Genomic DNA, 138,383 nt, shown 5'->3' on the forward strand with positions numbered 1-138,383 from the left:
ATTGCTTACTACATTGTAACAGATAGGGGGCGCTGTCGTCCCCTTGAACCCTCAGATCAGACGCCAGACATCAGATAAAAGTCCAATAACTAATTTTATTCTTACAAGAATGTGCACAACGCACCCCCCACTCCACTATACTCATAAACAATCAATAATTCAATACACAATAGCAAATCCTCCACTCCCAGATGCATTGTCACCTTTACTCCCAACTCAGCTCAACACTCTGGGATTTCCCACAGTCCTTTATAGTCATTGACACGGAAGTGTTTCTCTCTTTCTGTCCATGTGACTGGCAACACTTCCAGGTCGGATGAAAACTCATTTTCTTCAACCTGGAAGTACGTAATTTCTTCTGTCCGCGTGACTGGGACGTACTTCCGGGCTGTATGGAAAATAATCCTTGCGCCTCCCTGCAGCGTCCTCTGGTGGCCCCCATGGTATCCAGAAGGGCTGTGAAGGAAAACTCCAAGGTCCAGGATGCCCTGCTGGAATTCGGGGCATCTCCACATCGTAGGGAGGGCTCCATCTGGCAGCGTGGGGGTATTGGCTGGGATGAATGGCCGGCCATATACCACAAAATTCATATCAGCAATACAGTTTCTCTCCTGCGTGAATTTTTTGGTGGTTCTTCAGGCCACTTATTTTTAAAAATTGTCTGCCACAAACATTACAGCAATATGACTGATCCTTTGTATGAATGCGTTTTTGTCTCTGAAAACTACTTTTGTGATAGAATTGTTTACCACATTCAGAACAACAATACGGCTTATCTCCTGTGTGAATTCTTTGGTTGTTCTGAAGATGATTTATTTTTAGAAAGCGTTCACCACATACATTACAGCAATATGGCAGCTCCCGTGTATGAATGTGTTTGTGCCTACTTTTGTGATAGAATTGTTTACCACATGCAGAACAGCAAAATGGATTCTCCTCTTTGTGAATTCTTTTTGCGGCTCTGTCGGAGAATTGTTTACCACATTCAGAACAGCAGTGATGTTTGATTCCTGTATAAAGTTTAAAAGAAAGGAAAAAAGAAAGCTTAGTTTTTCACCCACTTTCCTAATGCAGACAATAAGTCACAACATTAAATAAATTCTGGTTGAACTGAAGAACAAACTTTGATAAAAAAAAATGTAAAATGAAAAGAAAAAAAAAAACAAGTTACATGTTCTACCAGACGGTTGTGGCGAGTGCCCTCTTCTACGCGGTGGTGTGCTGGGGAGGCAGCATAAAGAGGAAGGACACCTCAGGCCTGGACAAACTTGTTAAGAAGGCAGGCTCCATTGTAGGATTAAAGTTGGACAGTTTGACATCTGTGGCAGAGCGACGGGCATTAAGCAAACTCCTGTCAATCATGAAGAATCCACTGCATCCACTAAACAGTGTCATCTCCAGGCAGAGGAGTATCTTCGGTGACAGACTGCTGTCACCGTCCTGCTCCACTGGCAGACTGAGGAGATCGTTCCTCCCCCACACTATGCGACTCTTAAGTTCCACCCGGGAGGGTAAACGTTAACATTATAGAAAGTTATTGTCTGTTTTTACATGCATTTTTATTACTCTTCATAGATCTGCTCAAGTGTTTGTTAGTGTTTGTCTCCAGCAGGGGGTGCACACTCCCTAGGAAGAAGTTCTTTTAAAGCAGTGGTCTCAAACTCCAGTCCTGCAGGACCACATTGGCTGCAGGTTTTTATTCAAACCCTTTTCTTATTTAGTGACAAATTTTTGCTGCTATTGAATTTTTTTTCAATTAATTTGAATTGACATGCTCTTGAAGACTCAGACCCCCTTAGATGTTTCTTTTTCTTTAATTAGCTGTCAGACAATAATAAGACACAAAAAGAAGCCAAATCGTGACCAGCAAACTGTGTCCATCATACAATATCTGAAAACAAAGAAAGATGAAGGTTTCAGGAATGTTGGTCTGCTCGGGTCCACAGAACATTAGAACACTCTCGACGAGAACAGGCCATTCAGCCCAGCAGAGCTCGCCAGTCCTATCCACTTATTTCTTCTAATAAAACCTTAAGTCGAGTTTTGAAAGTCCCTAACGTCTGACTGTCTACCACACTACTTGGTCGTTTATTCCAAGTGTCTATCGTTCTTTGTGTAAAGAAAAACTTCCTAATGTTTGTGTGAAATTTACCCTTAACAAGTTTCCAACTGTGTCCCCGTGTTCTTGATGAACTCATTTTAAAATACAAGTCTCGATCCACTGTACTAATTCCCTTCAGAATTTTAAACACTTCAATCATGTCACCTCTTAATCTTCTTTTGCTTAAACTGTAAAGGATAAGCTCTTTTAATCCATACATCTATCCATTATCCAACCCGCTATATCCTAACTACAGAGTCACGGTGGTCTGCTGGAGCCAATCCCAGCCAACACAGGGCACAAGGCAGGAAACAAACCCTGGGTAGGGCGCCATCCCACCACAAGCTCTTTTAATATTTCTTCATAACTCATTACCTGTAGCCCAGGAATCAGCCTAGTCGCTCTTCTCTGGACCTTTTCTAGCTCTGCTATGTCCTTTTTGTAGCCTGGAGACCAAAACTGCACACAGGACTCCAGATGAGGCCTCACCAGTGTGTTATAAAGTTTGAGCATAACGTCCTGTGACTTGTACTCCACACATCAAGGCGCTATATAACCTGACATTCTGTTAGCCTTCTTAATGGCTTCTGAACACTGTCTGGCACACTCCATCAAAAGGCCATTCGTTAAGGGAGCTGAAAATGAAGAGGCACAGGAGATGCAGATTTCAGTAACAAAACGATTCAAAACACTTGAATCAACAAATCTGCCTAATAACACCAGTAGATGCACAGATGAGGTTGCACATCACTGACCTTTAGACTGCACGTCTAAATGAGAAACTAAAGAAATTTAACATTACTGTCTAACTGGAAATGCAAAGCATGTCATGACAAAATAGTCAGTGTTTTAACATGCATATCCATAGACCGCAATGTTTCTTTAAAATATGTTTTCTGTTGTTATGTCATATAGCAACAACAACAACATTTATTTATATAGCACATTTTCATACAAAAAGTGCTTTACATAATGAAGAAAAGAAAAATAAAAGACAAAATAAGAAATTAAAATAAGACAACATTACTTAACATAGAAAAGGAGTAAGGTCCGATGGCCAGGGTGCACAGAAAAAACAAAAAAAACTCCAGACGGCTGGAGAAAAAAATAAAATCTGCAGGGGTTCCAGGCCATGAGACCACCCAGTCCCCTCTGGGCATTCTACCTCACATAAATGAAACAGTCCTCTTTGTAGTTAGGGTTCTCACGGAGTCACTTGATGTTGATGGTCATACAGACTTCTGGCTTTTAATCCATCCATCATTGTTGGAACATCACGGTGCTTTGAGTAGATCGCCACCACCAAAAGGACACCGGAAAAGGAAACCGAAGAGAGAGTAGAGGTTAGTACAGAACTAATATAGCGATGCAATAGTTAACATGACAGAGAGATATTGTAGCAGAGAGAGAGACTTTTCAAACATGTTGAGTCCAGTAGCTGCAGTGGTCTTCATGTATGTCTGTCTGTCCTCACTGTTCATTACTACAACATGAAAATTAAGTTGCAGTTACCTTGTGCTACTGAGCTACTGAATGGATAACAGCAGTTCTAGCTTTGTACTTTCCTACAGCCTCAAGTCTTTTGTTCAATATCTTTTGTTCTCTCCCTGAAAACCCGGTGGCAGTTTAAAATGCACGGACTGCTACTGGACTCAACATGTTTGAAAAGTCTCTCTCTCTGCTACAATATCTCTCTGTCATGTTAACTATTGCATCGCTATATTAGTTCTGTACTAACCTCTACTCTCTCTTCGGTTTCCTTTTCCGGTGTCCTTTTGGTGGTGGCGCATCTACTCAAAGCACCGTGATGTTCCAACAATGATGGATGGATTAAAAGCCAGAAGTCTGTATAACCATCAACATCAAGTGACTCCGTGAGAACCCTAACTACAAAGAGGACTGTTTCATTTATGTTAGGTAGAATGCCCAGAGGGGACTGGGTGGTCTCATGGCCTGGAACCCCTGCAGATTTTATTTTTTTCTCCAGCCGTCTGGAGTTTTTTTTGTTTTTTCTGTGCACCCTGGCCATCGGACCTTACTCCTTTTCTATGTTAAGTAATGTTGTCTTATTTTAATTTCTTATTTTGTCTTTTATTTTTCTTTTCTTCATTATGTAAAGCACTTTTTGTATGAAAATGTGCTATATAAATAAATGTTGTTGTTGTTGCTATATGACATAACAGAAAACATATTTTAAAGAAACATTGCGGTCTATGGATATGCATGTTAAAACACTATTTTGTCATGACATGCTTGCATTTCCAGTTAGACAGTAATGTTAAATTTCTTTAGTTTCTCATTTAGACGTGCACTCAGGGGCCAGTGTCGGGTGGAGGAGGACAAGGTTGCCTGGGAGGAGTGGTGGTGCCAAAGAGGAAAAGAAAGTGCTTGTGTTACTTGTGTGCTTGGGACTGTGTTGTGTCTGTGGGTACAGGGAAGGCGTAGCCGACAGATGAAGAGAAATAAAAGTATTTGTTTGATTTTACACGTGCCTCCTGTGTCCAATCTGTGTCGGGTCAGGCGCTTTTTTTTTTTTTTCATTTTGATAACTGGACAGACATCAACAAACCAGCAGCTGTCACATCTGTCTGAAAAAAATATTTTTATTCATTTTTTGCATATAGATACATTCAGGACAGACATCACTACACAACTGATTTGGACTACGCGCAAAAATAATTTGAGGAGTCAAAAAACAAGTGAGGTGAACATCACACTGGAGGCTCTTTTGGCTGCATTGTAAATGTAGCCTTAGAAGATCTGCACTTTTTCATATGACAGCTTTTTAAAAATCAACAAGAGCAACTAATAAAATATTAAATATTGGATATATCAGAATAGTAAATAAGGGTTCTACTGAAAAAATGCTTTTTTAGGGGGATGGGGGCTGAAATGTAAAGGCACAAACCTTTATGTTCCTGGTTTATGTCAGAATGGAGCCTTAGAGGGCTGCACATTGCCCGCTGTACTTGTGGCCTTGCCAGTTGTCTTTTTTTTTTTGTGCTGAAGCAGTTCTTTGATTCTTTCTTTACTGCGTGGCGAGTTGCACGATTCCTATCTTCAGACTAAGTTATGGAGTTTCTTTCATGCCTTCACTACTTTCAATTAGCTGACCAAGTGTTATAATTGAGACTGTTTTTGGTTTCTGTATTTCATGGTTGAAAACTCCTTGTACTGATCTTAGGATAACATTAAGTAGACTTGAAATTCATAAAGTCATGGAAGTAGGCTTGTATAGTCATGAAATATATAAGAATCAAGAGTTTTCTGGCCAGTCTGGGATTCCCAAAATGTAAGCATTGCTAGTTGGTCAACTTTATTTTATAGCATGACTTAAAAGAACCCCACTGGGTCTTCTTATTTTTGTAGATTAGATTAGATAGAAGTTTATTTGATGTACACTTTATCAACCATTTGCCTTAATGCTTCTCTCCTGTGTTGAGTTTTCCGTGGAAATGAAAGCCGCTGCTGGCCATAAATTGTTTGCTACCTTCTGCACAACAATATGACTTCATTTCCATGTGTATTCTTCTGTGTTAGTGAAAGACGTAGCTACCTTCTGTGAATTGCTTGAACATTCATATGGCTTCTTTCTAGTGTGAACCTTTCTGTGATGCTGAAAACCAAGGTTGGTGGTGAATTGTTTGCCACATTCAGAACAACTGTAAGGCCTATCACCAGTGTGAATTCTTGCATGGGTGTGAAGAGAACTTACTTGTGAAAATTTTTTTCCACATTCAGAACAACAGTATGGCTTTTCTCCAGTGTGAATTCTTGTGTGTGTTTCAAGTTGGCTCTTGGTGATGAATTGTTTTCCACATTCACAACAATGATATAGCCTTACTCCCGTGTGAATTCTCGTGTGCTTTTGAAGATACGCACTGGTGGTGAATTGTTTGCCACATTCAGAACAACGATGTGGCTTCATTCCAATGTGACTTATTCTGTGGATTTGAAGGTTCTTGACACTGGTGAATCGTTTGCCACATTCAGGACAACAATATGGCCTCTCTCCAGTGTGAATTCTTGTGTGTATTTGAAGAGCGCCAGTGGTGTTGAATGGTTTGTTACATTCAGAACAGTGGTACAGCTTTGGTTGTGTCTGACTCGGATTCCCTTCTCTGGATTCAGATTTTCTTTTGATCCTTTTCCTCTGCTCCTGGTGGGCTGTGGCCGAGTCTGAATTGTGCATCTGAAGTTGAATGGAAATTGCGCTCACTGTGGTTAGTTTTTTCCCTGGCAGAGAATCATCCTGCAAAGAGGTTGGTATCACACCCTTCGATTCTGATATCAGTTTCTTCATGTTTTCTCCATTTTTTGATTGCTGCGACGTGTACTGAACAGACATCTGAGGTGATGTGGATGTGTATAAGAAGAAGCTGACATTGTTTTGTAAAGCTGCAAAAAAAAAAAAAAAGGCGGGTGTCAAGAAACATTTGTTTTGAGTCACAATTAACCCAAATTTATTTTGTGGATTATGATTTGATTGTAACCCTAACTGCAAAAGAAAAAACAAACACAGTGGAATAGAAATTAATTGTTTTGTCTATGAATCGCCCTCCATGAATGCATTAAAATGAAACTTAGGCACTTTATGTAAATTGATAAAGCATTTGTTATGGAAAAAAAACAAGTAGGTAGAAGAACAAGGTTCACCAAGAAGAGTTTTGATGAACTGATTTTGAAGTCAGAGTCTCAATCCAGTGGACTAATTCCCTTCATAATTTTAAACACTTCAGTCATGTCACCTCTTAATCTTCTTTTCCTTAAACTGTAAAGGCTCAGCTCTTTAAATTTTTCCTCATAATTCATCCCCTGTAGCCCTGGAATCAGCCTAGTCGCTCTTCTCTGAACCTTCTCTAGTGCTGCTATGTCCTTTATGTTGACCAAAACTGCACACAGGACTCCAGATGAGGCCTCACCAGTGTGTTATAAAGCTTGAGCAGAACCTCCTGTGACTTGTACTCCACACATCAAGGCGCTATATAACCTGACATTCTGTTAGCCTTCTGAACACTGTTTGGAAGTCGATAGCTTAGAGTCTTCTATGATTCCTAAATCCTTCTCATAAAGTTGACTTTCAATTTTTAGACCTCCCATTGTGTGTGCAAGCCTATCATTTTCATTTCCAATGTGTTTACATTTACTTACATGCCCAATGGCTGACCCTGTGCACTGACCTCCCAAAGGTCATGCAAAAAGATAATTTGACCCCCAGGTATTAACAAAGTATATCAAGTCCAAAAAATCTAAATTAAATTTGCAACAACATCTACGACACATCTGAACAGGCCTGTATGGTTTCCAAGTTCCTTTGCAATGATTCAATAGATTCTTGATTATCTGCTAACCCACCTATCTTGGTATCATCTGCGAAAGTAACCAGCTTTTTACGATCGATAGATAGATAGATAGATAGAGAGATAGATAGATAGTGTGGCAGTAGGGGGCAGTAGTGCACCCTCGAACCCTCAGGTACAACTCCGGAGACCAGGTTACAGTCCAAGACTCTTTATTATTTTTTCCCACAGTGCACCAAGCACCTTCCACACTACTCATAAACTCTTTAAACCAAACACAATGACCTCTCCTCCTCGCCCAGACACTTTGCTCCTCTCCCACCCAGCACAGCTCAGTGTCTGGACTGAGGCACCGTCCTTTTATAGCCCCTGACCCGGAGGTGTTCCTGTCCCAGCAGTCCACAGTTCCCTATTCCTTCCGGGTCAGGGCAATCAGTCTTTCACATCACCCCGGGAGCACGCCATTCCTTCCCGTCACGTGACTGTGACCACTCCCGGTCATAAGGCACAACCGATCCCACAAGTCCCCCCACAGCGACTCCTGGTGGTCCCCAAGGTATCCAGCAGGGCTGTGTATAAACACTACAAAGTCCATAAGGCCCTGCTGGACCTCGGGGCACGATCCTGGTGTCGGGAGAGCTCCTCCTGTCGGCCTGGGGGTGCGGACCGGCCTGGGAAGCCGGCAGTCTTCCACAGTTCCCCCCCCTTAGCGACGACTTCTGGGGCGGAGCGTCCGGCCCCGAGAGGGACGTCCTCCTCCAGGAGGACGCGTCATCCGGGCCTTGAGAGGGTTGCCCCTGTCCTCGAGCGAACCTTGGGGGGACGGTGTACCTCCTGTCTCCCCGGGGACAATGGCGCCTCACGTGGCCCGGTTGCCGGCAATTATAGCACCGACGAAGCCCTCCTGGTTGCTTCCCTCTGCGGGACCAAAAACATCTCGGGAACTCCGTCAGCGCCGTCTCCGCCCCTTCACCTGCCAGGGAAGTCATCACGGCCGCCTGGCTGCCAAGCCTATTCTCCATTATGTCGGGGACCCACCTTTCCTTTGGGGATCTCCGCTTGATCTGGGCTTGCGCTCAGCCTGAGGCTCTCCATGGAAGAGGACGAGCCTCTTTACTGTCTGCACACCCGTTTCCTTCCGCTTACTAGGAGCCGGCTTCATTAGCCCCGTCTCGCTCCGAAGAACAGCACCAGTCAGCTGCACCGGCACGGAGCGGCGCTTCCCCCGGCACTCCCATCACCGGCGTTACCCCGCACTTATGACCGGTCGGGTCCTCGAGAGCTGTACTGCTCCGGAAAGCCACGCCAGCGCATGCCCGGGCTGTTTGCTCCAGTCCCCGACCATTCGGTCATCATGCCCCAGTCTCTTGTCGGGCACACAGTGCTTTGACACGCGCTACTCAATCTCAGCGGTGCCCGATCGCACTGTGTCCCCTTACTCTACGACACGGGAGGGACTCACCTGTACTCCCGCATCGATCCTCTCCGGAGCTTCCCGGCGCAGCCGCTGCACGAACTCCCTCAGTGCTTTCAACGGAGCTGCCGCCATCGCTCCCAATTCCAGTACACGTTCCTTTAGTACAGCATATTCCTGTAAGAAACTGTTTAGGGGCGCGAGGTATTCCTCGAGCCCCTGTAAATCAAACAGTTAATGTTTACGGCCGGAGTTGTTAGCGCTTCGCATTTTGCTTACCCTCCGGCCGGGAACCAATGAGCACGTCCCCTCCTGGCACGTGTTTCGCTGGGTCGCGCAAAGGCTCCTGGGAGTTGGAGTCCTCAGAGGGACGGCTGGCTACTACAAGCCGGCTGCGATCTGCCTTTTCCTTTACGCGGCAGACTTCGTCAGCCACAACCCGTCCCTCTTTGTCGGTGGCTTCTTGTTTCGGCGGCGCTTCGCCCGCCTTCCCCTCCCTTTCCAGGAGGCTCGGACCCGTTAGGGAACGACCGGCCTCGTCGGAGGACTCCGGGTTCCCTCCACCGTCCCGACATCCACCGCGGGTGACCAGTCTGTCGTTGACTGGAGCTGTCGGTAGCCGTCCCGCGTCCTGGCCTGCCTTCTGGGAGCCGCGGCCATTTTGCCGAAGCACGAGGTAGTCAGTTGCGGCACCGCTGCAAGTTTCTCGGCGTCTGCAAAACATGATAAAAACAAAGTCGAAACGTCGGGCGTTTTACCTCCAGCTGCCTTCGTAGCGGATGGCGACACCCCCGGACTATCTAGGGGGTCCGAAGCGCTCGACAGCCGTCCGTGTCCCGAGTTCTTCGCTACCCGGGCTCGTTCGGCCCGGATTAGCGCTTTGTCTTCCTCGCTCCCGGTCAGGAGGGTCAGGACATCTCGGCGTCCGTCATGCCCTGCAGGCGGCTGGGACTGACCTTCTTTTCCCAGTTTTCTTTCCCATGGCCCTATAGAGCGGGATAGCACGCACTGTTGCCGCTTTCTTGGTAGCGGGTGGTGTTGTGCACCTCCGTGAACACGGGGAATCGACCGAGGGTTGTCTGCCCACACAAAATTTGTTTTTTATGCAGGTCCTCTGCCAACAGACGGCCAGAGAATCCTGCCGACTACGCCAGTGTGGCAGTAGGGGGCAGTAGTGCACCCTCGAACCCTCAGGTACAACTCCGGAGACCAGGTTACAGTCCAAGACTCTTTATTATTTTTTCCCACAGTGCACCAAGCACCTTCCACACTACTCATAAACTCTTTAAACCAAACACAATGACCTCTCCTCCTCGCCCAGACACTTTGCTCCTCTCCCACCCAGCACAGCTCAGTGTCTGGACTGAGGTACCGTCCTTTTATAGCCCCTGACCCGGAGGTGTTCCTGTCCCAGCAGTCCACAGTTCCCTATTCCTTCCGGGTCAGGGCAATCAGTCTTTCACATCACCCCGGGAGCACGCCATTCCTTCCGTCCGTGACTGTGGCGCTCCCGGTCATAAGGCACAACCGATCCCACAAGTCCCCACAGCGACTCCTGGTGGTCCCCAAGGTATCCAGCAGGGCTGTGTATAAACACTACAAAGTCCATAAGGCCCTGCTGGACCTCGGGGCACGATCCTGGTGTCGGGAGAGCTCCTCCTGTCGGCCTGGGGGTGCGGACCGGCCTGGGAAGCCGGCAGTCTTCCACAATAGATAGATAGATAGATAGATAGATAGATAGATAGATAGATAGATAGATAGATAGATAGATAGATAGATAGATAGATACTTTATTAATCCCAAGGTAAAATTCACATAATCCAGCAGCAGTATACTGATACAAATATGTTCATTTCCAAATCATTTATATATATATTAAAAATAGCAGTGGCCCTAACACCAACCCCTGTGGATTACAGCTCTTATTGTCAGTGGGTAGCATGATGCTCTCTTGCCACTTGAGACAAACTGGGCAGCAACATCCCATTGTTGGAGTGATTTTCTGTGGCACAAAATGATGTGTGAACTTTGCATGTTTCACTAGTTATTAGCAAAACAGGGAGAGGTATGAATAGTGTGGTTACGCTCAGGTGAGTAAGAGAAGCCTTCTCGTTTCGATAAAAAAATTGAGATGGCTCTGCTGCAGTTTACAGGTTAAAAACAGCCCTGGCATGACCACTCCATCTTTTTAACTGTGTATGCTTAAGTCTACTCAATGTACACGTTTACTAATTTTTAGGCCAATTTTCACTAAAAAAAGGCTCAGATTGGTGACCAATCACAAAATCTGATCTTTGCAGCCTCAGCTTTTCAAAGCTGGACAGTAATTTAGATGCATTGCTCTTTTACATGAGATATTACGGTAGTTGATCCAGCATCTTTTTTTGCTTTATGCTGCAACTTCCTGCAGTGTAAACAAAGAGCACTCAAAGCTTAATTTATCAGAGAGCTTAGCCTTTATATTAAAGAAAGTGGAGTAATAATCTGAGAAAATGGAATTATTAATTGATTGAGTGTGTGAGGATATTGAAATGGCGAAAACTTCTTTTTTTTAAATTAAGCCTTACAAATATCAAAGGTTAAAGGTTAAAATAGAACATAAGGCTTCTGACACATCTGGTTATGCAGTAGCTTTGTGTAAAAATGTTTTAAACGGATAAAGAAACAAAAAAAAAAAAATCAGTATCAGAATCGGCTGATCAAGTAACATGAAACTGGAGATCTGTATTGGCCTTGAAAAACCTGATCGGAGCATCCCTACTGCTGCTCACTCACTTGGTGTGGTGATTTTGAACATGCTTGTTCTGTTCTCTACTAAGTTTATATCATGGACTGTGGGAAACACTTGCCTTGGGTGTGATTTCAGAACTATGAAACTCTTTAAAAGAAAGAAGAAAGAAAAATTCATTTAAAAGGGTTGGGAAAACCCACTGTACACCTTTTTGGGCCTACAAATGTATCAGAAAGGAGTCCAAATAAAGACAAAGGGGAAGAAAACAGCACCTTTTGGAAATTCACTATGGCTAAGCGCGACTCATGATGAGACAAAAAGACGAACTTCTAGACAAAAAATACCATTTTGATAAAATTATAATCCAAGTTGTTAAAGGGGGTGAAAAAGCAGTAGCTGTTAATGTTTAAGAGGAGCAAAGGTAATGAATTCTGCTGCCATTCAACACGGAACATAAAAAAAAATGGTTTAAATTGTTTGTACAGAGATCACAAACCAAAACATGTCTGCAAATTCAGACTGTAGTAACAAAAGCCATGTGTGTCAATTGATTAATCCCATCGGCCCAGAGCCTCAGGCTCATTCTTGTAGTTTAGCACATACCTTCTTTAGAAGGACTTGAACCTGCTTCTCTGTCCATCCTCTTCATGTCCGATTCCAAAGATTCTAATATCACACTACCAGAATGATGCTGCATGGTGCCGTGTCTAGTTGGCGTGAATGCTAATGCAGGAGGCTCTTCACTTGGATGGAAATGCTGAAAGTCAGACTCACATTTGAGGTTTTCTTCCTTTATACAGTTGCCAGTTTTGTTTTTCTTCATGTCGCTCCTGTAACACATTAGCTCAGAGTCTACTGTAAAGTTGATCGGTCCACTATCACAATCCTCCTCATCCTCATTAATGCAGACACTCTCCTGTTCAAGATATCCAGACCTCCATTTACAGTACTCTTCATCAACTTCTATGCCATGCATCAAAAGGAGGCCCCAGTGCAGAGTGGGATTTATCTCCTCCTTGCCAATACGCACTTCTTCTGGAACCCCATCTTCAAATTTGTGGTTCTCATGTTGTGGTCCCTGGACAGCTAGGTACACCTTCTCCATACTGGACAACTGGTGATAGCTGTGTCCTAGTTATCTGTAGACAGAGAAGAGCAGAAAAAAGGTCACCTAAAATACACTGAACACGTTGGACTTAAGTCCTTCAGGCATCCCTCATAGCTCATTACAGTGTGACTTCCTTTTAAGCACTGGCTCTTTTTGGAATGAAAACTCTGGTGGATGTGCCCACATGGACCTGGGAGATAGACACTGTGAAAAGAGAGTGGGGCCTAAGAGACCGATTCTGGCTTGGATCTGCTGCCATAGCTGGATAAGGGGGATCAGATACAGTGGAGCATCAAAATAATCTCGACAAGAACAGGCCATTCAGGCTAACAAAACGTTCCAGTCCTATCCACTTAATGTTTTTCAAAATAACATCAAGTCAAGTTCTGAAAATCCCTGAACTCCTACTGTCTGCCACACTAGTTGTTAATGTATTCTGTGTGTCTGTGGTTCTCTGTGTGAAGAAAAACGTCCTAATTCTGGTATGAAATTTACCCTTAAGCTTCAAACTGTGTCCCTGTGTTCCTGATAAACTGGAGTCACTCCCTTCATAATTTTAAAACCCATCTATAGTCAAAGTAAGCAGTGTGAGATTCAGACGAACATGTGAATATCTACAAGCAGTGAACCATAAAAAGAAAACATTGGAGCTGAATATAAAAGTAGTGGTGGAAGACCTGAGTGACTGCCGAGGAAGGAGACAACCCCCAGTAAACCTTGAATGGAAACGTGAGGTTGAGACACTGTGTTTGACATTGTCTTAGGCTACCAACACCAGAAATTATAATGTTTTCAGAATAATCCAATACTAAATTAAAAAAAAAAATGATCTATCAGCAAATTACTTTTGACATACGGTACAGCAACCAAAAAGAGAAGATTAACATATCTCTCAGAATAAAGACCAAATACTCAATAACAAGTCAGCAACCCAAATAAATATTCATAAATTTGTATTTAATGGGCAAAATAGTAAATCGTATTGGTATTTGGTATTTGGTACACTGTATTAATCCCCAAAGATTCATGATCATTATGATGACTTCTCCAAAAATTGTGACATGTATAAGTTCAGGAAAACTTTAAATTACATTAACAGGAGAAGTAAATTACAAATTAAAATTAAAATATCAATCAATACATCAATTTAAAGGGCTGTATAAATCAATCCTCAAGATGGAACTAAAAAGTTGAGGCTGCACCTGACCACACCTGAGCAAAGGTATGAAGACTCAAGGGGCTAGAAAAAAGGCAGACGGAATTAGGGACCAACAAAATGTCACACAGTCCAAAAGGAAAGATTTTTCAAGATAAAAAATTGCATTTAGCGTATCACGGGGAACTGGAAAAAAGCAAATATGGGATCTAAGTTGCAGTTGCTACTGTATGTCATTTTAGAAATAAAGAAAAAAAAGATTGTGAAATGTAGACATTTTAAAAGGAGACCAGCTGACTGCTTCACTTCACTGCTTGTCTCCCTCCACACTTTTCAAAATAATAGTTCTCTAATGGCATTTTATCGATCTTCACTGGGTTGTGTGGTTCCTTGTATAACCTTTGCTTGACAGAGCATCATTTCATTCTTGGTTCTTTGCGTATGAAATTGGTTCTTTGTGCTTTGAAAAACTTTCTACTATATAGAAAAAGCCTGAACGCTTTAACGTTTGTGAGGCTACCTAGCAGAACACTAACAGATTAAGAAACCCTGCTTGTATTATCATATGCAGCGCGATTCCATTAAATACAATGAGCCATTGGCATATCTGTTACTATCTAGGTATGATTGTTTACTGTATGGAGTGCCTGTTACTTATCGAAATAAATAAAGGGCTCTTTCTGGAACCTTATTGTCGCTGGGTTTTTTGGGAACCAAAACTGGTTCCCGAATGGCATTGCTCTGAAGCACCGCTCTAGCAAATGTATTTTTAAGAGTGCACGGCACAGGACTGTTGTTTCCCCCAGCACATACTTTTCACCTCAAAAAGTTGTCTTGAAGCACATTTATTAATATTATTGATGGCCAGATGTGAATTGTTATGTCTGTTCTGTGGACACTTGGAAAATAAACACTAAACATATTTAAACAAACACTGACAGACAATTGTGATAAAAATAATTCAATTTTGATTAACAGCTTAGAACTACCTCACCATATTATGGAGTAAATATCTGCCACAAAGAAACAGTGAAGCACACAAATTAAGTTCACTCACACATGCACAATGTTCTCAGTTGTTTTTATTATTTTTTAATTACTATACTGTCTGTCAAAGAGAGAGAAATTGGGAGCACGTGCTGTTGCCGCACCCACCACATGACAAAAACACCTGGATTGGAGGTAAGAAAATAATTTGAAAATATTTGCTATTTCTTGCTCTGCCTTTCCTTTGTATCTGCACATGTCTGAACCCTGCCTAGCAGGACACTAGCAGATTAAGAAACCCTGGACTTAGCAGGTGTTATTGTATGAAGTGGGGGTCCTTTTAAAATCATGAACCACTAGTGTTTCACAAATCTTTTGTCGTCTATTCATGGTTATTCACTGTATAGAGCCTGTATGGCACTGCTCTGAAGAACCACTCTAGCACCTTTGTTTTTAAAAGTTTAAGGCTGTACAGAATATATTTTGGAAATTTTGTTGAAAAATACCTACCGTACATATTCATGTATAAGTCAGGTCTTGAAACCCAAAAAATCGATCATAAAATCAGATCCCAACTTGAACGCCTGTTCAAAAATGTGACACTTAATTTTTTTTATTTTTAACATCTTGCCTCCTTCAATCTCGCACCAGTTTCTCAGACACATCGAATTTTGTTGCAGCAGCACAGTTACCAATTTCTTTCACTACTTCAATGACATGTAATTTAAAACCAGCTTCATATTTTCTTATGATCAAATGCTCCATCGTAGATAAGGGATGCTCTTACAATAAAGGTGTATGTGGGTGTGAGATACAAAAAACACAAATCAGTGCAAACATCGCTTCAGAATAGTTTGGGTATTACCGCGTGGTCACGTTGGCACAATACATAGAAAAAAAAAAAAAAACTATATGCTCCATGGTTAATCTATCAGTTGGGTGTTAGCAAATCATAATCTCTTGGACTAATAGCGTGAGTTTTCCGCATTTGAATTATACGACCAACATTATAAAATACCAAATATTATACGGTAAAATCAAGTCCTGACTTATCCGTGGGAGAATATATATCCACAAATATACAGTGGTGTGAAAAACTATTTGCCCCCTTCCTGATTTCTTATTCTTTTGCATGTTTGTCACACAAAATGTTTCTGATCATCAAACACATTTAACCATTAGTCAAATATAACACAAGTAAACACAAAATGCAGTTTTTAAATGATGGTTTTTATTATTTAGGGAGAAACAAAAATCCAAACCTACATGGCCCTGTGTGAAAAGTAATTGCCCCTTGTTAAAAATCACCTAACTGTGGTGTATCACACCTGAGTTCAATTTCCGTAGCCACCTCCAGGACTGATTACTGCCACACCTGTTTCAATCAAGAAATCACTTAAATAGGAGCTGCCTGACACAGAGAAGTAGACCAAAAGCACCTCAAAAGCTAGACATCATGCCAAGATCCAAAGAAATTCAGGAACAAATGAGAACAGAAGTAATTGAGATCTATCAGTCTGGTAAAGGTTATAAAGCCATTTCTAAAGCTTTGGGACTCCAGCGAACCACAGTGAGAGCCATTATCCACAAATGGCAAAACATGGAACAGTGGTGAACCTTCCCAGGAGTGGCCGGCCGACCAAAATTACCCCAAGAGCGCAGAGACGACTCATCTGAGAGGTCACAAAAGACCCCAGGACAACGTCTAAAGAACTGCAGGCCTCACTTGCCTTAATTAAGGTCAGTGTTCACGACTCCACCATAAGAAAGAGACTGGGCAAAAACGGCCTGCATGGCAGATTTCAAGACGCAAACCACTGTTAAGCAAAAGAACATTAGGGCTCGTCTCAATTTTGCTAAGAAACATCTCAATGATTGCCAAGACTTTTGGGAAAATACCTTGTGGACTGATGAGACAAAAGTTGAACTTTTTGGAAGGCAAATGTCCCGTTACATCTGGCGTAAAAGGAACACAGCATTTCAGAAAAAGAACATCATACCAACAGTAAAATATGGTGGTGGTAGTGTGATGGTCTGGGGTTGTTTTGCTGCTTCAGGACCTGAGGGCTGTTCCACGAAGCGAGCTAACCTCAAAATCCAGGCTTATTTTGATAATCCCGTTTTAATTTCTCGAAATTCGGTTCCACGAACGAGGCTAACCTGAAGCTCCGCTTAATTACTATGCCAACATATGCTCTTGGACAAGCCTGCTCCGTGGCAGGTTAGTTGTGAAGCTTAGCTTAGCTTGATGAATATGATTGGACAAGCCATGTGATGTCACAGCACGACATTCTGCGGGGCTGGGATTATTCTGCTGCTGTTCTCTCCCTCTTTCGCACACATCGACCCTCCAATATAAAATTATTACAGATTACATGCAGGCGACTCTAATTACTTAGAAAGTATAAAATGACAAGGAGTGCATTGAAGGCTTTTACATGAATAACCATGGCGTGCCCATTTATTCATAATCCAGTTGATGAGGGAGCGAGGCTCATTCGTAGAGCTTTAAGGCAACAGGTTCCACAATTACTTCGCCCAGGATAGATCCGTTGCATTTTGGATGATTATTTATACGGGCTATAGATTTAGTAGACACAGTATTGCATATTTGTGTCAGTTATTGGAACCTTACATTTCTAAAAACACACGTCGCTCTAAAGCCCTTACGGTTGCACAGTCTTTGTGTATCGCTTTGCGTTATTTTGCCAGTGGTTCATTTCTGTACAGTGTGGGGGATGCTGAACATTTAAGCAAAGCTACAGTGTGCCGTGAAATCAGGAAGGTTTGCGTTGCATTAAAGTCCTTTTAAATATATTCATTACCTTTCCTGGCCACCGAGGAATCCTTGCCATTAAGGAAACCTTCTTTGGAATTAATGGTGCTTAATCTTTAAACATCTACTCATTTACAGCACATAAATCATTACCTGATAAGTAACTGAATTTAATTTGTCAGGCTTTCCTAACGTCATTGGAGCCATTGACTGTACACACGTGAGGATAAAGGCTCCAGCAGGTCCAACAGAGCCTGATTACATAAACCGCAAATCATATCACAGTATTAATGTACAGGTAAGTACTGAGAATATCTCACATTTATATACAAGAGGTGAAAGTGTAGTCGTCCAACATTAGCAATGTATGTCATTACCATTTCCTAAAATGTTTCAGATGGTATGCACTGCTGAACATCTAATTTCAAACATTGTGGCAAAATGGCCAGGATCAGTACATGATGCTAGAATTTTTCGCGAGTCTTCACTGGCTCAAAGCCTCAGACAAGGCAAGTCAACTAAAATTCACAAATATACTATAGTTTATTATACTACAGTCTAATGTGTCTACTTTCCATTATAGGAATTTTTCCTGGTGTGCTGCTTGGTGACAGAGGATACCCATGTCTACCGTTTCTTCTCACACCATATACAGATCCTGCAACACAAGCAGAAAGACATTTCAAACATGCCCATTGTAAGACAAGGGCACGCATTGAAATGACATTTGGACAGTTAAAATCCAGGTTTAACTGCCTGCGGCATCTGCACCAGACAGAGCGTGTGACATTGTAGTAGCCTGTGCAGTTTTGCACACCAGCAGGACAGAGCGTTCTTCACTTGCTGACATTGTTGCTCCTGAAACCAAGTTATTAATAATTATATTAATAATTACAATTATATATCACTTTTATCCAAGATGAACCCATATAATTAACATGTGTCCTGTTTATCAATGTGTTAAAATAACCTTAAAGTACCTTACAACTGGTAACAAAATGCATATGTAAAAGGAAATTTTAATGACTATACATTTTGAAGGCTTGAAACTGTTCTCATTTAGTTGTTAAATAGTTTGACATCCTTAACACAAAAGTTACTAAAATCATGTTCTTACGCATTTAACTTGTCAGCTATTTTCTGCCATGCAGCCTCACGAGCTTTGATAATACAGCTCGTGTTCCCCTTTCTAATTATTATAGCTTTGTAGTCCTCATAGGCTTGTAATAATAATTCTTACTCCAACTGCGAAAAAAACGCAGCTCTTTCCTTAGTTTCCATTCTTACTTATCCAGCATCGATTAACAAGGCTGCCTTTTATATCGCGTGGACGCGCACGAGCCTCGCTTATCAAGCTTGGCTTGAATTAGCGGAGATTAAATACACCTGAATTTTGTTCGTGGAACTCAATGAGCCTGAAGTGAACTGTTAGGCTAACTCAAGCGAGGCTATTACAAATAATCCTCGATTTTATAAACTCGCTTCGTGGAACAGCCCTCAGGGGGGTATTTTTCGTACGTGGATTACTCGTTTAGCCGAATGTAATTGTTGACAATTTGGCCTGATCCTGGATCTGTCGGTTTTTCGAAACTCTTGCTGGATGTGTTGTCGCAGCAGCACATCCAAATCTCCTACGTAAACGAGGATTAGCTCACACACTTAATCAGTGTCCGTGCATGGAATTCATACAGTCATGGCTTCGCCGTTCATGAATGAGTGACCAATTGCTATCGGTGCGCAAATTATAAGAAGAGAATTTCATATAGAGAGGGTTTTGTGAGATCGGCAAGATCCTTTATTTCTCCCGTAGGAAATTCTTTTCGAAATTTACCGCTTTAGCCGAGGGGGAATATTGTACCTCAAATATTTATTAGCACCTTCTATTCGAAGTCAAACTGGGCGAAGTTGGGCTCTCACAACCACACAGACAGTATGCATTGCTTTGAGTTTTTTTGCAAGCTGCACTTTTTTATATATTGTAGGCGATCCAGATCCAGATCTATCTAAAAGTGCAGTTTGCCAGGCAATTCGTAAAGTCTGTTTGGCTCTGAAATATTTCCTTCGGGTTTTCATAGTGTTTCCTGGACACCTGCGTGTGCAGACATTAAAAGAGGCGTTTCATGTCATTGCAGATAGACGGGCAAAAACACCCACAGTTCCATACAGAATCTCACAATCAGCCTAACATTCTCATTACCCAGGATTTCCAAATGTGATTGCGGCACATGGGACTGATCAGAGTGGAGTTTGATCAAACATTATTTGGAAAATGTACCTCTCCTCCTGATGAATAATCAGACACAGTGTCTTCATCAAATATTTCATCTTCGTCAATATCTCGTTGGTCAGACACAAGTTCTAGGGATATGACATTCACTGCAACTGACCCAACAAAAAAACGCCCTCACAAACAGGGCGATGTGCATTTTGCTGGAGAGCCAACTCTTCCATAGAGGTTAGGTCTGGACCGTGTGGACCTCCACCTGTTTTTTTTTTGCTTGTCTGCCTTCTTATTAGCTTGAAAATTAATGTTTTTTCTATTATATATGATTCTTTATGTCAACAATTCTTTAAATAGTTATATACCAATATTTACCAGTCTGAAGTATATTCTTGTACTTCACTTTAACCTGTTCCCATGTTTTCCTTGTGCTCACGTTTTATGTGGAATTATGACATATTAAATAATAATTAATCTGACACATAGGAAATGAAACGCTGTTGTTCAGTAAGTACAGTGCACACTACTTAACATTTAATTTGTCGGCCACTTTTTGCCAGCCGTCTTTTCTGGTTTGGGCTGCTTTTGCAGTGTTACCCCTTGTGCATATTAAATCTTGAAATTCTTCATATCCTTGGAATAAAAGGTCCTGCTCCGCTTGTGTGGAAAAAATGCACCCGTTCTTTTGTCATTTTGTTGCAGACTATCAAAGACTTGCTGATCATGTTTTCTAGACTCGATATATTTGGGCTTTTCAATCAGCGCGGGCGCGCGCATTCATTTCGGATGATTAGATCCAGCTAAACTAATCTACTACACGGCTGCGTTCGAAAAACCAATTTATCCCGGATGAGCTTCACTGGCATTAACTCATCCAAGATGAGACATCTGATCTCGGATGATTTAAGCGATGTACGGAAAATACCCCCAATGTTTGACGCACGCACTGTTTAACAAGGAGCGTAACAATCAATTCATGCAGAATAACAAGGTATTTTTTTATATAAAATTCTCATTGTGGCCAGTAAATGAAATTTCTTTCTTTTTTCTTTTTTTTAAAGTAATGCGGAGTACGAATCTGGCAGGAGTAGCGACATCGCGTTTGCACAAACCAGATACGGCAGCCATACAAAAACACAGGCAAATGGGTCACTAACATTGCTTACGTTTTTCTGTTCTGTGTGTAGTGCAAATCCAGGCTCCGTGGGGCACTGGGGAAAAAATGATTGTCGAAGCCCGCTGCATGGCAGACTTGCAGGAAAATATTCAGAGAACAAGGTCACCAGGTAACACTGCACATTCGTTGCGAAAAACACTCTGGTAAATTTCACCAATTAACACTGCCTCTTTAATTAAAGGTAATCATGCCATTGTATACATTTTCCCATTCCCATTATATGATCCATAAATAAATAAATAAATAAATAAATAAAAGCAAGCCATGTTATGATGCCACAATGGGTCAGCCGATGGTAATGAATTTGACTTAATGTACAGGTCTCACCCCACCTACTGTGAAAGCCGCATTCTACATCAGTCATTCAATAGAAATCACGTTGGTGTGCTGTGATGGAAGAAAAACACAAAAATCGCCATTTCATTCAAAAATCAGTGTGTCTGTCTTCACACATTTTTTGAAGTTACAGTATTGTTCTTTAAATGTACCTTATAGTCTTCATGAAGTATCAAGAATTTCATTGTGGAGTCGTAATAGGAACGCCAACACCACAAAAACCACCATAACTCCAAAACAGCCGAAAGGATATCAGAGACGTTTTGTATGAATATATTACAGCTGATGAAACTTAATTTTCATCATGAACAGGGGTTCAATAGAGGGGGAAAAAACGTAGTTTTGACTTTAAAATTCTGTTTATGGTTTATAAAGCCTTAAATAATCTCGCTCCATCTTATATTTCGGAATGTCTGACACCTTATATTCCAAATCGTAACCTCAAATCCTCAAATGAGTGTCTCCTTAGAATTCCAAGAACAAAACTTAAAAGAAGTGGTGAGGCGGCCTTCTTCTGCTGTTATGCACCTAAAATCTGGAATAGCCTGCCAATAGGAATTCGCCAGGCTGATACAGTAGAGCACTTTAAAACACTGCTGAAAACACATTACTTTAACATGGCCTTTTTATAACTTCATTTTAATCGTAATTTAACTTAATCCTGATACTCTGTATGTTCAATTCATCATAACAACTATTCATGGTGGCTCTAAAATCGGTACTGACCCCTACTCTCTTTTCTGTTTCTTTTTCCGGTTTCTTTGTGGTGGTGGCCTGCGCCACCTCCACCTACTCAAAGCTTCATGATGCTCCAACAATGATGGACGGATTAAAAGGAAGAAGTCTACGTGACCATCATCATCATCAAGCCCTTCCGTGAGAACCCTAAATCCAAAGAGGACTGTTTCATTTATGTTAGGTAGAATGCCCAGAGGGGACTGGGCGGTCTCATGGTCTGGAATCCCTACAGATTTTATTTTTTCTCCAGCCGTCTGGAGTTTTTTTGTTTTTTCTGTCCCCCCTGGCCATTGAACCTTACTCTTATTCGATGTTAATGTTGATTTATTTTTTATAATTATGTCTTTCATTTTTCTATTCTTTAATATGTAAAGCACTTTGAGCTACTGTTTGTATGAAAATGTGCTATATAAATAAATGTTGTTGTTGTTGTATAGCTTTCATGCCATATAAATGATTCAATTATTCAATGAGCCACGCAGTGTATTAATAAGGGATTAAAAGTCTCGTTGTGAAATTACATCACACCAGTAAATACAAAAGAAGTAACGTCATTCTGGGTTCCAATTAATTTGCACCACTGAACCTCGTTTTGCCAAATTTTGCACAGACCACACCGCCCCGCAGGGATTTCGTCTGTGACGCTGACGTTTGAGGTTCGATCTCCGCAAGGAGAGCAGTGGAGTTTGTACGACTGCTGAGACCAAATAAGGCCGAAACACGTGTCACATACTCTTCCCATTATTGGACAGTAAACTATAGCAGCTCGGAGAAAACGCCCAACAACTGCGCTTGCCCCGCCCCTTCCTGAACACCTGATATAAGAAACCTGGCCACAGGGACTGTGGTGTCATTTTTTGAGCTGAAGCGTCAAATGGACGGAGCTCCCTGGGGGGTTTCTGTCGGCATTTCAGACCTTTACGTGTTTTGTTGTTTTGCCCTGACATGAATGTTTAAGAGCACCTAAAAAGCATTACTTTAAATTGCGAGAACTATTAAACGAGATGGCCCATTTGGTGTCCCGACTTTTCCACGTTGCTGTGACCTGTCATTCCTGCACTCGGCCACACGAGTCTAGGACGACTTCGGTGGGTTGCGCTAGAAAATTTCCATCCTAAAGTTCTTCTGTGGCTGTGTACAGAATGATCCGCACAGACCACCACCAGCCCTACCGTTCAGGTCAGTGGGCAACATCTCATCATATGCCACACTTTTCTCAGCTCCATGAGCCGATCCAAAACCAGGATCTTAAGATGAGGCTCGCGGCAGGCGTCGCTTATTCAGTCAACGGAGCTCCAGCAACCGCGAAAGACCAACCAAATGGATATATGGCAAATATAGTGGTCGGCAGTGGGATATTTGGACGCTTTGACAAACAAATATGACTCGACAACGTGTAATGCAGCAGTCAAGAGAGGAATGAATGACAAATCATCTGTGACACGGAAAAATTCAGCCGGGCAGTCCTTAACAACCTGTTTGTCTGTCGTTAATGTCGCTTAACACTGAAAATAAGCGAATGAAAATCCCAAGCTTATACACTGGCAGCCGCAAATTCGCATTTCTTACCTTCTGTCTCTAATGGGTTAGGATTTAAAGTCGCCTTACTCGACAGGGAGAGCCCACTGTCTCGTTCGCCACCTTCGCCTGCTCTTCAGCCGCACACGTGGTGTACTGGCAGGTCGCCGACTTCAGTACTTGATCGTAAGTGAGGTCAGCAAAAAAAGAGCGACAGTGAGGAAGCCCTGTGCCGTTCAAAATAAAAGTCACGACCCTTTTCTATATTCTGGGCCACATTGGAAAAAAAAGAAATGTTTTGGGCCACATTTCAAATACAAAACATTAAAGACAGCTGATGTCTAAATTATTATTTTATATATTTTTTATTATAAATTGTGTAAATACATAGATACATTTTCATTATACAAAGATAACTTGAAATCATAAAATTAATGTGATATTTGCCATTGAATTTGAGAAACTAATGCATCAATATCTGGTTTGATGGAAGTACTGTAGTTGCAGTTCTCAGGGAGTTCCTGAGGTGCTCATCAGATATTCTGGTTCTAATTTTAAAAATTGCAGCGAGGAATATTTGTCTCTGGGCAAGTAGGATTTATAAAAGTCCAAAAAACAGACATGATCAAATTTCTCATTAAGTTGAATGTCAGATTGCAACTCTATGCATTCCATTTGAAAATTAGCTGACAACATATCTAGTATATCAACTGTAAATGGAGTCGCAAAAATACAAAAATTTTGATTATTTTTCCCAAAATCCTGAAATCTATTTTCAAATTCTTGTATCAAATCAAAAAGTATGTCTGCGTATTTTTCCCATTATGTTTGGCCGATGCGTTGAAATGCCAAAAATGTGTGCTTTCCATAATTTCAGTTTCATTTGGAACGTGTTTATGGTATGAAACATTGTTCTGATCAAGTTGGTCTTTACTTTAAAGACGTGTGTTTTAGTCATTTAAATGAGCAGTCAAAAAAATGCTAAATCTTCAGGCCAGTTGTCATCGTCAAGTTCTGGCACAGATGTTGCTTTTGATACCATAAATTACCTGATTTCATTAAGTACATCATAAAATCTTTTTAACATTTGGCCTCGACTGAGCCACCTTACTTCTGAAAGTGAACGATATCACCATAGTCGGCATCCAATCTTTTGAGAAATTCCTGGAATTGACGATAATTCAATTCCATTCCATCTGAACTAGTGTGGTGCTGAGGTGTCACCCATTGCATGGCTGCACTCTGGTCCTAATCTGGGGATCCTGAGTTGATCTGTCATGTGGTGGGTGCGGTAATGCGCTCTATCAGTGCCTGCTCCTAACCTAAATCCCCTGGCTCTTATAAAATGATGATGTCGTGGCGAAAAATTCATCATCAGAAGGCTTTTTACCTAAAAATAAAGGCTATTAGGACTCGGGATAGACAGACAGAGTTTTAAAGCTTTATTGCAATAAAACACAACTAAAAACCACAAGGACTTAACCCAATAACCCTCAACAGTACAACATCTAAAAGTTATATATCATTTTCTTATCACTTGGTGTCTGTTCGGCTTATTTTGATTGGTCTAAGACTGGGTGGATGGCTTCCGCTTACCATTTTTGGGCTTTTCTTATGTCATTTCCTATCTTTTCCGACCTCGCTCAAATGAGCTCATCTTCTCTGACTCCCTTCTACTCCTTTCCGGCCGAACCTTGAGTTCCCATGGGAACCCTTATTATTTCCTTACTTTCCTATCACTGGCCTCCTCCTGGTATTTTTATTTTTCTATGCTGTTCCCATTTTCTCTAACTGGCCAAGGCTTCAATTCCATATATGGGTTTCCTTTAAACTTTCCAAACTTTTTTTTTTATAATAGTGGCCTAAAGTTTTAAGCTTTACTTAAAATTGAACTATGGCATGTGCCTTTATTTAATCATTTGCGTGGCATGCTTGATTTTTATTTAATTCCAGTACTTAGGTTAAATGCTAGTATTACTAATTTTCTAAATATATATAGAACATATTTTGTTATTTTCCTCGCATTACATCAGCTGACCTTGGCAGCAATGCCTTTTTGCCATCTTTGCTGATTCAATATTTCAGCTTGCCTCGTACGTGCCTTTCAGAGCCATCTTTTTTCTGTGGTATCATTCTTTTAGCTTCCTATCTCTGACAAAGGTGTTCTCAATCTTATTTTCCTTATCTGTTCTTTTCCTGCACTAGCAATTCTGCTGTGAGCTTAAAAATAATGCAAAATGACTGATTTTTAGTACTCACTTGACCTACCTTATTTTCTCAAAATTCTAATTTATGCTTAACCTAATGTTTTAGAAGCTTTTAATTACTTTTTATGACTCTTTATGTTAACTTGCTATTTTCACGCTAATATAAAAAATTTTCCTTCTACAACGACGGTTTGAATAACACGATCCATTTTTAAAGCTTTTCCGCACAAATTTTCTAGGTGTATTATGCAATGATACCTCATCAAATGAGAGCTTTTAACAGCAATGGCATCGTCTTCTATTAATTTTACAAGCCCCTCTCTTTTACCTATCATAGCTGGGGCACCATCCGTAACTATACCAGATATGCTGGCAAGAGACAAAGAACATCGCGTTAACGTTTTTTTCACTGCTTCATATAATTCTCTTGATGTTGTCGTGTCTTTTAATAGTACTAAAGAAGCCATTTCTTCAGTGACATTATATTCGTCATTAATATCTCTAATAAAAATGGCAAATTGAGCCATATCAGTAGTATCTTTCATCCATCGCCAAAGCATAAAATTTAAAACCACAAGCTTTACTTCTCAAATCCTTTTCGATAGCTTTCCCAAGTTCGTCAATTGTCCTGGCAATAGTTTTATAAGACAAACTGATTTTAGAAATGTCGCCTTTCTTACCAGGGCAAATTATAGCACGCTTTCTATGCATTCCTTAAGAAACTCGCCATCAGAAAATGGTTTCGATTTTTTTGGCGATTAAATTACATACATAACTATAGCTTTTAGAATGAACTCTGTCTGAGTTGTAACTTTTTAAAAAAAAATGTTGAGATAAGATGCCCTTTTTCAGTTCCGCTACTTTGTCTTTACGACACTGCGCATGTTTTTGCACATAATGCCTTTACAAATTATACTCTTTGAAGACCGGTATGGAATCGCGACAAATTAAGCAGAGTGCCTTACTGTTTATCTCAACCAAAATGTAGTCCTCTGTCCATTTTTGATTGAATAACCTTCTTTCATCGATATATTTTCATTTTTTAGATGCGGTGTTTTGTTGAGGCGTAGAGGCCATGCTGAAATTATAAGAAAAAAATCAAACTATTTATTTGGTAAGGGCAAAGATTAGGATAAAAATAGAAATAAACGATAATATTAATTTTTATTAAAGAACGGCAAGAATATAGAAAGCAAGGTTCAATAACGAAGTAAGAAAATATATACTTGTTTTTTTAAAAAAAACAACTTTGTTACAACAGAAAATAAAAACAGATATATCAATAACCACTCTGTTTTGTTCACTCAATTTACAGAAACACGCGCAATCTCAATTCAACTGTCTTGCCGTATAACTGCAGTCACACTGTGCACTAATAACGAAATGTACGACATATCGAGCGACGCGTAACTGTGCTATATACCATCTAATTGCATGAACACGATGCAACGGTAAAATGAATCATCGAGGATGGGCTACTGTGGTGGGCTGGCCGAAGTCGTAAGGAAAGTAGGTAGAAGTCGCTAGATGACGTCATCACGTAATTTGCATAATGCACGCTGCACATGCAATTTATTTGCAAATTCAGAAACCGAAAGTAAGAGACAATTCTGTCATATGGCTTTCATAAAGTTACGTGACACTTATTTGAAGCTTGAAATAAATGGCAGTTTGTTTTGTGTGAAACTAGTGTAATGCTTTGCCTTTTGTGTATGTTTCTGAGTTGACGTGTTTTTTTATATCGTAGTTTGGCATAAAAATCAGTCTTGCAATACAGGCAGTATGCCCGTGTATTATCTCCAATAAAAGGCTTCAACCATCCTTTGAATTCAGGATTTGATTCCCACTCCTTTCTGAATTTCTGAGAGTATAGTTTTGACTGAGACATGATGAACTAGCGAGCTATATGTTTATGCTAAAGTCACAGAGAAGCACACACACAGTGGATGAGGTAAGTAATGAGGCTGTTTGAGTCAAATGCAGCGATTTATTCTTGTGCAGCAATTTATTTTAGACAAAGAACATTTTTTAATATGCATCGGAACAGGATATTTTTAATTTACATCCCGCTTACAAGCCAGGGCGGGATCACTTAACGGCGGATTCGCGCATGGGCAATTCATTTGCAGTCGAGACTCGTAGGAGTGAGCATCTCCTGCTGTAACTGCAGCTGGGGGGGGACTCCTGCGAGAGGACGGGCCTGTCTGTGAGTGCTTTGGGACGGGGGAGGGGCCGGCAGCGGCAGCTGCTGTGGCAAGTTGAGAAGAGTCAGTACAGACACATCAGAGTCTCCAAAAGTCTCCAGTAACACAAGAAAAAGTCGCCAGATTTGTCGCTAGTCGCTTTTTAAAAAGAGGGATTTGAAAAGTCGCTAAATATAGCGACAAAGTCGCTAAGTTGGCAACACTGGGGCTGGCGCCCTGCCCGCATGCGTTTAATGAAAAAAATATTAAAAACAAAAATATCCACTTTACGGCCCAATCGGAACTGTGCATGATGTACAATTTGACATTACAGTATATTATTAATTTTAGTTCCACATTAGTTGACCAAAATGAAAATATTAATCGCGCAAAATAAACGAAGCAGCCTTTGTGGCGTAACGTTGATGTCCAATGTTCAACCGCCGTAAGAGGAAGCTTAGGTGTGCACACCTGATAAGCCCCAATTAGGGCGAAACACATGCGGTGTACTCTTTGTATTATTTGGCAGGTACTGTACTATATATATATTATATAAAGTATGTAGTGTTTTTATTTTCCCACTCATGTAAATCATATAAAGTTTCCTTTCCGTTTTGATCTATTGTTGCAACTTCCCTCTTATGAGGAAATTGTGTTTGTTTAAAGATATCTTTAGACATCAGTTATTATTAATAAAACTGCCATTTGTCTTAAGGCATCAGGTTTATAAAACCTAACGTATCCAACCAGTTTTAAAGAAATGTATGATCCTTTTTCAAAAAAAAAGAAAAGAACACTGTGTCGCTGACTGTCCCTGTCCTTAGTGCTGTTACTGTCCACTTGTTAAAATTCTTTAATTCGTTCTGAGTTGTGCAATCAGGTCAGATGCCGAAGAAATGAAGAGCATAAAGCCACTGGTTCAAATACTCATTTATTCCAATGGCTATTAATCTTACAAATAAGTTTAACTTTATATCCACAGACTTAAATTAAGGAAATGTGCTATTATCACTTAAACCAATCTATTTGATCAATTTTTTTTTACAGTAAGTTGCTTGCTGCTATAGTTCATATTTATAATACATTTGTTCGTAGTGATGTTTTTAATGTTATTTCAAGGCGTCTTTGTAAAACACCCTGAGATATGGAGAATATTTCGGACAAAATTAAATAAATAAATAAATGCGTGAATAAATAAAAGTACTGTGAAATGTGAGCATAAATAAATAAATATATCATGAAATGATAGCATAAATAAATAAATGTGTCACGAAATATGTTTTTCGTTGCTTATTTATTTATTTAATTTTAATCCGTAACATTCCTGCAAACCGTCATGAAATGCGGCGAAATAAAACTGTCACTTTCACTCGTCAAAGTTGAGAGGATGGGCTCTAACACGCCCTCTAGTTACTGATTGGTGAATCGATAGCACAAGAATGAATTAGAAAAATGCTTACTACTGCCGATGAAATGGATTCTGCCGAAGATATTACGTATTTCAGAACAAGGCAAATGAGCCAGTTTGATATACGGTAAGCTGCAACGGCTGTATTAGTTTAGGTACTTTGACATGGAATGCCCAAAGCAGCGTCAACTAATATTTTGAACTGAACAACTTTACCACTGATCAGAGCTGTACAGTTGTTTGAAAAGTAGCTGCGAATATGCACCTGACTTTATACTCGTAAAACAAGGGTCAAATACTCAGTTCAAAATATTAGTTGCAGTTTACCGTATATCAAACTGGCTCATTCGCCTTGTGATCGTCTTCTCCGATACACCATATAGATCTGCAATCTGTCGTACTTTTAAACCGCATAACAGAAGGTGTTCAATTGACTCAGCTGGAATGTCAAAGGATGGACGTCCAGAGCAGGGAACTGCGTCACCTGAACTGGAGTGTAGTCGAGTCCGTTCCACCTGTTCTTTGATAATTTCAAAAATAGTTTCATCCATATCGGAGTCTAAAAGGGCCGCCAACATTGTAATTTCTTCCGATAAATCTTCAATTCTCTCTCTGAAATACGTAATATCTTCGGCAGAATCCATTTCATCGGCAGTAGTAAGCATTTTCTAATTCATTCTTGTGCTATCGATTCACCAATCAGTAACTAGAGGGCGTGTTAGAGCCCATCCTCTCAACTTTGACGAGTGAAAGTGACAGTTTTATTTCAAGCCGTATTTCATGACGGTTTGCAGGAATGTTACGGACAAAATTAAATAAATAAATAAGCAACGAAAAACATATTTCGTGACACATTTATTTATTTATGCTATCATTTCATGATACATTTATTTGCCAGACCTCTCTCGTTGCCTGCCCGATCTGCGTGCGCGTGCGTATTGAAAGGCTACGTCATCACACACTTTACGGTGCAGCCCAATCTGTTTAACGCATGCGTGAATGCTTGAAGGCGGTCTCCGCCGACTGTGGAGGTCACGTGTTTCCGCTTACTGTGGAGCTCCACAGTGGCTGCAGCCAGGTGCTCTTGCCCTGCCCGGGGTTTGTTTCCTGCCTTGCGCCCTGTGTTGGCTGGGATTGGCTCCAGCGCACCCCGTGACCCTGTAGTTGGGATATAGCGGGTTGGATAATAGATGGATGGATGGGATGGGCTATTTCTTTCGCTTCTTGGTGGCAAAAGACACTTCAAATATTATATCAGAAACAGTAAATTATTTGTTTATGTTAGTTTACAATTGCTTGTTGGGCCGCATTAATGCTTGCCTTGGGCCACATGCAGCCCGCGGGCCGCGGGTTAGACACCACTGCTATAATGCATATACCGTTAGTATTAATTAATCTCGTTCAAAGTTTAGCATCTGAAAAACGAAGAAATTGTTTCTTTTTAAATAAAAAAATAGTCTGAATAGAATGTAACATATATATTTCAAAAACTCAACTGAATATGAGGGCGGCCAATTATACAGTGATATGGCCATAAGTGAACGAGAATAGCACCGTCCATATCTCAAGGATGGTGGCAGCATAAAGCCATGCAGGGAGGTTTCTAATCTTACCAGGCACTCCTCTAACATGGACTGGGGTCGGTCATTTATGATTTATGAGCCTTGAGCATGGGAAAGGTACTATATAAATCATTTATTAATATTGTTGTTTGTGTTTATTGTTGTTGTTATTATTATAACAATAACCCAAACATATCTATTCCTTGCATGGGCTTAGGAGCCCGAATAAGCCCTTTTCTACGTAGAATATCTCAAAAGCTAAGGATTGTGGGAGCATCTTACCAAGGTGGAATGTCATCTACAGTCACTTCTCCTATTAGAAGGAGTGTTTGTGGTACACTGTATTCATCCCTGAGGGGAAATTATCTTTTCACTTGATCTTTGAGGGTCAGAGGGTTTTGCTCACTAAAGATTTGCACTGCTGCATCAATCAATATACGTTCATTAGAGCTGACATACAGTAGACAATTATAATTTTAATTTCTTGAAAGGGAAGGAGAGTGGCAGCATTCAACTGGGCTTGATTCATATCTTTTGGCCCATCTCTAATATGAACCAGGGATAAATAATTGAGGTTTATGTCATATATAAGAAACATTAACTGTCCTTACTGTGTATAAGGCATGGGGGTTTATGTGACTCTTATCAGGGTACACATTGTAATGGGGCTGACAAGTTTCACCACTCTGTGGGTTTGTCACTCACACTCTTAAAAATAAAGTCGCCAGACTGGTTCTTCAGAGTGATGAGATTTTTTCTTCCCAAAAGAGCCATCCACATAAAGGTTCAAGAAAGAATTTTGTAGCAGACTCCATGCAGTAAATAACTGTGAATAAATGTTAACAGATTTGTAAAATACCAAAGGGTCACCATTTTAAACAAACTCTCACTGCATGCAATAACACAGTCTAAGTGTTCAGGTTTTCTTAATCTGTTTGTCTTCTGCTAGGTAGCCTGCCATACATTAAAGATTTCAGCTTTTATATACATATTCGGAAGCACAAAGAACCCTTCCCAGAATACAATGGTGCTTTGTTAAGCAATGGGTCTATGACGAATTAAACAGCCCAATAAAGAACCATGAAGTGTCATTAAAGACACATATTTTTTTTTTATTTTATTAATTTTATTACAATCCATACAAAACAATCAAGTTTTTACAAAAAAGAATTGAGTTAAGAACAGATCGATCCCCACCCTGAGAGAGAGAGCAAGCCAAACGGCGTAAAATTTAAGGCTTATAAACATACCTAAATTAATAAATTCTCTGTGCTTTATAAACTTATTTTAAAATATTACTGATTAGATCCTGCCATGTTTTGAAAAAGTCTGTACAGATCCTCTAACTGAGTATTTGATTTTTCCAATTTCAAATAATATAACACATCAGTTTCCCACTGACTTAAAGAGGAGAGTTTGGGTTCTTCCAGTTTATCAGAATAAGTCTGCGTGCCAAAGTGTAGTGAATGCAATCACAATTTGTTTGTCTTTCTCCACTTTAAGCCCCTCTGGAAGAACCCCAAACACAGCTGTTAATGGGTTAGGAGGGATTGTGAGTCCAAGGCTGTCTGAGAGGTAATTAAAAATTTTTTCCAGAATAATGTTAATTTGGTGCAGGCCCAGAACATGTGACCTAGTGAGGCTGGGACTTGGTTACAACGTTCGCAGGTTGGATCATGCCCTGGAAACATTTTGGAGAGTTTTAGTCGAGACAGATGTGCTCGATATATAATTCTGAGTTGTATAATTGTATGCTTTGCATATGGAGCTCGAAGTGAATTCTCTGCATTGCTACTTTCCACTCCTTTTCTGATATATTAATTGAGAGTCTTTTCCCAGTGTCCTCTTGGATCTTTGAAAGGAAGGGATTGTAAATTGATTTTATATATTGTAGAGATGGAGTCTAAGTCCTTGATTGAGCAATATTTTTTCCAGTATGGATGAGGGTGCAAGATGAGGAAAATCTGGAAGGTTCTGTTTAACAAAGTTCCTGATTTGAAGATAGTGAAAGAAATGTGTAGCTGGAATGTTAAATTTGGAATGTAATTGTTCATAGGATGCAAAGACGTTGTCTATATAAAGATCTCTAAGCAAGTTAATTCCAAATTTTTCCAGATATTAAAACTGCATATGTTTGTGAGGGTTGAAAGAGGTGGTTCTCTTGCAGGGATGCCACAGATAGAAGCTTCTCCGTCTTAAAATGCTTTCTACATTGGTTCCAGATTCTAAGTGAGTGGAGCACAATTGGGTTATTAGTGTATTGCCGATAACGTGTGTTTATTGGAGCACAGAGCAAGGAATACAAAGAAGTACTGCAGGATTTTACTTCTATTGCGGTCCAAGCCTGTGTATGTTCTTCTATTTGTGTCCAGGTTCTTATCGCCTGTATATTTGCTGCCCAGTAATAAAACTGGAAGTTAGGTAGAGCCATGCCACCTTCTGCCTTTTGTCTTTGTAGGGTCGCTCTTTTGATGCGTGGATGTTTTGAATTCCAAATAAATGAGGTTATTGTTGAATCTAATTGCTTAAAGAATGATTTATTAATGTATATTGGGATGTTTTGAAATAAAAAGGAGCTTAGGAAGAATATTCATCTTAACAGTGTTAATTCTTCCAGCTAGTGTGAGATGAAGGGTTGACCATCTATGCAAGTCTTGTTTAATTTTTTCCATTCAGACGCGAAATTTTGTTGATAAAGAGCTTTATGTTTACTTGTGATGTTTACCCCTAGGTATTTAAACTGTTCTGCAATGATAAAAGGTAGGGTGTCTAATCTAATATTATATGCTTGAGAATTCACTGGAAAGAGTACACTTTTATTCAGATTAATTCTGAGACCAGAGATCTTTTGAAATTCTGTGAGTGCTGCTAAGACTGCAGGCACAGAATTTTCTGGGTCCGATATATACAGTACCATGTCATCTGCATATAATGAGATTTTCTGTTCCAGTCCTTCTCTGCTAATCCCCTTTATCTGATCAGTATTTCGACAATGTATTGCCAGTGGTTCAATGGCAATGCAAACAGCAGTGGTGACAAGGGCATCCTTGTCTAGTGCCACGTTCTAGTTTAAAGTAGTCTGAGCAAATGTTATTGATGCAAACTGAAGCTTCTGGGTTAGTATACAGTAATTTAATCCATGCACAAATGTTCGGGCCAAACCCAAACTTCTCCAATATAGTAAAAAGGTATTTCCATTCAATCATGTCGAATGCTTTTTCTGCATCCAATGATAATAATATTTCTGGGGTGTTTGATTTAGTTGGTGAGTATATTACATTAAACAGGCATCGAAGATTTGAAGATAAGTGTCGGCCCCTAATAAATCCAGTTTGGTCTTGTGATATTACCGAGGGGAGCACTTTCTCCATCCTTCTGGCTATGATTTTAGAGAGTATTTTAATGTCGTTATTCAGAAGTGAAATTGGTCTGTATGATGCACATTGTAATAAGTCCTTGTTTTGTTTTGGAAAGACAGTGATTAGTGCTTGGCGAAAGGTTTGTGGAAGAGATTGGTTATCTCTGGCTTCTGTAAATGTTGCTAATAGGAGGGGAGCTAGCTGAGCGGAGAATTTCTTGTAAAATTCTGCAGGGTAGCCATCAGGGCCTGCTGCTTTTCCACCTTGGAGTGACTTTATCTATCTATCTATCTATCTATCTATCTATCTATCTATCTATCTATCTACAGTGCATCCGGAAAGTATTCACAGTGCATCACTTTTTCCACATTTTGTTATGTTACAGCCTTATTCCAAAATGGATTAAATTAATTTTTTTCCTCAAAATTCTACACACAACACCCCATAATGACAACATGAAAAAAGTTTACTTGAGGTTTTTGCAAATTTATTACAAATAAAACAACTGAGAAAGCACATGTACATAAGTATTCACAGCCTTTGCCATGAAGCTCCAAATTAAGCTCAGGTGCATCCTGTTTCCTCTGATCATCCTTGAGATGTTTCTGCAGCTTAATTGGAGTCCACCTGTGGTAAATTCAGTTGATTGGACCTGATTTGGAAAGGCACACACCTGTCTATAGAAGGTCCCACAGTTGACAGTTCATGTCAGAGCACAAACCAACCATGAAGTCAAAAGAATTGTCTGTAGACCTCCGAGACAGGATTGTCTCAAGGCACAAATCTGGGGAAGGTTACAGAAAAATTTCTGCTGCTTTGAAGGTCCCAATGAGCACAGTGGCCTCCATCATCAGTAAGAGGAAGAAGTTCGAAACCACCAGGACTCTTCCTAGAGCTGGCCGGTCATCTAAACTGAGCGATTGGGGGAGAAGGCCCTTAGTCAGGGAGGTGACCAAGAACCCGATGGTCACTCTGTCAGAGCTCCAGAGGTCCTCTGTGGAAAGAAGAGAACCTTCCAGAAGGACAACCATCTCTGCAGCAATCCACCAATCAGGCTTGTATGGTAGAGTGGCCAGACGGAAACCACTCCTTAGTAAAAGGCACATGGCAGCCCACCTGGAGTTTACCAAAAGGCATCTGAAGGACTCTCAGACCATGAGAAACAAAATTCTCTGGTCTGATGAGACAAAGATTGAACTCTTTGATGTGAATGCCAGGCGTCACGTTTGGAGGAAACCAGGCACCGCTCATCACCAAACCAATACCATCCCTACAGTGAAGCATGGTGGTGGCAGCATCATGCTGTGGGGATGTTTTTCAGCGGAAGGAACTGGGAGACTAGTCAGGATAAAGGGAAAGATGACTGCAGCAATGTACAGAGACATCCTGGATGAAAACCTGCTCCAGAGCGCTCTTGACCTCAGACTGGGGCGATGGTTCATCTTTCAGCAGGACAACGACCGTAAGCACACAGCCAAGATATCAAAGGAGTGGCTTCAGGACAACTCTGTGAATGTCCTTGAGTGGCCCAGCCAGAGCCCAGACTTGAATCCGATTGAACATCTCTGGAGAGATCAATTGCTGCCAAAGGAGCAAAGGCTGTGAATACTTTCCGGATGCACTGTATCTATCTATCATATAACGCCTGTTGTCTGTCTGTCTATCTGTCTATCTATCTATCTACCATATGGTGCCATTCACATCTATCTATCTATCTATCTATCTATCTATCTATCTATCTATCTATCGAGAATTAGAACCAAAAAAACAGATTGGGCTATTTACCTTGAGAAATTGTCAGAATTTTTTGCGTACTTTATTTATTTTACACATTTTCAGTTCAGCCACAGAGATGATCACGGGTGCCCATCTTAGAAAGAACACAGACTCATGACTGAGGGTTGCTCAAAGGACAGTGTCGGCGCAGTGTCATGAAGAACTGGCGAGGCTTTCACTGGTAAAAGAGTTTCACACACAGTTGTGCATGAGAATTAGTGGGTTGGGAGATTATTATTCGAGACTGGTTATTAAGGGATTGTTCTTTAGTGGAGACAAAGACATGCCACAGAAAGAAGTGAAGGACAAAGAATTGAAAATATATTTACAGAGTAAGTCAGAAGAAAATAAAACCGTTCAACATGCCTTCCTTGAGGTCCATTTTCCATTTTCCAATATATATTAATGTACAATAGGAAACCTAGCAGGAGACTAACAAATAAAGAACACCTGGACAGCCTGTGTATGCAGCGAGAGTCCTTTGAAATTATGATCCATCATTATATCACAAATCTGTTACCATGTATTTGTGGTTGTTTACTGTATAAAGCCTGTTACAAATAAATTTTAAAGAAAAGGTTCTTTCTGAAACCCTCATGTGGACAGGTCTTTTGGGATCCAGAAATGGTTCCCCTGTGGCATTGCTCTGAAGAACCTCCCTGGCACCTTTGTTTTATGAGTGTAGCTAGAATATTCAGGTCGCAGAATAAAAAGACTGAAAAGTACATTTAAAAATGTATCAAACAAACAAGCTGAATCACAGACAAACCATGTGGTAAGAGGAAGCCTCTAATCAGGGGAGATCACACTGAGGTTTCTTGTTACCTCATCAAAATGTGATCTTGAGTATCTAGGATTTTAGCTACGTTCATATACCTAAATATTACAGAAATGGGACAAAAACATTCCTTTATTAGCTTACCTGTCCTTGGGTTGTTCCTTATTTATTCCTCTGATCCTGAGGCCAATTTACGTCTCAATTGCAGAATAGCTCTGAAATTTGAATTGTACCGTTTATGACTTTATCCTGCTTGACTGTCAAGGACAAATAATACAGAAGAAATAACAATTACAACAGCCCCAGAATATAAAACTACGCTAAACCAGCATGAATAGTCCATCTCAGAATGCGTCCATGGTTTTATTTATTTATTTTAAATGACTTTTAGATTTAAAGGTCATTTTAAAGCTGGAAAGGAAGGAAGGTCGAAGACATAATGTTTCATCTGCGAATAGCCCTTTTCAGCGTGGAAATACCACTTTTTTCCATTTCATTGTTGTATTATTTTTATCATTTATGTGTCTCGATATCATTTTATTTCCTTATCTTTACTCTCCCATTCTTTTTAGCACTAAAACTGTTTCTATTTTGTAAAACGTGTTAATAACTGTCGTGCCAAAACTGCTGATTGAATTGAGCTGTACTGAGAAGGGGCGGAGATTGAAAGCGGGACTCTAGACTGAAGGGGCGGGGCTACCCTGAGAAGCTGTGCAGTTAGAGAAGGCGCGCGTGAGTCATTGTGTATGAAGCACTTCCAGTGCAGCATTGAGGACTTGAGCCGCTTCGCTGTATAAATCTATTAGCTTGGGTACGAGACCAGAGGCGATCACTGGAAGAGAAAACATGATCAGGAATGCTGTTTTAGCACTGGTCAGTCGACGGAAAGGCAAGTTGTGACAAACAAAAGGGGTAAGTACTTATAGCATTTTTTCTAGAAATTGTCTGACCGGGAGCTCTGGCTCATACACGTGGAGTTTCGAAACTGAATACTCTTTGTTTCAGGTCTAACGCACGCGCATTAAGCCGTGATTGTTTTCGCCCTCTTCGCTTTCACGTGCTCTCTTAGCTGACATCGCCATGCCCTTGTCTAACGTGCATGCGCAGACGCCGAGTCTCCACGCACGTTCAGTCTGCACTCTCTGTCGGTGTGTTCATTTCGTTGTGACGGAGTGTTTAGTCTCTAAAGTAAAGTTTGTAAAATGGTCAATTTCGCTGTAGTCACATGCCTCCTTACTGTAGTACAGTGGGCAAAGTCCAAGTCCGTCCTCGCCGTTTCCTTTCCAGTCATCCCGGGGGGATTGGGCTCATCGTACAGTATAAGATCAATTTCTGGCAGGAGTGGGCCGAACTGGCCTAAAGACATGGACAGAAACGACATCAGCTTCAACTCACCATCGAGGGAGTCTGTTCTTTCCTTGACACGTTTAATGTTTCTCTATTAGTGCAGGGAACCCCAAGCGATAATTGTACAAGAAATTCTTCAACAAGAAACACGGGGGCATGATGATAGCAAAACATTTTGTTGACGTGGCTCTGAAAGGACTAGAAGACCTGTTTCCAATGATGGGTGCACCGTGATTTGTGCTTATTCTGAATATTCCATTCACCGCTATATTCTTCAGTATTATACTTACAAATATTTTTCAACATACTTGACGGCATCAACTTTTTTTTTCCGAAGCAGTGCAATGTTTTATTCAATATCTTGTAAACGAAATGACACCAAAAGTCATCATCCAACTAGATACCATGAATTGACCGTGGACAAACCCGTTCGCGCACAGCTTCATACTGCTCGGTGCTTGTGTCTAGGAATGTGGACCACCTCGTACGGTTTAAGGAGGGGCCGTGAAATCCGCCGGGTTGAAAGTGAAAGGGCAGTGCGATCCAAGGCGCATATGGCGAAGTCTGCGGGCAATAACGGACACTTCTCTGGCAGACGCGCTTTATAATGTCTATAATATATGCACACGTAAATCTTTACTGAGGATGTTTTGTTTCTTGGCACTCTAATGTCCGTTCTTACTTAAATTCGGCTATATCTTGTGTGTTTAGCCAGTAGATGTCGCTAACAATGCACATATGAGCATTTCTTCAACCGACAGGCTACATACAGGTGCTGGTCATAAAATTAGAATATCATGACAAAGTTGATTTAGTTCAGTAATTCCATTCAAAAAGTGAAACTTGTATATTAGATTCATTCATTACACACAGACTGATGTATTTCAAATGTTTATTTCTTTGAATTTTGATGATTATAACTGACAACTAATGAAAGTCCCAAATTAAGTATCTCAGAAAATTAGAATATCAATTAAGACCAATGCAAAAAAGGATTTTTTAGAAATGTTGGCCAACTGAAAGGTATGAACATGAAAAGTATGAGCCTGTACAGCACTCAATATTTAGTTGGGGCTCCTTTGGCCTGGATTACTGCAGCAATGCGGCGTGGCATGGAGTCGATCAGTCTGTGGCACTGCTCAGGTGTTATGAGAGCCCATGTTGCTCTGATAGTGGCCTTCAGCTCTTCTGAATTGTTGGGTCTGGCGTATTGCATCTTCCTCTTCACAATACCCCATAGATTTTCTATGGGGTTAAAGTCAGGTGTGTTTGATGGCCAATCAAGAACAGGGAAATCATGGTCCTTAAACCAGGTACTGGTAGCTTTGGCACTGTGTGCAGGTGCCAGGTCCTGTTGTAAAATGAAATCTGCATCTCCATAAAGTTCGTCAGCAGCAGGAAGCATGAAGTGCAATAAAACTTCCTGGTAGATGGCTGCATTGAACTTGGACCTCAGAAAACACAATGGACCAACACCAGCAGATGACATGGCACACCAAACCATCACTGACTGTGGAAACTTTACGCTGGACCTCAAGCAACGTGGATTCTGTGCCTCTCCTCTCTTCCTCCAGACTCTGGGACCTTGATTTCCAAAGGAAATGCAAAATCTACTTTCATCAGAGAGTATAACTTTGGACCACCCAGCAGCAGTCCAGTCGAGACGCTTCTGACGCTGTCTTGTTCAAGAGTGGCTTGACACAAGCAATGCGACAGCTGAACCTCATGTCTTGCATACGTCTGTGTGTGGTGGTTCTTGAAGCACTGACTCCAGCTGCAGTCCACTCTTTGTGAATCTCCCCCACAGTTTTGTTTCACAATCCTCTCCAGGGTGCGGTTATCCCTATTGCTTGTACACTTTTTTCTACCACATCTTGTCCTTCCCTTCACCTCTCTATTAATGTGCTTGGACACAGAGCTCTGTGAACAGCCAGCCTCTTTAGCAATGACCTTTTGTGTCTTGCCCTCCTTGCGCCAGGTGTCAATGGTCGTCTTTTGGACAACTGTCAAGTCAGCAGTCTTCCCCCTGATTGTGTAGCCTACAGAACTCGACTGAGAGACCATTTAACACTAGAATTACCAGAGCCTACGAAAAAACTCGTAATTCCGTCCCACCTTAAACTGCTTCTTAAATCCCTTCACACCTCTCCAGCGCCTTTGTCTTCTAAATGTGCTGATAAAGAGAAGCCGGCTATTCCATCCCCCCACCAATTTAGAACGTGTATTAACTTCTCTCAGCTCATGCCTTGATTGAGTATCTGGGAGTGAAGTGGAGTTTTAGAGTGAAATAATAGATCGTTGTTTGGAACGCACGCATTTCATGTCTGTTCCGTTTCTACAGTAATCTGTGTCAACACATTGTTAAAACAGAAACGTTTTTTATATTCTAGTAGTAGATGACAAAATGTAGGCATAAACTATATAATGTATGAAGCCTGAAGTCCAAATAGCAAAGAAACATTTTCACAAGAATAACACAATTGCACTTTTATTCAAACATATAACTGCAGAAAGAAAAAGCCGCCTTAACATGCGACATTGACACCAGTTTACTATAACTGACTCCGTGGTTCAATAGATACAGCCCCGCTTGGGAATCAAGGGTCACGGGTTCGATCCTGCCCTCCCTTTTGAGAAGTAAACTGTTCTTAGTCTTACTGTTTTAGAATAAAACATACATTTGATTTCAGTCTGTAACAGCCGTGCAATTTATGATCTTTGTAAAGGTTAGCTTTTTTTTTTATTCACTTTTCACTCTCTCAGTCGCGTTCAGAATCAATCCATACAACCCCATCTGACACGGCTGTTTTCACTAAAGACGCTATAGCTCTGCAGTGTACCACGATGCATACTAACGCCCCCCCCGGTTCTGACACACAAACGCTGGCGAAGCTGCCTTCTTCGTATCTCACCGTCACTTGCTTTTCTTTTTATTCAGTTTTATTGAGTGTTCCTGCCAGTCCCCGCATGTTGCTGTATGCTTTTCTTTTGCACCCAGGACATGCAGAAGAAAGAATGGTAAAGACCAGTAACTTCGGCGCTATATGCAATCATCAGACACTCCCCATCTGCCCGTGTCGTTCAAACACAGGAACATATATTGGTGTAAAAGTATAACAAAAGTGCACTTTTATTCAAGTGCACTTTTTCCATCGCCTTTTCCTGTAAGAAGCAGTGTACACACTTCTCTCTATGCTGTGGTTTCTATTACACACCTGAAAGAAAGACAATATATGTGAAAATATAATCGCACTAATGCAATATTATTTGAAAACGAACAGCGTCAGATCGGTGTGAATTTATGCAGGAACTGGAAATTCTCTGATGCGGGACCTTCCCCCAGGGAAGAAAGTACAGTGTCAGGTGCTCATTCAGTGTAATAGAAACCATAGCACAGAGAGGTGTGTACACGGCAACAAGTACACGTGTCGTAAATGTAGGAAGGACGGTCCTTGGGTGTGTGGGAACTGTTAATATTTGAATGTGATGATTTTATATAGCACGGAATGAAAATCTTCACTTCTTAGCATTGCACCATGCAAGATGTCGTATCAATCGCCTACTGTATCTTGCTTTCTTTTTTCTTCGGTTATACAGGTAGTTTTGAATAAAAGTGCACTTGTTTTGTTTGCGAAATGAAGTGTCTGCGTGCACTTTTCGTGGCATTACACGTGTATTTTTGAGCATGCCCGTTTGAGCAGTATAAAAAGTATTGAAAAGTATAACAAAACAACGGGCAGATGGAGAGTGTCTGATGATTGCATATAGCGCCGAACTTACTGCTCTTTACTATTCTCTCCTCTGGAGTACAAAAGAAACAGAATACAGACGCGCTATAGCTCTGCATTGTACCACGATGCATACTAACGCCCCCCCCCCGGTTCTGACACACAGACGCTGGCGAAGCTGTCTTCTTCGTATCTCACCGTCACTTGATTTTCTTTTTATTCAGTTTTATTGAGTGTTCCTGCCAGTCCCGCATGTTGCTGTATGCTGGATAGAGAGAAGTGTGTACACTGCTTCTTACAGAAAAGGCGATGAAAAAAAAGTGCACTTGAATAAAAGTGCACTTTTGTTATACTTTTACACCAATATATGTTCCTGTGTTTGAACGACACGGGCAGATGGGGAGTGTCTGATGATTGCATATAGCGCCGAAGTTGGTCTTTATTATTCTTTCTTCTGCATGTCCTGGTGTGCAAAAGAAAAAGCATACAGCAACATGCGGGGACTGGCAGGAACACTCAATAAAACTGAATAAAAAGAAAAGCAAGTGACGGTGAGATACGAAGAAGGCAGCTTCGCCAGCGTTTGTGTGTCAGAACCCTTTGGGGGGCGTTAGTATGCATCGTGGTACACTGCAGAGCTATAGCGTCTTTAGTGAAAACAGCCGTGTCAGATGGGGTTGTATGGATTGATTCTGAACGCGACTGAGAGAGTGAAAAGTGAATAAAAAAAAAAGCTAACCTTTACAAAGATCATAAATTGCACCGGCTGTTACAGACTGAAATCAAATGTATGTTTTTATACTAAAACAGTAAGACTAAGAACAGTTTACTTCTCAAAAGGGAGGAGCGCAGGATCGAACCCGTGACCCCTTGGTTCCCAAGCGGGGGCTGTATCGATTGAACCACGGAGTCAGTTATAGTAAACTGGTGTCAATGTCGCATGTTAAGGCGGCTTTTTCTTTCTGCAGTTATATGTTTGAATAAAAGTGCAATTGTGTTATTCTTGTGAAAATGTTTCTTTGCTATTTGGACTTCAGGCTTCATACATTATATAGTTTATGCCTACATTTTGTCATCTACTACTAGAATATAAAAAAAGTTTCTGTTTTAACAATGTGTTGACACAGATTACTGTAGAAACGGAACAGACATGAAATGCGTGTGTTCCAAACAACGATCTATTATTTCACTCTAAAACTCCACTTCACTCCCAGATACTCAATCAAGGCATGAGCTGAGAGAAGTTAATACACGTTCTAAATTGGTGGGGGATGGAATAGCCGGCTTCTCTGTATCAGCACATTTAGAAGACAAAGGACGCTGGCGGAGAGGTGTGAAGGGATTTAAGAAGCAGTTTAAGGTGGGACGGAATTACGAGTTTTTTCGTAGGCTCTGGTAATTCTAGTGTTAAAGGCTTTTGCAGATGTTTTGAGTTAATTAGCTGATTAGAGTGTGGCACCAGGTGTCTTCAGTATTGAACCTTTTCACAATATTCTAATTTTCCGAGATACTGAATTTGGGACTTTCATTAGTTGTCAGTTATAATCCTCAAAATTAAAAGAAATAAACATTTGAAATACATCAGTCTGTATGTAATGAATGAATTTAATATACAAGTTTCACTTTTTGAATGGAATTACTGAAATAAATCAACTTTGTCATGATATTCTAATTTTATGACCGGCACCTGTATAATCTGCTTTTCTTTCCATGCCAGAGCTGGGGCATGAAAATGTGTTCCACTATATATATATATATCTATATTGCTTGTGAACATTTGATCAACTAACGCAGCACTTTGCTGCTTTATAAGGGACGCTTCTTTTGTACACCATTCCACAAAGTTGACACTGGGAAATGAAAATACATGCATTCCACTATAGACATGCTGATGTTTTATTTAGGGATTAGTGATCTGTGGTCCTCTGAATATGGAAACTGTTGGCTGTGTACTTTGTATTCTAAGGTGTTTGAAAAATTTGCAATGAAATAAGAGGTGAGTTTATATACTTGTAGATAAATAAATGGAGCAGTGATGGTTTTCAGGGTAGCCCATGATCTTTTTATTATTACATGTATTGAAAAATGCAAGTAGTTATCAGTGATATTGTTTCTGTGATTATTGTATCGTCTTCTGGACAGCAAATCACATTTGGGCAGTAACATACCTTGACAAAGGAAGCTTGACTGGATTTTTCTATTTGGAAAGAATATTTAAATGCTGTCAATTGTGGGCTCTGCAGTGGGTTGGCACCCTGCCCAGGATTGGTTCCTGCCTTGTGCCCTGTGTTGGCTGGGATTGGCTCCAGCAGACCCCCGTGACCCTGTGTTTGGATTCAGCGGGTTGGAAAATGGATGGAATTGTGGGCTGGAGGAGAGAGCCAGCAGTTCATACTTGCGTAACCCATGATTAATGGCCAGCCAGCTTGTTGTTTAGTTTTTACAAAACTAATGAAAATACAATCACTCATTTTTTAAAGCTAGAACAACATGGACGTTTGCAGTGCAGCAGGTTAGGAAAAATCAAGGAAAGAAAAGAGTGTGAAATGCAGACAGATGAAATAATTACATATTTAAAAATATGGCGTCTGGGTGGGAGCTGATTCTGTTTTGTTCGGTTTTGTTTCTGTTCCTGCTCTATTCCCTTTTCGACTATGGTGTCAAGTCATCTGTTGTATAAGTTTGACTTGATTGTTATTTTCTTCAAATAAAATTATATATTTAAAAAAAAAAGAAAACACGACAAAAAGGAGGCGGCATAAAACAGACTGAAGGAAAAATCGATGCAATACAAGCCCTCTGCGAAAGTTGTCAACATTCAGATGGTTGTGATTGGTGTTACTGTTTAAATTGACATTATTTTTGGAGCGTCTGTGTGTCTCTGTCTCTCTCCATAATTGCCATCCCCATCATCATTATGTTTATTAGCAGCTCTGTGTTTTAAAAGGCTCTCCAAGACACTCGAGAAACGTCACAACTGAACTGGGTCTCCAGCGCTGGGTGTGCGGTAGCATCACTGCTGGTAGTCCTTCACTGCTCTCTTCGTATTTTTATTGTTACTGCTAATTTTTTTTCTGTCATGCCATTCTTAACAATACTGTAATCAATCATTGCTGTCAATATCTTCTTTATTAATAAAATTGCTGTTGTGAGCATAAAAACACAGAATTTTTAAAACATTTGCATAATGCACAATTGTCAAAGTATGTGAAAAACCAAATCACTCACCTCATGAAAACCAATGCCAATTTAATTACAACAACAGATGACACGGGAAAAATAAGGAGTTTTCCTTTTTTTTGCTTTGACTGTAGCATGTTGTTCTGGTTTCAACAAATCTTCATTTATTTTAGGTCTGCCTTTTTATTAGTTCAGCTTTCATTGTTGTTTTTTTTTTCTTTTCTGCTGACTGAATGCAGTAGGGATACTAATATTTCTATTTATTTTGAAGGTAACCTGATATTAAAGGTGACTTCACAATCCATGCTTTCCCTTAACACACACTAGCACATTATATAAACCTGGTGAGGCCGCAGGTAATAAAACGTATGCACGGAAATGTGTGTGCAAGCCATTTCTTGAACAAAAGTTAGGATTTAAAAAAAAGAAGGGAAATGAACAGTTTAACACCTCGAAACTTATTAAAAGATAATGGAAACTAATATCTATCCATCCATCCATTTTCCAACCCGCTGAATCCGAACACAGGGTCACGGGGGTCTGCTGGAGTCAATCCCAGCCAACACAGGAAACCCACGCAGACACGGGGAGAACATGCAAACTCCACGCAGGGAGGACCTGGAAAGCAAACCCGGGTGTCCTAACTGCGAGGCAGCAGCGGTACCACTGCGCCACCGTGCCGCCCGAACTATTAGCAGTGCTGCCTCGCAGTTAGGACACCCGGGTTTGCTTAATGAAAGCACACACAAAAAATATTTCTTCCCAGCTTTATTACTCAATGCATCCTATAACATTCAAGTGAAAGATATCACAGCTATTGTTCAGAAAGATTCTAAAAAATCAAAAACAACACACACACACACATATATATATATATATATATACTCAGCAAAAAAAGAAATGTCCCTTTTTCCAGGACTGTGGATTTCAACAATAATGTTTTAAAAATCCAAATAACTTTACAGATCTTCATTGTAAAGGGTTTAAACAATACAAACCATAATCAATTAATTAACATGCACCTGTGGAATGGTCGTTAAGACCTTAACAGCTTACAGAAAGTAGGCATTTAAGGTCACAGTTCTAAAAACGCAGGACACTAAAGAGACTTGTCTACCGACTGTGAAAGATGCCCAGGGTCCCTGCTCATCTGCGTGAACGTGCATTAGGCATGCTGCAGGGAGGCATGAGGACTGCTGATGTGGCTAGGACAATAAATTGCCATGTCCGCACTGTGAGACGCCTAAGACAGCGCTACAGGGAGACAGGAAGGACAGCTGATCATCCTCGCAGTGGAAGACCACGTGTAACAACACCTGCACAGGATCGGTACATCCGAATATCACACCTGCGTGACAGGTACAGGATGGCCACAACAACTGCCCGAGTCACACCAGGAACACACAATCCCTCCATCAGTGCTCAGACTGTCCGCAATAGGCTGAGAGAGGCTGGACTGAGGGCTTGTAGGCCTGTTGTAAGGCCGGTCCTTACCAGACATCACCAGCAACAACGGCGCCTATGGACACAAACCCACCTTCGCTGGACCAGACAGGAGTGGCAAAAAGTGCTCTTCACTGATGAGTCACGGTTTTGTCTCACCAGGGGTGATGGACGGATTCGTGTTTATCATCGAAGGAATTGAGCACGTCTGGGACCTGTTGGATCGCAGGGTGAGGGCTAGGACCATTCCCCCCAGAAATGTCCAGGAACTTGCAGGTGCCTTGGTGGAAGAGTGGGGTAACATCTCACAGCAAGAACTGACAAATCTGGTCCAGTCCACGAGGAGGAGATGCACTGCAGTACTTCAAGCAGCTGGTGGCCACACCAGATACTGACTGGTACTTTTGATTTTGAGCCTCCCTTCATTCAGGGACACATTGTGAAACATTTTTAGTTTATGTCTTATGGTGTTGACTCTTTTAGTGTTCATACAAATATTTACACATTAAGTTTACTGAAAGTAAAAACAGTTGAAAGTCAGAGGACGTTTCTTTTTTTGCTGAGTATATATTAGTGATAATTGAGTCCCTGTCTTGCACCCCAAAACATGAAGCTGAGTCCCAGTACTTTAGCAAAACCAACTTTATTCTACTTGAAATGGGAACAGCCCGGTTATTTATTGTAGCGGGATCTGCCTCTCTGCTATACACAAACACAGCACTCGGGCAGGTTAATGGCCAAGTTATTTTGTTCCCTGCCTTTATAACGTTCCTGGCACCTGCCCATCGACGGCAGGTGCTCATAATGCGACTGCGGTCTCTTAGGATTTGTTTTCGCGGTGAGCTTCTACAGCGCTGGGAGCCCGCGGTTGCCCCGGCAACCGATATGCAGTCTTCCACAGGCACGGTGATTGCTCTTCGGGACACTCTATCGGTGTGTCGTCTCATTGGGTGGAGCCGCGAAAGAGTTTAGAAACCTTAATAAATGGTGATTTTTTTCATGAGTGCCAGTCGGTGGTCTTTGTCTATTTTTCCATTTTAAAAAAACGAAGGTAAGTATCATCAGTTGCACACGGCGGCCTAAGCTAGCCAGGCCATTCTTACTCTTACACACACCTACGCTTTCTCTCCTTTTACAGGCTGTGTGTTCCAGTGAAGTTAACCTCTAGTTTAACTGTTTCACGGCTGATGTTGACTTTTGTCAAAAGGAGGAGTTGACGATGGTAATCGACTGTAAACTGTGACAAAACCAACTGTTATGTTTTAGTTGGACTCTCGTTGCTAGAATGAAAGTTAGCATCATTGGTTTGACCGAGATGTCCGAGTAGTAAGACACAGACAAGAGCAAAAATGGCACTGACATAATGGCGAGTGATCAAAGCGAATACTTAAAGCAAAATACCCCATGGATGACGTTTTGCCTATTATCTCTGAACTGGGACTCTGACTTGAGGGACTCTGATTTTGATACAAGTGATCGAAAACGAATGTGAGTTTCCAGCTCCAGCTGACTGGTCCCCAGCTAATCATGGTGCTGAACGGGTTCATGTAGTTGATACGCCTACAGCAATGTTCACCAGGAGGACCATGATAAGAGGTAGAAACCAGATTGCAATGCACTGCGACCGTGACGCGAAGACAGCCTGGCAGCAAGCCTGCTGCACATTCTTGGCAAAGTGGCAGCCGCAGCATGCAGCAACAGACATTTAATATTGATTTCTTTGTGAAACCGTTGCTTTTCAGAAACTGTTTTTTGGAAAGAATATTCAGCCCTCAAAGAGTTAAGAGTTACTCCTTCTGACAATACTCTGTTTGATAGAACAATCCTGTGACCCTTCTTGTATTAACATTCTTCAGTTTAACATAATCTGTTGTGTTCTGAATTGAATTAGGACTGCTGTGCCTAGGGTTGCCAGATTAGAAAATTAGAAATACGGGACACTCTTAAAATCTCTCTCTCTATTACTATATGTATAAAGTTATACATGCCCCTACACACCAAGACCAATATATTATATAAAAGTAGAGACATAAGTTAAAAACATAAAGCAAGGATTTTAATGGGTTATGAGGAAAACAAAAGTAAACTCATTTGAAAATTATTTAATACAAGCTAAAAATTCTGTAAAAGTGAAATCATTTGAAAATATTTATTTTAATACAGACACCAGAGAAATATTATTATTATTTAATACAATAACGACCTACTTTGTTGACCCTGTATGTTACAATGCTGTATTATCGTGGTATTTCTGTCTACTTACCCTTTACCTGTTTCCTCAAGGGTAAGGGTTCTCGTCAAGTTCGTTATCGGGTTGGTCTACTGTTGCACTTTAAGATGAACACACACACACACATACATAAACACACACACAGACCCTAACCACAACAGTGCTCCATGAATGACACACACACGCTGATTAACCCTTAGCACTTTAAACCACACAAGTGCTATAGGAATAACAGCCTGTCATTCAGCACTTCAAGAGACTTACCTATTTTCGGCACGAACAACAATACAATGTTTTAGTGATATCTCAGACCTAAATATTACTTTTGGTCTACAAGAATACATTTAAACATACAAAGACTCAGCACTCTTGACTATAGGCCATTCATCAGCCAAGAATACCTTCTTTCTCGTATTTGTTCCTTCTATTGAGTATAGCGCTCTCACTCTCAGCCTTATAAACCTCGCAGCACAGAAATAATGGCAAAAATCCGGCTGTCACCAGGTGCTCAAAGAAATCTAACTTATTACTTCAATCACCCTAGACATTAAGACAAAGCATTGAAAGTTAAAAGCAGCATGGTATTTATTACAAGAATAATAATAATACCACAAGAACAAAGAATACTAGAAAATAGGTACGGATAGGAAAGTCTGAATATATATAGTCTTTAGAAAAAGTTACAGATGACAAGGATGAATGTCCCAGGGAGGCGTTTGATTTAGCAATCAATGTTCATGGTGCCTTTCTGACGACCAGGGCCGTCTTCGTCCGTTCCTCTTCTTCTTTCTTCTTCTCCCTTTGCTTCTCTCTCTTCTTTCCAAACCAAGGCATATTTATTATGCAATGTCAAGCCTTGGTTTCACAACACATGCACCTGATTGGCTTGCTGTCCAAATGATTGATGAATTAATTCAATGTCCGTTTTCCCACACAACAAAACCTTTGATGTGCTCTGAGGTAGCAGTAGTTCTTCCTGTCCCAGGCTATAAAGCAAATTGTTGTTCCAGATGTCAATCCATAAAGTAATCAATAGCCTGAGGTATCAGCTCAGCATCCTTTCCCAGGCTATAAAACCAAATTAGCACGAAGCTATGAACAAGTGTTATAAAAGTAAGGTGTAAGGGAAGAAAACCTGCTTTAATTTGTTAATTTCATCTGTTGTCTTGTCTTGAACAAAATATAATGGAAACCAAAATGTACAGATTTTATACACCATAACAAATGCTGATACAGAACTGCAGAGCAGTGCAGCTGGAGAGCAAAGCAGTAAGAGTGTCGCCGTCCTCAGCCAACCATAGCAACTGAGCAAGTTGCAAACAGGCAGCAAACACGAGTTTTCTCGTTACATTTGGGTTATTTTCATCAAGAAGATCTGAGAAAATAAAGTATAATTACTTATAAAGTTACAACTAAGTACCGTAAGAAGGTAGTACAAATATATTTTTATTACGAAATTTGAAAATGAACTAAATACGGGACAGGGGACAAAATGATCAAATATGGGACATGTCCTGTATATAAGGGACGTCTGGCAACCCTAGCTGTGCCGCAACTGTGTCAGATGGTGGTTGTCTTCAAGCTTGTTGGACCTTCACTCCACTTCTAAATTTGTTTCATATCTGAGATTTTGCCAAGAAAAACAATGAGCTTCTGTCAACATGCCAGGAACAGTTTCACTTGACTGAAAGGATGTTGTAAAATGCAATTTAAACATCTTTAGAGTTGAACACCAGAGTTTTGATATTCTATTCTTTCCCCAGAGAGTGAGAATAAAACATTTACTGTTACCTCTAGATGGATGTGAAAGTGGAGACGTGTCAGGATGTCGTGGGGAAAAGGACTATGAACGTTAAGGAGGAGGATTGTGAATGGGAGTCTCCACACCTTAAACAGGATAATCCAAACATTAAGGATGAGGACTGTGAACCGGGGTCAGTGGGCATTAAAGAAGAGGCTGAAGAGAAGTGCGTCAGCAATGAGAAGTGCAAATATGAAAGTGTGGAGAGTGTCAAGGAAGACTACTTTCATTATGGGAGTGAAGAAGGAATAATGACTGGGTTAGTCTCTTCTCAAATCAGGGACGGTTCATATCCAGAGTCTTCTGTCAATGTGAGGTCTGAGCCATTACAGTCTGAAACAAAAAGTACCGAGGAAATTTCATCTGTTACAATGCAGGAAGATCAGAAGGTGAAAAAAGGTGAGTTGTTTAATTGGAAACTTTGGCATTTAGTGAAATTGATGTGTTTTAAGTTGTGTTTTAATGTAGTTTGAGATCTCATCTATGGTAATGTTGAAAGCGTTATGAGGCACAGGGTTTCCTGAGGTTATTGCACACAGAAAGGATCGGGAGATGAAAATGCAACACAAAACATCTAGTCAAGGATAGGCAGGGAGTCATTACTGAGGCAGAAAGACAATGTGTTACCAAAATTTGAAACCCTAAATGAAAGTCAAAAACGATTAAGACTGAAATAATCCCTACTCTTAAAATATAAGTTAACAATCACAAAGAATTTGTATAGAATGGATAGTGTATCCACAAAGGGATAGGGGATACAGTGAACGCTGCTCAATTTATAGTGTCACCTTCTGTGACTCGGTCATGTGACTCTACTCACAGTGTCACGTAAACTCTAAGGACAAGATGACAATATTAAACTTTGTCAACATGAGTTAAAGTCAAAGATAGACTTAAATACAGTGATTCAGAAGACAGAAATCCGAGCCACAAAATGAAACATGTGTTTAAAACACTTGAATTATCACAGTAGGGTGCAACAATTTGCTCTTCTTGCCTTAAATTTTGGATCTTGCAGGCCCTTTTTTTCTAGGGGCTCTGTCCAGAGTTTGTTCCTGCCTTGTACCCTATGTTAGCTGGGATGGGCTCCAACATCCCCTGCAACCCTGTTCAGAACTAGGCAGGCTAGGAAACGAGTGCTGGACAAATGTTTCTAGCTTCATGCATCTTTCAAGATTTTCTAAGGTCCTCCTAATAGTTCATGAACAGACATTTTAATTGAAACGGACAAGTACCTTAACATTCTGTGCCGCCTTATAAAGCTGGGCACCTCCAAGCCACACCTCCAGTCTGATCTCATTGGCTGAACAGTGCTCATTTGCCTCTGTTGAGGTCATTGGCATAGGTAGCTTCAGATCGGACCAGGAGTGTATAAACAGCGAGGTCAGCATTGAAAGTCCAATTGGTTGTTTGTCATAAGTTTTAGAGGTGTGTGTTTGTTATTTTAACTTTGTTGAAGACCAGACAATGTTGTCGAGAGGAATTCATTGAGCAATCCAAGGAAATCCATTTCAGAATCTTTTTCTTGCAACTGTTAGTTAACTTTCATTACATTGCAGGTTACATTCCAATCCGATGTGTAATTTTAGTAACACGATTCCAGTGGTTTTCAGTTTGGCCCGTTTTTAGTCTGTAAGTTAGTGACAAAATTGAGATCAATTAATCTATTAGTCTGTTTGTCTGTTTTGGTTATTTGCCAATCACGCAAAAAGTGGCTGAAGTGATTTTCATTAAATTTGCACATGTGATGTTGTTGTTCCAATTTAAAATATAGGCTATAAGGGTAGGGAAGGTTGTAGGGATCTGTGGTATCTGGGGTGAACTTCTCCAGACTGATAGTAAGGCTGCCCCTCCTGACATTGCAGGCCATCTTTGCTTCCATTTTCCACCCCAACTGACTGGAAAACTGAACTTGTCATCTTTGGAGAATCCCTGGTTACCACTGGTTTGACTTTGTGTTGCTCATGGAGTCCCTAATGAGGCACATTACCTGCATTGTGAGGGAGTGTCAGTTACGGCACTACGGCCAAGTGGTGTGATTTCCTGAGGGTGATCTGACTCACAGAATCCTCATTGTTGGTGACACGAGTGGCTGGACCAGGCCAAGGGGTCGCCCATGTAACACCTGGCAGTAGCAGATAGAGGGTCATTTCTTGAGGGTGGTACTGGATCGTGTGTCTGCCTGGGGGCGTTGCCAACCAGGATCCCGAGTTGTTTCGTCATGTAGTGGGTGCGGCAACACGCTGTACCAGTGCACGCTCCCCAGCTTGACTTGAATTGTCATCATCTATAAATACAAGCTCTCTTCTAATTCTTCCATTTGCGATGTCTTCTTACAACGCTAAATCAGTTATGGTAGTTGGAGTAGTTTGGCCATTCCGTGCACCATTATATAGTTACAGAATGATTACAATCAAACAAATTAAATTTGTAAATGATATGCAACTAATTTTGGTGTATTTGATACAACCTGCTTCATGGATAAGTATCTAAAAAAGAAAGGCAGATCACGCAAAAAACAGGAGCACTAATTTGACATTGGGTACCATTAGTTTGCAAAACCAAGCAGAAACTTGTGTACACAGGGTGTGGCAACTGTGAAAATATGAGTAGCTTTTAGCCAAGTTTAGTTTTTATACATCTCAATGTGAGAGTGGAGAAGTGTGTTTATGCAACAACTTTGTGCATACGCACTGTTTATACATTAGGCCTAAAGTCACAAAGGAGAAATTCAATTTTTGAGTGAATTACTGGCCAATGATTAGTGATTATTTTCTGTTTCTGTCTTGTTCATACATTAAAAATAATGAGATACAAAGATGCAATTGGCACATCTATTTAAATGGTACTTTTATACAACTATTACAGTTATTGGCCCAGTTGAACAAAATGAAATCTGATTATAGGCGAGTAATTTACCGGGATTATTGAGGGATTTGTGAAACTTACAAAATGTGTTGCTTTCACACTTTAAGATTGACACAGTCACACTCCATGATCCTAGTCACGCAATTACACGTGAATGATGTCCAACTGCCGGTCACTCTGTAATATCCCATATAGGACCCCTTACACCTAAATTCATAGTGATACCCAAAGCCTGTTGCCCCAAAGTACTCCATATAGGGTCTCGCTGTCACTAGCACTAAGAAATATATGGGTGTCCCTGAGACACAGAAAGGCCCGTCACCCTTCGGTTATATGTCACCTACCAGCTAATGGGGTCTTACTTCTACCACACTTGTAGTTTTATTGAGGTCTGGCCTCTCAGTCTTGATAAACAATAGCAATCTCCCCTGCACCAGGTACCCTACTATTTTACTTTATTACTTCAATCACCAAACAGATAAAGACCCCAAGTATAGAAATGTAAAGGCAATGTGGCATTTATTAAAGTATAATAATATCAATAGAAGAAAGTATAATAGAAAATTAATAGCAAAGTCAGGATATAGTCTTTGAAATGGCTGACTGAAAATCAACAGGGGTGGATGTTGTCCTGGGTGGCTTTTTAATTTAGCAGCCGGCATAAAGCAGAAGTTGCATTCGCAGACGATGAGATTCTTTCTGATTTGTCTTGGTCTCTGACGTTGCTTCCTTTGTCGTTGTTTGTTTGTGTTTGGTCCTTCAGACCAGGGCCTCATTTATGTTGAAATCTCATGTGGAGCTCCGGAGCATGTGACATTACACACCTGTGATTGGCTAGCTGTCTTGGTCATATAAACTGCACAGAGAGGCTGCAAAAGCCTTTCCACTAAGGCTCATCAACACTCTGCCTTTTTGACATATTTTACAAAAAGGTTTCAGCAGGTTGTGTTCAGAGGTGCTTTTTCAAAAGCGGTAAACAGCAACACTAACAATGGCACAAAAGAATAGATAGGTAATATGTTGATTTGGAGACCTTTAAGTACCCCTATGACTTATTATTTAATAAGACATTTCTTTAGAATGCCTACGGATGAAGGACACTTCATTGCATATTTTTCCCTGGAGTGGCTTTTATTCTGATCAGTGGGGCCAAACATCCTAAACACCTTGATACCAGAATACTTTGGGCCTATATCAGTGACTGACTGTGGTTGTGTTGTCTACTTTGAGGCCAAATGTTCAGGAGATTTGGGTAAAGAGAATTGCTGTGCTCTCAACTAATTACCACTTGGAGCAGGTAATGAAAGCCTTTGTTCAAAACAAGTTCAACTCCAGAAGAGCTTTTCCTACCCCATGGCAGACATCAAAGATCCATCCATCCATTATCCAACCCGCTATATCCTAACTACAGGGTCACAGGGGTCTGCTGGAGCCAATCCCAGCCAACACAGGGTGCAAGGCAGGACGCAAACCCTGGGCAGGGCGCCAGCCCACCGCAGGGCACGCACACACACACACACACACACACACACTAGGGACAATTTAGGATCGCCAATCCACCTAACCTGCATGTCTTTGGACTGTGGGAAGAAACCAGAGCACCCAGAGGAAACCCACGCAGACACGGGGAGAACATGCAAACTCCACACAGGGAGGACCCAGGAAGCGAACCCAGATCCCCTAACTACGAGGCAGCAACGCTACCACTGTGCCACAGTGCCGCCCGGCATCAGAGATGTAGAGTCCAAATATTTGGTGTTCAAGATCTCTATATTGGAGGCCATTGCAAGAACCTCTGGCCAGGTGCTTGTTGGCAGTCTCAAGAGTTACTGCCCAGTGGGAGCTGGGTGATCTCGTGGCCTTGGAACCCCTTCAGATTTTGTTGTTTTGTTTTTTTTTTTTTTTCTTCCAGCCCTCTAGAGTTTTATTAATTTAATTCATTCATTCACTTTATTTATTTATCTCTCTCCTCCCTGGCCATCAGACCTTACCTTACTTTTTGCTACTTAGAATTGCCTTATCTTATTTTTACATTTCTCTTTTTTCTTTCTTTATCTTGTAAAGCACTTTGAGCTCCATCATTTGCATGAAAATGTGCTATATAAATAAATGTTGTTGTTGAAGGACACCAGCAGTATGGGAAGCCACCAAATTTAAGAAAGAGGCATTTCTAGTAATGGTAACGGGAGTCTTCTGATGTAACTGAAATGAACCAAAAAGGCAGCGACTGTCTGCCTTTGATTATTGGAAATCTACAGTAAGACAGTATTTTTCAGACACTTGGGTTAATGTAAGGATTCAGTAAGTTTGCTCATTTCACTTATTCGTTCCATTTAATTTATTTTTGTATAGCACTCCTCATTTAATACCGAGTTGGAATGCTTGTGGTTTCCAGCTTTGATGCTATGACAGAATTTTCATACACGAAAACTACTAGATTAAACAAGCAATAACGTGTATAAATCTGATTTGTGTAAATAGTGACAGGAGTATAAAGGACAGTATAAATGGGATCGGTGTGTCAAAAGGCGCTTTTCCACTGCATAGTACGGCACAGCACGGTTCAGTACAGCTCACCTTGGTTCTGCTCAGTTCGGCTCGGTTTGCGTTTTGACTGCAGTTTAGTACCGCTTTAGAGTGGGCGGGATTATTCACGTGTCGTTATAGTTGCGCCGCCTCTACTGCCATGACATCATCGTGAACGCGCCACAAACAAACACACAACAATGGAGCATATCGACGGAATGGTGTTCTCCATTCTCGGCATGTGGATGTTTTTAACAGCAAGACGATGGAGTTTGTTTCAAAAGAGGCTGATGGCAGCCAAAGAAAACACAGCTAAAAAAACAAGAGAGTTTTGGAACTTTTACAACAACACGCAGACAACGACAACACTTTAGCTCGACGCGCAGGGTAAGCATCTAAAAAGCACATCACTAGCTAACTTTTATCACTGTTGCAAAGCATAAAATGAACTTAACTGCCAGTGTAACATTAAAATGCTGATTCTGTATATTACAGATCTTCCACATTTTGCAAAAAAGTCGCCCTAACAGACCATCTGTTTGGACATTTAACCGTGCTTCAGAGTGGTGGGATGTGATTGTTCCCGGTTTTACAAACACTCAGTGGCTGGAGAACTTTCGAATGTCTGAAGAAACATTCATCCACTTATGCAACAAACTGCATCCAGCGATGGAGAGACGGGACACAAACTTCCGCGTGTGTGTACCTTTAAAGAAAAGAATAGCCAGTGACGCAGTAATGACGATTTTCTCCGGCCAATCAGTGACCAGCAGAGTTTACACGTCACGTTTTGGTAACGGTTCGGCACGCTTGGAACCTCGGCTGAGGTGGTACTAAAAAAAGGACCAGGTACCAGGTACTGTTCCCAGTGGAAAACCCCCCAAAAGTGAGCTGAACTGAACCGTGTCGTGCCGTACTATGCAGTGGAAAAGCGCCAAAAGAGCTGACAAGTCCTGGTACCACCTGCCACTCCCAGAGCAGATGCAAATAAGTGTGCCAAATTCTGGTTTATTTAATTTTTTTCAATTTTTTCACCCACAACAATGCAGCTTTTATTGGGTGTACATTATTACATCAATCTGTCCATTGTTTTGTTTTCCTTTGGTGATTTTAAATATGTCATTTTGGTAAGTATTTTGCAGTCAAATGACTCTTGTCATGGTGCCCGTCCTGATTTTTAAAGGTGCATTTCAACAGGCTTTGCAAATGTGATCTGTTCACGTTTACTGTTTCAATTTCTTGGCTCCAATGATTGTGCTCATCTGCATGAGTTGTAATAAAGGAAGCAAAATGATCAAGTTGAGTGTCTTTCTATGTGCAACATAAGTTTTATTATTGTTTATGATTATAAAGCTTGTTTGTACCTTCAGCCAGTGTTTGTTTAATGTTATTACTTAAGGTGAGTAATATGGCAGTGGATTGAAAACTATGGTTTTATTGTGTTACTTAATTTTCATACAGGAGACCGACCATACTGCTGTTCTGAATGTGGCAGACAATTTTTTTACCGTCGTAATTTTCAGAGACACACTAGAATTCACACGGGAGCGAAGCAGTTTTGCTGTTTGGAATGTGGAAAACAGTTTTCTGAAGGCAGCACTCTTCAGAGACATGCTAGAATTCATACTGGAGAGAAGCCATATTGCTGTCCTAATTGTGGCAAACAATTCAGCAGCAGAAGCGAGCTGCAGAGACACGCAAGAATTCACACGGGAGAGAAGAAATATTGCTGTTTGGAATGTGGAAAACAATTTTCTGAAAGTGGCAATCTTCAGAGACACGCTAGAATTCATACTGGAGAGAAGCCATATTGCTGTTCCGAGTGTGGCAAACAATTCTGCAGCAGAGGCGAGCTTCAGAGACACACGAGAATTCACACTGGTGAGAAACCATATTGCTGCACTGAATGTGGAAAACGATTTACACGAGTGAGTCATCTTCATGGCCATAGAAGAATTCACACTGGAGAGAAGCCATATAGCTGTTCCGAATGTGGCAAGAGGTTCTGTCACAGAAATAATCTTCAGGACCACAAAAGAATTCACACTGGAGAGAAGTCCTATTGCTGTAACGAATGTGGCAAGTGGTTCCTTCGTAGTTGTAATCTACAGAGACACAATAAAATTCACACCCGAGGGAAAGATGGATACTCAAATGTCAGGAAATGTACAAAATTCACCCTGCCCTCATAAAGGTTCATATCCAACATCTTCCATCACTTGTAGACAACCCTGCAGCTTCACCACAGCAATGAACACATCAAAAGAGGCTCTCTTTCACCTCTCATCTTCTGCCTAACATTAAATCCACTAAGTACCTTCCTCAGTCACTTCGGCCACAGATTTAATATCAGCAGCCAGAATTGACCAAACCCCTAGATTGTCCCACATCTCTCATTTAATTATAAGTTGAAGCTACTCGGCCAAACTAACCTGCAACTAGAGAAACCTCCTTGCTTAGTAAAGAGATTCTCACAAGACATCCAAATGACATTCAAGGCTGGATAAGTGTGCCAAGGAATCTTTCATCAATGGGAAAGCTGAACATGGTGAAACAATCAAACTGGATGAGGAGAAGTGTTATCATCAGAAACCTTAAACCAGAAGAGACCTACAGATACTGTGGAGTAAATGAAGGTGCAAAAATTCTGAAAGAAAATTGGAAAAGAGTACATCTATTGAACAAAGAAGATTCTTAAAACTTCCCTTACAGCATGTGTTAATATCCAGGTGATAAACCAGTTAGCCATTCCCATCCTATTTTACAGCTTCTGTATCACCAAACAATTTATATAAACTGGATATAAAAGCATGGCAACGTTTCCATGTACAGCAGTCAATATGCAAGAATCAATGCATGCCATGGTTATACATTCCCAGATCTGAAGGATGCATGGGGCTTACTGAAATAGATTTATACAGGGTTACAATCATCGATTCGTGGATATACCATCTCTACTTAACAGACCACCATGTACAGAAGATAAGTCAACATCAAACCAACAAGACCAGCTCGGCATCAATTATTAGGCTTGACCAAGCATTTTGATTTAGTGAACTAATGACAGAGATGCCCCCACATTGTGCACAAACAGTGCAGCTGGCTAGACACCAAAAACAAGGTTAAAAAAGAGTTTGACACACAGAAGAGGAAGAATTATTGGAGAAAAACACAAATACAGTGGAACCTCGGTTTGTGAGCATAATTTGTTCCGGAAACGTGCTCGCAATCCAAAACACTCGTATATCAAAGCAAATTTCCCCATAAGAAATAATGGAAACTCAGATGATTCGTTCCACAACCCAAAACTATTCATATAAAAATGATTAATACAAACTATAAAGTAAAAATATATAAAACAAATTAACCTGCACTTTACCTTTAAAAACAATCATGGCTGGTGTGAGTGTATTTCTAAACTCATGTGGGATTCCACCCAACAGGACGACATACGGAAGAGTGTCCCAAAGCAATCACAGTCTCCCAGCGCTGTAGCAGTTCGGCGTATAAGCGCATCCAAAAAGATCGCAGACATGCTATAAGCGCCTGTCGTCAATGGGTCATACAAGGAACATTATAAAGATCCCACTACAATAAATAACAGCGATGTTGCTGTTTCAAGCTGAATAAAGCTGGTGTTAAAGTACTGAGACTCAGCTTCGTGTTTTGGGGAGCAAGATGGGGACTCGCACTTCACAGCGCACACACACACACACAGTCACAATGCTCTAGTAAACAGAGAGACGCGCTGGGCGAGTGAGATAAGGAGAGAGAGAGAGACGCGCTGGGCGAGCAAGCAAGCAAGATAAGGAGAGAGAGAGGTGCTGGGCAAGCGAGATAAGGAGAGAGAGAGAAGAACCATCAGCTCAGTTGTGATCACATGACGCTCAGCAGACAAAGTGTATCCATACTACTCGTATTGCAAGACATCGCTCGTTTATCAAGTCAAAATTTATTAAAAATGTTTGCTCGTCTTGCAAAACACTCGTAAACCAAGTTACTCGTAAACCGAGGTTCCACTGTATAGGGGAAAAATTGCAGACCTACTGCTCCAGTCCAATTTAGATTATGAGTTAACCCATGGATGGCTTACAAGGAGTGAGTTAAAACCAAGTGGCTAGAGACTAGTAATGGCTGTACAGGACAGTGGCCTGCATGCAAGGTGGTTCCGATCAACAATAGAAAAGAATGGGAAAATAGACAATTGCTGATTCTGCCAAACAGAGATGGAGCCAGTCACTCCTCTGGTTGCTGGCTGCAAGGTAATGATGGTAGAAGGCCTATACGTGCAAAAACACAAAGTTGACAAACATATTGGGACATATGCAAAAAGTTCAACTTGCCAGTATCACACTGCAGACCAAATAACAGAAAATGAGGAGGTGTGGGTCAGTTGGGACATACCAATACCAACTGCCAGGAAACTAGACATAATTATCAAAGCAAACCAGTCTGATAATCCATAGACCATTGAGGTTTCAGTTTCAAGTCATTACTCCACCCACACTCCGAATGATAAGATGAAAAACTAACCAAGTATCAAGAAGCGCAATTTGAGATGAGCCAGAGGTGGGATAAAACCACTGAGATTGGGCCACTGGTGCTGGGATTAACAGGCCTTATCAATAAATCAATAAATCTAGGCCTGTTTAGATGCTCTACTAGTTACTAACACTTCATTATAAATTACAGAAGGAATCATTATTAGGGACGATGCAAGTACTGCGCCGAGCTCTGACATGAAATCTAAGAGAATAATAACAACCGCAGTAATGCAAATATAACACCAGAAAAACAACCACACTTCAGGACTCTTGAGTCAGATTCACTCCTGGCCTGGAAGTAAGCAAACAAAACCATTCTTGAGAAAGTCACAACTGTGCTAAAGGGCTCTCATTTATATGCAATTTTCAGAGAGACGCTAAAATTCACAATGGCCAGAGGACCAAAAGATGAATGTTTAATCATAGCTGGGCATGACCGCAGCCTACGCACAAAATGGTTCAGGGTGTCCAATAGCAAAACAATTCTGGAATGGAGCCACACAAAGCAAGAAACTGTTACACATCACGTTGCCCAGTGCAAGGTCCTAGTCGTTGAAGGATTAGGCACTGAAAGACGCAGTAAAACTTGTCAAACTAATTCAGTTGAAACATCTAGTTTTTATTTTAAAAATGGCATAGAAATAGTGCAACATCTTCAGAGGACGAGGTGTGGTCTCATTCCAGATGGACAATGTTATTGACCCCACCACATTGGAACTGATCAGTCCACAAAAGCACATCTTCGGCAAAAAAAATAAAGAAGACTGGGCACAGTCCAGTGGCCAATTGAAGAAGAAGAGGATGAGGACGTCACATACTGCTACTTTTATCTAACTAAAGGATATGCCAAAATTGGAATCTTGGAAAGAAATCTGGATTTACAAGCTAGAGAAGGTGCCTTATGCAACCCTAGTGTCTCTAATTGAAAAAGAACAATCAATGAATGAAAGCAAATTAAGTCAATACTGATTAGCCTACCTCTTAAAAACAGTAAAAGATGAAATAACACAGGTAGAAGGCAAGTCTTGAAGCCCCTAAAAATGAAAGAACATCAAATTGAGTACATCAGAAGAAACTTGCCCAAACTGAAAAAGGAATGAAATGAGTAAAGACAATACCCCCTGGAAAAAATCTAGATGTAATTAAAAGGGGGCTTAAGATTAGCTCCTGGGTGTGATTGATATGGATAACTACGGAGAAGTACAGAGAAGAGAAAAGTTATTGATAACATCATTAGACAATACCATATGCAGGATTAAAGCTAAGATGGAGAGCCAAGATCCAGAAGGCCTTACCTGTAATAAAGCAAAACCAACGACATATAATGGATTTGAGAACAGTCATCACGATCAGAACTGCATAGCAGACCAAGAGAAAGAAATTGTTACTTCCAAAAGCAGAGCAAATCGAGATTCATCCCTACGGTAGACGCTAAGAGAATTTACAGTCACCTGAATAAAAATGTCAACAGAAATAACAGAAGGTCATACAGTGCAAAAGAGAAACTATTGTTAAATTAAAGCAATTGTGGACTGCTGCAATATGGGACAAAACCTCAAGTGAGACATTGATTAACTATTTAAATAAAAAAAAAAAGTGTTTGATATTATACCCCGCATCTGGATCTCCAAATACTTGCAAGTGTATAAAAGTCCCCCTGAAATCACAAGTTTTATCTCCGCTACCCTGAACCACTGGCAGACAACCCTGCAGTTTCACCAGGACAAAGGTGGGATTACAATCCCAAACATAAAAATAACAGGAGGAATATTCAAAAGAAGTCCCAATTTTTTTTATCTTTAAACTTGCTAAAATAACCCAACAAACAATAATTCTCGATCATGGGTTTAACATCAGCACTCAAAACCAACTGAACCTTTACATACCTGTTATTTGGGGATGACTTGAAGCTCTACAGCTCAGGCACTTAGAACAGCAGGTCTTCTTTGTGAAATGATTTCTTAATTACATTTGTGCCATCAGAGAAATGGTCCTAGAAGAAATGTAATACTTGTGGACTAACACAGGAGCAGATCCAAACCCTAAGGCACAAAGCAAGTCTGCTGACAAAGAGAACATCTGTAGAATGAAGAAAATCCTCAGGAGTTCCCTAATGGCACACAACAAAGTCGAAGCCATAAACTAACTGACGCCTCATGAAGGTCTCTCAGCCACCCCAACTTGTGTCGTGATCGAGTCCATACGCCTCTCTAAGCAATAGAGTTTAGAATTTTAAAAACTGGACCAACAGAAATGAACCATAAATTAGCCACATAGACTAGGAGGTTGCCTTTTGTATGTGTGTGTGTCTATTGTGGGAATTGTATTATTATTGACACGTGTTCTATGGTGACATCTACTATGTTTTAGCCAGAATTTTTTCTTTTCTACCTGACTTAGGTTTGTATGTTTTTTCTGTTTATTTTAAAGTATTTGTTATTATTGTTTTTTTATGTTTTATTTACTGTGGTGGGTAGGAGCCCTGCCCAGGGATTTGTTCCTGCCTTGCGCCCTGTGTTGGCTCCAGCAGACACCCGTGACACTGTAGTTAGGATATAGTAGGTTGGATAATGGATGGATGTTTTATTTATTATCTATGAGTAATAATTATTCTTATGTTCTGTGGATGGTACCCTAATCGATGGGGCCTTACTGATGTTACTGCTGCTGGATCCTCCCCTCTGGCTTTACAAGTCACCCACGAAAAAGAATTGACTGGTTAATCTGAGTGTGTTAGGTGTCTCTTGTGTGAGTAAATGTCTAAGGACATTTTCTAGCATTTTGAACTTTTTAAAGCAAGCTTTCAATATTAGGCCTGTGTAGGCCGCACCCTGTAGGTAGCAATTGGAGACCTGTGTGATTTGGGGTAAGGCTACTTTGTTTAAGTGGTGGTCCTGACCTTTTTTTGGTGGCTTATTTTTCAGGCCTGACAACCTTTTAGATATAGTCCTAAATCTAAATAACAACATATAATAACAATTGTAATATTATTGTGTATAAATGACAATAAACAGGACTTTGTCTCTGTAAACTTTGCCCGTTCTCCTTGTTTGATTTGCTTTTCCTCCAGGTACGTCTTTCTTCCTCCCACATCACCAAAGAGCAACAAGGTAGGGTTCTTGACAATTCCCTGTGTGAGTGTGGATTGGCCCATGAATGGACCCTGCAATGAAATGGTGCCCTGTCAATGGATGGCCCCCAGTTGGGTTAAGCAAATTTGAGAAAGATGTGTTACTTCCTGCTTCAATGACCGTCTAAGTATTCAGTCCCCTTCACTTTATTTTGTTGTAGATTTCATTTTAAATGGATACATGGTAACACTTTAGGTACTGCAGATATGCACCTATTTCTCATATCTAACAAGACTGTAACAAACACTTCTTTGGGTCTTCATAACACTTTACAAAGCATCAGTAAAGTGTTTACTCATCTCTGCAATGCGACCGACTAATAAAACGTCACTTTGGAATGGTCACTTGATATTATACATTTAGTATAAGACCTGTGTATCAGTCGAGGAGATTCAGTCCTGACAGTCAGACCACAGATGTCCAAAAACACACACGTTTAATATTCCCTTTAGGCTTCACAACTCCATACAACACATTTAAACAGCCACAATTACTCAGTCCTTTACTTTCCTTCCTTTCTTTCTTTCTCTTCTCCTTTTCTTTTACTTCTGCCACCTCCACTACTCTCTCCAATCTAATGGAGTGAAGCGGCCCCTTTTATAATGCCCCAGATGTACTCCATGATGATCTTCCAGCAGCACTTCCTGGTGTGGCGGAAGTGCTGCAGGCCAAAGCTCTGTAATCCTCAGGGCGCCCCCTGGCGGTGGCCACGGGCCCCAACAGGGTTAAAAGCTCTGATCCCGTGGCCCTGATGCAAACCAGGGCGGCTGCCCTCTCGTGTCCCAAAGGAGGTATTGTCCCTCTCCTGGTCCTTCCACCTTCCAGGCATCCTGGGTGGGCTGGATCCCCAGTCATCTGCCACACCGTCATATTAACAAGTCATTTACCAGCATGTCAATATGCCACACTGCACACACATGAATAGCTGATCTGCTGATATTTAATAAGTGTTATAGAAAACAAAAGAAGCCTTTGTTAAGGTCTTGTTACAGAAGAATAAAGGACTAACAGATGAATTTTTGCATTAACCTAAAATAAAGTGTTACCTGATTACATTTTCAATTAATCTACACTCAATAACCCATACTGTGAAAGTGACATGTTTTCAGAAAGGTTTGCAAAATATATTAAAAATGAAGAACTGAAATCCCCCATTTGTGTAACTATTCAGACCCTTAGGAGTTTCTACAGAGTATGACATTTTTTTGTAGTCATATTAGTAAATCTCTACAAGCCACAAACCCTTAGCTATAGCACTTCAATTGTGCTCAGGTCCGTCCTCTTTGCTTTAATTCTGCTTGAGAAGTGTCTAGAACCAGAGTGAGATCCACCTGCAGCAAACTGAACTGACTGGACATCACTCAGAAAGGCATACTTGCACCCGAGTATAGAAGGTCTCACAATTCACATCTCATGTTAGGACAAAAACCAAGCCATGAAGGTCCAAGCAACTCCCTGTGGACCTCTGTGATCAAAGTGTGGTGAGGCATAGAAATAATTCTAGTGCTGAATGCTACCAGGAATCTTAAAAAATTGGGAAATGGAAGATAGATAGATACTGTGCATCCGGAAAGTATTCACAGCGCATCACTTTTTCCACATTTTGTTATGTTACAGCCTTATTCCAAAATGGATTACATTCATTTTTTTCCTAATAAAAAGTGTGCCTTAAAAGTTTGAAATCTACGTTTAGTACCTAATAACTGGTTGACCTAAGTGAAAGCATACTCGGGTTATCATGTTTACACACACACAGACACAATTTCAAAAATTGTATTTTCAGACTCATGCAGGTCTAACACATCAAGATTTAACAAAATCTCAACATTGAATTTTTAGACAATTACAATACTTTGTCTATAAGAAAGTAATTATGGACAGCTTTGAACAAAATAACTGCAGAAAAGATGACCATTTAAGCAAGTGAATCTTTAATAATGTTAAAGATACAATGTCAATACTGTCAATACCCCAATAACTAATAGAGCCAGTCGCTGAAATTGATGCAGGAAAACAGCATTTACTACAAGAAGTGTTTAATGGGAGAAGCATACATTTTGTTCCATTAATTGTATATCTTGACAGACTTTAAAGACTAAAATACCGTAATCATGAGGGAAAGATGAGAAGATGGACTGCCTAACAATAATTTCTCATAACCCAGCACAGAATGTAAGAGCCATTTTCCTAGTTCTATAAAATGTATGAATATTTATTAGATGATAATGCATAAAATATGGGAGGTTCCTAAAACCCCCGTGAATAGAATTGAGTTGGTATTTTCCTGTCATTTTTTAACAGTTATGAGTTAACAATGTTCTTTAGTAAGTGTTTAGCCTTGCCTTGTGTAAGGTACAGAGGCATACGTTTTTTTAACCGTGTCCTTGTACGCGTTCTTGTTTGAGCTCACGTTCGTGCTTATGCACGTAATCGTGCCTGGGCGCATGTCTAAGTGCCAACGGCCTACGGGCCTTTTGAGTGTAAAGTAACTCGTAAAATAAAAGAGTTTTGAACCGTATGTTTGAAGCATACAGAAGAAGAAATAAATAACCTTTAAGTACAGAAATAACCAAAGCTTCATAAGAAAAACTAAGTTTATAGAAGATACATTTTTGCCTTTATTCTTTGTAACTATTTTTCTTTTTATTCTTGTATGGATTGTTTGCCTTTAACTTTCACTAAATATTTTTAAAACGAACTTTTGGACTGAGAGATTTCTTTGACACGCGTCTTACCCGTGCCTGACTTCGCCTTATACAAAGGCGGCTACACAGAATATTCCAGCACATATGGTCAAAGGCTGTTTCTGCGTCAACAGTCAATAAATCCACCAGAGTTGATAAAGTTGGGGCTCCACCTAAAACATGTAGAAGGCAATGCATGTTATCATCAGCTCGACAAGATCCTTCATTCAAGAAAAGAAACAAAAAAGAGTTGAAACATCACAAAATGCAGGAACAGGACAAAGCACTGCACCTTTCAGATCATCAAAGATCACAAGCCATGATCCAAGGAACAGCTTGAGATGGGCAGAATGCAAGAGAAACGGCCATAAATCAATTCCATTGGCACACTTGATTGCTAGAATCAATGCCTTATAAGTGTAAGCAGTGGCAGGATGAAAATTAGGATGAAAATGTATCAGCTGATTTTATTTTTTTTCTCTAACATTTGGAGTTTTTTTTTTGTTTTTTCTGTCCACCCTGGCCATCGGACCTTACTTATTCTATGTTAATTAATGTTGACTTATGTTTATTTTTTATTGTGTCTTCTATTTTTCTATTCATTTTGTAAAGCACTTTGAGCTACATTTTTTTTGTATGAATATGTGCTATATAAATAAATGTTGATTGATTGATCTGACCCTCACATGCGAGACTTGGGGCTTTCCAGACTGCCTTCAAAAAGACCTGGGCCTCATGTATAAATGGTGCGTACGCACAGAAATGTTGTGTAAGAACTTTTCCACGTTCAAATCGCGATGTATAAAACCTACACTTGGCGTAAAGCCACACACTTTTCCACGGTACCTCATGCCTTGTCGTACGCAAGTTCTCCGCTCGGTTTTGCAAACTGGTGGCACCCAGCGCCAAAGCAATGGTACTGTTCTTGTGTGATTACTCATTATTTTCATGACGCGGCTTTATAAATACACCGAAACTAACCGCATATTGTTTATTAGTGTAATGCATCTGATTGTAATTAACTCGTAACAATATAATGGGCCAGGGAACAGCCATAGTATTCCAAATACCATAACTGCTTTAGCGTTGTTACTCTCACTTCTTCTTCTTCTTCTTCTTCTTTCAGCTCCTCCCGTTAGGAGTTGCCACAGCGGATCATCTTTTTCCATATTACTCTCACTGCACGACTCGGAGTATTTATATCACTGTATCTGAGTGTGAATCACAGCAGCTACAGCTTTAAGCACACGCTGTCTCAGCCACTGCAAAACGTTTTAAAGCCTTTCCTGTACGGACCTCACAGTTCAGAAACAGTTTCATCCCAAGAACTTTAAATGCACTCAATCAATTGCTCCTTGTAGAACTGTTTGTACTAATAAGTACAATCACCCCACTGTAAACTTGCACTACAGTTATAATATCTCACAACCTGAGCCACTTTATAAAGCGCGTATTTACATATGATGACGATATCATTTTTAAGGTGAAATGCAGCAAAATATGTTTGTTAAATTATACACATAAAACTTTAACTTCATTTAAATAATCTATATTCTTCACTGGGAGTGTCGTGAAGGATAGAATAATTAAACATGTACTACGAAGATATTTCAATGCTCTTTAAACGTTTTGAAGAATCGGCGCTAAGCTTACAGATGGCTTAACGTCTATTACAGAGCTGATTGTATGGCGATCGGTTACTTGGGGAAAGAAAAGCACTGACTGCAGTGACGGCCACGCCAATATATATTGAATATAAAACAGAAAGAGAAAATAACAACACAGCTAAATACACAGCGACAAATTTCGACAATAAATTAGTTCATCGAAGTGAAACACATGTTTAATAATGTGCTTTAACTCCTATCATCATGAAAATGACATCACGTATACATCTCAGTATTTTAGTTATTCAGAGAGCTGTAATATCACGAATGTAATGGACTCTGTGTCCAGTTGGAGGAAGAGAGCCAGTTTAAGAAGAAGTAGTGATTCACACACACAGAGCACATACGAGTAGAAGATCAAATACAAAACAAAGCTTTTAACGTGCTACTTTAATTACGATGTGATTTGAGAAACTGGTTAATTAAACGATTTTAAGATGAAGTTTATAATGTTCTACTAAATGACAAAATAAACTACGTGATTAAAGTGGAAATGTCGAGATTGAAGTTGACATTTCGTGCTTTTTCCCCACCGTGTGCCTTTTTTCTCTGTACCCTAATAAGCTTTCATATGACACTCAGACATTGGGCTTACAACTCTTCTTTTCACGACAACTTTGATATGTGACTTCTTTTTTATTTCCGGCACTGTGCGATTTTGTGAATGTGAGCTTTCAAGTTTCTCCAACACGCTATGTCACTCGATCAACTTCATTTTGTTGATTATACCACGGCTTATTTGAACAAATAGTATGTTTTTCCTTTGCCTCCACTTGGTATTCACTGAAATTCTTGTTTCCCCGTGCTTTTCCCATTGTCTTTTCACAGAAGGCTGCGCTTAAGGGCGATTTATATTGATTTGCATATTCAAATAGGTGTGATTCTGGGAGGATTTGGGGCGTTACATAATGCACGTGCACGAGCGTTAGTTTTCACGCTGATCGGGATTTATGTAACGGAAGAACGTGGAAGTTGGAGTACGCACAGATTCCTGCATCTGGATTTTTCTGTGCGTAAGCACATTTCGGCTTTTGTGCTTACGCCATGTTATAGTGCGAGTTCTACGCACGGCGTTATACATGAGGCCCCTGGCTATCTGCATAATGTCAAAACTGGAACCTCGGACAAGAAGAGTTTCTGTGGTATCATTCAATTACTGGAGTAAATTCTCAAAGTTTAAGGAAGGTTACAGCCTACCTAAAACCTGAATGGCATCGCTGTCATGAACATTTTTTAAAGACCAGTAACATAAGAGATTATTTTTCTAGTTTTTCTCACCTGCTCAATTCATTTAGTAGAATTGGACGCTCCGGTGATTATTAGTTTTTCTGTCGTGAGAAGTCACTTTGTTTATCAATGTCCCAAGCTCGTTAAGAAATCTTTTTTTCTGTTTGTCATCTCTGTGAATCACAGCAAGGTCTTTCCTAAAATTGAGCCATAAAGTTACATTCTCACTTGCGACAGTCTTCGTCAAGTCTGGGCACACGACATGCATTGTGGAAGGCTCTACACCCTTGTCAGACAAGGCCTCACCTCATGCTGGATTCTTATTCTGCAGGCTCACAATTTCAAAGTGGGACCTCCTGTGAGACGGCATTGCTGGATGCGCCAGTGAGAGGTGAGTGAAATGCAATAGAATTTTTTTTTTTCCTGGGAGGCTTAGGGGGGGAAAAAAAAGGCATCCCACAAATAGTTTATCTCACTGGCATCCATATGATCTCCACATAGTGTTTTTGTTTTTTTTTAGACTAACCTGATTTAAAAAGGGTAACTTTAAATAATTCACTCTTGAATTATTTTTATATTCACTAATTTACGTGGTAACGTATTAGTATTTGTTTGAAGTTGCATGTTGCCTTTTTTCAGTTAAAATGTCAGAAAACTGTAAGTAAATAAATTGAGCAGGTGCACACGTTAAGAAAAACAAGGTATGGCACGATGATCACATCATTCTTTATAAACCTACGCTGAAACACCCAAAGCCCAGTGAGATGTAGTTGTAGTTACCCTGGAAGAATCCCACTCTCTGTTATCCATGAAATTCAAGGTGAGCTGTATGTTTTTTTAAAAATAAAAAAGCCTTAAACTCACCTACTTTTCACATATCGAACCTCTCTATTTTTCACACATTAAAAATAACTCCAAAAATGTAGATGTAGTTGAGAAAAATTTAAGACTAACACACTCTCACAAAAACTATTTGAAATAAATACCTTGTTAAACCCTCAATACAATATTTTCGGGCAGATAAAGAAATGGCACCTTTCGTTTAACCTAATGGCACTTCAGGCTTCTTTTGGGGTTACATTTTGTTAAAGTTTTTTGGTGTGCTTATTATCGAGACAGGAGTGAACCTTACTGTTTAGTCGTGACAGTCCAAACTTCACACCCAGCAACCAGATGAGTGAGTTCCTAGCTCTGTTTGGCAGTAGCGCCATTTATCAGTTGTACAATCGATTTCTAGTGTTTTCATCTGCACAGGCTGCTGCCTAGTGCAGCCATGTTTAGGCATTCATTTTTTGGTCATAGTTTGCCCCTTATGAGACATCCATGGTTAAGTCCTTGGTTCACAGGGGATTGTTGCAGGAACAGCATGTTTTTCCTCTATATCTGTGAACTTGTGTGAGTTCTTGTGTGTCTCTGCAGATTGCCCTTTCGTGAAAACAGTTTGCCACACTCCAAACAGCAATATGGTTTCTCTTCAGTGTGAATTTTTGTGTGGTTCTGAAGATTGATCCTGTCAGAGAAATACGGCTTCCCTCCAGTGTGAATTCTCGCGTGCCTCCAAAGAGAACTCCTGTCAGACAATTGTCTGCCACAGTCCTTACAACAATACGGCTTCTCCCCAGTGTGAATCCTAGTGTGTCTTTGAAGAGTACTTCGGCGACAGAATTGTTTGCCACATTCAGAACAGCAATATGGCTTCTCTCCTGTGTGAATTCTTGTGTGCCTCCAAAGACTACTCCTGCTAGAAAACTGTTTGCCACATTCATTACAGCAATATGGCTTCTCCCCTGTGTGAATTCGTTTGTGGCTCTGAAGATAGCTTTTTTGTGAAAATTGTTTTCCACATTCATCACAGCAACACGGCTTCTCTCCTGTGTGAATTTTTGTGTGTCTTTGAAGAGTACTCCTGTGACAAAATCGTTTGCCACATTCAGAACAGCAATATGGCTTCTCTCCTACGTGAATTAGTTTATGGCTCTGAAGTTTACTACTGTTACAGAATTGTTTATTACATTCAGGACAACAGTACGGCTTCCCTCCAGTTTGAGTTCTTGTGTGCCTCCAAAGACTACTCCTGCGAGAAAATCGCTTGCCACATACAGAACAGCAATGCGGCTTTTCTCCTGTGTGAATCTGTTTGTGACTCTGAAGATGGCTTCTTTGTGAAAACTGTTTGCCACATTCATTACACCAATATGGCTTCTCTCCTGTGTGAATTCTTTTGTGGCTTTGAAGATTGCTTTTCTCAAAGAATTGTTTGCCACATTCAATACAGCAAAATGGTTTCTCCCCAGTGTGAATTCTGGTGTGTTTCTGAAGATTACTACTGTTACTGAATTGTTTTCCACATTCAGAACAGCAGTGAGGTTTGTCTCCTATATGAAATTTAAAAGGGGAAAAAAAAGCTTATTTTCAAAACAATGCACTATTACTGACAATAATTAACAACATTAAATAAATGCTGGTTTAAATCTGGAACAGCCATTGATAAATACAAGGAATTGTAAAACTTAAGCTGCATGTGAAAAGACACTCAACCTAAGCACAATCTCTGTAAGTTAAACACATCATGTGTGACGGGCACAACTGACAAGATATTTAGTTACAGTTATGCTGCATCACAGAAATACTTTAACATTTTGTCAACTAAGTCTTAAAATGTCATTCAAAATATGTTCTTTTTATTTGATAAAAGAGGTAAATAGTGATGATCTTCAGTTTTCAAGATATTAGTTTTTCATTTATAAAAGAGAGTGCATGCAAAACAGGTGAAATACATCCTTAAAAATAAGTAACCACCCCAACATTTCCTCCACACTTAGACAAAAAACACTTACACCAAAACAAATATCAAAATGACTTTCTTTAAATCAACAAAGCAAAACAAAGAAATTGACAAAGTAACATATTAATGCACAGGTATACAGGACAAACAGTGATCTGGGAAGGAAAAACGAGAAAACCCAGGATGAGTGCAGTTACTTGTGTTAGCTCAGAAACAAGGACTGGTCAGTGTGAGGAAACACCAGTAATACTAACTCTCTCCTTTAAACTCGTAATGGCTACATAGTGACAGGAACAATTTATACGGGTTGCATTGCAATGCGCTCTTTTACACTGTGTTCTCAATTTAATTTTTGTGTTCATGTGTGTAAATATTGTCTGGTGTACAGTAAAATCTTCTTTCAGTGGTCGGGACTGAGGCTGAGACAGATAGGAGAAAAGACGGTGTGAAAACTACGTGGCACTGTTGCCCCTTTAAACCAAACAGACAGACGCTCAGGACACAGGGTAAAAGCACCAAGAAGATCTTTAATTCTTTTTTCTTCTATAAACAGTACCTCCAAGCTCCACAGCCACACTATACAAGCAAGTAATTCACAATTCTTAATAATAAATACAATTCTCTTCTCCTCCACACCTACCAGCAAGCTTAGTCCACCATGCATCCGACTCTGGCTTGCCTGCTGGGTCTTCAGCAGTCGTTTAAATAGTACTTGACCCGGAAGTACCTCTGTTCTTCCTCTCACGTAACTTGCTAGCACTTCCAGGACAGAAGGAGAATTTAAGTTCTTTAATCAGCCCCGTAGCACTTCGGGGCTTTCGTCCTCGTGATCCATTAGTACTTCCTGGCTAGGCAAGAATTTATTCTCCCACCATCTTCCCACAGCGTCCCCTGGCGGCACCCAGCAGGGCTGTGTTGCTGAAATCCATGTCCCATAATTCCCTGCAGGAATCCGGGGCACCGCTGCAGTCCAGGGGAGTTGCCATCTAGCATCTTTTGGGAGGCAGTGTCCTGGAAAAGCTGCCTTCCCCCATCCTTCCATTTAAGGGGCATCCTGGCCAGGTTGAGCTGCCAGCTGTCTCTTACAAGGGATAACAGAACAGCTACTTTAAAAATGATATACTGCAGATTAGCGAATGGTCATATTTATTTACAAAACAAAATACAGTGGAACCTCAGTTTGTGAGTAATTTGGTTTACGAGTGTTTTGCAAGACGAGGTAAATTTTTTAATAAATTTTGTCTTGATAAACGAGCGATGTCTTGCAATACGAGTAGTATGGATACACTTTGTCTGCTGAGCGTCATGTGATCACAACTGAGCTGATGGTTCTTCTCTCTCACGTGCACGCGTCTCTCTCTCTCTTCTTATCCCTCGCTCCCGTGCGTGCGTGTCTCTCTCTCTCTCCTTATCTCGCGCCTCTCTCTCTCTCCTTATCGCACTTGTGCGCCCCCCCTCTCTCCCTCCCTCCCTATCGCGTGCCTCTCTCTCTCTCTCTCTCTCTCTCTCAACTCAGAGGTACTGGAGTTTTCTACATTTTACTTGTAGTCTTCGTTCCGTAAAAAATGGTGCCCTGTCTTATATTCCATTATCTGGGTTACGGAGCACACCTCCAAAACCATAAAAGAAAGCTTTCCCTACCAATCAGTTTCTAACTCCTCACACTCATATCCCTTTTCTCTCTATTCCTCAAACACTTCTGCTTATTGTCCTCTGACTCCCAACTCAAAAACTTCCTTCCGCTGCACCTTCCCTTTTTCTCCTAACTTCTCCTGTCACTCATCTCCTAACAGACGTACCCATCTCTTACAGAACAGAAGCCCTTCACCCGGTTCCATTACTTAAAGCATTCATTACACATTCCCCAACAGCACATCATAAGCTGCCTGCAAGTCACAATATATTAACAAAATATAACAGAATTTAAAAAGAAAATTACATTAGAAGAGAACATTGACATTACCATCGGTGCTTTCCATTTTCAACAAGTTTTTCAATTTTGTCGGCATCACGCTTTATATCGTTCACTGTTCTTCCTACTCCACAGTTTGAACCAATACTTGAAGCACTTTTGCCATTTTGTGACAATTACAACACACTTACGTTTATGAGCCATAACAATGTATAGCAAATTAACTGTAATAAAAGAGCAAATCTACGAAACACTATTAAAGTTGAAGGTACGCAACTGACACTGTGATCTCAAAATGTGGCCTGACACGTGGTGCTGGGGAAGAACACTACGTGCTAACAGAAGGGAGAGTTGTTCCAATGTGCAGAGCTCACAGCGTACTGCACAGCAGTAGTAGCACAAGAACGGGAAGGTGCTTTTTTTTGTAATTTTTGGCCCTGATGGTTAACAGAGACTGACAGCTAGTCGAGTGATGAATAATCAAGCTTTTATGTGTAACTGTTTCTGTCATAGCATTATAGATGGAAGATCTCCAAGTTTGTACTCAATTAAGTGTTCTGCAGAAAAATACATTAAATTGAACTAAAATGATAAATGAACAAAAGTTACTTAATTCTGCCATTGACACAAGTGTTTCTAAAACACGTTTTGTAAATTTTTATTAATCAAAGATGGGCAGCTACCAACTTTTTGGTTCATTTCAGTCACTTGACGTGACATGGAAGACCTCTTTCGTCATCTTGACAATCTGTCTTACTGCTAGTGTTTTCCAAAGACTCCTAGGGCAGCTCTCATGAGATGAACCAACAGACATCTGGCCAGAGCTGGTTCTAATGGTCTCCGCTATTGAGCTCTCAAGAATATTCACACTCTTTCAGTGCCTGTGTGGGTCATCCTTCTGAGTTAGCTCAGCACCGAATGGTGATCAGTTGACAGCTCAGCACCTCTCTTTACCAAACTATCCAGATCTGTTAGCCCCAGGGTAGACACCACCACAGAGGATCACTGGTATTCTGGTACCAATTGCTTTCAAGATAAACAATGGACTAAGCCAGTCACAAGCAAACATTTCCAAACATCATCAATCTAAGGACCACTGAGGCGCACAAGCCTCACATGTCAACCCTAGAAGCATTAAGTGCAAAGGCAACAAGGCTGGCCTTGTGGGCTTGTTTTCAGTCTTCTTAAATTATATAAAAAAAAAATAAATACTTTTGAGTTTTTGCTGTCAAGCAGATGCTACATTAAGGAGAAGAGTCTAGCTGCAGCCTGCAATACCTATGTCATAGGTCAGGTAATGCCCACGACGACACTCAAAAAATGCCCTTTGACTGAGATAACTCTCCTACAACCCTAATCTTCACCATAGGGTATGGGGCCCTAATGTTGACCACGGTCTAATGCAATGGGTGTTACGTGACTGACGTTGAGGGCATTTCATGATGTTGGGGCATTACATAGCTGCCCTCTTGGGTACTGTGGTCTGCAATTACACTCTGTTGAAATTAAGTGGAGATTGTTCATTTGAATACAGCACACAAGCAAACAATAAGCTGGTACATAGTTTTATCTTAGCACAACTAATCTCAAATTTGGACAATTTCTCGAAATTAATAGCCACACTAACCCTTTGCTTCCATCAGGTGGATGCAGTTTCCACTACGACTGCTAGATGGCGTGAACAGAGCTTCGAATATGATCCTTGGTACGCATCAACTGGCATTGGCGGGATACATTCGCTACCTCGGCTGCATTCAGGCTGGAAGCAGTTTGAAGCAATTTTGCGATGATTGTCTATAAGGGGTTAAATGTAATATCACCCTGTGACAGCTCTGCAATAAAATGTAGACAGGCTGCACTGTGTAGCTACAGGGCTTTATGAGCTTCTATGATAGAAGACCATGAAAACCCCTCCACTACACACCACTAATTAGGTATTTGGTTATAATTATTTAAAATAGTTAAAATAACAAAAGCAATAATCATTGTAATTAATAATTTACAAAAACTGAATAAGGGAAAAAAAGAAGACATTGTTATCTTGTTTTCTTCAGGGCTGTGGAGTCGGTAGATAAATCCTTCGACTCCGACTCCTTAGTTTCCAGAACTTCTAACTCTGACTCCCCTGTATTTAATATTATAATGTATTTTCCATGTTGATTGAAGGAAGGCAACATACACATCATTTACCATAGAACTACTGGCTAGGAAGCTGACTCTCTACCGTATTGGCCAGTTTAAACAAAAGACAAGAACCCCTGAACACACATCAGGCCATAGCACACACCTACACCTACATCATTACACTTACTTATACTCAAATTAACTTGTTAAACACATTATATCTGATATAAAATGAAAACACTTTTTGTAATGTGCCATAAGAGGGTGCAGACCTATAAATACCTGGGAGTGCAGCTGGATGATAAATTGGACTGGACTGCTAATACTGATGCTCTGTTCAAGAGAGGACAGAGCCGACTATACTTCCTTAGAAGGCTGGCGTCTTTCATCATCTGCAATAAGATGCTGCAGATGTTCTATCAGACGGTTGTGGTGAGCGCCCTCTTCTACACGGTGGTTTGCTGGGGAGGCAGCATAAAGAAGAAGGACGCCTTACGCCTGGACAAACTGGTGAGGAAGGCAGGCTCTAATGTAGACACAGAGATGGACAGTTTGACATCAGTGGCAGAGTGACGGGCGCTGAGCAGATTCCTGTCAATCATGGAGAATCCACAGCAGCCACTGAACAGGATCATCTCCAGACAGAGGAGCAGCTTCAGCGACAGACTGCTGTCACCGTCCTGCTCCACTGACAGACTGAGGAGACCCCACACTATGCGACTCTTCAATTCCACCTGGGGGGTAAATGTTAACATTATACAAAGTTATTGTCCGTTATACCTGCATTTTTATCACTCTTTAATTTAATATTGTTTTTTTTATCAGTAAGCTGCTGCTGGAGTATGTGAATTTCCCCTTGGGATTAATAAAGTATCTATCTATCTATCTATCTATCTAATCCAGATTACAATATGTGAATGTCAGGTTGTATAATAGCTCAGCTGAACTTCACACTAGTAGTAACACAACTATGCACTGGGCTTTACTCTTACATCAGAGAAGTACTTAACTATGCCTATTATTTGTGAAATGGGACATTTGAACTTGCTGTATTTTTTTTCATTCCAATTTAAACTTTTTAAACATTTTTAAACATTTTTGCCAACTCCGACCCCGGGTACCCAAAATTGTCTCCGACTCCTCGAATCTGACTCCACAGCCCTGGTTTTCTTATATTTTCTGAACAGTATCAGAAAATGAAACAAAGACACATTAAAAAATAAACTGAAAAGGAACCAAACAAGAAAGAATAATCTCTTATCTAACATAGCGCCAAATCAAATTCCAAAGTACATAATCATAAAGATAAAATAAGAAATCTGAAACAGAAAAAATCCTTATCGAATTCTCAAATATATTTTGAAATGTAAAACCAACGGCTGAAGTACAGAGGCAGGTGAGCAACCTCAACATTTACCACGAGTATCGAAGCCGGAGAAATCTGAACTGAGACCATACAAGAGAAGTACAATGAGGCCCACCGCTCTGCTGGCCGCTGCCGAGATTGTCTCTACAATAAAATAAAATAAAAATAAAAAAAGCAATAAAAATGATCACCCCGAAAGCGGGCAGTAGAGGTCACGTAGTATATGTGTACCAAATTTCAGGTCAATAGTTCAAACGGTTTGCGGGCTACAGGTGATTTAAAATCCTGCACAAACTGACAGCCACTGTAGCGTATTATATAAGAAGATAATTTCATGTGTCATTGGTTTTCTGTGTGAAAAAAAAACTTACACATTTCTGCAAAATTTACCCTTAACAAGTTTCCAACTGTGTACCCATGTTCTTGTTAGAGAATTTATTTTAAAGTAGTGGCTTTGATTCACTGTACTAATTCCTTTCGTGCAAAGGGCATACAAAATGACAATTTCCCCACAAGATTAATACAGTACACCCAAATAAAACATTTCAATCATGCCACCTCTCAGACTCAGACATTATTACTCAGACATCATTAAAGCATTTATAGTCCAATCTGTGGCTCTCTTACGCTAATGACCTCCTTAGAAACTCATTGGAGCTGTGCTTGAGCCAATGGGATGAGACCAGACGCGTGGCTTGGAGGAGCCCAGCCCTATGAAAAGGTACAAAAACTGTGGGTAATGGCACGTTTGGCTTTTCTCAATAAGAGCTGTTCATGAACATAAAGAACAGGAGCATAACAACATCGAAAACTGAGGAGACCATTCAGTCTATCAAGCTTGCTTATTTAGCAAATAGCTAAGGTGTCCAAAAAGATACTTCTTAATGGTTGTTAAAAGGGCATTAAAAGAACTGTAGAGATGCAAAAAATTGGAAAAGGTGACAAAAGCATTCTGAAATGGCTGAGTGTCCGTCAATCAGAAATCAAGTGGTGTACAAAATGGGAAAAATTCAGTAATGGAGTAGGCATTCTGCAAAGATTACAGCAAGACAGCAGAGGTGGAAAGGAATCCTGGAGGGAAGAGAAATCTTTTTCACTTGAGAAAGTCCAAGTCCATGTGCCTATGGGAAAGAAAACATCTCTTAGTATATTAAAAAAAACAATAAAATGTCTGGCGTCGGTCACTTCGTTGCTGGGTTTAATTTCGTCCAGTGTCCACAAGAGGGCAGCAATGTCCGATGAACAAAAGCAACAGTTCTTATAAAAAAGGAGAGATGTAAGGGCTAGCATATCCAGTGAACGGAGGTCCCTAAATACACAGCGTGATCAAAACAGTTGAACTCATTATTGCACCATTGTGACCATTTTAAATAATGGGTGTTATGCAATGCTAGAAAGAATGAGGTTTATGGAAGGGCTACACCAGGGAAATCACTGCTGCCTAAGAAAAGCATTACTGCACATCTCAAACTTGAAAAGAGACCACCTGGATGGTTCGCACCAGACAATGTTCTGTGGACGAATGAGACCAAAGTAGTACTCTTTGGTCCTAAAGCACAACACCATGTCTGGAGGCATAAGAACTCTGCACGCCAATACCAAAACCTCACAATGGTGGGATCATCACAGCTTGATCCTTCAAGGCCATTGAAAACAACTGAACACAAGAAATGTTACCAAGAAACCTAACTGGAGAATGTCAGGAGAGTAGAAGTTTAAAAGAAGTTCAGTAACGAAACAAGAAGTGAAAGGCTGGTGTTATGAAATAGCGAATCAGAGTCCAGATCTCCACAAAAATAGAGATTCTGTTGCGTGAACTGAACATATCTGGGCCCATATGCATCGTGGCTCATTATTAACCCTAGGAATTGTACTAAACCTTGTCCTACCTCAGAGTAGCACGAGAAGTATATATGAAGCATCCTACTCTTACTACCAGATACGAAAAAGAGCTCAAGTGTAAGAATGAATGACATTGTGATTTTACAGGCACTCAAGCCCCAAAGTGATAACTCAAGATAGCATTTGTAGTTTTCCTGGAAATCTTTGATGCTTTGTATTTTTCTGATACTAGTGCTATGGCTTCACCACAAAGATGATAAAAATTTTCAAAGTAGAAGAAGAAGAAGGAAACATAATAAGGCTGCACAAAGCTACATGTAATTTTTACCACTTCACAATAACATTATGAATAACAAGCACTGATATGGAAGAACTGAGCCACACATACTTAAATGAGTAAAGCCTGCTAGCAGGTGTGTTTATTTAACAACGAATGATCCATAGGTTCACAGTCAGAAGAATTGCCTTCCTGCAGTTATTGCAATGGGAAACCCTTAATAAACTAACAGTTATACTGAAACTAGCCACAGCAATAATTTGTGTTCACTCTTGCAGAGTACTGTGAAGTGCAGCGCCTCTCTACATGACCCCCACACATACAATCTTATGTAAGGCAACTGCCTGCTTGAACCTTCCCAGGATTGTGTACTGTAACTCAAACATTCCAGGATTTTAGTGAATGCAAAGCTCAGTGTACCTGTGTGATATTTTGCTGTCAAACACCCACCCTACCCCATTTGTCTTCAGAGTAATATACTGGCTACTATAGTACATTCTGCATCCATGAACACCTGTGTCTTGATACGGTGATATCGCTTGCAACTTACATATGCGTGCTCGTCCACACTTTGGGCAACCACGTTTAATTGTATGCCCATTGCTTGATTTAACATTACCACATGTGGAGTGGTGGAAAACATATCAATCTGCATTTTTCCTCAAGTGTTGTAAGGGTTCAAAGTTTAGTGCAAAATTCAAGAAATAGTTGGTTGTGACCTACCCAAATCATCACTATTGCAAAAGTGCATTCTATACATAATATTAGTAACACTTTCATTTTAAAAAAATGTGCATGGCTTTTCCCTGCATATGGAATGATCGTGTAGAGTACAAGATGTTCCAAACATTCCATCTCTGTCAAATCAAGATCATTGTTTTCCTGTGGTACCAAAACATTCTGCACTTCTCGGGATGTATATACCAACCTCTACCTGAATGCCATCTTTAGGCAGCTCATAGGACAGTGGATAAGCTCAGCTAAATCCTGGTGAAGTTAGGAATTGAGGGAATTATTAAAATGCTTTTGCTCCTACTCCTAAAAGTAGGACCAACTTTGCATCACTCTGATATGTTGGAACCAGTTAGGATAGTTTTCCTACTCTGTGCCGGTTGATAAATATGCACACAGTTCCGGAAAGGGATCACAGATCAAAATGAACGGAAAAGTCTGGCAAGGAGGCATGGCTGCAACTCAAGACTGACCAGCAGCTACAAAAAATATTTGGAGGAGGCCATTGCTACTAAAGAAGGGTCAACTAGTTAGTACAAAAGACTGACCTGTGAATGTTTAAATGTGTTCAGGACTAACAGGATATTAGTTTATGAAGACAGGGTTTATCTGCTATTGGGACTATTGTAGGAGTAAAGTTGGACAGTTTAATATCTGTGGCACAGCGACGGGCACTAAGCAAACTCCTGTCAATCATGGAGAATCCACTGCATCCACTGAACAGGATCATCTCCAGGCAGAGGAGTAGCTTCAGTGACAGACTGCTATCACTGTCCTGCTCCACTGACAGACTGAGGAGATTGTTCCTCCCACACACTATGTGACTTTTCAATTACACCCAGGGGAGTAAATGCTAACATTACTTATAACTTATTGTCTGTTTTTATATGTACTTTTATTACTCTTTAATTTAATATTGTTTTTTGTATCAGTATACTGCTGCTGGATTATGTGAATCTCCCTTTAGGATTAATAAAGTATCTATCTATCTATTGAGTTGAAGATCAGACCGCATTATTAAGATGAATACAGTGGAACCTTGGGTCACGAATGTCTCGGAACATGTACAAATCGGGTTACGACCAAAAAGTTCACCAAACTTTTGCATCTGTTCACAACCACACACTCAGGTGACGAAAAAGCCAGTTTCCCTTCTGGTTCGTACGCGCCGATGACTTCCGCACATGTTCAGTCTCTCCCCGTTTATTCGTTGTGAACTCTTTGTGCTCTGTTTCGTTTCCCTTCCAGTTCGTACGCGCCGGTGATTTACGCACATGTTCAGTCTCTCCCTGTATAGTACATTATTCTCGGTCAGACGTGCATCGCGCAGAGGGACTGTAATCTCCTCTCCACCCAGCTTCCTGCTCACTTCTTTCATGCAAGAACTCGACTCATGCAAGGTGACTTTTCTTGGTTGTTTATGGTTAGTTTTTGTATAAATTAAGGATTTTTCAAATGTTCATTTTTTTTCCCCTGTGCTTAAAACTCATTAAAAAAAAAAAAAAGTGTTTACAGCGATCAGTTCGTAAGGCTGTAGCGTGAACTCTTGCAATGTAGTTTTCTCTGTTTACGATTTTCTCAGTGTTATTCAATGTTTTTACATTTAGTTTACTATTACAGTACACTGTGCATTCTATGGTATAATTAACTATTTTTGTGCTTAAAAATATATATTTACATACAGCTTGTACTTTCTGGAACAGATTGTATTTTCTATGGGGGAAATTAGTTCGACCCGAGGTTCCACTGTAAAAGCAAACATCCTGGGAATTCCAAAGGGTTTACAAACACCTGTACTTCTGTTGAGCACTCTTTTTTATGACATGCTTGGAACTTTTACATAAAAACACAACTATAACAGAAGAACAGCAAATTAGAACAGCAAGTCTTACAACATTATGAAACTACACGAAAAACACAATAAAAACATCATGAAAACACAAGACCCACCTCTTTCAGGGCCACAATCCTTAATCTGAAAGCTTAAACATTATTATTTTATACTTACTTTCTCCAGACTGTTTTGTAGCTGGTGGCTGATCTTTGCGAGTTCTAACAGATGTAGTCTCCTCAGTCCTCTTTGTGTCAGACTGTAACGATTCAGACTTTACATTGACAGAAGGTTCTGGAGATGAACAGGGTCTGCTTTGAGAAGAGTCTAACCCTGTCACCAATTCATCTTGACACCCATTATGAAGGGTGTGTTCCTTGACACTGTCCACACATTTTGGTTTGTGTGTCACAATACTAACAGACTTCTCTTCGGCCTCTTCTTTAATGTCCACTGATCCCAGTTCACAATCCTCATCCTTAATGTCCAGTCTCTCCTGTTTACAGTGGGCAGACTCCCATTCACAGTCCTCCTCCTTTACATTCGTGGTCCTTTTCTCCATGACTGTATCACCGACACATGTCTTCTCTTTAACATCCATCTAAATATTACTGTAAATAGGAGCTTTTACGTTTCCTCTGTGGAAAGAGCAGAATTGACCCTCATTACAAATGCACCAATCAAGATCTAAAATTATTTGAATTTCATTTTATGACACCCTCTCAGTTAGGTTTTCATCAAGTCAGTCAGTTCATAGCTTGTTGATAGCACCGCACTTCATATCAAATCATGAGAAACTTTGGAAGCGGAATGAAGACTCAGTAGAAAGAAACATCACATATAGTTGTGGTTTAAGCCTACATGGATTAAATATACAGTATCGTTGGGGTCCGAGAATTGTGTTATCTGTTATGTTGAAGAATGTTTATACAAGTAGGATCCATAGGATTGTGTGAAGAAGCAAGCACATCAAGAAGGGTGTAATGGAAGGATTTTTCTCTGTAAAAAGCAAAGGTGAAATAAAGAGAGGGAGGGGGAAATCAAGAGAGCAGATGAGCGTTGGTTGCTTCAGCGCGAAACCCAGCTGCATTACTAATGTTTTGGGAGAAACAGCCGGGAATGTTCTAAAGATACAGCCATGGCTATGTAAGGAGTTGTTTTTCACATGTAAGCATATTGTGTCTTCTAGTAGTACTAGGCACTGCTTCAGTCAAGGCCAAATGCCGTGTCTCGTGGGAAAGGGTGTGTGAGAAACTGATCACTTCTGCATACACTGCTTCCACGTAGGCCGCTTTTGGGCAAGGACACCTAATTAGTATATAAGGGAAGGTTCCGCCCTCAGTTTCTTTGGACGCTCAACCGTGGGGAAAGGCGCACACCGCCCGGTCTTATCTGATAAAAGGCACATGAGTTGATCCTCTGACGAGACTGACATGCGGGCTCCCTCAGTCTACTGGTCTAGGATGATGGCTCTGGGTCTTTTGATGTATGTTACTGTATGTATGTATGTTATTGTAAGTATAAGTTTGTCTCTTTAAGCATATATATTTATTTCTATAACCCATTCATATGATTTTATATTTTATAATTGAATAAGTAAATTTTATTGAAGTATCGGACCTCTTCTCTCTGATTTTTGCCTACTTATGTTTTAATCCCTTGAACCATTTTCCCAAATCAAAACAAAGGGGAAGAAGAATGAGAAGCTTTGCTGAAAACATTCGGGCTGCAATGGATGACGATGAGCAGATGAAATAATGGGTTTGCTAGCCTTGGCTGACATGTGCTTACCTTCCATTTTCGTCAGTTGGTTAGACAGCCTTTTCCCTGGTAATCATTCATAAAAAGACCCTAATCCCCCTATTACAGTCGGACTCAATCATAATATTTGATTAAAGTATCAGGTTTTATATATCCCCCTGTTCTCATTATAAGTTTTGAAAGTTCTTTGTTCTGTTGAACTGTGAGCTTCCCTTTTGTAGAAGTAAATGGCTGCCTGACCCGATTTGAGCTCCTATGAAATCCTTCATTGCACCGCCATTACAGGAAAAGATGCTAATGGAGTTTAAAGTGCTAAGCGCTGTATGGCCAGCCACTGTGTTTGCTGGAATCAGTGCACATGCTTTGAATTTGTTTTTTGAGCGCAAGTTCAGAAGAGCGAGGTTAAAACAACGATTATGTAGCCCAAGCCAGTTACTGAGTGAGGCTCTGCTGGTCTGCTCATTAATTGGGCCGTGTGACTGCAGGTGGACACGGAGGTGAAATCTTTGAGCGGCGGTGCAACTTGTGCTGCTGGGTTTAAGAGGACAGCATTTAGAGAGCGAAGGTATGTAGGGGGTGATTACTATGCTGCATAAAAGACGCTGTGCGTATTGGCTGAGATGGGCAGGCAGGGTAAACATTTGAGCGGATTGTGGTTTTAAGATTCATTTTATGATCTTGGGTTTACTTTGATTTAGAAGATGGGTCTTGCTGATTGAGATTAAAAAGATGGAGCCACGATCTTCAGGCAAACACTGAAGAGCTAAATCTTCACCCTGCTCGATAATCCATCCAACAAAGTGGCTAACAGAACATGATAGGCTTTCATTTCACTCTTATCATTGGCTCTGTGTTGATCAGCGCTTCCTTGGGTTTGAATTATTTTTTGACTTTCTTATTTTCCAGCTCTTCTGCTGGTCAGCTGAAGGTGGCATTTGGAGTTTGAAATCAATCCGTATCACGTTCTTGTTAACCTTTGGCATACGAGTGTCGGTTTGAGGTTGGAGGTCTACAGGGTTTTTAACCCAGGCATTTTTGCTTGCTTTTTCATTTGTACTTCTCATTTTTGTGCATTTATATTGAGCTTACTTGTATTATATGCGCATAGTTTTGATATTAAAAGTTTGATTCACCACTGTAATGGAACCCGATGCATCCCATGAGTAATCAGGTATGTAATTCAATGAACCGACAGAATCCTGCATTTTACTGATCAGTTCAATACAAGTGTTACGGGTGTGTGGCGGTCCCGTCTCACTCGCCAGTCTGATCGCAGTGTACGGACTTCATAATTATAATAACAATAAGCTATTTCTGAAATGTTTTCTCCATAAAACTAAGAGAACTACAATATACAGTCTCAGTGAATGTGTTGTAAAGTATCCAATAAAGCAGCACTACTTTGGATTTTTAATTAACGGATGTGATGTTGTTCTCCAACATGCTTAATCTAGTCAGTTTGCCATATGAAGCGCTTCTGTCCAAATACAAGCAATTTTGACAGCACCGTCACAGGGTCACAAGAAGCATTAGGCTTCAGCACAGGGTTTACAAATCAAGTTGTCTGGAAAAAGATGCTTATGGAGGACAGCAGATACTTAGAACGAGTCCTTATGAATGTCTGCAGGCATCTGTTTAAAACTCTAAAGCAGAACTTCAGATTTGTTTTCAGCAACTCAAAACAAGGCGTCCTGTTCACAGATTTCATCTTTGTAGAAGTAAACGTTGCAAACAAACACACAAAATCATAAGCCATTTCATCTTTAATACAGTCATAAACTAAACCCTATTAAATTACCAGTTCCTTCTAATATTGCGACGGTGGTGTGGTGAATGTCCTGTGTGCCTCAGTCAACCTTTGAGCTGTCTGGAGGTGTTTGCTCCTAATTGACCAATTTGTCATGGGCAGCCATAAAAGAAGAGAGTCAAGACAAAGAACCACAGATTACTGGCATTTAAGAATATCTCTCTATTACAATAAAAAAAAAAAATCTTAGGTCGAGACGTGATTTTCTCGGAGACACTTTAACGTCCCGCAAGACAAAGAAGTGAAACAACAGGACAGCTGCTGTAATGGCTTTCAAATGACCGACACGCAGTACGACATGCTGATCACGCAGCACGGTACAAGCAGCATCAGCAAGGCAGCTGATCGAGCATAGAGGAGGTAAAAAAAAAAATATTGCATCACCGTTTAAGAGGGGGTTTCCTAGGAGCGTGCGTTCAGACCCCCTCTTCACAACACGAGCGGCACAGACGCGAAGTGGCTGGCATGTAGCGTGCCCCTGGGGGAGTGGGGAGGGTTGCCTAGTGGATTTGGTGAGGAATAACTCATTCACTACAGCTTTATTACTGGCAAATATCAAGAAATAAAAAATGAGTGAAAATAACAATCTCTTTCCATTGTACAGTATATCCGGTTAACCAAACCCGGGGGTGGGCGAGCAAAGCATGCAGGGGGTGGAGCCCCCTAGTTCTAATTAAAACAAACAGGACCTTGTCCAGAAGAGTCCTGGCATTGGTGTTCACCTAAGAGTGCCTGGTGGCACAAGGGGTAACCCACACTGCCTCGGTGGACTCAACATGATAAACCTACATACTGTATAGAGGCCACCATATGCTACTTAGCCTCCACCTGACCACCATAATTAGGTACAAAACAAATACAAATGGCAGTCAATGGGATATGAGAAGAAAACCAGAGTCCCAGCACGGGGCAGGATATAAACTATGTTTCATCAAAGGGTACACTCACGTTATTGTCCACAACCACACCAGGCCAAGTTAGATTTGACAGTCCATTATACCCCTTGCACCTTTAGAAAGTGGGAGAAAACAACAAGGCGCACATGGAAAGTGCATACACACAATAAACAGGCTGAGGTTCAAATTCAGTCTGCTGGAGCTGCGAGGCAGTCACAATGACCTCAAGTCTTTGTTAATGTCTGTATTACACAGTAACAGGCAATACTAATAGCGGACAGTACGGTATAGTGGTTAAGGCTTTGGACTTCAGGCATTGAGGCTGTGTGTTCAAATCCCACTGCTGACTCTGTGTGACCCTGAGTAAGTCACCTGACCTGCCTGTGCTCCCATTGGAAAACTAAAAAGAAATGTAACCAATTGTATCATAAATGTCGTACGTCGCCTTGGATAAAGGTGTCAGCCAAATAAGTAAATGTACTAGCTTAGGCATTAAACACCCAAGGGTAATTATACAAACCGGATTCCAAAAAAGTTGGAACACTATACAAATCGTGAATAAAAACTGAATGCAATGATGTGGAGGTGCCAACTTCTAATATTTTATTCAGAATAGAACATAAATCACGGAACAAAAGTTTAAACTGAGAAAATGTATCATTTTAAGGGAAAAATATGTTGATTCAGAATTTCACGGTGTCAACAAATCCCAAAAAAGTTGGGACAAGGCCATTTTCACCACTGTGTGGCATCTCCCCTTCTTCTTACAACACTCAACAGACGTCTGGGGACCGAGGAGACCAGTTTCTCAAGTTTAGAAATAGGAATGCTCTCCCATTCTTGTCTAATACAGGCCTCTAACTGTTCAATCGTCTTGGGCCTTCTTTGTCGCACAGAACAGTCTTCCACTTTGCCACACTCCATTTTAAATGATCCCTGGCCCAGTGACAACGCCTGAGCTTGTGGATCTTGCTTAGAAATGGCTTCTTCTTTGCACTGTAGAGTATTAGCTGGCAACGGCGGATGGCACGGTGGATTGTGTTCACTGACAATGGTTTCTGGAAGTATTCCTGAGACCATTCTGTGATTTCCTTTACAGTAGCATTCCTGGTTATGGTGCAGTGTCGTTTAAGGGCCCGGAGATCACGGGCATCCAGTATGGTTTTACGGCCTTGACCCTTACGCACAGAGATTGTTCCAGATTCTCTGAATCTTCGGATGATGTTATGCACAGTTGATGATGATAGATGCAAAGTCTTTGCAATTTTTCGCTGGGTAACACCTTTCTGATATTGCTCCACTATCTTTCTGCGCAACATTGTGGGAATTGGTGATCCTCTACCCATCTTGGCTTCTGAAAGACACTGCCACTCTGAGAAGCTCTTTTTATACCCAATCATGTTGTCAATTGACCTAATTAGTGTTTATTGGTCTTCCAGCTCTTCGTTATGCTCAAATTTACTTTTTCCAGCCTCTTATTGCTACTTGTCCCAACTTTTTTGGGATTTGTTGACACCGTGAAATTTTGAATCAACATATGTTTCCTTTAAAATGATACATTTACTCGGATTAAACGTTTGATCTGTCATCTACGTTCTATTACAAATAAAATATTGACATTTGCCATCTCCACATCATTGCATTCAGTTTTTTATTCACAATTTGTTTAGTGTCCCAACTTTTTTGGAATCCGGTTTGTATATAAAAACAAAAAAATCCACATAATTCTTCACCCAATCAATTTACGTAAGTGCATGCTATTTAAACTGAATTAAGCAGTTTGTATATACACACACACACACTGAAGATGATGTCCAACACCTATTCTAGTTATTAGTGTTCAATTCTACAAGAAAGTTAAATGAGAAATAAAACAGTGAGGCATCACTATCAATTTTCTCTCATTGTTACAGCATATCTGTATATTCGTTCTCAGCTCGTACCCACTCGGATTCTTCTCCACCGTCACGAATTCCTATTAGTTCAGTTAGTTTTTCTCTTTTACTCATCAGAAGCGTATATGTCGTTGTTGCTCTTTTAATGTACACCCGGTCATCAGTTCCACTGTCCTCTTTAAACTGGACGGAAAAAAAGGAAAAGCAGTAATCAAAGGGCAGTTTGCATGGAATGGCCGCCTCCTCGAACTCGGCGATTTGAGAAGGACACAACTGAAGGGAGATACGAAAAGAAATGAACAGTTGAAGGGCGATGTGAACTCGATTAGGTAAAGCGAATAGACACAGATGAGTTGGAAAGCCAAGCGGACCACAGAGGTATTCATTCGAGCAAAGTTCAGTGGTGGGCTGACGGACACGCTCGCTTGTCATTCAAATCTCGGGCGGTAAGTGTGACTTGAACGAATGAAAACTCACACGTCCACAAACCGCGAGCACAGCACTTACCCTCTTTGGTAATTATTTCTAAACTCTTTCGAACTTCCGCCTCAATTGATACCAGCCTCTCATCTCTTGCTCTGTCTACCCACTCAAGTGCCAAACTGCAGTGTGGGTTCAGCTTCCGTCGCCAATTGATGGCGTCACGCGGCAGTGACAAAGGTAACAGCATTCAACAGAATAAAAGTCCTCGACAGCGCTGCTGTTCGCTTCAACATCAAGGCAGGCGGCAAGTTCTTGAAAAGCAGTGCGTTGTAATCGACGATTCCCGTTAGCATTTAAGGTAAGTTATGGATACGAAAATAAACATTTATGCGTAAACCATTGAATTTATAAAATCCCCCAATTCATTTACAAACTTCAATATCTATTTCAGTGACACTTGGCAGGAAACGGTGCATTTTTTTTAAAATAGCTTTGTAATTACATGTCTTTAAATAAAGCTGTAAAAAATTAAAAAGGCTGAGAAATCTTTTTCCTGTTTTAAGTTAGGCTCTGATGGAAATATTTTTAAAATACGTGTGCTTAATAAAGATACCACGGTGTTGTATTACTGTATAAATTAATTTAATAAGAATAGTTTTTTTAGTTTTAAAATATATATAGTTATCAAATGTTACATCACGGAGCTGTTTTACTTTATTAACTAATTTGAATAAGTAAGCAATCTTAAATTTTAGTATATTTAATAAAATAAACGTATAAGAATGCAAACAATTCATTTGAGCCTAGCAAAATGTTTATTTAAAACAGTTTGCTTTGCATTTACTGTATTTGTTTCATGTCCATTTTCCTTTAAAACTGTACTTTCAAATGCTAACATTTTATTAAAATCATTTAAATCAGAAAAATGCAGTTATATTTGATAAAAGTGATAATTACTTACTAAATAAACAAGCGCAGATACACATGGATACGTATTTGATTCGAGTATCTGTACGGTGTAATGTGGAAAGGATTTGTGTGCAAAACATTAAACAGAGAAGTCAAATCTAATATATAAAGCTCAGGATTTGTGAGTTTGTTCTTTTTGTAATTACACAACTTTTGTTCAGTCTCAAAAATATTTGCTCACATATCTCACTTTGTCAAAAAGAGACTACAGCCTACTTGGAGCACCAAATTTTGATACCTTTGGGGGGTTTTATTAAGAAGTGAAGCTGAACCAGAACTAGAACAGATGAGTGTAGCCAGTGTAGCTTCCCGGCCGGGACGCCTCCACACTGGGAGGACCAAGGGAGCAAGCGTGAACGGAGCGTTACCTCCCTCTGGACGCTTGATGGCAATCCCCCTTGGTTGTAATGGTGCCTCGACTCCCGCATGGCTTCATGGGAGTTGGAGTTCGATACAGCCCCGTTGTGATCCGCAAGCGCTGCCAGGGGGTGTTGCAGCAAGAGTTGCTGAGCCCTTATGGGCAGTTCTCCCACCCACACCCGAAAGTGCTTCCAGAAATTCGTAATCAAACACCTGGAGCACTTCTGGATGAACTACATAAGAGACTAGCAGACACCACACTGGGAGCTAGAGTCGGGAGGAGAGGAGTAGTGGAGAAAAGAAAAGAAGAAAAGTGTGTGTGTTTCAGTGCTTATTGGGACTTTGTTGTGCCAGCAGGCGTTTCCCACATGGTGAAGAATAAACAAAAAAAAAAGTTTATTTGTTTTAGAAGTGTGACCTTTCCGTGTCTGTCTATGTCGGGTCAGGTGTTGATATAGCACCTTTTTGTTACACCAGACTAGCAGACAAAATGAATAGAGCTTAAAATTACCACTGCCAGGCACTGCTGCCAGTTCCTAATGTTGATTTATTTAATATTTCAATATGTTTTCAGTCCACAGAAAAAGAACTACCATCAGTCTGCCAGTCAACACTAACCTAAACATGCCCAAAGTCACAGCAGTAATTAAGGCCTGCATAGGCCGTCCTATCATTTGAATATCTTAAAAGCTCAGATTGTGTCAACGTGAAACCTGGGTGGACTCTAATCTACAGACCCTCATCTAATAGGAGTTATAGGGTTCATACTTTTAAGGCTGTCATCCCTGTACCAGCAAGACAGACCAAGATAGGGCAATTCCACACATAGGAGTAAAGGCCTGCACAGATCTCATTTGAATATCTTCAAAGCTAGGGATTGTGTTGACATGAAACCAGAGTGGAATGTAATCTACAGACGCTCCTGTAATAGGAACTGGAGCCAGACAACACTAGCAGCGCTAACCCAAAAATGCCCAACCTTACCATAAGCATAAGGGCCTGCATGGGCACTCTTCTCATTTGAATGTCTCAGATGCTAAGGACTGTATCAAAATAAAACTAGAGTGCACTGTAATCTAGAGCGGGGTGTCAAACTCCAGGCCTGGAGGGCCGCAATGGCTACAGGTTTTCATTCTAACCCTTTTCCTAATTAGTGACCAATTTTCACTGCTAATTAAGTTCTTCTTCTTTCATTTTAATTGCTTTGTTTGTAAGGATTCAGTCCTCTGAATTGATTCATTTCTTCATTAAATAACAACCAAACAGAAATGAGATGTGAAGTGATCCAACAGATGACCATCTAAACTGGTATTTCAAACTCCAACCAGTTTCTTACTGAGAAGCTGATTCCTGCTGTTAAACCCGCTATTTAATTCCATGGCTTGTTGCTGCTCTCATTCTGCCTCAGCAGACATTTCCAAAACTATTGATTTTCTGTTTTTTTTTTTCTAAGAACACTGTCAAAATGTTTTGGTGACTTGAGAGGTCAACCTTTCCGAGACCTTCACCTTTTTTAATTTCAGCTATTGTGTGATGGGCAAAGGTGAGCTGGCTACTAATTAAGGGAAAAGAGAAAACTAAGGGGCCCAAGTCTAGTTAATTAAAACTAAGGCAAAAGAAGTTAATTAGCAGGAAGAACTGGTCACTAATGAAGAAGATGGTTAGAATGAAAACCTGCAGCCACTGCGGCCCTCCAGGAGTGGAGTTTGACATCCATGATCTAGAGAGCCCCCTCTGATAGGGGTCAGATATATAAGATTGATGTCACTGTGCCAGCAACACATGAGCAAAACTGGTCTGAATAGGCCCCTTTCTACTTAGAATATGTAAGACTCTGAGGATTGTGGCAGCATATAACTTGAGCAGAATATGTGTGTGAGTACAACACCAAAAGCAAGTGATGAAGACATCAGAGCAGACCGGGGGGAAGCAGAAACATCAGCACCAGCTTGGCAGAACTTGTACAGACCACCATGGAACAGGAGAACTAAGAATGGTGTGTGCTGCTTGGCGCCATTGCTGTTAATTAATTTTGTGCTGATTGATCCTTCAGTCGCAGACAAACCACCTTAATGTGGAAAGAGAGAGAGAGAGGCCATCTTTCACTGTTATCTGTTGTGTTTTAGACTTCAACCTCTTTTACATGTTCTAACCTCCATTCCTACTGTTCTTAACTTGTACTTCAACAATCGTTTATTTATTTGGGGTGTTTCCGGCAGTAAAGGGAATCAGACTGAATATATGATCAAGTCAGACAAGGAGAATGATTTGCTCATGCTGTTTGTAGGTCTGGTGCAGGGCAGGATGTATTTGGAGTACAAGTTCTATAAAATGACTTACTATTTACAGGCCTTTATAAGAGGGTGGTGGATTAATAAAGTAATTTGTAAATTTCAGGACCAGGAACTTTTGAAATTTTGATATGAGATTTGTTTATTCTTTTTTTGTGTGTGTTGAGATGTATTGTTCCCCTGCTACCTTTGTTATGGTCAATAATGGATTCAATGAGGTTATCAGAAATAAACTGGATGCATTAGGATTAAAAGTTAAGACAGAAGTAAAAACCTTAGGGGTAACCGTTGACTGTAATCTGAATTTTAAATCGCATATTCATCAGACCACTAGGACAGCATTTTTTCACTTTAAGAAACAAAAGGTTAGACCTCTTATATCATTGAAAGATGCTGAGAAATTAGTTCACGCTTTTGTTTTCAGTAGACTAGATTACTGTAACGCACTCCTATCAGGACTACCCAAAAAAGACATAAATCATTTGCAACGAGTGCAGAATGCAGCTGCTAGAATCCTAACTGGGAAAAGAAAATCCGAACACATTTCTCCAGTTTTGATGTCACTACACTGGTTACCTGTGTCTTTCAGTATTGACTTTAAAATACTGCTTATGGTTAATAAAGCCTTAAATAATCTCGCTCCATCTTATATATCGGAATGCCTAACACGTTATATTCCAAATCGTAACCTTAGATCTTCAAATGAGTGTCTCCTTAGAATTCCAAAAGCTAAACTTAAAAGAAGTGGTGAGGCGGCCTTCTGCTGCTATGCACCTAAAATCTGGAATAGCCTGCCAATAGGAATTCGCCAGGCTGATACAATAGAGCACTTTAAAACACTGCTGAAAACACAATACTTTAACATGGCCTTCTCATAACTTCACTTTAACTTAATCCTGGTACTCTGTATGTTCAATTCATCATAATAACTATTCATAGTGGCTCTAAAATCCATACTGACCCCAACTCTCTCTTCTGTTTCTTTTTCCGGTGGCCTGCGCCACCACCACCTACTCAAAGCATCATGATGCACCAACATTGATGGACTGAAAGACAGAAGTCTACGTGACCATCATCATCAAATCCTTCTGTGAAAACCCTAAATACAAAGAGGACTGTTTGACTTATGTTAGGTAGATTGCCCAGAGGGGACTGGGCGGTCTCTTGGTCTGGAACCCCTACAGATTTTATTTTTTTTCTCTAGCTTTTGGAGTTTTTTTTTTGTTTTTTCTGTCCATCCTGGCCATCGGACCTTACTTATTCTATGTTAATTAATGTTGACTTATGTTTATTTTTTATTGTGTCTTCTATTTTTCTATTCATTTTGTAAAGAACTTTGAGCTACATTTTTTTGTATGAAAATGTGCTATATAAATAAATGTTGTTGTTGTTGTTATATTGATTTCAAAAGTTAAACTTTCTTTCTTTCTCAATAACCAAATTTTAAATTTCTCAAGGAAATTGGCCAGTATAATGCAACAATTACTTGACTTAATGAAATTTAATTGAAAGCCTTAATTATTTGATAAATCATCTTTTATAGTTTCTTCCTGACTTATTTATTGTACTCTTTCTTAATCATATTACATATATGATTTATTCTGGGCTATCTCTCTGTGATATTATGTATATTTTTTCATTGTAGTTACTTTGACTGTTTAGTGTTTTCAATGGAAAGTTCCTGAGACACAGTTATGTAAAGGGGCACTGAAATAAAATCATTAAATCCTTGAATGATTTGCACTGTCATCTCATATGTGCAGATTTTTTTTTTCTTTTAATTTGATTTCTCTATCTTTGCACTTTCAGTTGATCAGTTTATTCTCAGACAGCTCAGTGTAGGAGTGAATGTTTCATGTGACGCACAGGTGCCGTGTTCAAGGTTATATCGTGGCGTGTGCTCACCTGCTATTCTGAACTGGAATCGAAGATTCTGAAATTGGTTGAATAAATGAATGATTGATTATGATAATGAGAAACTGAATGCTAAACAAACTTAAATGATGTGAGACCACTCAAGGTAACCTGTTAATTTCACTTCCAATTCTAACTTTCTACAGTTGACCATGAAGGCCATCTTTTTTATGGTATGTCAGGCTCTTTGCCTGTACCTCATTGTGTGTATTGACAGTCGTCAGGACTTCAAGTGGCAGGTTTGGAAGAAGACCCATGGCAAACAGTACAAGAAAGTAAGGGAGAGATGAGGGACAGAATTAGAGGCGTCTGCATGCCCTGAGATGATGGCTTCTCTTCTGATTTCTATGATGCTCGGCTTGCGTTTTCTGAAGAGATTTCTGTGTTTCATGTAAAGTGATATTCAAAGAAGAATAATATGGGAAGAGAACTTGAGGAAAATTAATGCCCACAACCTGAGATACAAGAGAGGAAAAACAACTTTTAAGTTGAGAATAAACCAGTTTGGAGATCTAGTAAGAAGTTTAGGATTGCATTTTAATGTTCCAAGCCAATCACCAGGGGCCTCATGCATATGTGGACACTTTTTCTATAGTGTCGTTTCTTGTGACTGAAGACAGAGAGATATAATTAAAGTTAGTAAAAAATCTTTTATTAATACACACCAGGCAAAGGTAAAATGACAGAGAAGCACAGTCCTAGGACACCTGCCCTTCGTCTGCTCCGAGGGGTTGGTGTCCCAAATTTTTATAGGGTTTTTGTCTTATGACTTTAGTTACACAAGTATTTCAAAATATTAGCCTGAATCAGCACTAACAGAAATCTAAAGGTGGAATACATCTGTTAGTTTCCTTAGTTTGGGGCTGGATGAGTCCACACTTGTGGTTTTTTGTGTAGTAACCTTAAAACAAGAAGTAGCACTTAGCACGCATACTTTGGGCACGCAGGGTCTTCATGACCCTTGTCACATACACCATGGGCAAGCAGTGGTCTGCATGGCTCTTGTCACGCACACCAAATTGATCAAGCTGTTTTGTATTTTTCCACACATAACACCATGCGTAGAATTCAAACTGTAACATGGTGTACAGACAAAAGCGAAAATGTGCGTGCGCACAAAAAAATCCAGATGTATAAATCTGTGCAAACGGCAGCTTCCATGTTCTTCCGCTACATAAATCCCGGTCAGCGTGAAAAGTAACGCACATGCATGCGGCTTCTTTCCCGCCCCATCTCCTCCCAGAATTACACCTCTTTGAATATGCAAATCAATATAAATAGCGTTTAAGCTCAGCGTTCTGTTAAAAGGCAACGGCAAAAGCATGGGGGGAAAATAGAAGAATTTCAGCGATTACCAAGTGGAGGCAAAGAAAAATGTACTATTTGTTGGTTTAAACAGTGGTATAAACAATAAAAGGAAGTTGATCGAGTGACATAACATGTCGGAGAAACTCAAAAGCTCAAGTTCACAAAGTCGCACAGTGCCCGAAATAAAAAAGAAGTTGTCAGATATCAAAGTTGCCATGAAAAGGCGAGCCGTATCCCACCGTCTGAGTGTCATATGAAAGCTTATTAGGGTACAGAGAAAAGAAAAAAGGCACACAGTAGAAAAAAAGCATGAAATGTCAACTTTAATCTTGAAATTTCCACTTTAATCATGTAGTTTATTTTGTCATTAAAGTAGAACATCATAAACTTCATCTTAAAATTGTTTAATTTACTAGTTTCTCAAATCCCATCATAACTAAAGTAGCACATTAAATACTTTGTTTTGTATTTGATCATCTCTGTGCTCTTTGTGTGTGAATCACTATGTGCTTCTTAAACCGGCTTTCTCTTCCTCTGACAGGACACATAATCCATTACATTCGTGATATTACAGCTCTCTGAATAATTAAAATACTGAGATGTATAGGTGATATCATTGTCATGATAATAGGAGTTAAAGCACATTATTAAACATGGGAACACGGTGGCGCAGTCATTGTTCCTGCCTCACGCAAGATGCTTGCTGCGCCGTATGCAACCTTTGATGAAATAATTTATTGCAGCAGTACTGTCTGTTTCAAACGTACTAACCTCCAATTCCTGTCTTTACTTTTCTTTCTCCAAATACCCAATCACCACACAATAAGCTCTGTGATAGACATTAAGCCATCTGTAAGCTTAGAACGCAGATTCTTCAAAACTTTTAAGAAACATTGAAATATCTTCGTAGTACATGTTTAATTATTCTATCCTTCCAGTGTCACGCCAGCACCAGCAAGCATACAGCGCGAGGCAGGAACAATCCGTGAACGGAGTGCCAGTTCCTCGCTAGCACTGCAGCACCGTGTCCTCACGTGTTTAATTATTAACAATCTAGATTATTTAAATTAAGTTAAAGTTTTATCTGTATAATATAATAAACATATTTTGCTGCATTTCATCTTAAAAATGATATCATCATCATATGTGAATGCACGCTTTATAAAGTGTCTCGGGTATTATAACTATTGCAAGTTTACAGTGAGGTAATTATACTAATAAGTACAAACAACAACATTTATTTATATAGCACATTATCACACAAATAATGTAGCTCAAAGTGCTTTAAATGATGAAGAAAAACAGAAAAAAAGACAAAGTAAGAATTAAAATAAGACAAAACTCATTAACAAAGAATAAAATTATGGTCGGATGGCCAGGGAGGACAGAAAAAAAAAAAACTCCAGACGGCTGGAAATAAAAATCTGCAGGGGTTCTGAGGCCACGAGACCGCCCAGCCCCCTCTGGGCATTCTACTTAACATAAATGATCAGTCCTCATTGTATTCACAGTTCTCGTGGATTTTGGAGCCACCATAATTAGTTAAGATAATTAACTGAATATACAGTACAGAGCATCAGGATTAAACTAAAATGAAGTTATGAGAAAGCCATGTTAAAGAAATGTGTTTTCAGCAGTTTTTAAACTGCTCCACTGTATTAGCCTGGCGAATTCCTATTGGCAGGCTATTCCAGATTTTAGGTGCATAACAGCAGAAGGCCGCCTCACCACTTCTTTTAAGTTTAGCTCTTGGAATTCTAAGGAGACACTCATTTGAAGGCCTAAGGTTACAATTTGGAATATAAGGTGTCAGACATTCTGATATATAATGTGGAGCGAGATTATTTAAGGCTTTGTAAACCATAAGCAATATTTTAAAGTCAATCCTGAATGACACAGGTAACCAGTGTAGTGACATCAAAACTGGAGAAATGTGCTCAGATTTTCTTTAACTAGTTAGGATTCCAGCAGCTGCATTCTGCACTCGTTGCAAACGATTTATGTCTTTTTTGGGTAGTCCTGAGAGGAGTGCGTTACAGTAATCTAGTCGACTGAAAACAAAAGTGTGAACTAATTTCTCAGCATCTTTCAATGATATATGAGATCTAAATTTTGCTATATTTCTTAAGTGAAAAAATGCTGTCCTAGTGATCTGATTAATATGTTATTTAAAATTCAGGTCAACAGTTACCCCTAAATTCTTTACCTCCGTCTTGACTTTTAATCCTAATGCATCAAGTTTATTTCTAATAACCTCATTATATCCATTATTACCAGTCACTAAAATTTCTGTTTTCTCTTTATTTAGCTTGAGAAAATGACTACTCATCTACTCAGAAACACAAGTGAGACATTGGGGGGTCAGTGAAACAAGAGAGTCGTGGTCATTAGGGGCTATTGACAAGTACAGTTGCATGTCATCACCATAGCTGTGGTAGCTCACGTTGTGCCCCGAGATAATCTGACCTAACGGAAGCATGTAAATTGAAAAGAGCAGTGGACCCAGGATAGAGCCTTGTGGAACACCATATAGAATATTATGTGTCTTCGAGTTATAATTACCACAACTAACAAAGAATTTTCTACCTGTCAGGTAGGATTCAAACCAATTTAAGACACTGCCAGAAAGGCCCACCCATTGTCTAAGGTGATTTCTAAGAATCTAAGAGGATGAGAACAGCTAAATGGCCTCTGTCTGCATTTACCCGCAAGTCATTTATTACTTTAATGAGTGCAGTTTCTGTTTTGTGATTTGTTCTGAAACCCGACTGAAACTTATCAAGAATAGCAGGTTTATTGAGGTGGTCCTTTAGCTGCATAATGACTGCAACTCTCGAATTTTACTTAAGAAAGGCAGGTTATAAATAGGTCTAAAATTTTCAGAAGCAGAGGAGTCAAGATTATTTTTCTTGAGAAGGGGTTTAACTACAGCAGTCTTAAGACAGTCTGGGAAGACTCCCGTAACTAATGACGAGTTTACTATGTCAAGAATACTATCAATTAGCACGCCTGATACTACTTTGAAGAAACAGTTCTACAAGGTTCAATAGAGCAAGCAGTTCAGTAGACAGCATGGCTGAGGCAGCATGTGCTTGATGCCATATACCGATAATTCTCTTTCCAATCAGCTGCTGTAGATCTGTGATTCCACACTCAGATATAAATGCTCCTAGTGGTACAGTGAGAGTAATATGGAAAAAGATGATCTGCTGTGGCAACCCCTAACGGGAGCAGCTGAAAGGAGAAGAAGGTGCAGTGAGAGTAACAACGCTAAAGCAGCTATGGTATTTAGAATAATTTGACCATTCTGTGGACCATTATATTGTTACTGGTTAATTACAATCAGATGCATGAAACTAATAAACAATATGCGGTTAATTTCAGTGTATTTATAAAGCCACATCAGGGATGTGAATCTAAAAAAGAAAGGGAAACCACAGTGGAACAGCAGCACTGCTTTGACGCTAGGTGCCACCAGTTTGCAAAACCAAACAGAGAACTTGTGGAAGCCAGGGTTAGAGCTACCGTGAAAATGTGAGTGACTTTACGCCAAGTTTAGGTTTTATACATCGTGTTTGAGCGTGGAAATGTTCGTACGCAACATTTTTGTGCGTACGCACCATTTATACGTGAGGCCCCTGGTCTTCCACAGGTGTGATGTACCCCAGTGTCCTGTAATCAATACTGGTCAGGTTCAGCTTACTGGCAGTACACCATAGGTTGGTGGCAGACAGGGTGACGTCCCTCACGTGCTTCAGAGAATAGGAACTCAGCATACTGAAGATGTCTGTCAGAAAAGGAAATTGAAATATGATTAAAGATATTAGTTTGGTGTCTGGCTTTGAATACTAAAATGCAATGCAAATCTCCTTACTAGATCTCCAAAATGGTTCATTTCCAACTTAAAGGTGGTTTTTGCTCTCTTGTACCGCAGGTTGTGGGCATTCATTTTCTTCAAGTTCTCTTTCCATATTGTTCTTTTTTGCAGTTCACTTGCCTGAAACACAGAAACCTCTTCAGAAAAGACAAACTGAGCATCAGAAGAAAACAAGCATCTTGGGGCATTCAGACACCTCTAGTTCTGCCCCTCACCTCTCCCTGACCTTCTTGTACTGTTTGCCATGGGTCTTCTTCCAAACCTGCCACTTGAAATCCAGACAACTGCCAATACACATGATGAGGTAAAGGCAAAGAGACTTTGACACACCATAAAAAAGATGGCCTTTATGGTCAACTGTAGAAAGTCAGCATCAGAAATTAAATTAACAGGTTATGTAGACTGGTCTTATATCAATCACTTTGTTTAGCATTCAGTTTCTCATTGACATAATCGATCATTCATTTATTCGTACATTTTTCAGTCCCCTTAATTGAAATACAGAATAGCAGGCAAATACACATTGAAATATAACCTTGAATATGGTGCCTGTGTGTCACATGAAACATTTTCTCCTTCACTTAGCTATTTAAGAATTAACCAATCAAGTAAAGGTGCAAAGCTTTGGTTAGAGAGAATAAGTCAGAGCACGAGAGAATATCTGAGTGGACATGTTGGAAATGTAGAAACTCAATACAGTCAGGAAGTGGGCAGTGCAGGAAAATGTTAATTGGTAAATAAAGACATGAAGTGTACCCTATAAATGAAAGTAATGTCTTCAAAGAGATGCACGTTAAGGGCTAATTTAATTCTTTTAGGATCTGATCCCAGCAGTCTGATGATATGAGACAGCAGTGGGGATCAGTCAAGGATTTAGGGACTTTATATCAGTGCCACATTACTCAAATAAGACATAAACACAAAATATAATTCAAATGAAAATAGTGCATCAAAACACGAAGATTGTGTAAATAGAAACATTCTGCGTGTAATAGTGTAAAACAAGAACATAATAAACATATTAAGATAAATATGTAAATATCCTTTAAAACATCAGAGAGTAACTATAAGGATGATTTATCCAATAATAAGTAAGTCTTTAATTTAGATTTCTATAAGTGAAGTGATCACTGCATTGTGCTGTCTCAGTTTTTTAAATTACTTTTATAAAGCATGCAGTGTCTACTAGAATGAAAACAAAGAAAAGGATCTTTGTGTTTAAATTAGGTTCTTACCTTGTGAATCATTAAAAGTAAAATAAAGTGTGACATGAGAAGTATTACCTGTTAGTGTGACTCTGTCCTGGGTGACACCAAGCAGTGCGGAGGTGGCACAGATGCAGGAGAGGCCTGACTGTGACTTGTGGCTCTCGACACGTCCACAGTAACTTCTTATTCTCACGAGAAGGGGGGGCACACTGAGCAAATATTATCAGAGGAAGCCTAAATAAGGAGCTCAGGGTGGGAGGTGCACTCGCGGCTATTAAGGTGAGCCCTGCTGATGCATGAAGGGGCTTTACTGGGCTCTGAGTTTGTGTTTCAACTGCACAATGAAAACAAACCGCCTGTCCTGTCAACAAGAGGGTCTGCTTAGGGTTAAGTCAGGAGACTGCAAGGGCTGGGAGATGTGGAAGTCAATTTAATAAAAATAATGTTAACATACACCAGATTTTCTCATGACAGTATTCAGCTAAATTTTTGCAAGATAACATGCAGACTTTATCAAGATATAACAATATATCTCTATTATATAAAAATATCTCGCGACGAGACATGATCTTTTGAAGAGAGACACTTTCACTTCCCGCGAAACGGACAAGTCACGTCATACTTTCAAACTCTGGAAGCAAGTCCCGTGATGCACATTCAGAGCAGGTTAGAGATAATGGAAGCAGGAAAATGTATCACCATTTAAGAGGGGTTTCGGAGGAGCGGCCGCATCTCCTTGGGGTGCGTTCAGCCCCCCGCTTCACAGTGGTGCGAAGCGCTGGCGGAGGGAGGGACAGGGTAGGTGAGCAAAGTGCAGATCATGTGACAAGGAAGCAAGCCAGCAGCTATTTGAGCAAAGAGTAGTTAACGAAAAATGTATTTGTTTCACATTGTATCACCGTTTAAGAGGGGTTTCGGAGGAGCGGCCACGTCTCCTTGAGGCGCATTCAGCCAAAAACTTCAGAACAGCGCGTAGCACTGGCGGGGAGGGAGAGGGGTTGGAGAGCAAAGCAAAACCCCCTAGTAATCTATTAAAAAAATGCAATTCATAATTCATGCCAATATCATGACAGGGCAAAATGCGATGCGGTGTCGTGCGGAAATTAGCCTGGCCTCTTCTAGAAAAGGACCCAAATTATAAGTATACTTTTTATAGGTGGAGTGGTGGCTCTGTGGCTAAGGATTTGCACTGGCAATCAGAATGTTGCAAAACGTTGTTCGAATCCCGTAAATGCCAATAGGGACTCTGCTCTGTTGGGCTCTTGAGCAAGGCCCTTAAGATGCAATTGCTAAGCACTTTGAGTAGTGAGAAAAGCACTATATAAATGCAAAGAATTATTAAAGAATTATTGCTCTGACATGTATAGAATTTGACCCTGAAGAGGGATTTTTTAAGGATTCCTCTTAGAAGCATCTCAAATATATATATATAGTGGAGAATATAACTGGACAAATCCACTTGAACGGGACACGCCAACCTCAAAAATGGGGCCTGGGGCCGTCACCCCACTTGCCACCCCCAAACGCTGCTCTTGGGTGATACACAGATTTATACTTTTCCCCACCAGGACACATGAGGTAATGTTAAAGCAAGCTGAGTTCATATAAAAAGCTGGTTTTACTGGACTTGTTGGTGTGACTGATGGCACACACATAAAGACCATTGCTTGCCCCAAGTGTGGATGAGCAGCGATATCATGGCATCAACACACAGGTGATCATGGATGCAAATGGCATTTCAGTAGCCAGGATATTAACCTGAAGACAAGTAGAGTTGAATGGGTGACTGACATTGAAATGTCCACTGAGCTCTGTATGCCACAAACCCCTGAAATACCTGCAGCCCACTAACAAGCCTCAAAAGGTTCAAGAAGGCAGGGGGATACTCCCATGGTATTGGATAAATAGAACCTCACAGAAGATAAGGGGCAACCACGGAGGGAGACACACAGCACACAACTCTGGTAGAATGTCAGACACACAGGAAGAGTGAATGTGACTTCAGAAACAGGGCAGGGATAGCTGTGGATAATTTCAGTAATTTCTATTTTACAAGGCTTTTAATGTGGCCTAAACACTGAGAAGGCGATTCTTTGGAATGTGTGGCTGTGATTCATTTCTAAATAAATATACATGTTCTTAACTCACATTCACTGTTTGTGTCTCGGTTTTTTGGCCTTAGGGCTCAGTACAATCCTGTTATGATATTGTTGCGAATTGACCCAGTTCAACACGTGACTCCAGAGTTTATTCTTCTTTTTCTCATTCTACTACTTTGATTATTATTATTATTATTATTATTATTGCAAACCCTTAGCATTAGTATCAGAAAGCTACATAACATCATCTTGATATCTAAAGAAACTGCAAATCTTGTAGGATGAAGCGCTGTGAAATGAGTTTGGGGGCATTTACTGGAACCTGAGCAGGTCAGAAGTTTCTACACACCTCAGAATTCATTTTGCCTCTGCCATGAGCAGTTCCATCATCCATGAAGAGAAGTGTGCCAGGACTTGTGGCAGCCATACATGCCCAAGTCATAACACCACCCACCGCCATGTTTAACAGGTGAGGTGGTCTGCTTTAGATTTCAGGCATTTCCTTGTCGTCTCCTCACTTTGCTATTGCCATCACTCAGGTGAGATTCATGTTTGTCTCAACTGTGCACAAGACCTTTTTCCCAGAACTCTGCAAGCTTTTTTAAGACCTTTTTCTCAAACTTTAAACTGGCCAGCCTGTTTTTGTGGTGTGCATCTTGCCATGTGTCCTCTGTGTTTCTGTTTATGATGTTTTCTGCTGATAGTGATCTCTGACACACACATTGGCCCCCTGAAGACTGTACCATCCTGACCATAGTGAGGATTCTTCTGTTGTCAGCAGTGGAGGTCTTCCTTGGCCTACCAGTCCCTGTGTGATCACTGAGATCACCAGTGTGTTCCTTCTTCTTCATGATATTCCAGACTGTTGATTGAGGTCATCCTAAGATTTTACTGATGTCTCCAATGGTTTTATTAGTGTTCCTCAGCCTCATAATGGCTTCTTTGACTTTCATTGTCACAACTCTTGTCCTCCTGTTGAACAATGGCAACTACAGACTCCAAAGGGTAGAAGCAAGCTGTTTTGATCCAGGTGCATGTAAATTCTATCTGTGTCTGTTGCTGTCTATCATTTGTAGATGGTGTAAAGACATGTTATTGTGTGGTAATTTTTTGGAATATTTGTTTGGTTGGATTTTGGGATTAGGAAAGTTGTCCCTTGTAAAAGACAGGAGGCGCCATGGAGCACCAAAACCTCAGACACACCACACCACTCAGGTGCAAAATAAAGGTTTTTATTTTCACAAAATACCTTAAATATGGGTCTATCCACAATCTTCCAATCCACAATCCTCCCTTTCCTCCTCCAGGTGAGCTTTGTCTTCTGACTCTCAACTCTGACTCACCTGAGGAGATTAAATGGTTCACTTTTATGTCACACCTTGGAGTATATCCAGTACTGGGGCATAGCTTGACAGAAGTAGGATGACTCCCTGGGGGGGTGGCAGGTGTTAAGATGTTCTATTCCCTCATTGGTCTGAAGTATGGCTGTTTGGAACTGGCTTGTATCAGAAGCCTTTAAGTACCTTGTCGTCCTATTGGCTCTAGGGGTTGGACAGAACATCTATAAATTTGCTCACTTCCTCACACACACTCTCTTTTACTAACATCTGATGAAGGAGCATCTCTCTCTCTTACCAAACTGATGAACTGAAAGGACAACACAATGGAGATCACAGCTCGGCAGCCATATTGAGACAGGCATGTGGTCTGTTCTGAAGAAAGCTGACCACAAACAATGCCTTAACTAGAGCCATTAAGTAACAAACAAGTCTGTGTGCCGCCTGAAATTACACATCACCATTTAATCAGGTTGTATGGTTGCCAATATTCAAATGTACTTTGCATATTGTTTTTATTTATGAATATTACCAATAATACATTGTTTAAATTGTAACGTAACTCCTGCTTGTCCTTTACTACACCTAATTTCCTGATGTTATAAATGTAGAAGGGAAGGTGGGGAAAAGTTATATGCTATAATACCTTATAAAAAGTGGTAAGTCTGGGAGACTTGAGGCATTCTGACAAAGGCTACTTATTAAATATACAAAAGGGGAAAGCAGAACAAAATATTACTCTACCAAGACAAAACACTGTCCATCACAAACTGCAGAATAAATGCCTTTACTTTTTATAGTGTGGAGGATTGTCCAATCTGCAGAGTGTGTGGTAGGCATAAGTTGGGCCAAAGACTCTGAATGGCTGATACAGTGAGATGTAAATCCACAATGGTAATGGAGGTGCACATCAACAAACAGATGAGCCAAGAACAGCTCTGTTCTCAGTGTGCTGGCTCATTTATTTTAGAACAGCAAAGAGACAGCAAGACAAAAAACGTTCTGTTCCATATGAGGCAGAGCACATGATAGCTTAGGAAAACTGGGGGCCATGCTGTCCTTCTATGACTAAGGTTGGGGTAGAAATTCAGGAGACAAGAACTCATCCTCCAACCATCCTGTGGCAAAACATTGTTCTGGAGTAGGAGGAGTGGGACCTTTCATGCCCTTTGATGGCAGTCAGATTAGATGGTGTCCAATGTATTTAATACTTGAATCGTTCCAGAAAACAACAAAGTAAACCAGAACTGGCTATTCCCTTAAACCAGAAGTGTTTCTGCTGACTTGCTTGCTACTTTCCCCAGTAAGGAGTTTCAAGCTTGAATAAGGAGAGACTAAAAGGCAGTATGGAGTCAAGAGGAGACAGAAGCAAAAAGCTAAGCATTGGGAGGAAAAAAGAGCAGAACTGAAAGAATGTAGTACTTCTGAAGTAATGGAGCCATCAAACTGTGCCGAGAGACCAACAACCTCTGAAAGCAGGGCCTACAGCTTCGTATTCCAATTCACTTGCTTCATTAGGAGATGATTCTTGCCAATAATAGAAATCTATTTAAATTAATGACTTTTCAGAGTTTTCATTCCGTTTCATCAGGTCATTCTTTTATCATCAATTTTCACTTTTTGAGGATAGCCCAACAAACCTTGCCAATCCTATCCAGTAATTCATCTAAAATAACACCAAGTTGAGTTTTAAAACTTCCTAAACTCCTACTGTCTACCACACTACTTGGTACCTTGTCCTCTGTCCTTGTTTAGTTCTTATTTATCAAATCAATTCCAATACGTACAGAAATGTGCTGACAGTACTCCATCATTATACACAGAAGTTCAATATGGTGTCCCGCAGGGCTCAGTACTGGGACCTTTACTGTTTTCACTTTACATGCTTCCACTGGGATCTCTCATTAGGAAACCATATTCATTTACACTCATATGCAGAGGACACCCAGTAACACTTTTCCTTTTAGATCAAATGAAGTTTCTCCAATGATGTCTTTAATTAGTTGTGTTAGTGAGTTAAAGGAGTGGATGAATGATGTTAATTGTTGGAGGGAATGATGCTGATCGCTACAATATTTTTTCATCATTTAAATCAGTAGGAATCACCATTAATTTTACTGAATCAGCCCACATTTGACTCTAGCATGTCATTTAAAGCACACATTACAAAGCTGTCCAAATCATGTTTCTTCCATTTTAGAAATGTTGGGAAATTAAGGTGCTTCCTAATTAAACAGGATTGTGAGAAATTAATCCATGCATTTATTTCTAGTAGGATTGACTACTGCAAAGCGGTGTACACTGGCTGTTCAAACTGTTCTTTATACAGCCTCCAGTTAATCCAAAATGTGGCTCCAAGAATTATTACAAGAACAAGAAAATATGAACACATAACTCCAGTTCTTAAATCCTTACACTGGCTCCCGGTTAAGTTTAGGGCAGATTTCAAAATCCTCCTTTTAACATATAAAGCATTAAATGACCAAGGTCCGGCTTACTTGTCTGAACTTATCATGACTTACAAACCAGAGCGCACATTAAGATCTCAAGATGCCGGTCTGCTTATGATTCCATGGATTAATAAAATAACAGTGGGAGGTCGAGCTTTTAGTTACATGGCACCTAAACTGTGGAATGATCTGCCTGCTTTTATAAGAGATGCCCCTTCGGTCTCAGCCTTTAAATCCCGGCTGAAGACTCACTACTTCAGTTTAGCATAACCTGACTAGAGCTGCTGATTAACTGTACATACTGCATCTCTGTTGTTAGTCATTAGCACTATAACATAAGTAACATGATAGTTATATTTGAATACTAACCCTCATCTATTCTGTTTCTCTTCTTGGTACTCGAATGCGGCAATTGGTGCCACGGCTCACCTGCCAAGTTGTTTTGCCTGCTTAAGGTAATCCCTGATTGAGGATTGCAGGAATCATGGGGTAGAGGGGGACTTTCATCGGATTGGCTGGCCCAGCACTGTTTCAGCTGTGGAATGGCCAAATGGGGGAGGCAGCTTGATGGCTGAGGTCTTCAGGACTCTAAACAAATACAAATCATATTATGTGATGTCATCCATTGTTAAATTCTTCTCTGTACTTATAAAATTTGTATTTTTAAACTGTATTGAGGATTTGTTCTGTTCTGTGTATTGTGTTGTATTGACCCCCTTCTTTTTGACACCCACTGCACGCCCAACCTACCTGGAAAGGGGTCTCTCTTTGAACTGCCTTTCCCAAGGTTTCTTCCATTTTTTTTTTTCCCTACAAGGTTTTTTTTGGGAGCTTTTCCTTGTCTTCTTAGAGAGTCAAGGCTGGGGGGGCTGTCAAGAGGCAGGCACTTCCTGTGTGATTTTGGGCTATACAAAAATAAATTATATTGTATTGTATTACAATAAGTGACTGCAGCCTTGTGAGATTTAATGAAGAGATTAAGAACTGGGACTCCTAAGCAAAACGTTCACCTAAAACAAAGCAGAAAACTGCCACTTAAGCCATAGCTGCTACAACACTAATAAAAACTTCAAAATAAGACATGAGTTTGAAATTCAGGCTTGCAGCACTGAGCTTGCTTAAAAAAACTCTTAGGATACGAACAGACAGATATTTCAGAAAAAAAACTTTATTTAAATTCACAGTTTCTTTCATTTGGCTTGTCACGAAGAATAAGTACAGTTATAAATGATATCAGCTCAGATTTATGACTACAAAAGCTGGTAAACTTTTCCGGCTCCCATATCTGACACAGAATTACAAAGTAGTTGGTTCCCTTTACACAAATTTCCTTTCAACTCTAATTAGCCATCATTATGATTGACTTTTTCTTTAGCTCTCCATGACAGTGTGTGTGTGTGTGTGTTTATCAGCTTGTTTTCATTTTTTCCTCCCATTAGTGCCACTCGCATTCCACCACATCCCACACCCCAGATTCCTAATTCTACACAACTCCAATGATGGGAGTCCGGCTTAAGACTGCACTCAAATCAGAGGAACACAAAGGGAGCCAGTCACGTGTCTCAGACAAAAGGGACAGCGCCATACTGGCTGATTCCACAGGCGTTGTTCTTGTCCTTGGCCAGCAACAGGTACCCATTGACACCCCACATGGTGCCCCAGCTGAAAGAAAAAAATAAAAGACAAAGTTAGACAGAAAGTCTGGAGCAGGCCGAGTGTTTGGTTTAGCACTTATTACTGGAATTATAAGGAGGAGGAAGATATTTTCATCAGTTTTTTAGGGAAATATGAATAATAATATTAAGTAGTACTTTGCAGACTTAATTTGTAATTTGCATGCTGCACTTGATGTGTTATGGAACTGGAGGAGATACGTGGTGCTATAAAGTGGTTAGGATTGGAATTCTGATCACTAGTTGACTGATATGTTTAGTTGTAGGCAACTTTCTATGCCTCAATTTATCAGAACACGACAAGCGTATTTCTACTTCTCTTTAAATTCTTCGATTTCATAAATCACTTAACAATGAATGAGGCAGAGATCAACTAAGAATATGTTTAATAGACAATCCCACATATGTAAATTTAGTGTCAATCTCAATAACCTTATCAAGCTAGGATCACTAATTGATCAGAAGATCCAACATACACTATCCCCTTACACAGTATATGCTGTATGTACAAAGGCATCAAAAACATCTAACAACTTCTTGAAGCTCAGTTTGTGGAGAACCACTTCAGCTGTACAAGGCTGAAGGCTAAAAGGCACTGCTCAACAAGGCTGCTTTATGTCCTTTGAGGTTACATCTCTGAAGCTATGGACTTGAATATGTCGGATATTCAAATTATCAACAACCAATGCATAGACTACACTTGTGTGACACACTAAAGATCTATATGGGACTCTTGTGAAGAGCCTGATTTGAGTCTCCAGCTAAACGATAATTCCATTTTCCAGGAGCCTTTACCTGTTTTTGATAATCCAGTAATTGCTACTTCCTTGGAATCCATAGCCAACTGCCAGCATGGCATGACTTAAGTTGTATATGGAGCATTTGGGATCATTGTAGATTCCTGAGTGAAATAGAGACAGAGAAAAACACGCATGAAGGATAGAAATCATGTCATGTCTCCTGTGCACCTTATTTTCCAGCACTCTCAAAACAAATATTATGAGCAGAGAATTTCAAGCAGAGGTTAGGTTGTTCAAAATTTTGTTCTTCCTTAGGAGAAACTCAAGTCTTCCCTTATGTAAGCTGGAAGGAGTCAATTCCAGGTTGCAAGAATAAATGTATAGTCCATGTTTTATTTTAAGCTGTAGTCATTACAGAACAACAAGTACACAAAGTACACCCCTAGATATATTCCACTGGAAGCACATTATTCTTCTTGAAAGGGCTCCTTCATCCTCAAGTTCTACACAGATGGTATATTACAGCATAAAGATGAAAGACGCCTCACGCCTGGACAAACTTGTTAAGAAGGCAGGCTCTATTGTAGGATTAAAGTTGGACAGTTTAACATCTGTGGCAGAGCGACGGGCATTAAGCAAACTCCTGTCAATCATGAAGAATCCACTGCATCCACTTAACAGTGTCAGCTCCAGGCAGAGGAGTAGCTTCAGTGACAGACTTTTGTCACTGTCCTGCTCCACTGACAGACTGAGGAGATCGTTCCTCCCCCACACTATGCAACTCTTCAATTCCACCCGGGGGAGTAAATGCGAACATTAATTTTATTTTAATTCTTTTCATTTTTATTACTATTTAATTTAATATTGTTTCTTTGTATCAGTATACTGCTGCTGGATTATGTGAATTTCCCCTTGGGATTAATAAAGTATCTATCTATCTATCTATCTATCTATTAACTGATGCCTAACTCTTGGTAAATACCCCTTGTTGGACCCTCATTCTCACCAGCTCCAAAAAACGTTCACAGGTTCCTTTCTCACATTGCTATTTTGACCAGATGTCTGCCCTGCTTGGCACTCTAGTATTAGCATAAAGATCACAAGAAGTTCATTGCACATTTAAAACTGGGACACTTAAGGTCATTCTTAACTGTAAGGAGTGTGTCCACCTCTGTCCTGACATGGTTGCTTCATCAAGTTGTTCCCTTTTGAAAGCTGAAACTGAAGAGTGTCACTTACCTGACAGGTAGAACTGGAAGCTGACCTGAGTGGCATCTATGACCACTGAGACTGGCCCAATGGTTGCCAGGGCATCTGCCAAAGCCTGCTCATTGCCAATTGGGAGGTACTTGTAATTTGCCACGGTGGCGACAACCTTGCTGCTGTTGAAACGACAGGACCCAACCTGTGGAGATAAAAAAGGGCAGAGGAGAATGGTACGAAGAAAGGAACTTAGGATTTTACCATCACTCAGTAACATTTCGGATTAGGTACTGATAGGGTTTTAGCACAATAGCAGAAAGCTAAAGAGCTGCCACCATCCAGTGCGACATTTTAAGGCTGAAGAACACATTTGATTGAAATGTTAAGGTTGTGAAACATGACACATTTTCTGATGCAAGATTACCAACAGCATATTAAAGGGCATCTTGTTCTTCTGCTTTAGTTTTCTTTTGTTTCACAGGAATTTACAGTTACGTTAAGAGATGTTTCCATGACAGTGATGTTAATACTGTAGTTTCTGTCTCTCCAAGCTTAAAACTGCAATGCATGACAACACACAAAATGAACTTCAGATCACATCATATTGTGACTCACTGTTCTTTCATATGACACTGTAACATTTCCTGTGCTGGTTTCTCCTTACACATTCCTTGTATATTTTGGCTAGCATCTAGTTTGACCTCTCAAAAATGACTTAACTTTAACTTCAATGATGAAACAATTTAATTCAGTAATATATTATATAAACTTTATTAACAATATTGTGAAGTTGTGACTAGATAGGAAGAATGTGAATGGGCCAAATGTATGACTGGGTGTCACAGGGCGAGATTAAGTCACACAGAAAAACTCCATGCAAAAGAGAGAACGGGTCCAGTAGATGGAAGAATACAAGCACACAGGAGTAATGGGGCCGGATATCTTACATGTGTTCTGTTACATACAATGCTCCCCAGGATGCCAGGCAGATGACCCAGCAGTAGCGAACTATTGGACCAAAAACATTTCTGCTTCATTCTCTATCTTTCACCTACTATGGCACCCTCAATGATTCTTTTGCCCTTTCATTTCTGAAGCTTTCTCATCTGCTGCTATAAAAATAATATTGATTGTGAAGGCAAAGCACACCAAATATGATAGCTTTCCAACTCAGCTGTACATATACAACTGAACCCAACTGGAAATGCTATTCAAAATTGTCCTTTATTGATATAATGCACTTCCCTTTTGTAAATTACCTTCATTGTGGACCAGAGCTGTCTGCACAGTTTCATGTGACCCTTTTAAGGCCTCAGATCGAAGAAATGAAGAAGAAGAAGTTTTATTTATATAGCACCCATCCCATGCTCAAAGCACTTCACAGAGTCCATGTGCCCAGCCTTGCCTAACATCATTAACTCTTTCAGGGCTGATGTCGACTTTTGTCAAAATTCAGGGGTAGAGGACGGTAATCAGCTGTAAACTGCAACAAAACTCGTCCTTACATTTTAGTTTGACTCTCTTCGCTAGAAGGAGAGTTACATAGCTTTGCTGATTTAACCTCAAATACCTACGCGCGTGCAAGAGTAGCGAAGAGTAAACAACCTCTAAAATGGCACCGACATCTGGTGAGAGACCGAATCGATTGTGCAAAGCAAAATGCTCCATGGACGTTTCACGTAATTTTGTTGAATACGACTCTGACTTGTCGAACTCCAACCTGGAGATTGATATCAAAAACGACAGTGAAGTACCAGCATCGTCTGATTGTGGTGCTGAACACTTTCGTGTAGCTGATGCGCCTACAGCAGCATTCCCCTTAGAGGACCACCACTTATGATGACAAGAGGTGCAAACCATATTGCATCACACTGTGACTGCCACCACCACCCACCTGCTGTGCGAAGACAACCAGACAGCCAGCCCACCGTGCATTCCTGCTGACCATCGAGGTGTCCCTGCGCAGCGACTGCCGCCAGAGACACCAAACATGCGCCAACAGCAGCCACAGCACGTAGCATAAGAAGTTTTATGTTGATTTATGTGTGAAACCATTGCTTTGTGTGCTTTTCAGAAAACTGAGTTTTTTGGAAAGAATATTCAGCCCTCAAAGAGTTAATAGGGTTACACAAGTGGATCACACTGAGCATTTTTCCATCAACAGTAGTTTTCATGTTGAAGCCAGTAAGGTCACTGTGTATTGCAGGTACCCCCACAAAGCCGACTTACCAGACCCCTTTATTTACAGTAAAGGCCACAGTTTGATATGTAATTCTGACTACAAAAATACATTAGAACAGGTTTGATGAGAACAAACCCTTCAGCTCATCCTTGTCATTTCCTGTGACCCAAACATTTCCAAGAATCACTGAAATCAGATTAAATAGCTTTCCAGGTGCCACTTCTAACAGTCTGACTTGCCACCTCAGTACTTACTGCCATTTTGTAGGGATAGGTCGCCTCAGCCTGAATTCCTCCACTGTTGATCACGTACTGGAAGGCCAGAGAGGGCCTACCGCCTGAGCAGCCCTGGTTCCCCAGATACTCTGCACAGTCCAGCAGATTCTGCTTGCTCAGTGGTATCAGCTTGCCCGTTTTATTGAAGGTTTGCCCCTCGATTGCTCCAGCAGCACTGAATGCCCAACAGCAGCCACAATATCCCTGCGGAAAAAAAGAGAAGATCGCTCAGCTGAGTCTATCTTGGAAAAAAAAAATGAAACCTTTTGGTAAATTCCCCTAAATTAATTTGACTTCTATGAATTCATTACCGTTCTGATGGTGGGAGGACAGGCTGCATTCATTTTCTAATGGGGTCTTTCATCACTAGCTAATGTAGAGCCAGTCACACGTCAGAAGTCATATTACTATGTCCTACTGATGCTTAAATTCACCTGAATCCAACTCTTCGCATGCAAATTCATTTACTGAAGCTCACTGATGGTGGAAGCACTGAAGGATTCATTTTCATTTTCATTCATCAGGCAAAGTCAAAAATGTCGCCATAGAAAATATTTGAATAGAGTAAAAGAAACAAGGCCTGTCAGTCTCTTTATGCTTCTGCTACAGTAGTACTGGAATTTATAGAAACTGGTGATGCTTGAAACATTTAAAGAGTCCCTGAGAAGATGAAGTTGTACGATTTGATTGATATTCATTGTTATTTTCAGTTTATTATTGTTTGGATTTATTTTTTTAAATGTCTAAAAGAACAAGAATTATTACTAAATGGAGCTGAAAGTGTACTAATGTTGCCCTTGTTATTTCTTTCTGCTCAAGTGAATGCAGAGGTTTGTCTTTTTGTTGCATCACTGGTTTGCTGTCCATGTTTCTTGCGCCATTCTGCTCTTACTTCTCCTTGCCTCTGTCCCATTTGATGACTGCTACCATTACTGCTCTTCACTACACCATTGTTTTCTCTTCAAAATAAGACATAGCATTACATTTCGGCATTAGATATCAAGAATTAATTGGTGTTATATCGACATTAAGAAACAAAAAGATCATCTCTTCTTACTCCTCTCAGATAATCCAGTCATTATATGTCGTCTTGACTTGAGATCCTGTTTTTAGCCATCCAGCCATGTTCCTGACCCACCTACAGAGGCGTGGCACATGTACATTTTACTACTGATTTTGTTAACTTATTTTCCATCTATCCATTATTCAAACCGCTATATCCTAACTACAGGGTCATGGGGATCTGCTGGAGTCAATCCCAGCCAACACAGGGTGCAAGGCTGGACACAAACCCCAAGCAGGGCACCACCACACCGCAGGGCACACACACACTAGGAATAATTTAGTATCCCAATGCACCTAACCTGCACGTCTTTGGACTGTGGGAGAAAACCCACGTAGACACGGGGAGAACATGCAAACTCCACACAGCGGGGACCCGGGAAGCGAACCCAGGTCTCCTTACTGCGAGGCAGCAGTGCTACCACTGTGCCACCGTGCCACCTGTTAACTTATTTTTTTTTCCCCCAATTTCCTAAATTTCATTCAGTAGCACTAAGATCATTTTTGATAATACCATTAAATAAATAATTCTGCAATATTTCTTAAAACAGTCTTTGCTTCCGAGGTCATTATGTGTAGTAGGGAGAAAATTTTTTGTTAGTTGTGGTAATTACAACTCGAAGACACATGATATCCGATATGGTGTTCCACAAGGCTCTATCCTGGGTCCGCTGCTCTTCTCAATCTACATGCTTCCGTTAGGTCAGATTATCTCAGGGCACAACGTGAGCTACCACAGCTATGCTGATGACACACAGCTGTACTTATCAATAGCACCTGATGACCCCGATTCTCTTGATTCACTAACAGAATGTCTGACTTGTATCTCAGAATGGATGAATAGTAACTTTCTCAAGTTAAATAAAAAGAAAACTGAAATCTTAGTGATTAGCAATAATGGATACAATGAGGCTATCAGAAATAAACTGGATACATTATGATTAAAAGTCGAGACGGAGGTAAAAAGCTTAGGGGTGATTGTTGACTGTAATCTGAATTTTAAATCACATATTAATCAGATCACTAGGACAGCATTTTTTCACTTAAGGAACATAAGTAAAGTTAGACCTCTTATATCACTGAAAGATGCTGAGAAATTAGTTCACACGTTTGTTTTCAGTCGGCTAGATTACTGTAATGCACTCCTCTCAGGACTACCCAAAAAAGACATAAATTGTTTGCAACTAGTGCAGAATGCAGCTGCTAGAATCCTAACTAGGAAAAGAAAATCCGAACACATTTCTCCAGTTTTAATGTCACTACACTGGTTACCTGAGTCATTCAGGATTGACTTTAAAATACTGCTTATGGTTTATAAAGCCTTAAATAATCTCACCCCATCTTATATATCGGAATGTCTGACACGTTATATTCCAAATTGTAACCTCAGATCTTCAAATGAGTGTCTCCTTAGAATTCCAAGAACAAAACTTAAAAGAAGTGGTGAGGCGGCCTTCTGCTGCTATGCACCTAAAATCTGGAATAGCCTGCCAATAGGAATTCACCAGGCTAATACAGTAGAGCACTTTAAAACACTGCTGAAAACACATTACTTTAACATGGCCTTTTTATAACTTCACTTTAACTTAATCCTGATACTCTGTATATTCAATTCATCATAATAACTATTCATGGTGGCTCTAAAATCCGTACTGACCCCAACTCTCTCTTCTGTTTCTTTTTCCGGTTTCTTTGTGGTGGTGGCCTGCGCCACCTCCACCTACTCAAAGCTTCATGATGCTCAAACAATGATGGACGGATTAAAAGGCAGAAGTCTACGTGACCATCTTCATCAAGTCCTTCTGTGAGAATCCTAAATCCAAAGAGGACTGTTTCATTTATGTTAGGTAGAATGCCCAGAGGGGACTGGGCGGTCTCGTGGTCTGGAATCCCTACAGATTTTATTTTTTCTCCAGCCGTCTGGAGTTTTTTTGTTTTTTCTGTCCCCCCTGGCCATTGAACCTTACTCTTATTCAATGTTAATGTTGATTTATTTTGTTTTCTTATTGTGTCTTTTATTTTTCTATTCTTTATTATGTAAAGCACTTTGAGCTACTGTTTGTATGAAAATGTGCTATATAAATAAACGTTGTTGTTGTTGTTGTAGTAATATGAGGACTGTGTCTTTGTCCTCTCCGTAGTGCCCCTTGTTAGTTATCTGAAAGCTTTTAATTCTCATTAATATTTCACACGCAGCCCTGATAAGCCTACAAGGAAAGATGTGAGTAGAGAGCTACTTCTAGATGACAAGATGCCAAAGACACCACACACGGTGACACATCAGGAAGAGACATTCATGGACTCACCTGGTCTTGGACGGATGTGACGTACCCCAGTGTCCTGTAATCGATACTGGTCAGGTTCAGCTTACTGGCAGCACTCCGCAGGTCGGTGGCAGACAGTGTGCCGTCCCTCACGTGCTTCACAGAATAGGAACTCAGCATACTGGCAAACTCTGAAGATGTCTGTTAGAAATGTAAAGAGGAAATTGAAATATGATTGAAGATATTAGTCAGGTGTCTGGCTTTGTATGCTAACTTGTAATACCAAATCTCCTTACTAGATCTCCAAATTGGTTCATTCCCAACTTAAAGGTTGATTTTCCTCTCTTGTACAGTAGGTTGTGGGCATTAATTTTCTTCAAGTTCTCTTCCCATATTGTTCTTTTTTGCAGTTCACTTGCCTGAAACACAGAAATCTCTTTAGAAAAGACAAACTGAGCAAGATGGAAATCAGAAGAGAACAAGCAGGACATTCAGACGCCTCTAATTCTGTCCCTCATCTCTCCCTTACCTTCTTGTACTGTTTGCCGTGGGTCTTCTTCCAAGCCTGCCACTTGAAGTCCAGACGACTGTCAATACACACAATGAGGTAAAGGCAAAGAGCCTGACACACCATAAAAAAGATGGCCTTCATGGTCAACTGTAAAAAGTCAGCATCAGAAGTGAAATTAACAGGTTCCCTTGCGTGGTCTCACATCATGTCACTTTGATCAGCATTTCGTTTCTCGTTGACATAATCAATCATTCATTTATTCATTCATTTTCAGTCCCTTTAATTCCAATACAGAATAGCAGGCGAGCACACGCCATAATATAACATTGAACATGGCGTCTGTGTGCCACATGAAACATTCCCTATTTGAGCTATTTGAGAATAAACCGATCAACTGAAGGTGCACAGCTTTGGTTTGGAATAGAAGTCAGAGCACCAGAGAATATCTGAGTGGACATGTTGGAAATGTAGAAACTCAACACAGTTAGAAATGTGAGCAGTGCAGTAAAATGTCCATTGGTAAATAAAGATTTGTATAAAAGAACATCAAGTCTACAAAGAGATACACGTTAAGGGCTAATTTAATTTTGTTAGGATCTGAACCCAGCAGTCTGATGATGTGAGACAGCAGTGGGAATCACTCAAGGATTTAGAGACTTTATATCAGTGCCATGTTACTCAAATAAGACATAAACACAAAATAAACCAAATAATTCAAATGAAAATAGTGCATCAAAACACAGAGATAGCCGAGAATGAATTCTACATGTAATAGCGTAAAACAAGAGCATAATAAACATATTGAGATAAATATGTAAATAACCTTTAAAAAGTCAGAAGGTAAGTATAAAGATGACTTATGAAATAACTGAGTCTTTAATTTACATTTCAATAAGTTAAGTGATCACTGCATTGTGCTGTCTCAGTTTTTTAAATTCATTTTATAAAGCAGGCCAGTGTCTACTAGAATGAAAACAAAGAAAAGGATCTTTGTGTTTAAATGAAGTTCTTACCTTGTGAATCATTAAAAGTAAAATAAAGTGCAACATGAGAAGTATTACCTGTTAGTGTGACTCTGTCCTGGGTGACACCGAGCAGTGTGGAGGTGACAGACGCAGAAGAGGCCTGACTGTGACTTGTGGTTCTCGACACGTCCACAGCAACTTCTTTATACTCACGAGAAGGCGGGGGGCCCACTGTGAGCAAATAACATCAGAAGAAGACTAAATGAGGAGCTCAGGGTGGGACGTGCACTTGAGGCTATTAAGGTAAGCCCTGCTGGTGCATGAAGGGGCTTTACTGGGCTTTGAGTTTGTGTTTCAACAAACCAGCTGTCCTGTCAACATGAGGGTCTGCTTAGGGTTAAGTCAGGAGACTGGAAGTGCTGGGAGGTGTGGTAGTCACGAATTCAGATGAGAATCAGAACAATGAAATAGTAAGGCGACAAACCCAAGGGATTATCCAGGAGGCAAAGCCTTAAATTTAGGCACAAGGCAGGAAGGAGTTTTTATTTTTAATTCAATCTTTATACAGCCATATTGATACAACTGCTTTCTCGTTTAGCTGGATTTGCATTTTATCTTTGATTACAAAGTTGATCTCACATCAGAAATGGCTTAACTTTACTTGCAATTGCCATAAAGATTTAGTATAATTATTTAGTGGACGTTACCTTTTGTACAATTAACAGTAAATTAAAATGAGGAAGAACAGCTTATTATTAATAATATTATTATTATTGAAACCTGAAGTTGGACAAATTAATTTGGGTGGTACTTTAGCTCGTATAAAATATCAGATGCTCGCCCCCATAGTTTATGTTTCATGATTAAGGAGACGCACCAGTTTGGTACTTTCCTGAACTTGTGGCCCTGGTCATTGGTGGTGACTTTTTATACAGATGTTTGAGTTTCTGTTGCCAAGTGGCACACGGTGTCTTTATTAATTGTCATCTTAGTATAGCTATTCCAGAACAGCATACAAGGAGTAGCTGAATATTTACTCCACATGTTTTCTTCCCTTAAAAAGTCAGGGAGAAATTATAAAGATGTTTAATTTAGGTTTTAAGTGGTCATTGCATTATACTTTTCGATTTCCTTGAGATATTTTGAAATTGCATTTATAAAGCAGGATCAATAATCCAGAGTGAAAACAAAGCAGATGACCTTTGTGTTTAAATTAAGTTCTTACCTTGTGAATCATTAAAAGTAAAATACAGTGCGACATGAGAAGCATTACCTGTTAGTGTGACTCTGTCCTGGGTGACACCGAGCAGTGTGGAGGTGGCACAGACGCAGAAGAGGCCTGACTGTGACTTGTGGTTCTCGACACGTCCACAGCGACTTCTTTATACTCACAAGAAGGCGGGGGGCCAACTGAGAACAAATAACATCAGAGGAAGACTAAATGAGGAGCTCAGGGTGGGACGTGCACTTGAGGCTATTAAGGTAAGCCCTGCTGGTGGATGAAGGGGCTTTACTGGGCTTTGAGTTTGTGTTTCAACCGCACTGTGATAACAAACCAGCTGTCCTGTCAACATGAGGGTCTGCTTAGGGTTAAGTCAGGAGACTGGAAGGGCTGGGAGGTGTGGAAGTCACTAATTCAGATGAGAATCAGAACATGGCTACCAAAAATTTAAATAGTAAGGCGACAAACCCAAGGGATTATCCAGGAGGCAAAGCCTTAAATTAGGCACAAGGCAGGAAAGAGTTTTCTTTTTAATTCAATCTTTATACAGCAATATGAACACATCTGCTTTTCTTTTGGCTAAATTTACAGTTTATCTTTGATTACAAAGTTCATCTGACATCAGATTGTCTTACAGCTTCAATATAATAATTTAGTGGGCATTTCTATTTGCACAATTAACAATTAGATCAAATTTTTAATTTTTTTCCAATTTGAAACTGAAAAGTACATTTTGTGCCATCAAAGATGAGCTCCTCACCACCACTGTTTCTATTTAATCATAAGGAGACATTGTGGATGTGATCGTGATGGTACACTTTTTATTATGGGGGTTTGAGTTTCTGCTGCTAACTCACTACAGTGTGGCACATTGTGTCTTTATACATTTTCCTCTTGTAAAGTAGACTTTAAAGGGCAGTACACACAATGGACAATTAATCAGTTTGTTTTTTTTTTAAAATAAACTAACCTTAAAAAAAAATAGGGAGAATGCGTAAAATTTGTCATCCACATTTTTAACTCCGTCAGGTTGGAAGATACTGATACGGGAAGTGCCACCTGACGATAGATAGATAGATAGATAGATAGATATGAATGGCACTATATAATAGATAGATAGATAGATAGATAGATAGATAGATAGATAGATAGATATGAATGGCACTAAATGATAGATAGATAAACAGATAGATAGATAGATAGATAGATATATAGATAGATAGATAGATAGATAGATATGAATGGCACTATATGATAGATAGATAGATAGATAGATAGATAGATAGATAGATAGATAGATAGATAGATAGATACTTTATTAATCCCAAGGGGAAATTCACATACTCCAGCAGCAGCATACTGGTAAAAAACAATATTAAATTAAAGAGTGATGAAAGCGCAGTGCAAATTAAAAAAATGCAAGGTGGAGAGTGTGAGGCAGGTATAACAGTCAATAATCTTGTGTAGTGTTAACGTTTACCCCCCGGGTGGAATTGAAGAGTCGGTGTGGTGGAGGAATGATCTCCTCAGTCTGTCAGGGGAGCAGGATGGTGACAGCAGTCTGTCGCTGAAGCTGCTCCTCTGTCTGGAGATGATCCTGTTTAGTGGATGCAGTGGATTCTCCATGATTGACAGGAGTCTGCTCAGCGCCCGTCGCTCTGCCACTGATGTCAAACTGTCGATACCAAATATTTCAAAAGTAATATAAAAAATGCTTCATTAAAATCAAAAAGCTATGATGATGATGAGGAGCAAAAGTAACAAAGACGAGAAGAACTCTGGTGTGCCTCCAGTCCATCAGCGTGGCACTGGAGTGGACGATTAGCTTAACAGGAGAGGGAACCTAAAATATCGGAGAAAGTCCACATGAATCAAATAGCCTCGCTGACTGAGCCACAGTGCCACACAAGAAGGGCATCATCAGTTTCTTCAGTTTGGATAACATTTTGCTCGAGGATCTAAAAACATTTCAAACAGAAGGCAATGAAAGGCAGCGGGAGATGTTTCAAACTTTATGTCGGGCAATGGTGGAAAGTATTAATTATGAATTTTACATTTTATATACATTTTATTCATTATTTTATTGGATATGACGTCACTGCTGAAGTGAATGATCTTTCATGTCACTGCATGGCTCATGTTTTGTGTCGTAAAGTCCTTAACAGCCATACTTGAGTAACAGCAGAGATTCCATTTTCTGAAAAGTGACTCAAGTAAAAGATCGATTCATCCATGAGCAAAATTCTCTAATAGATGTTTTAAAATACCTGTTATCAAGAGTACTTTAGTACAAATACATGTAAGCTATCTCCTCATTTTTACATCTGAAACCCATCCCAGTGATTAATGCGCACAAAACAGGAACAACGTCTGGAATGTGTGGGAGGCTGGCAGTCCATTGCAGAGTTAAAACACACACACACACAGAGATCAGAGGCCACTGTAGCGTCACTATGTCTTTGGACAGTAGGGTGAAAGCGGAACACCCGGAAAAAAACTCATGTGGACACAAGGAGAGCTGTCGATTTAGGACCGAATCATTAAGATGTCCGCTCAACCTGAATGTCACTGCTTTATGCTTCAGTTACTTGGCTCATACCTTAGTAGCTATAATACAAAGCATACTTAAAAAGTAGGTAGTATGAATTACCTTAAGTTTATAAGAACATTTTATATAGAGGCACAGTGGGAACATTCTAGACAAGAACAGGCCACTCAGCCCAACAAAGCTCGCCAGTCCTATCCACTTATTTCTTCTAAAATAACATCAAGTCGAGTTCTGAAAGTCCTTCTTGTTACTTGGTCACTTATTCTATGTGCCTGTAGTTTTGTGGGTGAAGGAACACTTCCTGTTTGTATGTAGCACTTGGGTGTTATACCGTGTTAGCCGTTATGAATGTAGTGACAAGTCAAGCAAAATTGGCTAACTAAAAAAAGATTACAATATGCAAACTTTCAAGGCAACTCAGGTCCCTTCTTCAGGCAATGATTACATCTTACCTGAAGAAGGGGCCTGAGTTGCCTCGAAAGGTTGCATATTGTAATCTTTTTTTAATGTTTGTGTGAAATTTACCCTTAACAAGTTTCCAACTGTGTCCTTGATGAACTCATTTTAAAATAACAGTCTTGATCCACTGGACTAATTCCCTTCATAATTTTAAACACTTCAATCAGGTCACCTCTTATTCTCCTTTAGAGGCTCAGCACCACATAATTCATCCCCTGTAGCCCTGGAATCAGCCTAGTTGCTCTTCTCTGGACCTTTTCTAGCTCTTCTGTGTCCTTTTCGCAGCCTGGAGAACAAAACTGCACCCAGTACTCCAGATGAGGCCTCACCAGTGTGTTATAAAACTTGAGCAGAACCTCCTATGACTTGTACTCCACACATCAAGGCGCTATATAACCTGACATTTTTGTTAGCCTTCTTAATGGCTTCTGGTAGTTGATAACGTAGAGTCTACTAACATGGACTCCTAAATCCTTCTTCTTCCTGCCTTGCAACAAGGAGACCAGCCTTTACATCCAGAGTGCTCTCTGTGTACATTTTGCATGTTCTCCCTGTGGGCGTTCTCTCGGTGCTTCACTTTTCTTCTAATGTATAAAAAAAACGTGGCAATGCTGACTTGGCCTCTGATGTTTGTGTTTTCACTCCGTGTCGAGCTGCTGCCCAGTGTTTGTTCCTGCCTTGCGCTCAATATGTCCTAAGAGGCTCCAGCTTCTCGTTTCAAAAATGTCTGAATAGATGTAAAATGCGGAGATCCCACATTATTGTACTTGATACTAAGTCAACTTAGTATCGGATATTTTAAAACGTTTACTTGGGTGGTTTGCTTATGGACACATTTTTCTTTAATCGGAGTAACTTTTCAAAAAAGGAATCTTTACTTTCACTCAAGTGTGGTTTTGGAATACTTCATAAAACACTGAAACCAAGCAGGTCCATAAAATATTATAAAATTGAACAGTTACTTTATGTTCAATAATAAAAAATATGGCGTGGCCAGGATTACAAATAGAAAACAAGAAAGCGAAGCTGATGGATTGCGGTTGAACCTTCACCGCCGAGACCACAGACAACTCCAGGTGTCCACACGCGCATAGGGAGAGCAGTAGAGCCAACCCAAAGAGAATGAGCTTCCCTCATAAAGTGTGTCGTGTCACTGGACACATAAGACTAGGACGGCTAAATTAAATTAGCAATTTGTCTTTTCTCATGATTCATAATTGATACTTCCTGGCATATTCTGACATAAACGTCTCCAGTTATGTTTCATTGTTTTTCATTTGAAGCGTTTTTAAATAGTCAAGCAAAATGTTATCCAAACTGAAGAAGCTGACGATGCCCTTCTTGTGTGGCACTGTGGTTCAGTCAGTGAGGATATTTGATTCATATGGACTCTCTCTGATATCTCTATCGCTAACTGGCCACTTGAGTGCACACGCTGATGGACTGGCGGCACACCAAGTTTTGTTCCTGTATGTTTACCTCTGGTTGTTCTTCTTTGTAGTATTTCTGGTATTAATTCGGAAATCTTTGGCATTAATTAACATGTAGGCAGATGTCAGGCGGCAGCATTTGTCTACATGTCTGAGGTACAAATGGGGATGTCAGGCAGTTTTATTTTAATAAAACTGTAATAAAAAAAAAGAAGAAAACGTGGAGTAAATATTCAGCTACTCCTTGTATGCTGTTCTGGAATAGCTACACTAAGATGACAATTAATAAAGACACCGTGTGCCACTTGGCAACAGAAACTCAAACATCTGTATAAAAAGTCACCACCAATGACCAGGGCCACAAGTTCAGGAAAGTACCAAACTGGTGTGTCTCCTTAATCATGAAACATAAACTATGGGGGCGAGCATCTGATATTTTATACGAGCTAAAGTACCACCCAAATTAATTTGTCCAACTTCAAGTTTCAATAATAATAATATTATTAATAATAAACTGTTCTTCCTCATTTTAATTTACTGTTAATTGTACAAAAGGTAACGTCCACTAAATAATTATACTAAATCTTTATGGCAAATGCAAGTAAAGTTAAGCCATTTATGATGTGAGATCAACTTTGTAATCAAAGATAAAATGCAAATCCAGCTAAACGAGAAAGCAGTTGTATCAATATGGCTGTATAAAGATTGAATTAAAAATAAAAACTCCTTCCTGCCTTGTGCCTAAATTTAAGGCTTTGCCTCCTGGATAATCCCTTGGGTTTGTCGCCTTACTATTTCATTTTTCTGATTCTCATCTGAATTAGTGACTTCTGCACCTCCAAGCACTTCCAGTCTCCTGACTTAACCCTAAGCAGACCCTCATGTTGACAGGACAGGTGGTTTGTTGAAACACAAACTCAAAGCCCAGTAAAGCCCCTTCATCCACCAGCAGGGCTTACCTTAATAGCCTCAAGTGTACGTCCCACCCTGAGCTCCTCATTTAGTCTTCTTCTGATGTTATTTGCTCACAGTGTGCCCTCCGCCTTCTCGTGAGTATAAAGAAGTCGCTGTGGACGTGTCGAGAACCACAAGTCACAGTCAGGCCTCTTCTGCGTCTGTGCCACCCAAGTCAGCGTCACAATAGCAGTTAATGTTCATCATTTCACACTTTGCTTCAGTTTTAAAGATTTGTAACATAAGAACGTAATGCAAACACAAAGATCATTTTCATTGTTTTAATTATAGGTAATTTAGCCATTTTCAATTTGTTTTAAGTAGCATGCAATGACCATTTGACTTATTTAAACCCAAATTAAACCCTTATTTCATTAAGCATTTTACGTTTTTAAAGGTATTTACATATTTATCCTAATATATTTATTATGCTCTTGCCTAATGGTATTACATGTAGAATTTATTCTGGACTATCTTAACGTTATTATACATTTTTTTCATTGAAGTTATTCTACTTTGTATTATCAATGTAATCTTCCTGAGATACACTTGAGCAGAGGAGCACTGAAATAAAATGTTTAAATCCTTGAGTGATGTGCACTGTCATCAGACTGCCGGGTTCAAATCCCGAAAGCAAATCTTGTAGGATGAAGTGCCGCCCAGTGAGTTTGGAGGCCTTTACTGCAACCTGAGTAGATGAGATGCTTCTACACACCACAGAATTCATTTTGCCACCGCCATCAGCAGTTCCATCATCAATGAAGAGAAATGTGCCAGGACCTGTGGCAGCCATACATGCCCAAGCCATCACACCCCCAAGCACCATGTTTAACAGATCTGCTTTGGATCTCCGGCAGTTTCTTTTCATCTCCACATCTCTTTGCTCTTGCCATCACTCTGATCAGGTTCGTCTTTGTCTCGTCTGTCCACAAGACTTCTTCCAGAATTCTGCAGGCTCCTTGAAGTCCCTTTTCCCAAACTGTAATCTGGCCGTCCTATTTTTGTAGTTTGCTTCTTGCTGTGTGTCCTCTGTATTTCTGTTCATGAAGTCTTCTGCTGATAGTCGTCTCTGACACACACACATCTGCCCCCTGATGACTGTGTATGGTCTGTCAGACAGGCATTTGGGGGCTTTTTCTTTACCAGAGTGAGGATTCTTCTGTCCTCAGCAGTGGAGGTCTTACTTGGCCTACCAGCACCTGTATTATTACTGAGCCCACTAGTGTGTTCTTTCTTCTTCATGATATTCCAGACAGTCGATTTTGGTCATCCTAAGGTTTTACTGATGTCTCAAATGGTTTTATTCTTGATTTTCTGCCTCATAATGGCTTATTTATGAGACTTTCATTGGCTCAGCTCTTGTCGTCTTGTTGGCAACTACAGACTCCAAAGGGCAGAAGCAAGCCGAGGCATCTCATGAATCCATGAAACACACCTGAGGAATCATAAACACCTGTGACGCCAATCATCCCAAACATTATGGTGTCTTGAAATGGGGGGAACAAGTAAAAAACGTGTTGTATGACCGAAATGTCTGCAAATCCCCTTAAATTAAAGTCTGTAGTGTGACCACATCTGAATTGTTTGATTTGTACTGTTAAGCTGTGGAGCCGCGGGATAAATCAAGGAAAGATGTATTTCTCCCAAACATTATGGTGGGCACCTAGTGTTCATACATACACACAGACACACACACCACATCTAACCCTAAGTGTGTAGCACAAGTGAACCAAAATAAAAAAGCAAACTTATACAATAACACACATCCCTTCCATTTTTAGGTCCTCCAAGACTTCTCCCCACAGTTTGTATAACATTATTTGCCAATCAGCTGCTTCTGAGGAAAATTTAATTTCTTGGTAGAAAAATGAGTTGTCAGGCCATTCATACAGGATTTCTTTTCAAATATGTCTGTTTTCTGCTTTATTACTTAGTTAAGTAGCTGATGCTTTCATGTTGGCATAAATGCCACACAATCTGAGGAGCTTCCCCTTCTATTTATGCCAGGTCTTTGCTTGTTCTATTCCCATTGCTTCTTGTTCCTGCATTATTTAATCGTTTCCTGTTATTGTCCATCTGGACCAGAGTGTCAAGGCCAAGGGTGGGCACCTTTTCATCCTTGGCCAGTATGAATTACTTTTACACAGTCTTTCCATACTGTAATAGTAGTTTCACCTGGATGTTATTTGGTATGGATCTTGTACTACAAAGCCCCACACATGATGGCACTTCTGAAGATTTCATTATTTAGAAAGCTTACTCTTCACTCTTTCCTCCGTTTCTTCCTTCTCCACCTGCCAACTTACTCCTTCAGGCTTTCCTTCGTCTCTCCTGTGTGGATTATAAAGTGTCTCTTAAGACTGTTCAAATGCACAAATCGTCTGCCACATTCAGAACAGCAAAATGTCTTCTCTCCCGTGTGACTTCTTTTGTGGCTATGGAGACCGCTCCTGCCACGGAATTGTTTGCCACATTCCAAGCAGCAATACGGCTTCTCTCCAGTGTGAATTGTTTTGTGGTTCTGAAGAGTACTTTTGTCACGGAACTGCTTGCCACATTCCAAACAGCAATATGGCTTCTCGCCAGTGTGTCGTCTTTTGTGGCAATGAAGACTACTCCTACCACGGAATTGTTTGCCACATTCCAAACAGCTATATGGCTTCTCTCCTGTGTGAACCGTTTTGTGGCCCTGAAGAGTACTTTTGTCACGGAATTGTCTGCCACATTCCAAACAGCAATATGGTTTCTCGCCAGTGTGACTTCTTTTGTGGCTCCAAAGATTACGCCTGCTACTGAATTGTTTGCCACAGTCATTACAGCAATATAACTTCTCTCCGGTGTGGAATCTAATGTGGCCGCGGAGATTACTACTATCGCTGAATCGTTTGCCACATTCATTACAGCAATATGGCTTCTGTCCTGTGTGAATTCTAGTGTGTCTCTTAAGATTAGTCAGGAGACAGAATTGTTTGCCACATTCAGAACAGCTGTGAGGGTTGACTCCTGTATGAAGTTTAAAAGGAGACATAAAAAAAAAAATCAATCTACTGACTAATTGTTTACAATAAATTACAAAATCAAATACATGATGATTGAAATTAGCAACAACCTTTTGAAAGCATAAGCAATTACAAGTTAATTTGCACTTAGAAAGCCACCCAACCTGATGATTTTGTTTTCCGTATTACAACTACTCACCTCATGAGCAAAATAACTGCTGCCAAGAAGCTAAAACAGCAGAACTAAACAAATGACCTGTGATAGACACATATCTGACAAGACTCCATTACCGATCTGCATCTTCATTTTGCCATTATACTTGTAAAGTATAACTCAAAAGTATACGTTGTACTTGTATTCAATTAATGGAGATGTGAAGTGATAAACTGCAGTTACTATGATACTGAAGAGAGTTACATTTATCAAACAGAGTGCCATGCCAAGCATGTAAGATGCACCTTTAAAAATCACAATGTGCCCCTACAATTCTGCACAGTTAGAGCAAAGCCACGTGCATCCAAAACAAGTAGCAAAATGGCACATTTAAATCAACAAAGCATTAAAAGTATTAATGCACAGGCATACAGAAGCTGCAGTGGTCTGGGAGAAAAATTAGAATAAGAGAAAACTGCAGATCAGCAAAGTTATGAGTGTCTGCACTGAAGGGGAGTGAGAAGTGAAACCAGGAATGGTCTGCTTAATGACAAACCGCTCTCCTTTATAGGCTCCATTATACTGGATATGTACTGTTATGATTTATTTATACTAATCAAAATGAAATGTGCACAATTTCACTGTGTATTTAATGTAAAATGTGTGTGTGCATGGTTGTAAATGTCTAGTTTCATAATGCTTCTCATAGCATTAGAGCTGGAAACCTTAAGCATTTCAAACCTGTACTCAGTGAAGAGCGCAATACTTTTTCTACTTTTGGTTGCTCCTGTTAGGGGTTGCCACAGTGGATCATCTTCTTCCATATCTTTCTGTCCTCTGCATCTTGTTCTTTAACACCCATCACCTGCATGTCCTCTCTCACCACATCCATAAACCTTCTCTTAGGCCATCCTCTTTTCCTCTCACCTGGCAGCTCTATCCTTAGGATCCTTCTCCCAGTATACCCAGCATCTCTCCTCTGTACATGTCCAAACCAACACAATCTCGCCTCTCTGACTTTGTCTCCCAACTGTCCAACTTGAGCTGACTCTGTAATGTCCTCATTTCTAATCCTGTCCATCCTCGTCACACCCAATGCAAATCTTAGCATCTGTAACTCTGACACCTCCAGCTCTGTCTCCTGCTTTCTCACTACCGTCCTGTAGACCTTCCCTTTCACTCTTGCTGATACCCATCTGTCACAAATCACTCCTGACACTCTTCTCCACCCATTCCACCCTGCCTGCACTCTCTTTTTCACCTCTCTTCTACAGTCCCCATTACTCTGTACTGTTGATCCCAAGTATTTAAACTCAACCACCTTCGCCAACTCTATTCCCTGCACCCTCCCCATTCTGCTGACCTCCCTCTCATTCACACACATGTATTATGTCTTGTTCCTACTGATCTTCATTCCTCTCCTCACTAGAGCATATCTCCACCTCTCCAGAGTCTCCTCAACCTGCTCTCTACTATTGCTACAGATCACAATGTCATCAGCAAACATCATAGTCCACGGGGACTCGCCTGTCAACTTGTCCATCACCATTGCAAATAAGAAAGGGCTCAGAGCCGATCCCTCATGCAATCCCACCTCCACCTTGAATGCATCCGTCGCTCCTACCGCAGACCTCACCACTGTCACACTTCCCTCGTACATATCCTGTACAACTCTTATATACTTCTCTGCCACTCCTGACTTCCTCATATAATACCACAGCTCCTCTCGAAGCACCCGGTCATATGCTTTCTCCAGGTCCACAAAGACCCAATGCAACTCCTTCTGGCCTTCTCTGCATTTCTCCATCAACACCCTCTGAGCAAATGTTGCATCTGTTGTGCTCTTTCTTGGCATGAAACCATACTGCTGCTCACTTATCACCACCTTCCTTCTTAACAAAGCTTCCACTACTCTTTCCCATAACTTCATGCTGTGGTTCTGGACATCCCCCTTATTCCTGATCGGTCCTCATGGCAACATTTGCCTGAGAGGACGGCCACTTACAATGACAAGAGGTACAAACCAGATTGCGATGCACTTGCGACTGCGACATAGCATAAAGATGGCATGGCAGCCAGCCTGCTGCGCATTCCTGGTGAACTGGTGGCCATAACTTGCAGTAACAGATGTTTCATGTCAATTTCTGTGTGAGACCATTGTTTTTTGTGCTTTTAAGAAAACTGTATTGTTTGGAAAAAATATTCAGCCCTCGAAGAGTTAATCCAATTAAGATGGCTGCCAACAGTTTCATTCATTTTAGTCACATCAGGAGATTCGCCTGCCGACGTTACATTGAAAGCCTTTTTCTGCACCTTGACGGTTTCCCTTATTACGATTGTCCTCCAATGCCTTCCAGGGCTGCGGTCATGACAGGCACAAACAAGTATCTGTTCAGAGATCCTTGCAGTGGCCGCCCTCTACTACTGGGGTCTTGAATGTGCCTATTTCAGACCTTATGTCCTGATACATTAAGTGAAGCAAGAGAAGCTTCTCTAGTGTTGAGCTCATTCTGAAAAGAGGCTTTCACATTCTGTTTGGGTCATCCGCCTGAGTTGGCTCAGCACCAACTGGTGAACAGTTCACAGCTCAGCACCTAATGTGTACAACATGAGGCCTCAGAGTTGACAACATAGCCACAGCCTATTACTTAGTGCAGGACCAAGGTATTAAATCTGGTGTTCAACACACCCATGTCGGGTTCTAGGAGCGAAGGCCATGGTGTTTGTTTTGTATATACCATGACCAGAACAGAAATCCAATAACAGTTCGCCACTTGGGATCAAATCCTCACAAGTACACCCTTCCGCATGTATTGGTCTTTCCGGACAAACGTCTTGAAGTCTCAAAGTAGGACTACACAGTCTGCAGATGGTACAGCTTTAAGCACTGAATACAAAGTCTCTGGAAAGGCCAAACACCCAAACACTAACAACTGTGAATGTTCTCCTCTATGCAACTCAAAATCTTGCCAAGGCAAATTTTTAATCTATTGGATGAAACCCAAACTGCAGGCACCCAGCTGAGGTCTTGTGACTGACTGTCCCAACATTGAAGCCTGACTGGTGAGACAACTTCTGATTAAAAAGAAAGATCACCCTTGATGAGGAATTTTGCTTCTAGAACCAAAATTGTGTGCACGTGGGAGTCTTGCCATATCTCACCAGGATTTTCAGCTTCCTTCATGACCCCGAGCTCCTTCGCAACACAAAAAAAGTAATGTTCAATGTGCAAGGAGAGAGTTTTCTGAACTAACAATTGCCTTTGTGTTATTAATCTAAGATGATTATGCCTGTCCGTTTTTGGGAGTCGGCTGAATATCACTGTAGGCACGTAATGCAAAAATAAGAAATTCAAGGAATTCCAAAGTGTTCACTATCTTTTTTCCTGCAGTTCTACTTTTGTACACTTCTTTTTATCGAGTCCAGCCTTTGAAGTATTTGCACAAATGTCTTCTTATATAATACGCTACTGTGGCTGTCCGTTTGTCTGTCCAGGATTTTAAATCACCCACTACTTGTTCCCTAGATCCAGTGCTGGCAAAACTAGAAAAAAGTGCAATGGATGTTCTTGCAACGCCTATTCTAAAGATTATCAGTAGTTCATTATTGCATGGCACAGTACCTGATGCACTAAAAGTGTCAGTCATTAAACCATTACTTAAAAAGTCAGACCTAGACCCACACATACTAAATAATTATAGGTCTAATTCAAATTTACCCTTTCCCTCTGTTGTGATGTGAGATTTTGCATATAACTTGATAAATGTTTTGTAAGTCTTTATATATAATTTAGGCAAACCAATGTAATTTAGTGTTACTTTGGTGAGAGGCATTCTTGTTTGACCCCAATTTTATGACTTTTCTTTGTAAATTTAACGACAGGACTTGGTGGATGTGTCTTAAACCAGTTTGATGAGTATTTCTTTGCTAAAGTCTTTTCTCTCATCTCCCACACAAAGCCAGGTTAGCGTAATATATGGTCTTGGGGGGGGCAGGAGATAAGATGTTCTATTTCACCCATTGGTCTGAGATATGGCTGTTTGGAATTGGCTTGTCTCAGAGGCCTTCAAGTACCATGATATCCTATTGGTTGTAGGGAGTTGGACAGAAAACCTATAAATTTGCTTGCTCAACCACATTATCTCTCTCTCTCTAACCAACATATGATGAAGAGGCATCTCTCTTGCTAACCTGTGATGATGAAGACAACACAATGAAGAGCACAGCTCAGCAGCCATATTGAACAGACATGTGGCTGAAAGCTGAGCACCAACGATGCCTTAACTAGAGACATTAAGTAACTACAAGTCTGTGTGACACCTGAATTACATATCACCATTTTATCAGGTTGTATGGTTGCCAATATTCAAAGGTACTTTGCATTTTCTTATTATTTATGAATATTATCAGTAATACATTATTTTATGTGTAACTTAACTCTTGCTTGTCTTTTTACTACATCTAATTGCCTGAGGTTATAGATATAGAAGGGAAGGTGGGGATAAGTTACAGTATATATAGTGGTAAGTTTGTGAGATTAGGCATTCTAAGGCTACATATTAATAATACAATAGGGGAAAGTAGATCAATAATATATATATATTTCTCTACCAAGATAAAACACTCTCTAAAATACTAGAAAAAGTAGTCGCCAATCAGCTTCAGTCTCACTTTACACATTACAATTAATTTGAGAAATTCTAGTCTGGTTTTCGCACTGGTCATAGTACAGAAACGGCACTAATGTGTGTTGTAAACGATGCTCGCTTGGCTTAGTCCTTATTTATCAAATAGATTCCAATACGTACAGAAATGTGCTGACAGTACTCCATCATTATACACAGAAGTTCAATATGGTGTCCCACAGGGCTCAGTACTCGGACCTTTACTGTTTTCACTTTACATGCTTCCACTGGGATCTCTCATTAGGAAACATCATGTTACTTTTCACTCGTATGCAGATGACACCCAGTTATACCTTTCATTTAGATCAAATGAAGTTTCTCCGAAGTTATCTCTAATTAGTTGTGTTAGTGAATTAAAGGAGTGGATGGATGAGAACTACTTGTCTTTAAACATCGATAAAACAGAGATGTTAATTGGGTGGAGGGAATGACGCTGATCACAACAATATTTTGTCATCATGATGCTGTGTATATCGTTGCTGGGGACTTTAACCATGTGGATTTAAAACCTGTGCTCCTTAAATTCCATCAGCATGTCAAGTGTGCCACTAGAGGAGCTAACACTTTGGATAAAGTCTAAATAAGCATTAAACAGGGCCACAGGGCTACACCGCTACCTCACCTAGGAAAATCCGACCACACACCACCGTTTCTAATCCCAGCATACATTCCACTTGGCCAGATGGAGCCTCTGAGCAGCAGCAGGACTGTTTCAGTAGGACCAACTGGGACATCTTTGAACACCCAGACCTTGAAGTGTTTATAGTAGTGACAGCGTACTGTGCTATATTAAGAACTGCACAGACATTGTCACAGTGGATAAACATATCCGAGTCTACCCCAATCAGAAGCCCTGGATGACCAGGGAAGTCCAGAGGCTGTTGAAAAAGAGGAACACTGCCTTCAGGTCTGGTGACAAGGGTCTCTATAGTACAGCCCATGCCAACCTAAAGAGGGGCATTCGAGAGGCCAAGTCAGACTACAAAAAGAAGATCGAGGAAAATCTGGATAGCAACAACAGCAGGCAAGTGTGGATGGGTGTCCAGCATACAACCAACTACAGGACCAGTCCCAGAGCTGTGGGAGGTGATTTATCGCTGGCTGAGGAATTGAACCACTACTTTGGCCAGTTTGAAGTGGATCCACCAGAAACAGCCAGACCCCATCCAGATAACAAAAAAACAGCACCATCTTCACAGTGGGGGAGCACAAGGTGAGACACGCACTGTGGGCTGTCAACCCACAAAAGGCAGCTGGACCTGACAGCATCTCAGGATGCGTGCTGAAAGACTGTGCAGACAAACTGGCTGGGGTCTTCACCAGGTTATTCAACCAGTCTCTGTCTCAGTCCACTGTGCCATCCTGCCTGAAATCCTCTGTCATAGTGCCTCTGGCCAAGAAACAGACCGCCACCAGTCTTAATGACTACAGGCCAGCTGCACTGACCCCTGTGGTTATGAAGTTCTTCGAGAAGCTTATCAGGAACCACATCATGTCATCCATTCCTCCCATACTTGATCCGCACCAGTTTGCCTACAGAGCAAATAGGTCTACAGACGATGCTGTGGTCACTGTTCTCCATGCTGTTCTGTCCCATCTGGAGCAGCAGGGGAGCTACACAAGGCTGCTCTTCATAGACTTAAGCTCTGCCTTTAATACCATTTTACCCCACAGACTGGTGACCAAATTGTCAGACATAGGGCTTCCACACTCCACCTGCCTTTGGATCAAGGACTTCCTGAATGATCGTAACTTTAGGATTAGAGTGGGCCCCTACATCTTCACACCCACCAGCCTCAGCAATGGCTCCCCACAGGGCTGTGTGCTGTGCCCCCTGCTCTATACCCTCTACACCCATAATTGTATTGTATTCCTGTCCACCACAATAACACCATTGTTACGCTGATGATACCATGGTATTAGGGCTCATCTCTGCCTGGGAGGGGGGGTGTGAGGTGGAGCGGCTGGCAACATGGTGTAGGAATAACAACTTGCTCCTAAATATAACCAAGACCAAGGAGCTCATCGTGGACTTCAGGAAGAAGGCAGACAACATCCAGCCACTCATCATCAATGGGGACTTTGTGGAGAGGGTCTCAGACTTCCGCTTCTTGGGAGTCACCATTATGGAGGACTTGGCCCGGGGAACACACACTGCTGAGGTAGTGAAGAAGGCCCAAAAGGGTTCTCAGGAAGAACAACATCCCTGAGAAACTGCTGGTGTCCTCTTACCGCTGCACAGTAGAGAGCATCCTGGTCTACTGTCTCTGTGTGTGGTTCTTCAGCTGCACAGTAGCACAAAAGAAAGAGCTCCACAGGGTCATTAAAGTCGCCCAGCAGATAGTCGGTTGTCCTCTCCCCTCACTAGAAGAACTACATAGTTCCCGTTGTCTCAGGAACATCAAGAAAATTCTTCAGGACCCATCACACCCAGGACATGCATTGTTTGAATGGCGTTTCAAACCCATAAAGACTAAGACAAATAGACTGAGAAACAGTTTCTATCCTTCAGCCATCACCATGCTGAATGCTGCTAAGTGGTCAATCTGACCGAGTGCACCTTCATTCTAAGTTAACATTAGATAAGGGACAAGTGCAATATAATGTATGAATGTATGTATGAGTGGAAATCATTGTTCTGCTGTTATGGACAATTTTGAATACTTACTTTATTCCCTTATTTTAGTTGTAACTTGAGCAATCGTGTTTTGTTTTTATTTTTTTTCTGCACTGGAAAATTGCACCTAAAAATGTCATTGTACAATGTCTCATTGCAACAATGACAATAAAGATTTTGATTGATCATTTCATTGATTTTTTGGGAGTTTTTCCTTGTCTTCTTAGAGAGTCAGGGCTGGGGGTTGTCAAGAGACAGGGCCTGTTAAAGCCCACTGCAGCACTTCTTGTGTGATTTTGGTCTATACAAAAATAAATTGTATGTATTGTATTGTAGCTTGCAAACCGTTTGATCTATTGACCTGAAATTTGGCACACATAAACTACGTGACCTCTACTGCCCACTTTCGGGGTAATGATTTGTATTACTCTTTCTATTTCTATTTTATTTTACTGTAGAATCAGCACTCGGAAGTGGGCAGCAGGCCATGTGGTGCATGCGTATGGGCGCCGTTCTCATCCCTACCACCTTTGCCATCACTTCCTCTACCACTTCATATCTTAAATCATTCTTCAGGCAGATTGATCACTTAAGTGCAAGCTTAAGTGAAAAATTAAGAAAAACGTACTAAGTAATTCCAACACAAAAACTGACTTAGATGCCAAAAGAAGAAGAAAAGAAGTGGGATGCTAGAGTGCAGAAAACAAGAGCTGCTCAGGAAGCAACAAGTGCATCAACCTCTGAGCAAATGAGTGCTAAACGTACAGGGAAAGAGAATGAAAACTATATGTCAAGTGTATTCACTGCACACTATCGTGAAGTACGCCGTTACTGGTACAAGCATAATATGAGAGAAGCAATTTGCTAAACTTAACAACAAAGACATAAAACACAACACCATAAAACACTTCATTTCCAAGTTTCTCATAAAAAGCACAAAGACCCTAAGGGTCTATAAGCCCTGACCCTAAAGCCTGCTAATGTTTTCACTTTACACTTACTTGCTCCGGGCTTATTTGTAGGTGGTGGCTGATTTTCTTGAGTTCCAACAGGTGACATTTCCTCAGTCCTCTTTGTGTCGGACTCTAATGATTCAGACTTCATACTGATAGACAGCTGTGAAGATGAACAGTGAATGCTTTGAGAAAAGACTGACCCACTCACCGCTCCACCTTGATACTCGTCATGATTGTCATCTTCCTGGACACTCTCCATACATTTATATTTGTGCAGCTCAATGCTGATAGACTTTTCTTGAGCCTCTTCTTTAATGCCCACCGACTCCATTTCATATTCCTCATCCTTAATGCCCAGTCTCTCCTGTTTAATGTATACAGACTCCCACTCACAGTCCTCTGCCTTAATATTTAAGATTCTTTTCTCCATGCCATCCATTGTCTTCTCTTTCACATCCACCTACATGTTACAGTAATCGGCAGCATTTTCTTTCTCCCTGTGAAGAAAATGGGATATCATTTGAACAAAACTAGCCTTCAGATCTAAAGGCATTTGCATTCATTTTGGAAACACCCTCTCAGTTAAGGTTTACATTAAGTCTTATAATTCAGTTCAACTCATATAATTATTTGTCTTCTGTTTTGTGTGTTGCATTTGCCCCATTTTTGACACCCATTGCACACCCAACCTACCTGGAAGGGGATGTCTCTCTCTCTGAATTTCCTTTTCCTTTTTGTGGGGGGGTCTTTTGCCTTCTTAGGGGGTTAAGGCTGGAGGTCTGTCAAAAAACAGGGCCTGTTAAAGCCCACAGAGTCATTCCTTGCGCAAGTTTGGGCTATAGACAAAATAAACTGTTGTTGTTCTTCCAATATACTAAGTTTGTGCTTTTGTGGTTCCAAAAAAAGTTTAGCTTGAAAAAAAGCTTGGGGATGCAGTGGTGCATTTATGGAACAAAATTGTGATTCGCTGTACTCATCTGAGGAAGCAATTCACTAAGTTAAACGTGTGTGTGCTCTCTTTTACTGTCCATGTTGTGTGCTTTCTCCTTTGCATTATGATACAGGCAGTAAATAACAGATCTGTAAAGTGCAGTCAGTTTGTCATATTCAAATTTTGTTGCTGTTTTTCAATCAGATTTTTAAATTCCCTGTGTTCAAGAAATGTTAGTTTCCCGTTGTGTTTCATTTCAGTAATGTGACAGTGTCACAAAAACACACAATTTGAATTGGCACTATTCTATCCCTTACCATCTAATCTACGTTTGCATAAGCACAGTCCTTCACCAGCAATTTTAACTCCGTTACAAAGTGATCAAAAGTCTCGTTTATACCTTGCGTCTTCTCACTAAACTTGTATCTCACGAATATCGTATTCATCTTAGGCATGACAAACGCCTCGTAGGGGGCAGCGTGTCTATTGGATTGCTGCTGACAGACGGCCTTATATGGGCAGGCACTCAATTATGTGGGAGGCGTGGTGATGGGGGACGCAACTCCGCCTCACACGGCGACCGAGCTGCAGGCTATGGCCGTATATATGTACTTAAGTAGGATTCAGTTATGACCATTACGCATAGAATTATTTTATATATTGATATTCAGTGCAACACAGTTTGCTCTCATGCCTAATGTCCGCCCAGCAAGCTTTGTGTCTGGCACGCTGGCTTGAGCAGTTACACAAAGTTGGTCTTTTCTCCTTAAGCCAGTGAGGTGCCTGTGTTCATTGGGATGCTGTTGGGAGAGTCAAACTTAACAACAATTTAATTCAGAGTTTTTTCGGACCCTCTCTTTCATAGAGTGCCTTGATGAGGTAATTCGATTGGAAAAGAACTCAGAAAAAAGATTAAAAAGGTGAGTAAAGACAGTGCTGTATCATACTGAGATTGGAGAACTTGTCAATGGTCTGGTTACTTGTCAGTGACACCGCACTAATCATTATGGCATAGCTAAATACAATGACATGCAAACTAAAAAGGTCCTAATCACTTATTTGATTGATTGATTGATAGATAGATAGATAGATAGATAGATAGATAGATAGATAGATAGATAGATAGATAGATAGATAGATAGATAGATAGATAGATACTTTATTAATCCCAAGGGGAAATTCACATAATCCAACAGCAGTATACTGATACGAAGAAACAATATTAAATTAAATAGTAATAAAAATGAAAAAAAAAATTAAAGTAAAATTAATGTTCGCATTTACTCCCCCGGGTGGATATCTTCTTACAATCACACTGTTGTGGGGTACAAAATCTGTACATTTAGATATTTTGTTCAAGACACAACAACAGATGAACTAACTTCAGGACACATTAAAGCATATCCTCTTCCCCATTGTAGCTCACTTTTAAAACAGCTGTTACGACAAAGAAAGGAAGACATGCTCGTGCCTAAGGCTATTGAACAGTTTATAACCTGGGCATCTGGGACAACAAGGAGTTAAATTATTTTACAGGCTGGGAAAGGAAGAGGTATTAAGCAACATCAAAAAAGTTTTATTGTTTGGAAAAATGGACAGTGAATTCATTCATCATATTGATAGCCAGCCAATCAGAATATCTAACAATCACATCTTACAAAACCCTCTGGCAGAATTTTATAATAAATAAGCCTCGTCTGAAGAGCGACACAGGAGGGAGAAGAAGAAGGGATGAAGATGTCAGGAGAAGGGAACAGAGTGATGTCTGAAGAGGGCACCAGCAACGTGCACCCGTTTCCATCTGATCATCAGAAAAGCATTTAATGAACAACTACAAGTGCGAGATCACAAGCCGCCTGCGACATTCATCCTTGTCA

At 40.4% G+C, this 138,383-nt stretch overlaps 3 protein-coding genes across 10 annotated transcripts in view; 1 reads left to right on the top strand and 2 right to left on the bottom strand.

Moving 5' to 3' along the window:
* Positions 1 to 549: 549 nt before the first annotated feature.
* On the bottom strand, positions 550 to 89,077 carry LOC120534452 (zinc finger protein OZF-like). 5 transcript variants are annotated; one of them, XR_005634754.1, is made up of 5 exons: positions 82,259 to 82,338; positions 26,736 to 26,848; positions 12,150 to 12,685; positions 5,010 to 6,499; positions 550 to 1,010 (listed from the first exon to the last, which is right to left on the bottom strand). XR_005634754.1 is itself a non-coding variant. In XM_039762034.1 (4 exons), the coding sequence occupies exons 3-4, from the start codon at positions 12,649 to 12,651 to the stop codon at positions 5,613 to 5,615; spliced, it is 1,389 nt and encodes a 462-aa protein (XP_039617968.1). In that variant the 5' UTR covers positions 12,652 to 12,685; positions 26,736 to 26,848; positions 82,259 to 82,338; the 3' UTR covers positions 4,729 to 5,612. The 5 variants fall into 5 exon arrangements, 4 of the variants coding, with proteins under 4 accessions (XP_039617968.1, XP_039617969.1, XP_039617970.1 ...); XM_039762034.1 differs by lacking the exon at positions 550 to 1,010 and having other exon boundaries at positions 4,729 to 6,499; XM_039762035.1 differs by lacking the exons at positions 550 to 1,010; positions 26,736 to 26,848 and having other exon boundaries at positions 4,729 to 6,499; positions 82,259 to 82,320.
* Positions 37,425 to 59,153, top strand: LOC120534461 (gastrula zinc finger protein XlCGF8.2DB-like). Of its 3 annotated transcripts, none has more exons than XM_039762055.1 (3): positions 37,425 to 37,748; positions 50,528 to 50,964; positions 57,421 to 59,153. In XM_039762055.1, the coding sequence occupies exons 2-3, from the start codon at positions 50,562 to 50,564 to the stop codon at positions 58,149 to 58,151; spliced, it is 1,134 nt and encodes a 377-aa protein (XP_039617989.1). In that variant the 5' UTR covers positions 37,425 to 37,748; positions 50,528 to 50,561; the 3' UTR covers positions 58,152 to 59,153. The 3 variants fall into 3 exon arrangements, with proteins under 3 accessions (XP_039617989.1, XP_039617991.1, XP_039617990.1); XM_039762057.1 differs by having other exon boundaries at positions 50,562 to 50,964; XM_039762056.1 differs by lacking the exon at positions 37,425 to 37,748 and having other exon boundaries at positions 50,440 to 50,964.
* Positions 89,078 to 107,880: 18,803 nt separating the features above from the next.
* The window catches only part of LOC120534456 (gastrula zinc finger protein XlCGF8.2DB-like), a 45,257-nt gene continuing 14,754 nt past the window's right edge, over positions 107,881 to 138,383 (bottom strand). Inside the window, exons 2-9 of one of the 2 annotated variants that reach the window (XM_039762040.1) lie at positions 135,784 to 136,072; positions 116,605 to 116,733; positions 116,372 to 116,494; positions 116,118 to 116,276; positions 112,729 to 112,953; positions 110,329 to 110,494; positions 109,145 to 109,250; positions 107,881 to 108,338 (exon numbers count right to left, since the gene is read on the bottom strand). In XM_039762040.1, the coding sequence (XP_039617974.1) occupies positions 108,239 to 108,338; positions 109,145 to 109,250; positions 110,329 to 110,494; positions 112,729 to 112,953; positions 116,118 to 116,276; positions 116,372 to 116,494; positions 116,605 to 116,733; positions 135,784 to 136,014 (1,239 nt within the window). In that variant the 5' untranslated portion in view covers positions 136,015 to 136,072 and the 3' untranslated portion in view covers positions 107,881 to 108,238. Of the gene's footprint in view, positions 108,339 to 109,144; positions 109,251 to 110,328; positions 110,495 to 112,728; positions 112,954 to 116,117; positions 116,277 to 116,371; positions 116,495 to 116,604; positions 116,734 to 124,469; positions 127,168 to 135,620; positions 136,073 to 138,383 lie in introns of those variants that run through there. The other variant, XM_039762041.1, reaches the window with a different exon arrangement.

Source organism: Polypterus senegalus, chromosome 8 (genome assembly GCF_016835505.1).
Source record: "Polypterus senegalus isolate Bchr_013 chromosome 8, ASM1683550v1, whole genome shotgun sequence".
NCBI classification, from domain to species: domain Eukaryota; kingdom Metazoa; phylum Chordata; class Cladistia; order Polypteriformes; family Polypteridae; genus Polypterus; species Polypterus senegalus.

Bases quoted from the DNA above. Each gene is read 5' to 3' on its own strand.
- LOC120534461 (XM_039762055.1), top strand. From the start codon at position 50,562: ATGGATGTGAAAGTGGAGACGTGTCAGGATGTCGTGGGGAAAAGGACT. The intron at 50,965-57,420 runs GTGAGTTGTTTA...ATTTTCATACAG, and splicing joins AGATCAGAAGGTGAAAAAAG to GAGACCGACCATACTGCTGT.
- LOC120534452 (XM_039762033.1), bottom strand. From the start codon at position 82,682: ATGGATGTTAAAGAGAAGACATGTGTCGGTGATACAGTCATGGAGAAA. The intron at 71,588-82,258 runs GTAAGTATAAAA...AATTTCATATAG, and splicing joins TACAAAACAGTCTGGAGAAA to GAGACAAACCTCACTGCTGT.